The sequence below is a fragment of the Mobula birostris genome, chromosome 4 (genome assembly GCF_030028105.1).
Source record: "Mobula birostris isolate sMobBir1 chromosome 4, sMobBir1.hap1, whole genome shotgun sequence".
NCBI classification, from domain to species: domain Eukaryota; kingdom Metazoa; phylum Chordata; class Chondrichthyes; order Myliobatiformes; family Myliobatidae; genus Mobula; species Mobula birostris.
Window position 1 is genome coordinate 35,644,107 of NC_092373.1, and position 144,179 is coordinate 35,788,285.

Genomic DNA, 144,179 nt, shown 5'->3' on the forward strand with positions numbered 1-144,179 from the left:
AGAAACAAGCTGTATTCAAAACTACACAGAGAAAGCAAAGCAGCTGCAGTTAATTTCTTGGTGGTGCTATTGCAATTTCTGCTGGGGCTATAGTCTCAGCTAGCACCACCTTAGCGCTGCCCCTGTCTTGGCCTGAGTTCCATTCTTCCGCTCTGAACCACCGACTCCTCCATCTGTCTCCACCATGGAAATCTATCAAGGATTCAGAATGCCCAGCTCTGTGGGGTTAAAATTTCTGGAGATTTACAGCTTTTGAAAGTAGGAACTTCTTTTTCTATCTACGCCTTAATAAGTAAGCCCTTATTCTGAAACTATACAGCCTAGTGCTAGATTTCTCTCCGTAAAGAAACAACATCTACTCAATCAAACCTTTCCTCAGAACTCCATGTTACAAAATGAAGGAAGTCTTGTCAGTTTGGAGCCACTACACTTGAAAAAATTGCATCCAAATGCGAATTATTCTAAAAGCTGGAAACCTGAAATACACAAATAGGATAAGCACTAACCTATTATTTATAGCATCTTCTATTTTGCCCAATTTACATTGAAAATTTCTATTTTGTTTATTCTTTAGGTCTCATCTTCTCCAAAATTATGTTTCTAATGGTACTACTTGTGCACTGTTGGATTTTTACATTCCATTAATAATGGATACGCATTCGATGTTTTAGATTCCTTATATGCTGCCATTGGAAAATTTGCTATTCTCTCCAATGAATTATTTCAGATCCTCACAGTAAAATTCAAATTAATGGAAGGATGCAAAGCAAGTCACCAGTACCTAGCAACACACAAAAACTGCTGGAGGAACTCGGCAGGCCAGGCTGCTTCTATGGAAAAGAGTACAGTCGACATTTCGGGCCAAGATGCACATAATTTTTTTTTCGGCATATTTCCAACTATCCATGAAAGCCATGCAATGTTCCATAGTGGCAAGGCAGGACAGATCATCTAGATTTGAAAGAGATAATTTACCCAGGTGCTTTCAGGGGAAGTTGTTCTTTCTGTTTAATTTTACCCTCCATGGTCTGTTAGGAGGCCTGCTGTACTTGTTGTTTCTGTTTAATTTTACCCTCCATGGTCTGTTAGGAGGCCTGCTGTACTTGTTGTTGTTTCTGTTTAATTTCTAGGCCCTGGTAATTATTGGCAATTGTCAAGGAGTGAAACCAGGCTTCACATGACCTAACCTGCCAGTCTTATGTTGATCCAAAGATAAGTATTTAAAACATAACACAGTACAACACAGCTAAAGATGTTTTGCCAAACTAGTAATTAAATGCCTAACTAAACTAACCCCTTCTGCCTACGCAATGTCCATATAGTCATAGTCATAGTCATGCTTTATTGATCCCAGGGGGAAATTGGTTTTCGTTACAGTTGCACCATAAATAATAAATAGTAATAGAACCATAAATAGTTAAATAGTAATATGTAAATTATGCCAGTAAATTATGAAATAAGTCCAGGACCAGCCTATCGGCTCAGGGTGTCTGACCCTCCAAAGGAGGAGTTGTAAAGTTTGATGGCCACAGGCAGGAATGACATCCTATGATGCTCTGTGCTGCATCTCGGAGGAATGAGTCTCTGGCTGAATGTACTCCTGTGCCCACTCAGTACATTATGTAGTGGATGGGAGACATTGACCAAGATGGCATGTAACTTAGGCAGCATCCTCTTTTCAGACACCACCGTGAGAGAGTCCAGGTCCATCCCCACAACATCACTGGCCTTACGAATGAGTTTGTTGATCCTGTTGGCGTCTGCTACCCTCAGCCTGCTGCCCCAGCACACAACAGCAAACATGATAACACTGGCCACCACAGATTCATAGAACATCCTCAGCATCGTCCAGCAGATGTTAAAGGACCTCAGTCTCCTCAGGAAATAGAGACGGCTCTGACCCTTCTTGTAGACAGCCTCGGTGTTCTTTGCCCAGTCCAGTTTATTGTCAATTCATATCCCCAGGTATTTGTAATCCTCCACCATGTCCACACTGACCCCTTGGATGGAAACAGGGGTCACCGGTACCTTAGCTCTCCTCAGGTCTACTACCAGCTCCTCAGTTTTTTTCACATTAAGCTGCAGATAATTCTGCTCACACCATGTGACAAAGTTTCCTACCGTGGCCCTGTACTCAACCTCATCTCCCTTGCTGATGCATCCAACTATGGCAGAGTCATCCGAAAACTTCTGAAGATGACAAGACTCTGTGCAGTAATTGAAGTCCGAGGTGTAAATGGTGAAGAGAAAGGGAGACAAGACAGTCCCCTGTGGAGCCCTAGCGCTGCTGATCACTCTGTTGGACACACAGTGTTGCAAGCACACGTATATATGCATTCTTGCACTCTCTATCTAAATGATTTCTAAATGCCCCTATCATATCTGCCTTTGCTACCAACACTTGCAACTCATTTCAGGCATCCATCTTTCTCAGTACAAAAAAAGAAACTTGCTCCACACATCTCCATTGAATGTACTCCTTCACCTCAAATCCATGCCCTCTAATATTAGTCACCTCAGCCCTGGGAAATAAACTCTGTGCAGAGACATGGTGTTTAAATAAAACAGATAGCTGATCGGCATCTGTATAACATGGCTGTGTACCCCATATGCATGCCTCTCATATTCATATATATTTCAATCAAGTTTCCCCTGAGCCTCTGCTGCTCCAACCCAAGTTTGTTCATCACCTATTTGTAGCACGTGCCCTCTGATTAAGGAAATAACCTGTAAACCTCTTCCACACCATCTCAAAAGTCTTTACATACTTCCCATAATGGGACAACCAGAATTGAATGCAATCATATTTATTGTCATCAGAGCAGGGAAAATCCTGTCCAAATTGCTGCAATCAGTACTTTTAGATAAATGCTCTACAATGTTGCATCATATAATTACAGATGGAAATGCCATTTTGGTTCATCCAAATGGAGCAACTTTAGAGTCGTGGTATCTTCCTCCAGCTTAAGTTTTGCCCTATTACTTTTAATTTAGTCTTTTTAAATTATACAGTAAATGAGGCATTTATTGTTGTTATCATTGAATTCCAGATCATGTTAAAGAAACTCGTACAGCAAACGATTACACCAGAGATTGAGTTAATTTTGGCTACCCACCTTCTTTACTAGGAATATGATCTACATAACTAGTAACAGAAGGACAATAAATGCTATAAAAATAGTATCAAGAATTTACCAGGAGCTTCTCTGCAAACTGATTTTGTGGTTATTAGGTTTTTTTCCCCTGTAGATGCATGTGAGAATGCAACCAGGAAGCCATGTACAATTTTATTTTAAGTTAGATAATCCACTTTCAGAATAGAAGTTGCATTCATGTAGCTTATTTCACAATGTTAGGACATCCAATGTTGTATTAGAGCAAAGAAATGCACTTGAAGTATAGCTACAATTATTATCATAATGGATATAATTCTGTAATTAGTTTACATAAAACAAACCCCTGCAAACAGCAGATCTTCTATCTGTTTTTACTTATCTTGATTGAGGGGTAAGTATTACCTGTCACTGGGGAGAAATTCACTGGTCTTCTTCAAAATAGGCCCAACTAAACTAGCAATGATGAGATGACCAAATGGACATAACTTGAGGTCTCAGCACTGACTTTATCTCCTGTGCCCATTTTGACTCAATATTATTAATTCATTAAGATCAACATAAAAATACTTTCACACATTGAACTACAGTTCAAAACATCCAGAGTGCTGTTGTTTTGACCCTTTTGAAAGAACTAATGCGATTTTGGTTTTAACATTCCAAACAAATAATGATAAGGGAAAGAGCTCTATTGGCATCAAATGATTGAATAGCTAAGAAATGGAAGGATATGGTCTTAATGTGGGAAAATAGGATTAGATGGACTAACAGTCAGCATGGATGTGGTGAGATATTGGACCTGTTTCTGTGCTGCACCAATCTATAACCCTAAATGCTTCAGTTTTCCAACAGAAATGGCTCTCTGCTTTTTAATTATTGACTATTCAAAAACTGGATTGATAAGGAAATAACAACACCTATAATTATTGCTGTATAGCATTCTTCTGTCTTCCTTATATCCAGCGTCAGTTCCTTGAATCATAACAATGGCTGGCTCAACTTGTCATTGTCTCAGAGTCAATACCTTCCCCTCCACCCCAATGTGTCAGCCTCGTTGCTATTTTGCATACATGTAACCTCCTACGCTCCTGCTTTTGTTTCTACTTTAGTTGTTCCAGTGGACAGAACAAGGCATAGCCATAGGGAACAGGCATAAATTCCCTGACAGAGCTTTTACTGTTGTTCTGCAAGAAAGATGGTACTGAGAACCTCAAGGCAATGCATCCAAAACACATAAACACCTGTCAGTAGCAGAACGTGTGCACCACTTCAGAAATAACTCAATGTCCACATATTGCCCCACCTGTGGAAGAGCCTGGAGTTTCAATTCAGCTTTATTAGCTACTTGACAACCAAAAAGCTGGAGAGGAAGCAGTTCATCCTCGATCATAAGGGACTGCCCATGAAGGAGAAGGAAATTATATTCTCAACCATAACCTTCCTCCTGATTGTAAATATATATATGATCATGTTGCTTTAATATTGAAAAGGATGAATTTAGCTTGACATTATTGTCAAGTATTTATCTATCAGAGAGAATTTTAAACTCCATTGCCATCACTGTACCATATTTCACTGAGAGACAGACAGAGAAGTGGCTTTTCCCTTCGCAACTTTGGCAGATTTGCTGCTGTCATAATTCAACTGCAGGATTTGTGTCTCATTGTAGGCAGATAGAGAATTCAGAAATATCTGCAAGTTATTGTCCAATAGCTGCTTGCCAATGCTTCTAGTGATAGAAATGCCAGTAAAATTTGGTTATAAGAAGTATTATAGCTAGAGGAAGCTCTTGTAAGTTTTAATTCTTTTAATAGTTTTCTTGAGGAGTCGGAGGAGCAAATTCTCAACTTATATAAAGCACAGGTGTTGGTATCAGTTACATGAAAGCAGAAGTACTTCCCTGAACTCAAGGGAAGCGAAAACTGTGAAAAAAGCATGGAAAATGTTGAAATCTGAAATGAAACCAGAAAATGATATGGTAACAATTAGCAGGGATGTCAGCATTTGTGAAGAAGTAACAGTTAAGATATCAGCTAACATGTCAAGATCCTTCAACAGAATGAAAAAAAAAAGAAAGCAGGTTAATTTCAAGTTGTAGAGAACGTGAGGAGTAGGTTGGGCTAGATAGATAGAATATAAAGAATATCCCTAATAAGCAGTGACCAGATTTGCTGTGAGGAAAAATTGTAGAGTCCGTTGAAGTATTAATGGGGATATTAGTATCTGCCTTTCCATATCGTAGTTCAAAGTAAATTTGTTATCACAGTACGTATATGTCACCATATACCGCCCTGAGATTCAATTCCCTGTGGGCATTCACTTGAACAAAATGCACAAATTCTTTATAAATTTTCCAGATCGGGTTTGGACCAAGTCATTATGCTGAAAGAATACATTAATATAGGGATAGTAAAAGTGTTTATTGCCTTTTTAATAGCTTTACTTTTGAGTTCTGTAATAGCAGATTTTCTTAAGCCTTGAAGTAAAAAGTTAAAAGTTTTTTCCTTTATCACACAATTTTCTATTTTCTTTCCTTGTTGATAACCCAGATACTTATATTTTTCAAATTCATCTATCGGTTGTATTGTATCCTGCTGCTCTGTTTTGATTCTATGAACTCTATTGCACTTTTCTTTATGCTTAATGTTCAGCATTTATCCAGTCCAAAGTTCACATTTATATCTTTCAAAAATACTTCTAGTATTTGAATTAATTGCTTGAGCTTAACTGATGAAAGAATATACAAGCTCAAATCATCCATGTACGTCACTATTATTATTATTTTTTTTTATTTGAGCAGTTTGTTCAAGTGAATGCCCACAAGGAATTGAATCTCAGGGCAGTCTATGGCGACATATACATATTTCAATAATAAATTTACTTTGAACTACGATATGGAAAGTTAGATATCAAATTATACAGAAATGGAGAGCATAATTCTCCTATAATGATATTGCTGGCTTCTGCTAAATTGTAATAAAGTTTCTAAGCTCTGTATATGTAAAATTATTCTCACAGCCATGAAACCAGAACATATTTTGGCAGTATTAACAGTATTTGAATATTTTGATTAAGTATATAGAAACTTTCCTGGTAGAGATAGCTACTATAAGCAGAAACAATTCAGTCAGTTTTAAGCCCATTTGCAAAAAAGTTGAGTTTTTCTTACAAATTCAGAAGGTGTAAAGTGTTTTGAAAACAATATTGCTGGAAAATGTCAATATTTTATAATAATATCCTTATTTCATATTATTTCATAATATGTCCTATTCGGGTGGTGCAGCAAGTAGCACACAACTCCAACAAGCAGGTTCATTCTTGACTTCAGGGGCCTTCTGCATGGAGCTTTTATATTATGTTTGTGACCATGCGGGTATTCCCGGAGCTCTCTGGTTTCCCACATTCCTAAAGGTGTGGATGACCACTGGTTAGTGAATAAATTATGGTCTGTATGTAGATCAGTGGAAAAATCTGTGGGGAATTTATGGGAATGTGGGGGGAATTATAAATAAAATGGGGCTGATGTAAGGCTTATTGCAATTAGATGTCTCGAGTTTGTCTTGGATTTGGTGGGCCAAAGGATCCGTTTCTCTGCTGTATGACTCAATGACTCCAGTTATTAAACTAATTTCAGCAATTAGAATAAGAACAGAATGTTATCCTTCAAGTTATGTACACACCCAAAATGTTTAACAAAATTCTGTGAAAGTTAAACTTAACTTCTTGCCAACTGGTCTCACACCCTGGATTTGGCATTTTTTGATAATGGGTGAGTCAAAGATGAAGATATTAATTTTTTAAAAGTAAAGCAACAGGAGAGTCTCCTAACAGCCCTTAATGCACTTAATAAAATTAACAGCATGTGAAAAATTAAAAAGATATTATTAGCTTCATAAACACAATTTTTAACTTGTGATTGCAATTTTCTACCGTGTAACTGTGTGACTACATATAAATGTTATGAAGTTATCCTTACTGCATTTATCTTTTTAAAAGTGTTACAGAGAATGTTACACTATTTATTCATTGGCTTTTAAGATGTATATAATTTAATATAAGTGCTATGTCTCCGGTTAAAAGTTACTCCTTTCTGTTGGTGTATTGGCTGTTGCGACTTTGAATAAGGATTAAATTGTGAAAACAGTGTAAATTTATTTTGTGCCTTTAATGGAGGTTTTTTAGCCTCTTGTTTTGTCAGTCTGAGACCTCCCCCCCCCCCCCCCCACCGCTTCAAGCAGGCTTCAGTTATACTGTACTGGTGCCTAAGAAGAACATGGTTTACCTGCCTCAATGAATATCATCCAATAACACTTACATCCACTGTGATGAAATGCTTTGAGAGGTTGCTGATGAAACATATCAACTCTTATCTGAGAAACAGCTTAGATCCACTCCATTTTGCCTATGGCCCAACAGGTCCACAACAGATGCCATTTCAATGGCTCTTCGCTCAACCCTAGAACATCTGGACAGCAAAGATACATACATCAGGATGTTCGTTATCAAGTATAGTTCAGCACTCAATACCATCAACACCTCAAAGTTAATCATTGAGCTTTAAGACGTTGCCCTCAATACCTCCTGGTGCAATTGCATCCTCAATTTCCTCACTTGAAGACCCCAGTCAGTACAGATTGGCAACAATATCTCCTCCACAAACTCCAGCAGCACAGGTGCACCACAAGGCTGTATGATTAATCCCCTGCTCTAATCACTAAGCACTGCTCCAATACTACATTTCAATTTTCTGATGATGCCACTGTCGTTGGCTGAACCAAAGGTGGTGACAAAGCAGCACATAGGAGAGAGATTGAAAATCTGGCTGGATGGCTACAACAACAACCTACCACTCAATGTCAGCAAGACCAAGGAGATGACCATTGACTTCATGAGAATGATACCGGAAGTCCATAAGCAAAGCCTCATCAGGGGGTCATAGTTGGAGAGGGTCAGCAACTTTAATTTCCTCAGTGTTATTATTTCAGAGGATCTTTCCTGGCCCCAGCACGTAAGTGCAATTGCGAGGAAAACATAGCAGTGCCTCAACTTCCATAGAAGTTTGTGAAAATTCAGCATGCAGCTAAAACTTTGACAAACTTCAATAGCTATGTAGTGGAGAATATATTGACTGGTTGCATCGTGGCTGGTATGAAAACACCAATGCCCTCAAATGGAAAATCCTACAAGAAGTAGGGGGCACAGCATAGTCCATCAGAGGTAAAGCCCTCCCTTTGAGCACGTCTGCATGATGCATTGTTGCAGGAAGATTGGACCCTTCATCAAGGACCCCCACCACCCATATCATACTCTCTTCTCACTGTTGCCATCAGGAAGAAGGTACAGGAGCCTCATGACCCACATTACCAGGTTCAGGAACAGTTATTACCCCTCAATCATCAGGCTCTTGAACCAGGGCAGATAATTTCACACAACTTCACTTGCCTCATCACTGAGCTGCTCCCACAACCTATGGACTCACTTTCAGGGATTCTTCATCTCATGCTCTTGATAGTTAATTTTTATTTATTTATTCCTCTTTAGTATTTGCACAATTTGTTGTCTTTTGCACAATGTTTGTCCATCCTGTTGGGTGAGGTCTTTCATTGATTCTACTGTGTTTCTTGGATTTACTGTGCATGCCTGCAATAAAATGAATTTTAGAGTTGTATATGGTGACACATATGCACTTGGATAATAAATTTAATTTGAAGGTTGAAATCTGAATCTAGTTTCAACATAGTTGAATCAAACTGGACTATTGCTGTTAATCCTTTCTATAAGCTCGAACTCTATGTAGTTACTGCATTTCATGTAACCCTTTAAATTTTCTTATTCAACCACCTTTTAAACACCTTCTATAGTGGAGGCATACTTTTTGGTTCAGTCACATACTGGTGATATACACCACAATATTACAGCCCACTTTATCATATTGTCTGCCCTAAGATTCTTCCACTAAATCTTGCATTTATGTATTTGGAAATAGACAATAATCTAAATGTTTGAGATTTTGGATGATAATTTAAATAAGCAATGGTTAGTCAATCCCACATCTCACTTGATTTTCAGCAGTGATGTACAATGGACAAATTAGATTGGATTATGAGGACACTCAGTCCTCATTTATTGTCATTTAGAAATGCATGCATTAAGAAATGATACAATGTTCCTCCAGTATGATATCACAGAAACACGAGACAGACCAAGACTAAAACTGACAAAAACCACATAATTATAACATATAGTTACAACGATGCAAAGCAATACCATAATTTGATGAAGAGCAGACCATGGGCATGGTAAAGAAATGTCTCAAAGTCCCAATAGCCCCAACATCTCACGCAAACGGTAGGAGGGAGAAACTCTCCCTGCCATGAGCCTCCAGCACCGCAAACTTGCCGATACAGCATCCTGGAAGCACCCGACTGCAGCCAACTCTGAGTCCATCCGAAAACTTCGAGCCTCCGACCAGCCCTCCAACACTGAGCACCAAACACCGTCTCTGCCGAGCGCTTTGACTCCCAGCCGCCGAGCAACAAGCAAAGCCGAAGACTTGGGGCCTTCCCCTCCAGAGATTTCAGATTACACAGTAGCAGCAGCAGCGTAACAGGCACTTCAAAAGTTTCACCAGATGTTCGGCCGTGCTCTCACGTCTGCCTCCATCAAATCAGAATTGTGCAAATGAGTTGATCTTGCCTTTGTTATTCTTCTGGAATCCAAAGCCAAATTGACTCCCATCCATTTTTGATCTGTAGTCTCTTTGTGATTTGTGACTTTGTGATATATCAGATGAATACGTGGCTTGAAAAATGGTGCAAGGGGGAGGTATTCAAATTTCTGGGGCATTGGAAGCAGATCTGGAGGAGGTGGGACCAGTACAAACAGAATGGTCTGCACCTGGGCTGGACTGGAACCAATGTCCTAGGGGGAGCGTTTGCTACTGTTGTTCAGGAGGATTTAAACTAACGTGGCAGGGGGATGGAAACAAGTGCGGAGAGACAGAGGGGTGTAAAATGAGAGTAGAAGCAAAAAGTAGTAAGGTGGAAAGTAAAAGTGGCAGGCCGGCAAATCCAGGACAAAGATCAAAAAGGGCCACTTTTCAACATAATTGTATAAGGGCCTGAAGGCCTGAAGGCTTTGTGTGTCAATGCAAGAAGCATTCATAACAAGGTGGATGAATTGAATGTGCAGATAGTTATTAATGAATATGATATAGTTGGGATCACAGAGACATGGTGCCAGGGTGCCCAAGGATGGGAGCTCAACATTCAGGGATATTCAATATTCAGGAGGGATAGACATGAAAGAAAAGGAGGTGGGGTGGCATTGCTGGTTAGAGAGGAGATTAACGCAATAGAAAGGAAGGACATAAGCCGGGAGGATGTGGAATCGATATGGGTAGAGCTGCATAACACTAAGGGGCAGAAAGCGCTGGTGCGAGTTGTGTACAGGCCACCTAACAGTAGTAGTGAGGTCGGGGATGGCATTAAACAGCAAATTAGAAATGTGTGCATTAAAGGAACAGCAGTTATAATGGGTGACTTCAATCTACATATAGATTGGGTGAACCAAATTAGTAAGGGTGCTGAGGAAGAGGATTTCTTGGAATGTATGCGGGATGGTTTTCTGAACCAACATGTCCAGGAACCAACTAGAGAGCAGGCCATTCTAGACTGGGTATTGAGCAATGAGGAAGGGTTAGTTAGCAATCTTGTCATGCAAGGCCCCTTGGGTAAGAGTGACCATATTATGGTGGAATTCTTCATTAAGATGGAGAGTGATATAGTTAATTCAGAAACAAAGGTTCTGAACTTAAAGAAGGGTAACTTTGAAGGTATGAGACGTGTATTAGCTAAGATAGACTGGCAAATGATACTTAAAGGTTTGACGGTGGATATGCAATGGCAAGCATTTAAAGATCACATGGATGAACTACAATTGTTCATCCCAGTTTGGCAAAAGGATAAACCAGGGAAGGTAGTGAACCTATGGCTGACAAGGGAAATTAGGGACAGTATCAATTCCAAAGAAGAAACATACAAATTAGCCAGAAAAAGCGGCACACCTAAGGACAGGGAGAAATTCAGAGTCCAGCAGAGGAGGACAAAGGGCTTAATTAGGAAAGGGAAAAAAGATTATGAGAGAAAGCTGGCAGGGAACATAAAAACTGACGGTAAAAGCTTTTATAGAAATGTGAAAAGAAGAAGATTGGTTAAGACAAATGTAGGTCCCTTACAGTCAGAAACAGATGAATTGATCATGGGGAATAAGGACATGGTAGACCAATTGAAGAACTACTTTGGTTCTGTCTTCACTAAGGAGGACATAAATAATCCTCCGGAAATAGTAGGGGACCGAGGGTTCAGTGAGATGGAGGAACTGAGGGAAATACATGTTAGTAGGGAAGTGGTGTTAGGTAAATTGAAGGGATTAAAGGCAGATAAATCCCCAGGGCCAGATGGTCTGCATCCCAGAGTGCTTAAGGAAGTAGCCCAAGAAATAGTGGATGCATTAGTGATAATTTTTCAAAACTCTTTAGATTCTGGATTAGTTCCTGAGGATTGGAGGGTGCCTAATGTAACCCCGCTTTTTAAAAAAGGAGGGAGAGAGCAACTGGGGAATTATAGACCGGTAAGCCTGACATCGGTGGTGGGGAAAATGCTAGAGTCAGTTATCAAAGATGTGATAACAGCACATTTGGAAAGCAGTGAAATCGTCAGACAAAGTCAGTATGGATTTGTGAAAGGAAAATCACGTCTGACAAATCTCATAGATTTTTTGAGGATGTAACTAGTAGAGTGGATAGGGGAGAACCACTGGATGTGGTATATTTGGATTTTCAAAAGGCTTTTGACAAAGTCCCACACAGGAGATTAGTGTGCAAGCTTAAAGCACACTGTATTGGGGGTATGGTATTGATGTGGATAGAGAATTGGTTGGCAGACAGGAAGCAAAGAGTGGGAATAAACGGGACCTTTTCAGAATGGCAGGCAGTGACTAGTGGGGTACCGCAAGGCTCAGTGCTGGGACCCCAGTTGTTTACAATATTTATTAATGACTTAGACGAGGGAATTAAATGCAGCATCTCCAAGTTTGCGGATGACACGAAGCTGGGTGGCAGTGTTAGCTGTGAGGGGGTTGCTAAGAGGATGCAGGGTGACTTGGATAGGTTAGGTGAGTGGATAAATTCATGGCAGATGCAATTTAATGTGGATAAATGTGAGGTTATCCACTTTGGTGGCAAGAACAGGAAAACAGATTATTATCTGAATGGTGGCCGATTAGGAAAAGGGGAGGTGCAATGAGACCTGGGTGTCATTGTACACCAATCATTGAAAGTGGGCATGCAGGTACAGCAGGCGGTGAAAAAGGCGAATGGTATGCTGGCATTCATAGCAAGAGGATTCGAGTACAGTAGCAGGGAGGTCCTGCTGCAGTTGTACAAGGCCTTGGTGGGACCACACCTAGAGTATTGTGTGCAGTTTTGGTCCCCTAATCTGAGGAAAGACATTCTTGGCATAGAGGGAGTACAAAGAAGGTTCACCAGATTGATTCCTGGGATGGCAGGACTTTCATATGATGAAAGACTGGATTGACTAGGCTTATACTCTCTGGAATTTAGAAGATTGAGGGGGGATCTTATTGAAACGTATAAAATTCTAAAGGGATCGGACAGGCTAGATGCTAGGTTCCCCATGTTGGGTAAGTCCAGAACGAGGGGTCACAGTTTAAGGATAAAGGGGAAGCCTTTTAGCACTGAGATGAGGAAAAACTTCTTCACACAGGGAGTGGTGAATCTGTGGAATTCTCTGCCACAGGAAACAGTTGAGGCCAGTTCATTGGCTATATTTAAGAGGGAGTTAGATATGGCCCTTGTGGCTAAAGGGATTGGGGGTATGGAGATAAGGCAGGTATAGGGTTCTGAATTGGATGATCAGCCATGATCATACTGAATGGTGGTGCAGGCTCGAAGGGCCGAATGGCCTACTCCTGCACCTATTTTCTATGTTTCTATGTTTCTAAACCATCCTACAAAGTCTCTCCACTCTCATCACGTCAATCACAGATAAGGTAATATCTGATTACCTCATGATATTCCCATCCCTTCTATTCACATCTAGCTACCCACCTCTCCAACCCACCTCCTTCCATCAGACAATCACTTACAATGGGACATGCAAGTTCAAGCTATTTCATCTTTTGGATCTCCATTCATTAAATTGTTTCTGCAGCTCAGAACAATCAATTACACTATCAATTTATCTACTGTTGCTCTTCTTCCTACTAAAAGCATTAGTCTCTTCTTTATTGGGCATTGTCACTATTCACACGAAATCCTGGTACGAAAGGATAATCCAAAGCACTTCTTTTCTACCAGGAACTATCTTCTTAAATGTGACTCGCTTGGATTCCCTTCTTCAACTCTAATAATTAGGAGAGATTTGGGTTTTTTTTACTGTGAATGAGGTGAAAGAGGAAAGAGAGATGAGATTGCAATCAGGATCCGGAGGACAATTTGGTTATTCCCGCTCCTCATTTTTAAGGTTTGCATGTATTTATTTATCTATTATGCTGCCTCTGTCCCTTCCCACATTATCCTAAACATTTCAAAATCAGAATCAGGTATAATATCACCAGCATATATCGTGAAATTTGTTGTTTTGTGGCAGCAATACATTGCAATACATACATAGTAATAAAAACTATAAATTACAATAAGAAGTATGTATAAAAATAAACAAGTAGTACAAAAAGAGAGAGATAAAAATACTGAGAAAATGTTCATGGATTCATCGACCATTTAGGAACCTAATGGCAGAGAGGAAGAAGCTGTTCCTGAAATGTTTGTGTGTGGCTTCAGGCACCTGTAACTCCTCCTTGATGGTAGCAATGAGAAGAGGACATGTCCTGGGTGATGAGGGTCTTTAACTCCATATGCCACCTTTTTTGAGGCATCACCTTTTGAAGGTGTCTTCAATGCCGGTGCCCATGATGGAGCTAACTGAGTTTAAAACTTTCTGCAGACTTTTCCAATTCTGTGCAGTGGCCCCTCTGTAATATATGGATCTATTTCTTTAAGAGCAGTTACTACCCTTAGCACTATGTATGAACTGATAACTTCAAAGTGGAAGAGGTCAGAAATGGCTTACCAGAACAAATTGTGAGTGACAACAGACCACGATAGAAGAGTTGAGTATTCAAGAAGAAAAATGGCATCAAACATTTCAAGTCAGCACTTCACCACCCAGCAAAGAATGAGTTAACTGAAAGGTTTATCCAAACTTTCAGGAGATCCATTAAAGCTACGGACAAGGAGGATGTTTCACTACAGCACAAGGTGGACAATTTCTCTCTTGTGTATCAGAACTCTGTTCATGCAATGACAAATCAAACACCTCAAAGTTCAAGTTCAAAGTAAAATTTATTATCAGAGTACATACAACCACCCCATATAATCCTGAGATTCTTTTTCTGAGGGCATACTTAGCAAATCTATAGAACAGTAACTGAAAACTGTAAACATCAGGAACTGTTAACTGTACACAAACTCTGCAAATGCAGATAAAAAGAAAAAGTAATGAATAATGAGCATGAAATAACAATTTAACAGAGTCATTAAATGAGTGTAACTATCCCCTTTTGTTCAAGAACCTGATGGTTGAGGGGAAGTTACTGTTCTTGAACCTGGTGGTGTGAGTCCTGAGGCACCTGCACCTTCTACCCGATGGCAGCAGCATGTAAAGAGCCTGGCCTGGGTGGTGAGGATCTTTGATGATTGATGCTGCTTTTCTATGGCAATGTTTCATGTAGATGTACTCAATGGTTGGGAGGGTTTTACCCATGATGTACTGGGCTGAATCCACTAATATGTGGAGGATTTTCCACTCAAAGGCATTGGTGTTCCCATACTAGACTGTAGTGCAGACAGTCAGCACACTTTCCACCACACATCTATAGAAGTTTGAACCTCCGCAGTCTCCTGAGGAAGTAAAGGTGCTGTTGTGTTTTCTTCAAAATAATATTTATCAGACGGGTCCAGGACAGGTCCTCTTAGATAGTGACATCCAGGAATTTAAAGTGACTGATCCCCTTATTATGATTACTGTCTCATGGACCTCTGGTTTCCCTCTCCTGAAGCTTACAATGACAGCCTCTCACTCAGTATTGATATTGAGTGAGAGGTTGTCATCACACCATTCAGCCAAGTTTTCAATCTCCCTCCTGTATTCTCATTCATCACCCCCTCTGATACAGCCACTAGAGTGGTGTTGCCAGCAAACTTGTACATGGTGTCAGAGCTGTATTTAGCCACTTGGTCATAGGTGTAAAGCAAGTAACAGCAGGGGGCTAAGTACACATACATGCGGTGTTCCTGTGCTGATGGAGATTGTGGAGATGTTTTTGCAGTAAACTGCAGTAGGCAGTTTAAATGGTTTCAGCATGGACTAGATGGGCCCAAGGGCTTGTTTCAGTGCTGTACTTCTCTATGACTCTAAGAAGGGGAGCCCAAAACTAGAGGATATAGATTTAAGGTTAGAGTGGAAGTGTATAAAGGGACCAGAGGAGCATGTTTTTCACACAGAGGAAGGATATGTGAAATGAGCAGCCAGAGAAAGCCAGAGGCAGGTACAATTACAATGTTTAAAAGACATTTGGACATTTTCAAGGATAGGAATGGTTTGGAAGGATATAAGTCAAGTACCAACAAATAGGACTTGCAAATAGGTACGCAACTTGGTTGGCATAAACAAATTTGACCAAAGGTCCTATTTCTGTAGTGTATAACTCTATGATACTACTGTCTTTACCAAATAAGCCATCAAGTGGAACTGTTCCAACACTTGAAATGTCTAATGTTTGCTTGACTACCATCATCTTGCTTAGTAGGTATCACTTTCAGTTGAATTGGCTGTGACATTATGATAAGGGAAAATGTATGATTCTGTGGCATGGATAACATTTCATATCCAACAGACATAGAATTCTGAGAGTTTGTATCCACCTTTAATAAACAGAATAACACATCAGTTTTTTAAAGATTAATAGGGCTGAGTCATTGCGACCAAATTCCAGACCAAAGCATTATGCTTGCTCACATTCACACTCTTCTTCTATCCAGTTAGTTTTAGTAGAATCTCTCATTCGACATGGAGAGAAATTACATATGTTTTACTTGGTAGGATACTTCCTTTCTCAAACTCTTTCTTTTAATTGCCTCTCTGCATCCCCTAGAAAGGGCTTCTGTGGTATTGTAAATAATGCATGTTGGGATTTTAAACTATTCTAATTATTGTTCCTTTCTGCCTTGCTGTGCTTCTGCATTTCAAAAACCTAAGGCAAACATATGGAAATAAATTGCATTTAAAATACAGATGGATCTAAACAGTAGATCGAAGAGAAACATCATCTGTGCTACTCAATCAAGCCACATACACTTCAGTTTACCGCTCTTTCTTTTAAAGCCTGGAGAGTATAGGCACAATTTACTGAAAATCTTCTCTTCAGACTATGTGCATGTTGCCAATATCCCTAGAACTGATGGAGATAACACTCCCTTTATTACAAGTATATCCTTCCCTAGGCACAGAAACCTATATCTGTATGTAGTATTCCAGGTATGGCAGGTTCCCAACCTTCTCTATGCCATGGACCACAACAATTAAGCAAGGGGTCCATGGTCTAGCAACCCCTCCCCAACATCCTAAAATTTGATTAAGATTCTTCTACTCAAATCTTCTTACATTGAAGGCTTTACAATAAGTCTTCCTAAATGCCTAAATCTCACCAAACAAAAAGAGACCCATATTATGATTCTGGCGTTTACCGGATGACTGGAAAATTGCAAATGTTACTCCACTATTTAAGAAGGATGGGAGGCAGCAGAAAGGAAACTGTTAGCCTGACATCAATGTTTGGGAAGTTGTTGGAATCGATAGTTAGGGATGAGATTACAGCGTACCTGGAGGCACATGACAAGATAGGCCAAAGCCAGCATGGTTTCCTGAAAGGAAAATCCTGCTCGACTAACCTACTGCAATTTTTTGAGGAAATTACAAGCAGGGTAGACAAAGGAGATGCATTGGATGTGGTGTACTTGGATTTTCAGAAGGCTTTTGACAAGGTGCTACGCAGGAGGCTGCTTAGTAAGGTAAGAGCCCATGGAATCACAGGGAAGTTACTAGCATAGGTGGAGCATTGGTTGATTGGCAGAAAGCAAAGAGTGGGAATAAAGGGATCCTATTCTGCCTGGCTGCTGGTTACCAGTGGAGTTCCACAGGGGTCGGTGTTGGGACCGTTGCTTTTTATGATGTATGTCAATGTTTCAGACTATGGGATTAATGGATTTGTGGCTAAATTTGTTGATGATGCAAAGATAGGTGGAGGAGCAGGTAGTGTTGAGGAAAGAAGAGAGCCTGCAGAGAGACTTAGTTTAGGGGAATGGGCAAAGAAGTGGCAAATGAAATACAATGTTGGAAAGTGTACGGTCATGCATTTTGGTGGAAGAAATAAATGGGTGGAAGAAATAAATTATTTAGATGGAGAGAGAATTCAAAATGCAGAGATGCAAAAGGACTTGGGAGTCCTTGTGCAGGATACCCTAAAGGTTAACCTCCAGGTTGAGCCGGTGGTGAAGAAGGCAAATGCAATGTTGGCATTCATTTCTAGAGGTATAGAACATAAGAGCAGGGATGTGATATTGAGGCTCTATAAGGCACTCATGAGACCACATTTGGACTATTGTGTGCAGATTTGGGCTCCTTATTTTAGAAAGGATATACTGACATTGGAGACGGTTCAGAGAAGATTCACGATTCCAGGAATGAAAGGGTTACCGTATGAGGAACGTCTGGCAGCTCTTGGGCTGTATTCCCTGGAGTTCAGGAGAATGAGGGGGGATCTCATAGAAACATTCCAAATGTTAAAAGGCCTGAACAGATTAGATATGGCAAAGTTATTTCCCATGGTAGGGGAGTCTAGGACAAGAGGGCACGACTTCAGGATTGAAGGATGTCCATTTAGAACAAAGATGTAGAGAAATCACTTTAGTCAGAGGGTGGTAAATCTGTGGAATTTGTTGCCACTAGTTGCTGTGGAGGCCAAGTCATTGGGTGCACTTAAAGCAGAGATAGATATGTTCTTGATCAGCCAGGGCATCAAAGGGTATGGGGAGAAGGCAGAGGAGTTGGGATAACTGGAAGAATTGGATCAGCTGTGATTGAATGGCAGAGCAGACTCAATAGGCCAAATGGCCTACTTCTGTTCCTATATCTTATGGTATTATGGCCTTATAGCACCCGCTCTAGCACAAAGGTCATTCAAAAAGGTTGTTAGTGATTTTTCTTCTTTTTACCTCTTCTTTGTAAGAATTTTGATTCCTTTAATATTCAAAAATTATCAATTTCTGCCTTGAACAAACTCAGAAACTGATCTATCACTGAAAGTTAGTGTACAAACAAAACGATCAACCATTGAGACTGCCCATGGAGTATTATTTACTGGTCTGGTCGCCCTACCTCGTTAAGATATTCCTGTGACAGACAGAGAACAAAAAATTTTGGATTTATTGGAGGATTCTATTGGAAAAGTAAAAAGCATTCACAGAAGGGTGATTTTTTTTGTTTAGAGGTAGACAAATTGAAGGGTGTGGAATGAATTTTCAGGATAGGGAAGACATACAGATGTGGGTTTTGACAAGGAAAGTTCAAAGTAAAATTTATCATCAGAGTACATGCACATCATCACATACAACCCTGAGATTCTTTTCCTGTGGGCATAATTTGCAAATCCACAGATCCATATAATCTGTAAACATCAGGAACTATTAACTGTAAACAAACTGTGCAAATGCAGATATAAAGAAATAGCAACAAATAACAAGCATGAAATAACTATATAACTGAGTGCAGTTATCCCCTTTTGTTCAAGAACCTGATGGTTGAGGGGCAGTAACTGTTCTTGAGCCTGGTGGTGCCTGACTCAATGATTGGGAGGGTTTTACCTCTGATTTACTGGGCCAAATCCACTACCTTTTGGAGGATTTTCTGCTCATTGGTGTTCCCATACCAGACCGTAATGCAGCCAGTCAGCACACTTTCCACCACGCATCTATAGAGGTTTGCCAAGGTTTTCGATGACATGCCAAACCTCCACAGAGGTGCTTTCTTTGCGATTATATTTATATAATGGGTCCAGGACAGGTCCTCTGAGATAGTGACACCCAGAAATTTAAAGTTACTAACCCTCTTCACCTCTGCGAGGATTACTGGCTCATGGACCTCTGGTTTCCCTCTTCTGAAGTCTACAATCAGTTCCTTGGTCTTATTGACATTGAGTGGGAGGTTGTTCTCATTATACCACTCAGCTACGTTTTCAGTCTCCCTCCTGTATGCTGATTCATCACCCCCCTTGACACAGTCCAAACAGTCCAAAAAGGAGGAGGAGAAGATGGTGGCGTGACGCAGCGCATGCAGCCATTCCGGTGAATGATATTTGTTATGTGTCAAGTAGGGTACCGTGCACAATTCTGATTTGATGGAGACAGACGTAAGAGTACAGAGGAACATCTGGAGAAACTTCTGAAATGCCCACTTCACTGCCGCTGCTACTGTGTGGTCTGGAATCTCTGGAGGAGAAGGCCCCGAATCCTCGGCTTTGCTTGTTTTGGTGGCTGGGGCGAGGTCAAAGGTGCTTGGCAGAGGATGGCGCTCGGGAGGCTGTATCGGAGGGGCTGGTCGGAGGCTTGAAGTTTTTGGACGGACGGACTCAGTGTCGGCTGTGGTCAGGTGCTTCCAATGCATCGGCAGTTGTCAGTGCCTGGAGGTTTATGGCAGGGAGTTTCTCCCTTTTGCCGCCTGCTATCGGGGACTCGGAAGTCGATCGGGACTTTGAGACTTCGTTTTTACCATGCCCATGGTCTGCTCTTTATCAAATTATGGTATTGCTTTGCACTGCTGTAACTATATGTTATAATTATGTGGTTCGGTCAGTGTTAGTCTTGGTTTGTCCTGTTTTTCTGTGATATCACTCTGGAGGAACATTGTATCATTTCTTAATGCATGTATGCATTTCTAAATGACAATAAACGAGGACTGCGTGTTCTCATAATCTAAAAAAAACAGTGGTGTTGTCAGCAAACTTGTGTATGGTGTTGGAGTTGTACTTAGTCACAAGTGTAAAGCGAGTACAGCAGGGATATTATATTTAACAATGAAGAAGATGTGTTGAGGGTTGTATTTGGAATTGGATTTTGGAGGCATAAAAGATGTATTAAGGGATGGGAAAAGGTCCATTGATGATGGAGTTTGTATTTTCTGGAGTGTGCTGATTGTGGAGAATGAAACTGCATGATGGAAACGGAATATTGATTTATGTGGTTGGAGGTTAGGAGGTTTTGTGGAGTTAACAGAGATAATTAAGATGGGGAATTGTGATTTTGGAGAGATTGGGCATGTCTTTTGGAGGAATACGAAGCAATTGGAATAGACTTTTAGGGAATAAGTTTTATGTCTAAAGGGTCAGGGATTAGGATTTTGAAGCAAAGAGGATGTCTTGAGCTGTGTTGAGGGCATTTGAGAAGTGTTTGCTGTAAGAGAGAGTGTGTCGGGTGGGATATAACTATTTTGGTGGAGAGTTAATGAATGGGAATAGCATGTTGTAAGGTTTCGGAATTAGGAGGGTACGTTGAAGACATTAGGATATTTTTAGGAGAAGGTTGAGCAATGATGAATGGGGGGAAGGTTTAAGTCAATGAATGGGATTTCAGGCTGAGAAGATGAATTTTATCATGGTGGTTGTATTGAGATCTGGCAAGTTATTTTGGGGTAAATGCTAATTTTAGGGATGAAGATCTTGTATGGAGTGGAGGGGTGGGAAATGGTTACAAGTGGGATTTCAAAGAGACAGGACACATTGAAGTCTAGGATTTGTTGAGGGCTTGGGTGGTGTTTTGGGATTGGAGTAGGTAGTTGTTGAAGGGAAAGATTGAGCTTAAGAGAAATAAAGGGCTGGCTGGTGGCACAATGACATCGGCGCCGGACCCAGGAATGGAGGTTGGTTCCCAGTTTCGAAACCAGTCAGGTCCACTCCTGAGTACGCTCTCCATCTGTGCCGGGTTGAGTGTCGAGATCGCAACTCGAACTCGTAAAATAAAGGGAAAATACTGCAAAAATGTCTGTGTGAGGAATGGCGTGCCACACTGTCTCTGTCTCTCTCTCTCTCTCTCTCTCTCTCTCTCTCAGCGCCTTGTAAAAGCCATGAAAAAGACATCATCACAGATGGACGCACGGACACGCAGACGCACAAACGCCCACGCACAGACTCGCATGCACGCAGGCACATGCCAAAAAAAAAAAAAAGAGAAATAGAACATAGAACAGTAGGGCACAGGATCAGGAACTTCTGCTCACAATGTTGTGCTGAACCAGTTAAATGGCCAACTAAACTAATCCTGTCTGCCTACCCGATGTCTATTACATTCCATTTTCCTCACATTTATGTGTCTATCAAAACGTCTCTAATGTATCTGCCTCTACCATCACCCCAGGCAATTCATTCTAGGCACCCACAACTCTTTATATAAAAACTTGCCCCCACACCTCCTTCAAACTTGCTCCCTCTCACTTTACTTCAGTGGTTGATAAGTTGATGGAGTAGGTCCCGAGAGGCAGGGTTCATGAAAATTTGGAGAGGCATAATATGATTAGGAATACTCAGCATGGCTTTATCAAAGGCAGGTCATGCCCTACGAGCCTGATTGAATTTTTTGAGGATGTGACTAAACACATTGATGACGGTAGAGCTGTAGATGTAGTGTATATGGATTTCAGCAAGGCATTTGATAAGGTACCCCATGCAAGGCTTATTGAGAAAGTAAGGCGACATGGGATCAAAGGGGACCTTGCTTTGTGGATCCAGAAGTGGCTTGCCCACAGAAGGCAAAGAGTAGTTGTAGACTGCTCACATTCTACATGGAGGTCGGTGACCAGTGGTGTGCCTCAGAGATCCGTTCTGGGACCCTTTTTCTTCGTGATTTTTATAAATGACCTAGATGAGGAAGTGGAGGGATGGGTTAGTAAGTTTGCTGATGACACAAAGGTTGGGGGTGTTGTGGATAGTGTGGAGGGCTCTCAGAGGCTACAGCAGGACATCAATAGGATGCAAAACTGGGCTGAGAAGTGGCAGATGGAGTTCAACCCAGATAAATGTGAGGTAGTTCATTTTGGTAGGTCAAATATGATGGCAGAATATAGTATTAATGGTAAGTCTCTTGGGAGTGTGGAGGATCAGAGGGATCTTGGGGTCTGAGACCATAGGACACTCAAAGCTGCTACGCACGTTCACCAGCAACTTTGATGTGTGTTGCGCACGTTGACTGTGTGGTTCAGAAGGCATATGGTGTATGGCCTTCATCAACCACGGGAATGAGTTCAGAGCCGAGAGGTAATGTTACAGCTATATAGGACCCTGGGCAGACCCCACTTGGAGTACTGTGCTCAGTTCTGGTCGCCTCACTACAGGAAGGATGTGGAAACAATAGAAAGGGTGCAGAGGAGATTTACAAGGATGTTGCCTGGATTGGGGAGCATGCCTTATGAGAATAGGTTGAGTGAACTTGGCTTTTTCACTTTGGAGTGATGGAAGATGAGAGGTGACCTGCTAGAGGTGTATAAGATGATGAGAGGCATTGATCGTGTGGATGATCAGAGGCCTTTTCCCAGGGCTGGAATGGCTAGCATGAGAGGGCACAGTTTTAAGGTGCTTGGAAGTAGGTACAGAGGAAATGTTAGGGATAAGTTTTTTGCACAGAAAGTGGTAAGTTTTTATGCAGCGTTATAGGCCGAAAGGTCTGTATTATGCTGTAGGTTTTCTATGTTCTATATTTCTATGTAAATGTATGCCCTCCGGTATTAAATATTTCAATCATGAGGGAAAAAATATACTGTCTGTCTACTCTGTCTATGCCTCTCATAATCATATAAACCTCGATCAGATTTCACCTCAGACTCCACTGCTCTAGAGAAAACAACCCAAATATGTCCAACCTCTGATTATAGCACATGCTCTCTAATCCAAGCAGCATCCTGATAAACCTATTCTGCACCCTCTTCAAAGCCTCTACATCCTTCCTATAATGGGGTGACCTGAACTGTATGCAATACTTGAGAAGGGAGTGTAATTTCAGAAACCGTGAGAGGTTGAGGCTTTGAGATGAGGAAGGTATGGCAAGGAGTGAAGAGGGTGTATTGAGAGCTGTGGTATAGGGCCGGCTGGTGGCACAGTGACATCGGCGTCGGACCCGGGAGCGGAGGTTCCCGGGTTTGAAAGCAGTCAGGTCCACTCCCGAGTACGCTTTCCATCCATGCCGGGTTGACTGTCAAGATCGCAACTTGATCTCGTAAAGTAAAAGGAAAAATACTGCGAAAATATCTGTGTGAGGAATGGCGCGCTACACAGTCTCTCTCTCGCTCCGTGCCTTATAAAAGCCATGAAAAAGGCATCATCACCGATGCACGTACACGCAGGCACATGCCAAAAAAAGAGGGAGCTGTGGATTAAGGTTTTGAGATGGGAAGTGTATATTTAATATGGAAGGTTGTGATTTGGACAGGAGTTTGCCTAAGTGTGGATAGTATCATTCAGGTTTGACTAGAGATGGCATATTGAAGGGAGGTTTGCACTGAGGAACAGGAATTGGAGCTGAAGGTAATGATGATATGTTGAAGAGTGGGGAATGAGCTTTGTAGGAATGATGTATGGAGAAATATAGGGTGAGTTTTGAGGATTTGAGAAGTTTCATTGAGGGGTAAGGATTGAGAAAAGAGAGGGTACTGTTGGCAGGGATTTGGGGTCAAGATATATATTGAGGGTATTTTGGTAAAGATTAGTTTGGGTGGTAGAGTTGGGGTTTGCTTTTTTCATTTTTGGACATTAGGGCATCATTTGTAAGGGCAGCAATTATTGCCTTCCCTAACTATCCTTAACAAAGGTTGTAATCTCTGTGTTTGAAATATACATTTCTGCTGCATGGCTGTCCAGTTTTCAACTTTCAGATCTACCCTGACTCTGATGCAGTGGGTGTGAAAAAGTTTCGTCTTCAAGAGGATGATGTAATAAAATGTCAATAAAATTGAGAGAGTACAGAGGAGGTTTACTAAAATGTTGTCTGGGTTTCATTCCCTAAGTTACAGAGAAAGGTTGAACAAATTAGGTCTTTATTCTTTGGAGCATAGAAGGTTGAGGGGGGACTTGATAGAGGTGTTTAAAATTATGAGGGGGATTGATAGAGTTGACGTGGTTAGACTTTTTCCATTGAGACTGGGGAAGTTTTAAACAAGAGGACATGAGTTGAGAATTAGAGGACAAAAGTTTAGGGGTAACATGAGGGGGAACTTCTTTACTCAGAGAGTGGTAGCTGTGTGGAATAAGCTTCCAGCAGAAGTGTTTGAGGCAGGTTCTATGTTGATGTTTAAAGTTAAATTGGATAGATATGTGGACAGGAAAGGAATGGAGGGTTGTGTGCTGAGTGCAGGTCAGTGGGACTAGGATAGGGTTAAGAGTTTGGCACAGACTAGAAGGGCCAAGATGGCCTGTTTCTGTGCTGTAATTGTTATATGGTTATACATGTAGTGATTACTTCTACCATTGCAGTCATGAACTGAAGCATCCCACTGTGAGATCAGTCAGAGGTGAGTGTGCTATTTATTGTGAGACTTCCACTGTAGCTTTAGTATAATCCCTAAGTAATCCTTCCTGATCAAGGTTGACTTGCTGACTTTCCAGTTCTGCAGGTTCTGAGATGATTGATGAGGCCAGAGGGAACTGCGGACTCTTCCACAGACGGGGAAAGAAAGAGGTGCTGACAGAAGTGGCAGGTGGGGAGTTTTTGGAGAGTGATCTGCCACTTATACTTGTGTTCCCAACGCAAGTCCTCCAAGTTTTCAATACCATTTCGGTGGTAGAACCCCCACCTCAGCTCCAGCCACCCAGTTTGGTGTGGACCCCCGGGACGCACTATCTGTATGGAATTTGCACGTTCTCCTTATGAACAAGCCTCCCATAACTCCAAAGCGTGATGGTTGCAGGGAGGGGGTTTACCTGACAGCTGCAACCCCCCCCTCCCCCGTATGTAATAAGTGGAGCTGAATCTGCGGGAGTCAATTGAGATATGGGAATAATAACGCGGATCAGGGTAAAGTTAGATAAGGTTAATAACGCGGATCAGGGTAAAGTTAGATAAGGTCGACAAAGGCTTGGCGGCCTGAAGGGCAGATTCGTGCCGTCTCTATGACGACTCCGGAATGCTCCCCCTCCTTTGAGACGTCACATCCGGCACTTTCCTTTCCGACCGCGCGTGTCGCTGAAGGTCGTGTCTTTGGAGGAGCTGAAGAGACCTACGGACGGTAAGGAGCTGGCTTCTGACTCTCCGGCTCAGCGCAGCTCCTGGGGCAGTGGCAGGAGCCTGTGCTGCGTTGGGATTGGCCTGAGTCTGGCGGGAGAGCCGGGCTTTGGGCTAAATTGCGGACCGTCGGTTGTTGGGCCTGGGCTTGGGGCACCATGCGGTAGTCGGAGCCGCAGTGACAAGAGAGTGGGAAGTGGGGAAGTTACAGCCTCAGGCGCATCAGGACAGGAACCCCTCCCCCACCGCCCCTCTCTTTTTGATATTTAGTCGCTGGTTACCGTTAGGGGTTGAAAATCCTCAGCAAATACCTATCTGACCATTTCCTGACGGTGTGTATGGTTCCTTTTAGCTTTAACCGTTCAAGGTTAGATGAATGAGATAGTTCGCTTTTTAATTTTTAAAATATGGTCCGGCGTATCGTAATATGGTGTGATATTAACGCGTCGATGGCGCAGGTGCAAGATGCAAGATCGATCATCTGGAAGAGGGTTAGGGCTTTGCCTTCTAAAGCAAGAAATCGATTGCATCACCTACGTTGCCACCATTCCGATTTATTTGATTAATGGCCAGAGCAGGAACAACTCACCGCATTGTAAAGCACTTAAAATTACATCGATTGTATGAAAAGTGTTCTTTAAGTTATTGCTATGTATGCTTCATTTAACTGTATGATTTTAGCCAATGTTGGAAATCATTTGCAGATTCTATCAAGCTTAACGCTGATTCACTACTTTGAGCGTTGCAGTTTGACTGCGTACTAAAGAAAGAAACAACTTTTAATCCTAAATTGTATTTTTCGCTAATAGTGGGGAATCTCTAGTTTTTCAGTCTGTGTTTTAGTCGAGGGTTTTATTATTTCAGTGAACAACAACTAAACACATGCGGGTAAATCCCTTGTTTTCAGTTTCAAACTTCAATTATGGTTAAATCAAGATTTTTGAAAAAAAATCCCTGAAGCCTGTCGTGCGACAGCGACAGTTGCTTCATTACCTTTCGGTGAACAGCGCGCCAAAATTTCAGCAGTTGACTTTGATACCTGGTTGACTTGAGAGTCCAAACACGAGGAATTCTGCAGATGCTGGAAATTCAAGCAACACACATCAAAGTTGCTGGTGAACGCAGCAGGCGAAGGGTCTCGGCTTGAAACGTCAACTGTACCTCTTCCTAGAGATGCTACCTGGCCTGCTGCGTTCACCAGCAACTTTGATGTGTGTTGCTTGACTTGAGAGTCCGATGGTTAAAGACTTGGACTGTAATTATATGGAATGACATCTATAGGCACTCTAATTTAATTACTTTTTTAGATTCTGACTTCAACATAGTTTGGGTACCTCTGTATGGAAAAGTATAAGTATTTCATTTGGTCTTTCAGTAGGGATCTTTCTCCCCACCCCAGGTGTGTATAGTTCAAGTACCTTTTGTTTATAGGTGCTCTAATCGGTGAAGCAAAGTACCCCAACCCCAAATTTTTTTTTTGCTCAGGTTGTGTAATTTTTTTTGTATGCAGGTCAACAAAATGTATTTTGAAGATTAATTTGAAGATATAGAAGCAATGCAGTGAAGGTTTATCAGATTATCTGAGATTGCAACTTTGTCACAAACTAGACCGCCCCCCCCCCCGCGTTTGAAAGAATTGAAGATGATCTCATTGAAGCGTTGAAAATAATTAGCTCAACGGGATAGATATGCAGAGGATCTATCCCACAGCTAAGAGTGTGGAATAAGAAGTCAATCTCGGAAAAGGAAGCTTGCCATTTTAAACAGAAAAAATGAAAAATTTCTGCACTTGTAAAATACTTGAGATCCTCCAAACTGGGGATTATGCAGGTTAAGTTATTGATTGCATTTAAAGCAGAGAGCTATAGATTTTTTTAGGATATCATAAGGATACGGGAGAAAAGTGGTATTTGATCGGCCATAATTTTGTTGAATAATGGCAAAAGCTCAAAGAGCCAAGTGACATACTCTTTAAAGTATATAGCAACTGGTCAGTACTATACACAACTTGTCTGTGGCCATTAATTATGGTTTGTTTTGATGTACTCTAAATTTATCATAATGCCTCATCAGCTTGGAGGAACATCCCACACCAATTCCAAATGCCTAAGCCTTAATGTAACAGTGCAAAGTCAAAATGATCTATTGTCCAGCACATGGAGCTATGCACAATGCAGTAAAAAAAAGATTACTTGTAGCAGCATCACAGGTACATTGCATCATATAAGCAGAATTCACAAGAAATACACAGTTTATACTGATAAATAGTTTTAATATAAAAAGAGCCCATTTTAATGCAAGGTGATTAATGGTCATACTCTTGCTAAACTATAGCGATTAGGGTTTAGCTGTTCTCAAACCTGGAAGTGTGGGATTTCAGGCTTCTCATCCCACCGAGATGCAACACTGAGCGTCACAGGAAGTCATTCCTGCCTGTGGCCATCAAACTTTACAACTCCTCCCTTGGAGGGTCAGACACCCTGAGCCAATAGGCTGGTCCTGGACTTATTTCCTGGCATTTACATATTACTATTTAATTCTTTATGGTTTTATATTGCTTTATTTATATTCTTGGTTGGTGCAACTGTAACGAAAACCAATTTCCCTTGGGATCAATAAAGTATGGCTATGACTATCTACCTCCTGTCCAATGATAGCTGCCAATAGGTGGCATGACACGGATGTGACTGACTTGATTTGGGCCTGGACGAAAGGAGCAAAAAACAAGCAGCTCATCGGATGGGGGAAGAGGCAGAACGAGCCTCTTGTTGGATTTGGAATAGGCGAGAGGAGGGAAGCTGGAAGCCAGGAGCAGATGGGTAGTGATTTGGCCACCACTGCCAGCCCACCAGCTGGAGAGTGTCGTGGTTAAGGGTCGAAACACTCGGTGAAGGTTGGGAACCACCTGACGACATCTGCTCCTGGCTGAAGGCTATGGTTACCTTATGAGGTAACTGGAGAATGCACCCTAACAGGTGTATGTAACAAGCTGTTCTCAAACCTGGTAGTATGGGATTTCAAGCTTCTCTACCTCCTGTCCAATGATAGCTGCCAATAGGTGGCATGACACATGTGAATGACTTGATAGATGTCACCACCTTCAGTCAGCACCTCCTGTAAGTACTGCCAATGGTTATACCTATTGTGCAGTGTTGCTTTGATTTAGTTCATGATGTTATGAATTATAGAAGATTATATTCAAGTCTACAACAAAACAGAGTTTGCAGACCAGGTGTGTGCTCCCTTGCTTTAGTGTAGGTAGTGCCATTATTTATTGTATGTTAATCTAAAATCTTGTCTATGTGCTCCTATGATTTTTCCTCTAGGTTCCATTGAACTTTTCAGTATTGTTTCTTTAGCATGAAGCACCAGATTATTGGCAATTTCTGTGGTGTGTTCAATTTTGCAGCTACCGTAAGCAATTTCAGAACATTTTTTGGTCCAAAAATTCCTGTAACCATTCAATAGCACCTCTCTTTAGGTAAGACTTACTTGCCCTTGTCAGTTTGCTCCTTTGCTATTTAATGCAGGTAGTGGAAGTGTGCAGTGTCCTTTATGGGTATTTGGAATCTCAGTAGACAAATTATGTAACTTGAGTGTAAGGTCTAACTAAGGAAATGTTTTTAATTTAGAATTATGATTTTAATTTCACATGCGGAAAAGAGATTTTTTAAAAAGAAGAAATTAGGGGCTTGACTTTTGAAATTTTTTTTTAGTACTTGATTATTTTAAAAATTCTAGACTTCTTGGTAAGTGCACGGTAAATTACTTCAGTGCCATTCAATTCTTTAGAAATAGCTGCCAGGTTTAGAGATGTGGTTTATTTTATTTGGAAACTGTCACAATTTTCATTTGTTATTCCTTTGGTCTGTCAGCTAACAATTGCAGTCTGTGATGTCATTTAGTAGATCTCTGAAAATACGATGGCCTATGTAAGATATTCTTCTTCAAGAGGGTAATTAATGATTTTTGTGTTGAATTCACCATCTTTTGTACACTACATTCCTATATGTGAAATTGGACATGGTCCTTATTCCTCACTGCCCTTGATACTTTGAACTGTAGCAGTCTACAGTGCTGAAAATGGTCCAGTTGTTCTGTTTGGTTGGAAGTACCAGTATATTTTGGCACAAGTTGGGTGAAATAGGTGATTGATATATGTTGTCTGAACATATTTCCTACTGCAAACATAGACTGCTTAATTAGTGTGAGCATTTGTGAAAATTCTACAAATGTTTCAAGCCCTGAGCTTGGGATGGAGGATCACCTTTTCTGCCCGTTTCCTTAAAGTAACAGACTGTAAAAAGACCAGTGTGATTTCACACCGTGCTTTGCAGGCTAGTTATTGAAAATTGCTACTGTAAAGAAAGTACAGATTTTGCCTTTGCTATTGCAGAATGACTCTTTCATTTTTGTTAGATTAATGTAAAGGACAATTTGCAGTTCAGTAATTTGATTTTAGTTCAGAAACTAAAACATTACTGGAGTCTATATATAATCCATAATTTGTTTGAGACATATCCTTGACTATTTTCTAACATTGCATCTTTGAGATCAGAGACTGTATTTGTGCAAAACTCTGAATATTTGAGAGGAAATTATAACAAATTGTCTCTATGGTAAAGGAAGGCCATCAATTATGGGACTACCATTCAATCCATTTATAGCTTTTCAGGGAAGACAGTGAGCCAAGTACTGGATACCAGGATTGGATTTAACTGCTGCTAATGCATCAAGAACATTTTTTTTTAAAGCATATTATTTCAAAGTTGAAATTTGACTTGCATCCCCAATGCATGAGATATGTTAGAACTTGAGGCACAAGACTTCCACTGGGCTGCTTGCCATTTGATTTGGTATGAGCTGCCTTTTAAGTCTGTCCTTCAATTAGTAATCGGATCCCTCTGAAATTAGATGAGAATGATGAGCTCCTTGGCCTAAAGATTTGCTTCTATTTGATGCTGCTAAAAGTGCTACATTAGTGGTTCCCATCCTTTTACATGAATGTTCCACTTGTACTCATTTTTTTTTAAATTGCACTCAGTAAATATCTGATAAAATCAAAAGCTGTATTTGTTTAAAGAGGTAGGGCTGTTTCACAGAATTCTACATGGGGAAGGGCTTTGCCTTGTAGCATTGCACAGCATGTTTTACTCAATGGAGCTATATTTATTTGAAGTGTCAAACACACGCACACCCACTACTGTGCAGCCTGGCATTGTTAATTTCTTCAAAGGAAATCTGCTGAATCACTTGGATTTCTCCTTTCGACACCTTTGCCTGTCTTACAGATTTACAATTTTTGTTTCAAATCTTTTGGTTCTAATTTGGCTTTTGATATGATTCGTATAAGCTGGTCAGTGGAGTAGTGGCATCTGCACCGGACTTCGAGACGAGTGGTCTCGGGTTCAGATACGGCTGGCTGTTTGTACACTTTCCATCCGTGCTGGGTTGAGTATTGAGCTAGCAACATGGTCTCATAAAAAGCAGACAAATGCTAAAGAAATTGCAAGGTTGTCACCCAATACGTCACAAGGCATGGAAAGGAACAATGATTCATATAGCTATAAATACATTGGATAAAACATTAGAACATGAGATGAAGAGTGTATTAGACATAGGAGCAAATTTAGGCCATTCAGCCCATCAAGTTCTGCCATTTCATCATGGCTGATCCCGGTCCCACTAAAGCCCATACACCTGCCTTCTTGCTGTATCCTTTGATGTCCTGGCCAATCAGGAAACAACCAACTTTCACTTTAAATATATCCATGGACTTGGCCTCCACTGCAGACTGGCAGAGCATTCCACAGATTCACTACTCACTGGCTAAAAAAATTTCTCTTTACCTCTGTTCTAAAAGATTGCCTGTCAATTTTGAGGCTGTGCCCCCTAGTCCTGGATACCCCTACCATGGGAAACATCCTCTCCAAATTCACCCTATCTAGTCCTTTCAACATTCGGTGATTTCCGTTGAGATCTTCTCCCTACCCCCCCACATTCTTCTAAATTCCAGTGAGTAGAGGCCCAAAGCTGCCAAGTGCTCCTCGTGTGTTGACCCCTTCATTCCCGGAATCATCCTCGTGAACCTCCTGTGGACTCTCTCTAATGACGACACATCCTTTCTGAGATACGGAGTCCAAAACTGTTGATAATACTCCAAGTGTGGCCTGAATAGTGTCTTGTAAAGGCTCCCCTTGCCTTTATTTTCTATTCCCCTTGAAATAAATACCAACATTGCATTTGCCTTCTGTACTGCAGATTTGACCTGTAATTTAGCCTTCTGGGAGTCTTGCACCTCTGATGTTTGAAGCTTCTCTCCATTTTAGATAATAGTCCGCACTATTGTTCCTTTTACCAAACTGCAGTATCATATATTTCCCAACACTCTATTCCATCTGCCACTTTTTTGCTGATTCTTCCAATTTGTCTTAAGTCCTGCTGAAATCACATTCCTTCCCCTGCACTACCTACCACTCCACCTATCTTCGTATCATCTACAAACTTCGAGGTTCCCACAACCTATAGATTCACTTTCAAGGACTCTCATGTTCTCAATGTTTATTGCTTATTTTTTATCTTCTGTGTTTGCACAGTTTGTCTCTTGCACACCGATTGTGCACTCTGTTGTATTTGGTGTTTCATTAATTCTATTATGGTTATTGAACTTACTGAGTATGCCCGCAAGAAAACAAGTCTAAGTTCAAAGTAAAATTTATTATCAGAGTACATACATGTCACCACATACAACCCTGAGATTATTTTTCTGTGAGCATACTTAGCAAATTTACTGATCAGTAACTGTAAACATGATTAATGGACAACAAACTGCAAATTCAAATAACAATAAATAACGAATACAAAATATCAGGGGAAAGAATCCTTAAAGTGAGACAGTCAGTTGTGGGAAAACCAGAAATTGAATGAGTTTAGATATCCCCTTCAGTTCAAGAGCCTGATGGTTGATGGGTAGTAACTGTTATTGAATCTTGGGGCTGTATGTAGTGACATGTGTGTACTTTGATAATAAATTTACTTTGAACTTTTAGAAGGTATTGGATCTTGGACTACTGTCATTTATTTGGTAACTTTCATTTTCTTTCAGGTAACAGTTTCTGAAGATAATCTGAATGGATAATATTAGAACAGCCATTTCTAATTTTGTAAGTAATTGTTTTGGTGCCTAGTTTGTGGTATGGTGATGCAGTTAGTCTCGTTCTGTTGAAGGTTGGCAATTGATCACAATTTTGGCAACAATTGGGAAGGAGAATAGATATAATGTTGCTAATTGGATTATATCACAAGTTTATTAATATGGGTCATGCCATTTGATCTGATGTCCTAGGATAAATATACGGCAAAGGAATTGTGAAGTTGCAAGATCTTGTTTGAACTGTGCTCTCCTCTTCATGTTATTTTATCTTAGCTATTAAGTGTTTTTTCTTTTACTACATGTTACAATTGAACTAACCGGTTTTAATTAGTGAATTTTGCATGTGCATAAGTTTTAAAAATTTTTGAGGATGATGCTGTAAAGAAAGTACCCAAAGAGGAAAAGTTACGGTTGCCCTTGTGTGCAGATGTTTTAAAAAAAAAAATGAGATACTGAGGGCACTTTTCCATGGCTTTAGAATTGAGAACTATGCAGCAAAATCTCAGGTTAAGGGATGACCACTTAGCACTGGAACAAGCTTCCTTACTTGAAAAGTTGTCAATGTTTGGGAGTCTTGTCGCTAACTAACTGGAAATGCTTAAGATACCGAGTATATGTAAGATTGAAGATGGGGTGATCTTTGGATACAGAAGGGAATGTGAGAGAAATGGGCATTAGGTTGGGAAAGTGAAAATGTAGAGAATTGGGTCATATAGTGAATGTAAGTGTAGTCCAGGCTATTTGACCTGTTCTTTATTATTTACATGATTTAAATTTATTTTCAGTTTGTTACATTGATGACATTAACCGTTTAATTTGCATTTAGTTTGGAGGCGAGTTAAGATCATATACTCGTTTTAGTCTAACACGTCAAGCAGATGGAGATATGAGCAGAGTTGAAATGAAAGCAGCAGATGCTGAAAATGATGAGGAAATGGGAGACGGAATGCCTGATGGCATGCAGACTCGCATTCAGAAACCTCAGAACAGATATAAAGGAATCATGAAAAATGTGGTGTTTGCTCTTTTCTTTGTTACAATAGGTAAGAATGGCTTTTTCTATGTGATGCTTGTTTTCCTCTTCCCTTCCGAACCATGTATATTTTGTAGTTTTTGTTATTAATGTCTGTGATTTGTAATTTGCTGTTAGGAATTCACAATTACTGAAACAACGTGTATTTGTGTTTTAAATTTCATTGAAAGATGTGGGTTGCTAGGTTAATTGACACAAAATTGCCTTTTCAATATGTTGGTAAATGGTAGTATGGGGGCATGAGGGGAGTAGAATAGAAATAGTGCAAATGGGGTTTGATGACATTGTTGACTAGATGGACCAAAGGTACCATTTCCTTGCTGCATGACTGTGTGTATTCTATTGCAAAGTTTGTATTAATTCATCACTGCTTGCCTTTCCTTCTCTTTATCATGTTGTCAATAAGTTTTGATGCCATGTATCCTGCCTCCTTGTGTCAGTCATCAACATAAATAGTAGATAACCGTGATTCAAGAATTGATCTGTGGCATATTTCACTAATTACATTCTAACAAGTGGAAATGGACTCGTCTATTTCAATTCTGTCCTCTGTGGACCAATTTTCAAGCCCAGCTAATACACTTCATCCAATACCACAAATACTGCACTTCTACCTCAGTCTATTATGTGGCGCCTTGTCAAATGCCATTTGGAAGTCCAATAGACAATAGGTGCAGGAGTAGGCCATTCAGCCCTTCGAGCCAGCACTGCCATTCACTGTGATCATGGCTGATCATCCACAATCAGTACCCTTTTCCTGCCTTCTCCCCATATCCCTTCACTCCGCTATCTTTAAGAGCTCTATCTAACTCTTTCTTGAAAGAATCCAGAGAATTGGCCTCCACTGCCTTCTGAGGCAGAGCATTCCACAGAACCACAACCCTCTGTGTGAAAAAGTTTTTCCTCAACTCCGTTCTAAATGGTCTTCCCCTTATTCTTAAACTGTGGCCTCTGGTTCTGGACTCCCCCAACATCGGGAACATGTTTCCTGCCTCTAGCGTGTCCACATCAACAGGTTCCCTTGATCTGTTTTGCTAGTTACATCCTTAAGTGAATTCATGCATTTAAGATGGAATGGAGAAAATTTTGAAAACTGAAAAATACCCTCCATTCACCAGAATACACAATATTTAAGAAGCTTTTAGACAAGTGCTAGAATTATGAAGACAGTGAAAGCTATGGACCTAATACAGGTAAATGGAATTACTGTAGCAGTGGCATTAGTGGAGGTGGATATAGTGGGCAAATTGGACAAGGTGAGGTGAAGGATCTATTTTTATGCTGTACAACTTAGTAATTGATTCTGACTCTAGGCCCTTTAAGCACCTCAAATCTTCAGCTACAAAATTTCAGACATTCCCATTCCTTAAACCTTCCTGGTATCTGCCATTTGTGAGAATGGGGTTGTTTTTAGTGTTAACAACTTTGAACTCTGTGTGATAGGTTTGCAGAGCTGTTGATTGTGAGATCACTTGTTTAATACTTGCGTTTTGCAGTCTTGCTGCTTAAGTGATGGACAGAAATTTTTTGTGCCCTTTAACTGAAATGCTTATTGACGCAAGGGGAAACATGACAGTGAGATTCGACTTTGATCATACACCCAAAAGAAGTGTTCAGAATGAACTTGTGCTATTATTATATGGACTTGTTACATTCAAAATAATACCATGAGTACTAAGCAGTCATCAGTAAAACAGTTGGCTAAAAATGCACAATTGAATGGAAAGCACCACAGTAAATATTTTTTCTTCCGGAAAATGGAATGTTATGAGTTCTATCTACGTTTGTAATATGCAATTCCACTCGTACAGAATAAATGTTGTATTATTCTGCTTCTCAGGATTTCTGGTTGGTTATCTAGCATTTCGAGGTCAAACACCAGGAACACCAGGAACACCAGGTACACCAGGTACATCAGGTACATCAGGTGCTCAAACCGCACAATCTACAGAAGCATTTTCTAATGATGAAGAAGATACCAATGATCTTAATGAGGACTATGAAGAGGTTTCGGTACTCCATTTCTCTGATCTTAAGAAAATGCTTCAAGATTATCTTGGCAGCTCTGATTTGGAGACTAATGTTCAGTAAGCAGCTATTTTGTTATCGTAAAGTTTAATTACTTGAGCTTGGCTTGAATGCATAGACATTTCCCAGCTTTCAGAATATGCATTAAGCAATAATATGAGAGTTCGGATCTTTTCTAACTTGCAGGACTCCTCTAAAGGTCTGCAGTTGCTAAGAAGGCTGCTTTTTCCTTAGAAGACTATTGGGAATGGACAATAGTTGCTAGTCTTGACTGCAAAGCCCATATCCTTACAATTTTTTTATATTCCACACTTAAAAGTCATAGGCAATGGAGTCAGAGTCCCATAGCATAGAACCAAACCCTTTTGGCCCATTGTGGTCCTACCAACCAAGTACCTTTCTATACAAATTCTATTTACCTGTACTTCATTGTTAACCTACCATTGTATTGGTGATTCAAGTCCTCATCAAACGTTTCATAAGAGTTGTGCAAGTATTTAAGATAGGTGGTGTTGTGGAGAATGAAGTAGGCGTTCAAAGCTTGCAGAGAGATTTAGACCAGTTAGAAAAGTGGGCTGAAAGATGGCAAATGGAGTTTAATGCTGAAAAATGTGAGGTGCTACATTTTGGTAGGACTAATCAAAATAGGACATACATGGTAAATGGTAGGGTATTGAAGAATGCAGTAGAACAGAGGGATCTAGGAATAATGGTGCATAGTTCCCTGGAGGTGGAATCTCATGTGGATAGGGTGGTGAAGAAAGCTTTTGGTATGCTGGCCTTTATAAATCAGAGCATTGAGTATAGGAGTTGGGATGTAATGTTGAAATTGTATAAGGCATTGGTGACACCAAATTTGGAGTATTGTGTACAGTTCTGGTCACCGAATTATAGGAAAAATGTCAATAAAATTGAGAGAGTACAGAGGAGATTTACTAAAATGTTGCGTGGGTTTCATCTCCTAAGTTACAGAGAAAAGATTGAACAAGTAGGGTCTTTATTCTTTGGAGCATAGAAAGTTGAGGGGGGCTTGATAGAGGTATTTAAAATTATGAGGGGGATAGATGGAGTTGACGTGGATAGGCTTTTTCCATTGAGAGTAGGGGAGATTCAAACAAGAGGACATGAGTTGAAAGGTAAAGGGCAAAAGTTTAGGGGTAACATGAGGGGGAACTTCTTTACTCAGAGAGTGGTAGCTGTGTGGAACAAGCTTCCAGCAGAAATGATTGAGGCAGGTTCGATGTTGTCCTTTAAAGTTAAATTGGACAGCTATATGGACAGGAAAGGAATGGAGCGTTATGGGCTGAGTGCAGATTGGTGGGACTAGGTGAGAATAAGAGTTCAGCACGGACTAGAAGGGCCAAGATGCCCTGTTTTTGTGCTGTAATTGTTATATGGTTATCTGCCACTACCACCATCTTAAGCAGTGCATTCCTGATTGTGGTCAGTGCAAAGGTGAAAAGATGTCTTCCTCTGATCCTCTCAAGATCTTTTATTACTTCCTTAAAACTGTGCCCTCTGATTTTAATCGCCTTCATCATTATTTACCTACCAGTGCATCTCAGTTTTGTACACTTTATATCAGACCCCCCCCCATAATTTTTTTATCAACATGCTCTTGAATTTCGCTGTCATAACTGAAATCTTCAACTACAATGGTTTTCTGTTGGTGAATACAAATGAAATGAAATCATAGAAACAAAGAAAACCTACAGCACACTACAGGCCCTTCAGCCCACAAAGTTGTGCCGAACATGTCCTGACCTTGGAAATTACTAGGGTTATCCATAACCCTCTGTTTTTCGAAGCTTCATGTACCTATCCGAAAGTCTCTTAAAAGACCCTAAAAAGCAACTTACCTCTGACATCTCCTCTGGACCTACTCCCAAGCACCTTAAAACTGCCCTCTTGTGGCAGCCATTTCAGCCCTGGGAAAAAGCCTCTGACTATCCACACGATCAATGCCGCTCATTATCTTGTACACCTCTATCAGGTCACCTCTCATCCTCCATCACTCCAAGGAGAAAAGGCCGAGTCCACTCAATCTGTTTTCATAAGGCATGCTCCCCAATCCAGGCAATATCCTTGTAAATGTCCTCTGCACCCTTTCTATGGTTTCCACATCCTTCCTGTAGTGAGGTGACTGGAACTGAGCACAGTACTGCAAGTGGGGTCTCACCAGGGTCCTATATAGCTGCAACATTACCTCTCGGCTCTTAAATTCAATTCCACGATTGATGAAGGCCAACATACCGTATGCCGCCTTAACCACAGAGTCAACCTGCACAGCTGCTTTGAGTGTCCTATGGACTCGGACCCCGAGATCCCACTGATCCTCCGCACTGCCAAGAGCCTTACCATTAATAGTATATTCTGCCATCATATTTGACCTACCAAAATGAACCATTTCACACTTATCCAGGTTGAACTCCATTTGGCACTTCTCAGCCCAGTTTTACATCCATCAATATCCCACTGCGACCTCTGACAGCCCTCTACACTATCCACAAAACCCCCAACCTTTGTGTCATCAGCAGACTTACTAACCCATCCGTCCACTTCCTCATCCAGGTCATTTTTAAAAATCACAAAGAGTAACGGTCCCAGAACAGATCCCTGAGGCACACCACTGGTCACCGACCTCCATGCAGAATATGACCAGTCTACAACCACTCTTTGGCTTCTGTGGGCAAGCCAGTTCTGGATCCACAAAGCAATGTCCCATGCCTCCTTACTTTCTGAATAAGCCTTGCATGGGGTACCTTATCAAATGCCTTGCTGAAATCCATATACACTACATCTACTGCTCTACCTTCAACAATGTGTTTAGTCACATCAAGAAATTCAATCAGGCTCGTAAGGCACGAACTGCCCTTGACAAAGTCATGCTGGCTATTCCTAATCATATTAGACCTCTCCGAATGTTCATAAACCCTGCTTCTCAGGATCTTCTCCATCAACTTACCAACCATTGAAGTAAGGCTCACTGGTCTCTAATTTCCTGGGCTGTCTCTACTCCCTTTCTTGAATAAAGGAACAACATCCACAACCCTCCAATCCTCTGGAACCTCTCCCGTCCCCATTGATGATGCAAAGATCATTGCCAGAAGCTCAGCAATCTCCTCCCTCGCTTCCCACAGTAGCCTGGGGTACACCTCATCCGGACCCGGCGGCTTATCCATCTTGATGCCTTCCAAAAGCTCTAACACATCCTCTTTCTTAATATATACACGCTCAAGCTTTTCAGTCCACTGCAAGTCATCACTATAATCACCAAGATCCTTTTCCATAGTGAATACTGAAGTAAAGTATTCGTTAAGTACCTCAGCTATTTCCTCTGGTTCCGTACACACTTTCCCACTGTCGCACTTGATAGGTCCTATTCTTTCACGTCTTATCCTCTTGGTCTTCACATACTTGTAGAATGCCTTGGGGGTTTTCCTTAATCCTGCCCACCAAGGCCTTCTCATGGCCCCTTCAAGTATTGTCCACAGATTCTGGCTTCATACACATTGCCCTTCTGGTGCTAATGGGTCCCATATTTTTCCCTTTACTCTTTCACTCTTGATGTACATATATTTTTTAAAAATTGTGATTTTTCTTCTTTAATCTTTGTCAGTCATATTTCATGGCTCCCCTTTGCTTTTAATATTTTAAGCAGCTACTCTTTATATATCTGAAGGGCCTCGTCTATTTTTACTGCCCTTCACCTACCACGTGCTTCTATTTATTTCTTGATCGAACCCTTGATGTACGTGATTTTTTAGACTTGCTGTCCTTATTCACATTTATGGGATCAGATTGGCTCTGAACTCCCGCCGTTTCACCTTGAAGTTCACATGGAAGTAGTTGACTACGTTTACCAGGTCTTATAATATTGATGCCATCCTTTTAAACAGTCCCCCCTACCCCCTTTCATTTTCAAGCCTTCCAGATAATAAGCCAAATGAGGCCATTTACAATTTACACATGTACCTCATTTGTTCTGTCCATCCATTTTCTGAACTTGCATTTATTTTCCTATTGATGTAAATTCATGTAAATACAAATTGTTGACTATGGCATCTGTTGTTTACAGGCGCCTTTCTGAAAGTAGTGATCATCAAACTGGTTCCAGTGCTGATCTGACTAACACCCGTTATGTCAAAGGAGAGTTCGTGAAAATGCTTAATGAGGATAATACCTGGGTTGATACTCACTATGTAACACTACAGGTGAATAGGTAAGTGCTATGGAAAGATGACATTGAAAACTTCATTTACACAGAAAGGACATGAGACATAAGAGCAGAATTAGGCCTTACGGCCTATCAAGTCTGCTCTGCCATTCCATCATGTCTGATTTATTATCTTTTTCACTGTTGTCCCCATAACCTTTAATGCCCTGACTAATCAACCTATCAACCTCTGCTTTAAATATATCCAATGACTTGGCCTCCACAGCTGTTTGTATCAATGAATTCACCGGATTGACAGATTCACCACCCTCTGGCTAAAGAAATTCCTCCTCCTGTCTCTTCTTAATGGACGTCCCTCTATTCTGAGGCTGTGCCCCCACTATAGGAAGCATCCACTCTATCCTGACATTTCAATATTCAATAGGTTTCAATGAGATGCTCCCTCATTCTTCTAAAGCCCAGCGAGTACAGGCCCAGAGCCATCAAATGCTTCTGACATCTTAACCCTTTCATTCCTGGAATCATTCTCATGATCCTTTAATGCCAGCACATCTTTTCTTGGATTAGAGGCCCAAAACTGCTTGCAATACTCCAAACGTGGTCTGACCTTTTCACCTATGACTGCATTCCTGTACATGGTTCTAACTCCATAATCAAGTTTGCAGACGACACCACGGTGGTTGGTCTGATCAGAGGGGATGAAGAGATGGCCTCCCTAGATGAGGTCCAGCACCTGGCTGCGTGGTATGCCGACAGCAATCTGGCCCTTAATACCCAGAAGATCATTATGGACCTCAGGCATGCCAGCAGTCACACTCGCGTCCCCATCTACTCAATGTAGTGGAGCGTGTATCAAGCTTCAAATTCCTTGGTGTCCACATTTTCGAGGATCTCACCTGGTCCCTGAACTCTTCCATACTGATCAAAAAGGCGCAACAGCGCCTTTATTTCCTGCGGCGCATGAAGAAAGCTCACCCCTGTCCCAGGATACTGACGGACTTTTACCACTGTATAGTGGAGAGCATACTCAACAACTGCATCTCAGTTTGGTATGGCAATTGTCCCGTATCGGACCACAAAGCACTCCAGTGTGTGGTGAAAACTGCCCAGCCGATTATCAACACCCAATTGCCCACCATTGAGAACATCTACCATAAACGCTGCCTGGGCAGGGCGAAAAGCATTATCACGGATGCATCTCACCCTAACCATGGACTTTTTACTCTCCTCCCATCTGGTAGGTGCTACAGGAGCCTCCGCTCCTGCACCAGCAGGCACAGGAAGAGCTTCTTCCCTGAGGCTGTGACACTTCTGAACCTCACATCACACCGCTAAGCAGTATTGCATCCGTATTGTACTGTCTCAGTACTTTTATATTTGTGTGCTGTAGCACTTTTTTTATTCACAGTTATTTTGTAAATAACACTATTCTTTGCATTTCTGGTCAAATGCTAAATGCATTTCATTGGCTTTGTATCTGTGCTCGGCATGATGACAATAAAGTTGAATCTAATCTAATCTAACCAATGCCTTTTAAACACTCAGCATTACATCCTTTTATATTCAAATTCTCTTGAAATGAATGCTAACATTTCATTTGCCTTCCTTACCACTGGTTTAGCTTTGAATTTAGGCTCAATAGTTTGACTTTACAAGTTGATAATTTGAACACAGATAAAAAAACTGAATCTTGCATTTGAAAAGTTTGGCCTCTATTTGACTTCAATGGACCTAAAACTTTCAGCGAGTTAACAGTCAACACACATCAAAGTTGCTGGTGAACGCAGCAGGCCAGGCAGCATCTGTAGGAAGAGGTACAGTTGACGTTTCAGGCCGAGAACCTGCGTTCACCAGCAACTTTGGTGTGTATTGCTTGAATTTCCAGCATCTGCAGAATTCCTGTTGTTAGCGAGTTAACAGTCATTTATTTGTTAACTGGGGCATAAATAAATTCCTCAGCAGGAATCATAGAGCAGTACAGGAACAGGCAGATTGACCCAGGATATCTTGTTGAACTAATTAACCTAATTACACCTAATCCTCTTTGCACATGGCTCATATCCTTCGATTCTCTGTATATCTCTTAAATGCCTTCTAAGCATTCTGAAGAAAACAGATACTTCTGAGGCCCTGCAGATTCAAAAGGCTCCCATTGATAAATATAAAAATCTTTGACAGCCTGTTAAACAGCAACCTGGTTGAGCTGGCAGTCAAGCTATCTAAACATTGGAAAGGCACTGGTATTCACATATTAGAAATGAAATTTACAGGTATAACTAGATTGTTTATAAAAATTAAAAACTGTTCAATAGAATGGGATCATTAAATCTGTTCTTCAGTTTTAGCAGATAGATATTCCTGTGTTCTGCTTGAAATTTTGTGTCAGAGCCATTGGATAAATTGCCACAAAACATCCCAACTTTGGAGTGATTTGTTGAAATTCTTAAGATTTGAGTTCTGTTGAAACAAGTACTTGTATAAGTGCAAATGTTCCCCAGATTTAGATGGCTTCAGCTGAAGGGTCTGTTTCCGTGCTATGTAACTGTATGTATCTATGTATAATTTTGGATGGCCAGCATAGTTGACATCTTACTATGGCTACAGTTTAACCTGAGTGCTGAAATCTGATACTTGATCATGATTTTATTCTGGTCTAAATTATAGTCATTGACTATTACTCTAAACAAAAATTAATTTTGGCTAATCATTTGTAAAAAAATTTCTCTCTAGCAAATCTCCGAATAGAATATGGATTGATGGTGGTGTAAATGCAAGAGAATTAGATTTAGAAGTGAAAAATTCAGACGTATATTGTCCATACAGTGCAAATGGTACATTCACGGTAAGAGTCAAACTGTTTCAAATCTTGGTGGTTAAATTAAGTGTATTCCAATAACTTGTCCCTTATTCTAGACTTGTATTGATCTGTGGGTGGACTAACTAATTTGGAAGCAGTTCTTAATTTTTCAAAATATCATAAGATACTGTGTATTTTCTTTTGCAAACTGATGTCCCTTGCTGCTGTAAATCTATAAAATACCATTTCATGTTTCCACTTTTACTTGGGAATTAGAGCTTAGTAAAGTCTGGCAATGTGGGTTGGGGTTCTGTCATTTTTTTTGTTTCCTGGGTCTATGTATCTGGTTAATGTAATAATTAGAAAAGAATATCTGATTTGTCCAATGAAGGAGAAGTGGTAGTTTTGTCCTTTTCGCTAAAGTCTGCAGGAAAAATGTCAATGGACTTAGTTACTGGTGAATCACTTTTCTGCTTTATCAGTCAATCTTGGTTTGGATGTTAGTACTTCCATGCATTCGAACTCAGCTCCAAACGAATTGAATATCTAACCTGAACTGAAATATGAATTGTATTAAATAATGATGACCTCAAGTTGATGGTACGAAATAATGGTTGACCTCAAGGTGATGGTACGAAGAGCAAGCAATTTTCTTCTCCTTAGTTTGAGATAATTAACTGCTACAGTGGATTTCAGTTAATTGGGGCAGCTACTTATTTGGGCCAACTATTGAGAAAATAGCTGGATTCCTTTAATTTATTTGGGATACTGTGCAGCCTAATTGAGGCAGGAGACTGTTGTGAACAGTTTCTAACTAGTGTCAGTCGCGTGCACTTTTGTGGCTGTTAGATGCTATGGTGTGCTTGGAGTGAGCAGTTCTATGTGTGTGTTCAAAAATCTTTGATTTTTGTCACTGATAATTGTGATAAATAAACAGAAAGACAATTCAGAACTGTCTTGCTCACTGTGGTGTCAAGCATTCAGGCTTGGAGATGCCAGAAATGGCTGGGAGTGAAAATGAAACAATTTCACTACTACAGCAAGTTAGGAACTATGAAGAATTTGAAGGTATCGACAATCATCTTGAATAACTCAATGAAAGAGAGGATTTGGGGGATGCGGTTGTCAAAAGTATGAAGGCAATCCATTATCTGCATGAGATGTCTGCGCGGACTTTGCACACAGTCAGTCAAAAGACACAGTAGAGTACTTTGGATGATTTCTTCTTGTCGATAACTAGGAGTTAATACATAGTTTTATAGTGCATGTTGGTAGAGTTTATTCTGTATTTCAATTATATACATAATTCATTTTTCAAATTGTAGCTTGTCTTTTTTATACCTGTTACGTACCCCGTAACTGGGTTGCCAAACCAGCAGAAATGGATCACTCAGTTGGAGTCTGGATTACTAGAACTAAGAAAGTTTTATTAAAGAAACAAGCAACACAGTACTCTAATCAAAAGGATAATAAATGCAACAGTTCAGCAATGATAAACACACATGTACACAGAATTAAGATAACAGGATCAATCCAGCTCTATCGTTGTCTAGGGGTAAATGACCAGTTTCCAAGTGACGCAAAGTTCAGTTCAGTTCGCAGACAGTGGAGGGAAGGAGAGAGAGAGCAAAACGAATGAATATTCAAAACGGCTTCCACACACAGACCTTCACAGTCAGCTTTCGGGCGAGTCCTTTGTGATGTCATCTGAGGTCACCGACCGTGACCCCTCCGTTTCCAGATACGATCGTTTCTCTGTGGTGAACCCGGCACCCAGGCAAGGGTGGACACACACCAGGTTCCAGCCGATCGTGCCTTTCCACCCTGTGCGTCTATGTCCTGGTCCCGCAACCGGCCTTCCAAAACTTCCCACCGACTTGTGAGAGACGCACCGCTTCCAGGGTCTCGTTACCTCGGGTGTTGTGTGTGTCTTGCCTTAGCGAACCTGTCCCTTTTTATCCCCCTGCTGGGGTATCGCCTGTCCATCACTTCAAACAGTTCAGGGTTCAAGGGGGGAGCTGATCTTGACAGCTCTCTCCTTCTGTTACTCTCTCTCCCATCCCTTCATTACACATCTCCAAATGCTGCTCCATTGTTTTCCTTATCTCTCTCTCTCTCTCTCTCCTGAAGACAGGTGGCAGACCAACTGCTGATCCCACTGGTGCCAGCACAGGACAGCTACATCTTAATCTATGTGTATTCTTGTCACATACCTTTTTAACTATTCTCCTGAAACTTTGGCTATTTGGAGAAGCCACTTAATTGGCCCAAAATGTACTAGTCCCAATGTGTCCTGATAAACTGGAATTCACTATTTTCACTTGCTCTGTGTCACTGGTACGTATATTAATGGCCATGTTCAAAACAACAACACTTTGATTAGCAAGCTGACAGTGAAGGACTTGGGTGCATTTTTAACCCTTGTGCTGTCTTCAGTGTACAAAATTTTCATATGGAAGTTATTTTAATGTTTTCATTATTAACTGCATAAATAGTTGGACTGATTGCAGTATTGAGGGAAAAGGGGTTTTGAATAAGGTGGACAAGGAATGGTAAAGAGCCAAAATAGAAACTACTACTTTGTTAAAAGCACTAGGCTTTCTCAAATGCACAATCTGTTCATTGATTTTTAAAATACCCAACCAACTGAGGAAACTCCCTTAAAGTCTGGCATATAGCTCTCTGTTCAATATGATGTTGCTCCTCCACTGGACATTGCTGACATAAATGATAATGTGAGAATTCAATTGTAGCAATGTCTGCTCTTCTGACGTAATGATTCAGTGTGACAGGCAGGAATGAGCTGACCAGCAACAAGAAATAGCAGGCATAAATGACATAATCCCACTATTAGTTTTTATCATTGCAAATTCAGTGCATGAAACATTCTTGCTATTGTCACTATTGCGATTTGAAAGATTTGCAAAAACTTGCTGTTGGAGACAAGTGGTAGTAACTCTCTATTCTTGCATTAATAAGTTCCATGTCTTTCTAGGGCAAGCTGGTATATGCCAACTATGGAACAGAAGATGACTTTAAAGAATTGCAGAATCAAGTGGAAGTCAATGGCACTGTTGTCATCGTTCGCGCAGGGAAGATCAGTTTTGCAGAGAAGGTTCTGAAATGTCAAACATCGACTATTTCTAAAGTTTTCTTGCTATTGCTACCACAGCATGAAGGAATTCATAAATTACCAAATGAATAACTTGAAATTGGCATTTTTCTATTGTGATTTTGGTCAATTCAAAATCTATAATGTCCCTTCAATAGATTTCCAGTGGCAGAGTAAATATGCCATTTTATTCACTGTTCTCATCTAAGTAATAATCAAAACCATGTCGTTGAAATCTTATTCTCCAAGTGTCAGATTTTTTTTAATTAAATCCCAGTGATGTTGTAAGGAATGGACTCTTTGGCTCTTTGTACTGACCACGATGCCAAACTAAACTAATCCATATCCCTCTGTAAATTAGTCCTATCTGCCTACACAAGGCCCATATTCCCCTATTCACCATCTGTTCATAACTGTCTAAATGCTCCTTTAAAATTTCCCTGGCAATTCCTTCCAGGCGCTTACCACTTTTTAAAAAAAAAACAGATCTCCTCTTAAACTATCTCATGTTAACCATCAGTATCTTAAACTTACTGAATTTCTTGGATAAATATTTCTAGCAGCATTCAGATTTCTCAAGACTTACTATGTAGTGTAGGAAATCATGAATGCGCACACATGATTCACAACGGTTTATAACCCGTCGTCTTTGATGCTGATTGTTGTGCACTCCTGTTGCTTAGCTATAATCGCTTACTCTATGACTTGGTGGTATGGCTCATATCCTCCTGCCAATCTGGTTTAAACCCACGTGGATAGCAGCAGTGAACCTTCCTGCCGAGATACTAGTTTCCCTCCAGTTAAGGTGTAGCCCATTACTCTTGTACAGTTTGCTCCTGTTCTAGAAGAGGTGCCAGTGTACTAGAAACCCTGCCCACTGCACCAGCTCATCAGCCATGCATTCATAACTCCCTATATTCAATGTGCAGTACCTCATCCCACTTAACTACTAATGTCATTTGTATTTACATGCACCACATACTCTGGCTGCGCATCCTCCCCGGAGAATATTCTGTATCCACTCAGACATCTGTCATTGGCACCTGAGAGGCAGCATGACTGCGATGGTGCTTCTTCATGCACCCAAGCTGAGCTCATCAATTTTATCAACTGTCCATTTCTGACGCATCCCTCCCCTTTCTTGATCTATCTCCCTCTCCACCTCTGGAGATAAACTGTTAACCGACATATTTTATAAACCTACTGATTCCCATGATTATCTTGACCATGCCTCTTCCCACGCTATCTTTGTAAAAATGATACTCCCTTTTCTCAGTTCCTTCGCCTCCACTGCATTTGTTGCCAGGATGTGGCCTTTCTTTCCAGGACATCAGAGATGTCTTCCACTATTGATGCTGCCCTCACCGGCATCTCTTCCATTTCCCGAACATCTGCGCTCAGCCAACTTCCTGCCACCTTAACAGTGATGGAGTTCCTCATATCTTTGCCTACCACCCAATGAGCTTGCTCCTCTAATACATCATCCTGTGCAAATTCCACCATGTCCAAAGGGATCCGACCACTAAACGTATCATTACCTCTTCCCGCCCCACCCCTCCAGCCACTCTGCTTTCCGTGGGGATTGCTCCCTCTGCAATTCCCTTGTCCATTCGTACCTCCCCACTAATCTTCTACCCACCACATATCCCTGCTAACAGCCTAAGTGTTACACCAGCCCATTCATCTCCTCCCTTCCCTCCATTCAGTGCCCCAAACAGTCCTTCCAGGTGAGGCAACACTTCACCTCCCAATCTGCTGGGGTCATCGGCTGTGTCCAGTGCTCACGATGTGGTCTTCTCTAAATTGGTGAGACCTGTTGTAAATTGGGAGCCTTTTCTTTGAGTACCTCCACTCCTTCCGCCAAAAGCAGAACTTCCCAGTGGCCAAACATTTTAATACCGATTGCCATTCTGACAAGTCAGTCAATGGCCTCCTGTTGTGCCAAGATGAGGCCACCCTTGGGTGGAAGAGCAACACCTCCTATTCTGTTTGGTTAACCTCCAACCGGCATGAGTACCAATATTCCCCTCCTCTTCTTCTCTTCTGTTCCCCACTCTGACCTTGTACCTCTTCTCACCTGCCTATTACTACCCTGGGTTGTCCCGTTCGCTTTCTCATGTGGTCTGCTCTGCTTTCCTATTAGACTCCTGCTTCTTCAGCCCTTTTCCTTTCCCACCCACTTGGCTTCACCTATCACCTTCTAGCTAGCCTCCTTCCCCCTCCCCCCAATCTTTTTTATTCTGGTGTCTTTCCCCTTCTATTTCAGTGCTGAAGAAGATCTCAGCCTGACGTGTGAGCTATTCATTTCCATAGCTACTGCCTGACCTGCTGAGTTCCTCCAGCATTTTGTGTGTGTCGCACACCATTTTGATGTCTCTTATGGCCACAGAATCTCCAACCTGCCCCTAACTATTGAGTCACCTATCACTATTGTCCTGCCTGTCTTCTTCCTTACTTGCTGAGGCTCAGAGCCTTCTCAGTGCCACCAATATGACTGCTGCTACATTATATTTGTTGCGGAGGGAAATGGCCACGGGGTAACCTGCATTTAAGATACTGACTGTAAGTTTAAAATTAATGAAGGAATGATTTCAAAGAATTTTCCGTTTTTAGGTCTTTAATGCCGAGAAGATGAATGCTGGAGGTGTTCTGATCTATCCTGATCCCAAAGATTATAAAGTGGAAGGAGATGTGGCTATGTTTGGACATGTAAGTATGGTAGCATTTCAGATTAATGTGCAGTGGTATCTGTACCTCTGCTTTGACTTGCTGGGCACACCCAGTATTTTCTTAAATGTGTGTGCTTTGAATAAAAGGGCTACAGGATTATCAATGAATGTATTGCAAAATATGTAGCACAGGGTTGTGGATCAGTGAGTATTTTTAAAATGACTGTTTAGTATTCACAATGAGTTGGATATTTTCTGGCATGTCTGTTTACTTCAGCATTCTTGTTTTTATTTACCCCTGCACCTGATTGTTAAGCTTCTAGAACTGGCCACAAAATTGCTTTTTTTTTTGGTATCTTGTTGGCATCTGAACAGGAGAAAATGTAGGAATGGGAAAAGGAAATCAGTCATTAACTTTTAGCTGTAAGTGCAGTTGATGTTTGGAATTGAGGGAGTGGTAAGAGCTCATCATGAAGTCATCCCTCCAGTGTTCAGCTATTAATGGCTGCAGCATTGTGGATGACTAGAATAAAAAGTGTATCTGTTCATACTTGTGGAATTTTTGGTAGATTTGATCATGTAATGTTTGATCATCATTTCTCAGTGGATTTACTTTATAAAAAGTGGAAATACTGTAATTTTCCATGCTTTGATCATGCTGCTGGGATTACCAGACAATCCTCATAGCTAGAATGTCACCTAAGAGCTAGTTAAATGAGGTTAATGATTCTGAATCATTGAAAAAGGATGGTGTGATACTCAGCCACAGAATCTAGGCTGGCTTAACATCAATGACAACTTTTGTAATGTTTAATTTAAAAAAAAATTATGTAGCCCTCTTACTCATAATAAGTTAGCTATTGATGTGAATTCATCCTAACAGCAAGGTAACTGGACAAGGCATGGGGACTGTGATGAAAAAGGTCGTTTCCATTAAAGAAGCACATTTAGGGTAAATATGATTTGGGTATACAGGAACATAAATGTTTGAATATTCCTTCTAAGGGAAAGTAAACTTGCATTGACACACCTATGCAAGTTTACTGTTAGGAAAGAATAATTTAATTCACAGCAGTATAAACTTGGATGGAAAATGTATTTACAATAATTTTTAAACTATAGAAACACAATAATGCTATCTATATACTACTAAAACTCTCATGCTCTGTCTGTTTGTCTGTTTGTGACCTGCAGTTAGCACAAATGGTGCATTACAGAGGCACTTTTTTTGGCTAAATGGAATTAGAATGTGCTAACTTTCAGAATGCAGGCAAAGTTCAGGGTTATATATTCGTATAAAATTGCTCATTCGCCAAAGTCAACAGGCTCACTTTCACCCGAGAGCCGATCCGCCATTATGGAAATTGGGACGCAACAGCCCGACGCATGCACACAGCCAGCCTCAGCAGCGACATCTACTGGAGCAAAAGGGCAGGGCAGCTCTATTTCCAGGGGTCACCATCAGCATGTGCAGGATAAGGACAGATCAAACTGAGACCCATCAATAACAGATATTTAAATCTTATTGTAATGACATACTTCGAGACACCCATCAAACCCTTTGCTGCAGTCAAAGGACAGCGGTGACTATACCACATCTATTTAGGAAAGCGCCAACCACATCATCAAGAATAATCAGCATCCTTTGGTGTTACTGCTTCGTATCTTCTATCCAGCATTAGGGTAAAAAAAAGGTCAGCCTAATTATGCCGCATGGAGAAGGAAGGAGGACATTATGGTCAAGAGATGACGCCAAACGTCGAGAAGCAGCAAGGAGAGGGAGGGAACACGAATTGGATAAGGCCAGGACTGCACGACTCCAGGATCAAAGAGTTAGGACAAAAAAGATGAGAGAAGAAGAGACAGAGGAGGAGAGGATCAGAGACAAACAAGAAACAGCAGAAGAGATGAAGAGACGGGGGATGAAAGGACTGCATGTCTCCAGAATGACAACAAGAGGCACAAGGGTGGTGGATAAACCAGAAATGATGCCATCAAAAGTGTCCTTCGTTAAACATGGAGGAGCTATATTTGCTTTGCTATGCGTCATTCATTAATAAACTGAGGTTTTCTACTTTAGTTTCCAAAGCAAAGCGATACCAATAGCACTCAATGTTCATTCTGGTCACATCAGACTGCACTACCCTTCTCTCAGAGGGTTCCCCAACGGGTCACCCCGTTGTCTAGTATGATACTAAATAATGAAAAGGCCCATCATATGTATTTGTTTACTCACAATACTGAAACAGTTTTGCACTGAAGAACCTGTCCCAGAAAACAGATATTCATGCAACTTCCAAGGAAAAAAGCGTAGAACTTTCTTCAAGGCAGTGTGCTAGCTAGCTAACTAAAAGTTATCTGTACATTCTCTGTGAGAACATTATCTGTATGAGGAATCTTTCACCTCAGTATCTGTCCTTCCAAATGGGTTCTGTGAATGTTTCACTATGTTCTCTGATGTTGGTGGGTCTATTTCCATTCTCCTTCAATCCCGTGCTCTCTCTCAAAAATGGCTCTCTGTTGATCTTCCTGTGCTCTCTCAAAGAAAAATTGTTAGCAAAACAAATCTTATTGGCTAATTCAACAAGCCTAACTTAATCAATAAAGTTTTTATTTCAAACAAAAAATGCAAAAAATGAAATAATTGTATAATGTAATTAAAGGAATATTTTGAGAAAATCTGCCAAAACAAAATACCCAACAGCATATTGTATTAATAAAATAAAACATGGTGTTAAACCAGGTTACTACACTTAAAATTTAAATGAATGAATAAACCAAGCATTTAGTTTGATGTCTTTAATTACTTACAACATGCCTGACCTTATTGCTTTCTAGTTCTTTGTCCTATAATCTTTCCTGACATCAGTGGAAACTTGCAGCCTGCACTGGATCTTGACTTTTGCAAGACCTGAGGATTCCCCCCCAAAAGATCACCTCTGTCAGTACTCCCTCCATCTCTTTTCTCCATCCCACCCACCCTCCCCCCAACCACCACCAACGCTGGTTCTAGTTTTGTAGGATTTCAAATCATTAAGAAAAATGAGATATTCAGTATGGCATTACTTAAACAATATAGTGTGTAGTTTAGCATGGAGAAGTGCCCTGTGTCCTCTACTGATTATTACTTTGTTAATCGTGCAGAGTTAATATGTTATTTATTCTGTTTCAAAAGGTTCACATGGGCTCGGGTGATCCCTGGACTCCTGGATTTCCATCATTCAACCATACACAATTTCCTCCAACCAAGTCATCAGGACTACCTGGGATTTTGGCTCATTCAATCAGTGCCATTGTTGCCTCAAATCTTCTCCAGTTAGTATATCATCGTTCAATATACTTCTATAAATGCCTTGAATTACAGAAACATTGGAATTTAGCAGGATAATGTTGTGTTATTTACAATGATTTTTTAATTTCCTTTTCTACTTTAATTATTTAATTACAGTGCCTATAAACAGTATTCACCCTCACCCCCTGGGAAGTTCTCGTTTTATTGTTCTACAACATTGAAACCATGGTGGATTTAATTTGTGAGTGAACAGCCCTTTTCAAGTCCAGCCTCAAATTCCCAATTAAATTGAGGTCTGGACTCTGCCTTGACCACTGTAGGGCATTAACTCTGTTGCTTTTAAGCCATTCCTGTGTAGGCTTTATGACAATAGACAATAGGTGCAGGAGTAGGCCATTCGGCCCTTCGAGCCAGCACCGCCATTCACTGTGATCATGGCTGATCATCCTCAATCAGTATCCAGTTCCTGCCTTATCCCCATAACCTTTGATTCCGCTACCTTTAAGAGCTCTATCCATCTCTTTCTTGAAAGCATCCAGAGACTTGGCCTCCACAGCCTTCTGGGGCAGAGCATTCCATATATCCACCACTCTCTGGGTGAAAAAGTTTTTCCTCAACTCCTTTCTAAATGGCCTGCCCCTTATTCTTAAACTGTGGCCTCTGGTTCCGGACTCACCCATCAGCGGGAACATGCTTCCTGCCTCCAGTGTGTTCAATCCCTTAATAATCTTACATGTTTCAATAAGATCTCCTCTCAGCCTTCTAAATTCCAGAGTATTCAAGCCCAGTCGCTCCAATCTTTCAACATATGACAGTCCCACCATCCCGGGAATTAACCTTGTGAACCTACGCTGCACTTCCTCAATAGCAAGAATGTCCTTCCTCAAATTTGGAGACCAAAACTGCACACAGTACTCTAGGTGTGGTCTCACCAGGGCCCTGTACAGCTGCAGAAGGACCTCTTTGCTCTTATACTCAATTCCCCTTGTTATGAAGGCCAGCATGCCATTAGCTTTCTTCACTGCCTGCTGTACTTGCATGCTTGCTTTCAGTGACTGATGTACAAGAACACCTAGATCTCGTTGTGCTTCCCCTTTTCCTAACTTGACTCCATTTAGATAATAATCTGCCTTCCCGTTCTTACCACCAAAGTGGATAACCTCACATTTATCCACATAATGCTTGGGGTTATTGTCTTACTTGAAAACAAATCTCCCAAGTCACAGTTCTCTTCCAAACTGCATCAGGATTTCCCGGTATTTTGCTGCATTTATTTTGCTCTCTACCTTCACAAGGCTTCCAGGGCCTTTTGCAGTGAAGTATCCCCACAGCATGATGCAGCCACCACCATGCTTCACAGTAGGGATGGAATGTTTTTGATGTACGGTATTTGGCTTATATCTAACATAGCATTTAGTCTGATAGCCAAAAAGCTAAATTTGGTTTCATCAGACTATAGAACCTTCTTCCAGCTGACTTCAGTATCTCCCATATGCCTTCTGGCAAACTCTAGCTGAGATTTTATATGAGCTTTTTTCCAACAGTGGCTTTATCTTTGTCAAGAGATTAGTGTCAAAGAAACCAAATTAAATATACTGCGATTCAATGTTGTAAAACAATAAAACATGAAAACTTTCAGGGTGGGGGGGTGAATACTCTTATAGGCACTGCATGTCATTTAAGGAACTGATCTTTCGATTAATGCGTTAAGTGCATTAAATGTTTTTCTTTTTCACATCCTTTCCTCACCATAAGACCTATGGTCAGAATTGGGTCATTTGGTACAAGTTTGCTCTGCCATTCCATCATAGCCGATCATTATCCCTCTCAGCCCCATTCTCCTGCCTTCTCCCCGTAATCTTTGATGCCCTAATTAATCAAGAACCTATCAACCTCCACTTTAAATATACCTAATGATTTGGGCTGCACAGCCTCTGTGACAAAGAATTCCTCGGGCTAAAGAATTCTTTCCCCCATCTGCTTCTAAATGGATGTCCCTCTGGTCCTAGACTCGCCCTATAAAAAATCCTTTCATTCTGGGGATCATCTTCATGAACCTCCTCTGGGCTATCTCCAACGCCAGCACATCCTTTCTTAGATAAGTGGCTCAAAACTGCTCACAATACTTCAACTGCGATCTCACCACCCACTTATTTCAATTAATTCATTGTACCATTTTTGCTGGGGGTGAAATTTCCATCTTCTCACTTTACACTTTCTAATCCACCTCTAGCCAGTGGTGTACTGTATTGTTGTGTCTAGGTCTTGTTGCTATGACATTTGGATGCACTACTTGTAGGTGTAGGTCTCTCATTGCCATGTAATTCCAATTTGAAAGAACTTTTCGAAAGAATCATTATAGGCCCATTAGGCAGTAAGATCTTTGAATTGCCATGCTTGCGGAAGCCTTCCTCACAGATCTTGCTCCTGGTAGAGATTGGCATGTGCACAAATAATTGGTGAACGTGTAGTGGGAAGAACAAGAATCATGTACAACTCCCCATGTTGTTGTGGTAAACATTGTCACTTTGACAGGAAGATTTGAGTAGCAGAAAAGGAATAGCTTTTGGCTTTTGTGGATTTTTTTGGATTGACTTGAATAAAATGTGGGTGTGATTTGGGAACTTTGGGGAAAAAGTGGGGACTAATACATTATAACAAAGTCTCCTCTCCCACCAGTCTGCATGATTTCTCATTTTTCAGAATATTTTAGGCCTCTTTATCTTTGACCACTGTCATCCTTCTCGCTTAGTATATATGAACTTTGGAGCATTATAATGTGTGTGATTCTGAGAGACATTAATTGAAAGTTGGGGTTATTAGTGTCAGGTTTTAACTGCATGGACATTCAAGTCATATGGTTCAAAATTTGTTCCTTTTTGCTGTAAAATTGATGAGGTTTTTTTTGAAGTTGGTAGTGATTTCTGTTTAGGATTTTCTTGAGCTCTGAAGATATTTCTAATCCGTAATTCTTCTTAACAGATTGCTTGGTGGTGCAGATGCTCCAGCTAGTTGGAAGGGCCTTGGAACCAAACTTGGACCAGGATTTCAGAATGATGGTGGACAAATAAAGATGGAAGTAAATAATGTTGAAGAAGTGAGAGAGATGCATAATGTATTTGGTGTCATCAAGGGTAACGAAGAAAAGGGTAAGATATTAGATTTAACTTCAAATTGAAGAATGTCTAATGACAGAGTACAACCTATTCCTGTGATTAGTTTGGATAAGGCCATAAGCAGGAGAGCAAATATTTGTATATTTCTCTTGCCTTGGATTGAATAATTGCGAACTTTTTCCTAAAGGCGTTCAAAATGCTATTAAATTCAGTCAACTTTCAGATTATGGGACTAGTATTGTTAATGGGTTATAAATAAAATAACGTTGGAAAGTATTGAATGTGGAAATGAAGGTAGTGGGAGATGTAGAGTTGGATATTTATCCTGCAGAAACCTGAAATTATTGACTAAATATTTACAAAGCAGTATCTTTGTGCTCAGTGTTTGTTTCTCATTTTGAAAAAAATTGACTTCATGTTCGGAATATTCTAACAAATATCACAGTTGTTAATGTACCTATGTGAAAAATCTGGAGATAGCTACTTTTTCTTAGTGCGTGCAGGTTAGTGTAAGTACTATTCTAAAAACATTTGCTGTTTCCTTTTTAGATCATTATGTTGTGATTGGTGCTCAGCGTGACTCCTATGGATCTGGTGCAGCAGAATCTGGAGTTGGAACTGCTTTGCTGTTGGAGTTGGCAGGAGTCTTTTCCAAAATGGTTAAAGGTGAAAGCACAGATCATGCTTGTCTTGTGACGAAGGAATTAGTGGAACTGATTAGTACAATCTATACTGGTGACTGGAAGAGTCCATGCGTGTGGAGCAAAGGGTTAAAAAGAATAATGGCCAATCATATAATGAGAAAGAGTTCTTGAGAATGGGAAGTGAGAGTGAGATGCGCATACACACATGCAAAGTAAAAAGAGCAGGGATCAAAATGCTGTCAGTGTAAAGAGTGGGAGGGTTTGGTGAGAGGGAAGAGGGCTATAAAGAATGAGGATCAAGATGAAGAACAGGAGAGACAGCAATTTGAAGGTTACAAGAAAAATCTGCAGTATGACATCACACAAGACGGTAAATGATTGGCACTGAGTGTGACAACAACATATGTAAGACTGACTCTGAATAGCTAGTGACTAAATTAAAAAGCAGAACCTCAAAGGTTGGAAACTGGATTATTATCTGGTATGAAGTAACTGGCTCAGGATTGACAGAATTGAGGAGATAAATACATGGACAGTTAAGTGTGGGAGAAGTCAGTTCCAGTTTTGCGCATGGTGTCAGTGCTATGAAAAGAGAGAGCTGTTCCAGGGGGACAGACTAATGCTGAAATGTACTGTTCAACATTTGGAGCAGTGGAAGTATGGTTCTTTCTGAGACTGTACCAAAACTAGTGCGTGCAATTTTGATCTGGTCTTTTTAGAAGTTGTAATTGTTCTGGAAGGAGCATAGGAAAAAATTGCCAATCAGGTTCCTAGGATACCGGGGTTGTAGTTTGGCGAAGTTGAGTTGAGTATTCACTGGAGTTTGGATCAACTATGAGGGATCTCATTGAATAATATTCTAAGAAATCTTGATAAACTGGGTATAGAGTGAGTGTTTCCCACTGGCTGGAGAAGGGGCATCTGAATGGTGGTGTCACTGTCTCAGTATATGTGAAGGTATTTACAAGTTTAATTAACAAAACATTTCCTTATCTGAGAGTAGTAAATTCGGAATTTTCTAATACAGAAGGTGGTAGGGGTCAAATTACTGGATGTGTTTAAGGAGGAGGTAGATTGATTTCTGGAGTTAAGACTTCAAGAGGTATAGTGGAAAAATGGAGTATGCTTTTGAGACAGTGTCAGCTACATTCAGGGCAGAATCAATAGGCATATTGTACTTTTCCCATTTTCTCTGTTGATCCAAAACCAACAGTAACAATAATCTAATTACACAAAACTGGGCTAACATGCAGTGCAGGCTAGGCTCCACAGATCGAAACATGTACTGTGGACTTATTCAGTTTTTAGGGATTTAAAGAAGTGTCAAAAGTTAACGTAATTTGCTTCTGTGCCTGTTTTTTTTAGATGGATTCAGACCTAGACGAAGTATAGTCTTTGCAAGTTGGAGTGGTGGTGATTTTGGAGCAGTTGGAGCAACAGAATGGTTGGAGGTAACAGGATTTGAAGAATTTTGAAAAACTGTCTGACTTCATAAATTTATGAATTATTTACAAAATTTTGGATGGGTATTAGCTTCTGAACTCTTTAAAGCTGTATTTCATATACTTCTCAATTTTTCCACATTTTTAAGGGGCATAGATTCCAGCGTAATGCTTAGTGGAAATAGACTTGGGAGCAGAATTGGGTCATTCAGCCCATTGTGACTACTCTGCCATTCCACTATGGCTGATTTATTATTATCGCTCTCAACCCCTTTCTCCTGCCTTCTCCTCATAACTTTTGATGCCCTGACCAATCAAGAACCTTTTGACCTCCAATTTAAATATACCCAATGACTAGGCCACTACTGTAGTCTGCGGCAATGAATTTCACAGAATCACTACTCTTTAGCTAAAAAAAATTCATCCTGATCTCAGTTCTAAATGGGCGTCCATCTATTCTGAGGATGTGCACTCTGATCCTAGATTCCAGTGCTATAGGAAACATCTACTCTGTGTCCACTATATCTAGATTTTTGAATAGTCAATAGGTTTCAAATAGATTCCCCCCGCCCCGCATTTTTCTGAACTTTAGCAAGTACAGACCAAAATGCCATCAAACACTTCTCATGCATTAGCCCTTCCATTCTCAGAATCATTCTTCTGGATTTCCTCCAATGCTGGCACATTTTTTCTTAGATAAGAGACCCCAAACTGCTCTCAATATTTCAAGTGCAGTCTTATAATGCCTCAGCATCACATCCTTTATTTTTAAATTCTAGTCCTTTGGAAATAAATGCTAACATTTCCTTTGCTTTCCTTACCACTGAGTTAACCTGCAAGTTAAACTTCAGTGAATCCAGCACGAGGACTCTCAAGTCCCTTTGCACCTCTGATATTCAAATTTTTAACCAGTTTAGAAGACAGCGTATGCCTTTATTCCTTCTACTAAAGTGCATGACCAGATACTTAACTACACGATATTCCATTTGCTACTTCTTTGTCCATTCTCCCAATCTGTCTCAAGTCTTTCAGCGGTCTCTGTTTCCTTAACACTCCCTGCTTCTCCAACTCTCCTCATATCATCCACAAACTTGGTCACAAAGCTATCAGTTCCGTCATTCAGATCTTTGAAATATAATGTGAAAAGAAATGGTCCCAGCACAGACATCTGCGACTCATCACCAGTCACCAGCAGCCAACCAAAAAAGGCCCCCTTGATTTCTACTGTTTCCCTCCTGTCAGTCAGCCAATCTTCAAGTTCGGGTTTAATTATCATTCAATCATACATGCACACAGCCAAACAAAACAGCATTACTGTGGGGCCAAGGTGCAAAACACAGTATCAACAGTCATACATCGCACAAGGCACATGTAGCTTATACAAGACGGCAACTAAAGATACAGTCACACAACAAAATATCCATCCCAATTCCCTGAGTGACATCCTGCAAATTGGTGGTGCATAGGTGTTATCGGTAAGAACAGGTAGCTCCCAGCAGTTTGCAGCTTGTCATTCCACCATTGGAACGCTGGAAGGCAGGATAGGTGGGAGGGGCCAACCCCCAACCCAGCTTGGATGCTGCACTACACCACCTCTGGCGTCGCTTCTCTTGTACTGCTGCAATAGGCAAGCCAGTGGCTTAAGGCCTAGTCTTTGCTACAACTGAGTTCACGCAGCTCCCCCCACCGTCTGTCACGCCAATAAGCAAGGGAACTGGATGCACCATTTTACATTATCATTATCCAACAGGCTCTTGCAATTGCAAGAGAAACATCCAGGACAGTAATTTGTGATCAGACTGCACATCCCCTTCATGCACTGACTCCAATGCCATCTTGTAGCAGGTAGTAACACAGTCTGCACCAAGTCTAGCTCCTCCACCATTGAGCAGCTCACTGATGGCTTGCTATCCATGCTATAGGACCTTTCCAGTAATACCATTGGTTTTAGTCCTGTTAAGCAGTCTCATGTGGCATTTTGTCAACGGTTTTCTGTATAATCCAAGTAAACAACATCCACTGATTCTCCTTTCTCTATCCTGCCTGTTATTTCACGGAGATGCAACACAGAGCGTCATAGGAAGTCATTCCTACCTGTGGCCATCAAACTTTACAACTCCTCCCTTGGAGGGTCAGACACCCTGAGCCAATAGGCTGGTCCAGGACTTATTTCCTGGCATAATTTACATATTACTATTTAACTATTTATGGTGCAACTGTAACGAAAACCAATTTCCCCCGGGATCAATAGACTATGATTTCCTAAAGCATTCCAACAAATTTGTCAGGCAAGATTTCCTTAAGGAAACCATGCTGACTTTGGACAATGCCTGCCTTCAGGTATCCCAAAACCTCATCTTTAATAGTAAACTCCAACATCTTCCCAACCACTGAAGTCAGGCTAACTGGCCTATAATTTCCTTTCTTCTGCCTCCACCCTTCTTAAAGAGTGAAGGGACATTTGTAATTTTCCAGTCCTTCAGAACCATTCCAGAATTTAGTGATTTTTAAAAGATCATTAGTGATGCCTCCATAATCTCTTCAGCTATCACTTTCAGAACCCTAGGGTGTAGTCCATCTGTTCCCCGTGACTTATCTATCTTTAGATCTTTCAGCTTGCCAAGCAATTTCTTAGTAATAGCAACTGCACATGCTTCTGCTCCCTGACGCTCTTGAATTTCTGGCATACTGCTACTGTCTTCCACATAGAACATAGATATTTACAGCACATTACAGGTCCTTCGTTCCACAATGTTGTGCCGGCCATGTAACTTACCCTAGAGACTGCCTAGAATTTCCCTAGCACATAGCCCTCTATTTTCTAAGCTCCATGTACCTATCTAAGAGGCTCTTAAAAGACCCTATTATATCTGCAATACAGTGAAGACTGGTGTAAAGTAACTAAGTTCATCCGCTATGTTTTTGTCCCACATTATTACCCTTCAGTGTCATTCTCCAGCGTCTGATAGTCACTCTCGCCTCTCGTGCTCTTTCTATACCTGGAAAAAAAAACTTGCTGTGTCCTCTTTATATGATTGACTAGCTTATGTTCATATTTTATCTCTTCTCTCTTTATGGCTTTTTTAGTTGCCTCCTGTTGGTTTTTAAAAGCTTTCTCATCCTGTAACCTCCCTCTAATTTTTGCTATTATCATATGTTCTCCCTTTTCCTTTTATGCTGTCTTTGACGTTCCTTGTCAGCCACGATTGCTTCATCCTCCCTTCAGAATACTACCAATTCTATCCTTCGCCTTTCGAGTTGCTCCCAGAAACTCTAGCCTTTCCTGTTCTGTTGCCATGGCTGCTATTGTCTCCTTCCAATCAACTTTGGCCAGCTCTTCTCTGATACCTCTGTAATGCCCTTTATTCCACTGTAATATTAATATATCTGATTTTATCTTCTCCCTCTCAAACTGTAGGGTGAATTCTTTTAAAGTTCAAAGTAAAATTTATTATCAGTGTACATACAGTGGCATGCAAAAGTTTGAGCACCCCGGTCAAAATTTCTGTTACTGTGAATAGTTCATTGAGAAGATGAACTGATTTCCAAAAGTCATAAAGTTAAAGATGAAGCATTCTTTTCAACATTTTAAGCAAGATTAGTGTTTTATTTTTGTTTTTGTATAATTTTAGAGTGGAGGAAAAAAAGGAAAGGAGCACTATGCAAATGTTTGGGCACCCCAAGAGATTTGAGCTCTCAGATAACTTTTACCAAGGTCTCAGACCTTAATTAGCTTGTTAGGGCTATGGCTTGTTCACTATCATCGTTAGGAAAGGCCAGGTGATGCAAATTTCAAAGCTTTATAAATACCCTGACTCAAACCTTGTTCCAACAATCAGTAGCCATGGGCTCCTTTAAGCAACTGCCTAGTACTCTGAAAATTAAAATAAGTGATGCCCACAAAGCAAGAGAAGTCTATAAGAAGTTAGCAAAGTGTTTTTGTGTAGCCATTTCCTCAGTTCGTAATGTAATTAAGAAATGGCAGTTAACAGGAATGGTGGAGGTCAAGTTGAGGTCTGGAAGACCAAGAAAACTTTCCAAGAGAACTGCTCGTAGGATTGCTAGAAAGACAAATCAAAACCCCCGTTTGACTGCAAAAAACCTTCAGGAAGATTTAGCAGACTCTGGAGTGGTGGTGCACTGTTCTACTGTGCAGTGGCACCTGCACAAATATGACCTTCATGGAAGAGTCATCAGAAGAAAACCTCTCCTGCGTCCTTGCCACAAAATTCAGTGTCAGAAGTTTGCGAAGGAACATTTAAACAAGCCTGATGCATTTTGGAAACAAGTCCTGTGGACTGATGAAGTTAAAATAGAACTTTTTGGCCGCAATGAGCAAAGGTATGTTTGGAGAAAAAAAGGTGCAGAATTTCATGAAAAGAACACCTCTCCAACTGTTAAGCACGGGGCTGGATCGATCATGCTTTGGGCTTGTGTTGCAGCCAGTGGCAAGGGGAACATTTCACTGGTAGAGGGAATAATGAATTCAATTAAATACCAGCAAATTCTGGAAGCAAACATCACACCGTCCGTAAAAAAGCTGAAGGTGAAAAGAGGATGGCTTCTACAGTAGGATAATGATCCTAAACGCACCTCAAAATCCACAATAGACTACCTCAAGAGGCGCAAGCTGAAGGTTTTGCCATGGCCCTCACAGTTCCCCGACCTAAACATCATCGAAGATCCATGGATAGACCTCAAAAGAGCAGTACATGCAAGACGGCCCAAGAATCTCACAGAACTAGAAGCCTTTTGCAAGGAAGAATGGGCCAAAATCCCCCAAACAAGAATTGAAAGACTCTTAGCTGACTACAGAAAGCATTTACAAGCTGTGATACTTGCCAAAGGGGGTATTACTAAGTACTGACCATGCAGGGTGCCCAAACTTTTGCTTTGGGCCGTTTTCCTTTTAAATTTTTGTCTGCATATTACAGTTTAACTCATCCCACTGTCTGCATTTTGCTCTATCATCTACCTGTTCTTCCTCATGCTCTCACTATAAACTACATAGCAACTGCCCCATCCTCAGCCCTATCTCTCCAGTTCCTATCCTTCCCCCAAATTAGTCTAAACCTGCCTGCAAGAATATTGGTTCCCCCCTCGAATTTTGTCCATTCATACTTTCCTCGGCAGACATCCCAATGATCCAAAACTGAAACCCTGCCCCCTGCACCAGTTCCTCGGCCATGCATTCATCAGACAGGTCATCCCATTCCTCCCTCACTGGTACTTGGCATAGGCATCAATCCAGAGATAACTACCCTGGAGGTTCTGCTTTTCAGCTTTCTACCTAATTCCCCATATTCTGTCTTCAGGACTTCTTCCCTTTTCCTACCGATGTCATTGGTACCAATATGCCCCACAACTCCTGGATGTTCACCCTCCTGCTTTCTCAGTCAAACCTGACGCATGGGAGGCAACATACCATCTGGGTTTCTTTCATGTCCTCAGAATGTTCTTTCTGCTCCTCCAGTTATAGAGAATCCTCTATCACTACTGCACTCATCTTCTCCCCTTTCCCCTTTATAGGCATAGAGCCAGACTCAGTGCCAGAGACCTAATCCCTGCGGCTTACTGTGCCCCACACACACACCCCACTCCTCCCCCCCCCCCAAAGTGAAATGCTTACTATGAAGGGAATGGCCATAAGAGTATTCTGCATTCGGTGCCTATTCACTTTCCCATTCCTGACAGTCACTCAGGTACCTGCCTCCTGCAACCTTGGGGTGACTTATCTTCCTGTAGCTCCTATCTGTCACCACCTCATTCTCCATATGAGCCGAATATCATCCAGTTGCAGCTCCAGTTCCTTAACATGGTCTCTATGGAACTGCAGCTTCATGCACTTTGTGCACACATGGTTATCAGGGATACTGGTCTCCCAGAGTTTCCAAGTCTCACATGAAGTAGATACCACTAACTCTGGATCTATTCGCACTGCACTATCCCTGTACTAATAGAAAAAGAGAGAAGAAAAGACTTACTAGAAACTTATTCAGAGCCTCCTTCTGTTCTCACCTAAGCTTAGTCCATCTTTTTAAGGATTCTGCTTAGTCCTCAAGGCTGTTGAGGATTGTAGCCTTGCCAGAATCTTCTGCAACTGCAGAACAAATAGCAAGATTTAACCTTCATATTTGAAAGCCTTGTGTATGAAGAATACCACCAAACTGTCGATTGTAACAAATGATATGCCTTTTCATTGAGTTCCTAGCAGTAAGCTGCTTCCCCTCAACCACAAGCCTATCAGCATGCACCCTGCATATTTGAAGCTGCCAAATAGGTTCTCAGATTTCATCTGTATGAGACACAAAGTTAAATTGGGTTTAATTTGTATGTTGTCTGTGTAAAGAAACAGTAGTAACATCATTAGAATTTGTGTACCTTGAGGAGCATATCATCGCAAGAATATGGTCTTCAATTATTTGAGAAAATGCAAATTTTCTTGCTGTTTTTTGTTATTATAAAAGCCTTGCTCTGATCTTGAGATCATTATTGGTTAAGCGTTTGCGTCTGTACTACAGTCAAAAATAATATAAAGGAATTGGTTACATTGAACCTTGCTCCTGCTGATTGAATCTAGTATCTTCCATGTTTTTATTTCTTTGTATCATGAATTGATTCAGTCAAGTTAGAATAGTCTTGAAAATGTCAAAGAATGGTGTTAAACACTATATTCTGCGGATGCTGTAAATCCAGAGTAACACACAAAATGCTGATAACGAGGAATGAAATAATTTCATCTGCTAAAGATTCATGGTTTCCCACTGTGATTCTTGTGCTATCTGCTTTCCTTGGCAACAGTAAACTATGAAATCTGACAGTGACCTAAAGTAAAATTTTTATGAATGTTTTCATGTGGATAGCCAGTGGAAGGTTTGTGCTACTTTTTTAATTTAGTGCTCTAATCAACTAGTCCGTGCCACTTCCAATCTGCTGTATTTTTGCTTTAACTAGTAGACCTAACTTGAGTTTCAGATACACTTTAGGCAGAGTGATGAGAATCAATTGGTTAATCCTTTCTAAGGAAATCTTAATCATTACAATGTTGTGTTGCGTTCTCAAGTAACATATAAGGAGATTTTTTTTATATACTATCCATCTTCCTAAGGTGGGTGAAAAAGTGGTATTTGAGGGGGAGAAAAAGTAATGGGGAGCAGGACGTGGAACTAATTTTAACTGATCTTTCTCCCTAGGGATACATGTCTGTGTTGCATTTGAAGATTTGTGCTTACATTAGTCTTGACAAGGCAGTGGCTGGTAGGTCCATGATGATTTTTATCTGTACTTTTGGAAGTTAATATATGGGTGAGCTGGGCTGCGCTACAAACCGATTTAGATGAAACTTTCAATTAATGCAACGTGTTGGGTTATTCCTGAAGCAGATTATTCAGGTTTTTATTCTGACAGAGGCCACAATTTGAGAATAAGGGGTTGGCCATTTAGAACGGAGTTGAGGGAAAATCTTTTTCACCCAGAGAGCTGTGGATCTGTGGAATGCTCTGCCTCAGCAGGCAGTGGAGGCCAATTCTCTGGATGCTTTCAAGAAAGAGTTAGATAGAGCTGTTAATGATAGCGGCGTCAAGGGATATGGGGAGAAGGCAGGAACGGGGTACTGATTGTGGATGATCAACTATGATCACAGTGAATGGCGGTGCTGGCTCGAAGGGCCGAATGGCCTACTCCTGCCCCTATTGTCCATTGAAATGTAGCTCAACAACAGTGTCAACTATGGATGATGGTCTTACTGAAGATATCTCAAAAAAAGTACAGTCGTTTGGTTGAAGAGCATGGGACGCAAGAGCAAACTTTGCAGGCATCTGGGAAAGCTCAGAATGAGCAGAACTTCACATTTTAATCCAACATTTCTCCACCTTATGTTAAAAAATTTTCAGCAGCTCAGAGAGGAACTCCATATTTTGCCTGGCATGCATCATGTCTCCACTTCACTCATGTGCCACTATCACGAATGGGTGGAGCAGCAAAGATGCACATTCACAGAAGGGTTCGCAAAGTAGAGTTCAAGGTGACACAGCAAGGGTCAAGCAAGAAATTCTTCAGGCCTGTGTCTGATACTGTTCTTCTGAAAAAGTAGGACTGAACTTTGTAACCTTTCCATTAACTGCTTGTGCCATCTTTATAGATGCCAAGCGGGGAGGTTTTCAGGCTTTTATTTTGAAATATAGCCCTGCTGACTTTAATTCTGAAATGCAGTTGGATCATGTCGGGCTGAGGAGGGAGGGTTGGGCAGCCATTTTGGGGGGGGTGGTTTTGGCAGAGTCTTTTGGTTGGAGTAGAGTACATAAAAACCATCCTGTGTTGTCTTTCTTTCATTTGCACTATCAAAGTCATCATCTTTTTATTCTTACTCAACTGTATGTGCGCGTGCTGTGCAAATAAAGCACCCAGGGGTGCTCTATTTGGACAGGCGCTCAATCCTGACTCCTGTGTGGTGGAGTGGAGTTTGACATTCTTCTGAATTGCATACTTCCTACTTCACACACAAGGAGAGCAGTTCACAGATACTTTGCACTGAATTGTTCAGGAACCTCAGAAGAATCTTTACAATGACAGGCTGAGTAGACACTACACTGACAACTTCTGACCACGATGTTTTTGTTTTCTCCTCTCAACACCACACTAAGGTCATGTATACTTATGAATTATTGAAGTGGCAAAGATAATCAAGAGTAGAGTGCAGCTATTCTAACATATTGATGGCAAATCCAATAACATGTTTGTTATCTTGGCCAGATCTTGCTATTTCACATCCATTGTGGAGCCTTTATACTTCTTACCAGTGCCTCTGAACTGATTTTTGTTTTGTGGAAAGAAGAGAACCTTATTCACACAGTTCTGAGCATGAGGGAAAACAGTTCCTTGTGGACTAATTGTGGTTTATGTTCTGTCCCAGGAGGAAATGACTTTAAAATTTTTGGCAGTTCCATGTTGCACAATCTAATTGGAGACTCCATTGCTATGGTAAGAATTCAGTTTAATAAATCTGAACTGATAAGCATTTTAAATTGTTGTTGCATTCCATCTGCAGTTATTGGTGAACATTTGATTTTTTTGTGAAATTTTAAAGCATATTGAAATAAAAGTTTTATTGCCAGGGAGCACACAAGAAGAAAGGCAAGTGACTTGTGTGTTGATTATTTCTGGCTGAATGTTTGGACCATTGACTGCCTACTATATGTGTTCATAATAAAAGGCAAAGGCTGGTTTTCTTATTTCTTAAGGTGATGTATTTTTCAACAGGTGAAGAGCCCTTTGTCTTCAAGAACCATTTTGGAAAAAGCAAAAGTAACTAGTAGAAATTGGAAGGACGTTGTGTAAGTTTTTAAAGTGTTTAATTAGCTGTTCAATTTAATAAAATGTTCTAGATTCACTTGTCCAGTTAACCTATTTAGGGGTTGGATGATTTGTCATTACTCCATCTCGATTTTAAGTTATTAAGGTAGGGATATTAATAAGGTTTTAGAAACATAGAAAACCTACAGCACAATACAGGCCTTTCGGCCCACAAAGCTGTGCCGAACATGTCTTTACCTTAGAAATTACCTAGGGTTACCCATAGCCCTCTATTTTTCTGAGCTCCATGTACCTGTTCAGGAGTCTCTTAAAAGACCCTATCGTATCCGCCTCCACCACCATCGCCGGCAACCCATTCCATGCACTCACCACTCTCTGCGTTAAAAAAAAACAAACAAACGAACAACAACAACTTACCCCTGACATCTCCTCTGTACCTACTTCCAAGCACCTTAAAACTGCCCTCTTGTGCTAGCCATTTCAGCCCTGAAAAAAAGCCTCTGACTATCTGCACGATCAATGCCTCTCATCATCTTATATAACTCTATCAGGTCACCTTTCATCCTCTGTCGCTCCAAGGAGAAAAGGCCAAGTTCACTCAACCTATTCTTATAAGGCATGTTCCCCAATCCAGGCAACATCCTTGTAAATCTCCTCTGCACATCCTTCCTATAGCGAGGCGACCAGAACTGAGCACAGTACTCCGAGTGGGGTTTGACCAGGGTCCTATATAGCTGCAATGTTACCTCTCGGCTCCTAAACTCAAACCCACGATTGATGATGGCCAATGCACCATCTGCTTTCTTAACCACAGAGTCAACCTGCACAGCAGCTTTGAATGTCCTATAGACCCGGACACCAAGATCCCTCTGATCCTCCACACTGCTAAGAGTCATATTTTTTAATCTTTTTTCAGAAAAATAAATCCTGCATGTATTTAATATGTTTCCTAAGTTCTGACTTAGGAACCACTGTTTCAATTTTATTCTACTCTGCTGTAAAGAATAAAGCTTGTATTTGAGTAATACTGATTTCAGAACATTTTCAGTGTGAATGTAGTACAATTAATCAATTTGAAGGTGGGTACTAGAATTCCTTGAGCTGTAGCACTAATTTTTAGGTGGGAACTATTTTAGCTTAAAAAAAACCTTCAATGTGAGACCAGATAACTACTAAATTAACACACTGTGTGCCAATATACAGTAAGTATTGTACTACCCAAACATGCATTCTTGCATGTGGCAAGCCCTTCCCCTCTTTCCCCCACCCCCTTCACTTTCCATTCTTCTCGCACATCTGCTGCCCTCCCTCCTTGAATCAAAGGTTGTGGCTTTTATAAATAATTTTAATCATGTCATTGTTGTAAATCAGAGTGCTAAAAATACCTTATTGCACTAGGAAAGTATCTAGGATTTACTATAAAATTAGATGGATCTGATCAGAACCGGTTATATAAGGTGTAATTTTTTTTAATAATCTGCTTTTGGTTGTTCTTACATACTGTTCTCTGTTTCAGTTTGACACCAATTCCAATGGATTCCAGTGTTTATGCGTTCTTGGCTATTGGTGGAATCCCATCTATTGGACTCCGTTTTGTCAACGTAAGGTAGCTCAGTAATTCCTGAAGAGACCATGAGAGGGAGATTTGTAGTTAACCCTTCTTCCCTTCTTATCTGTAGCCTAGTCGAAAGTGCTGAAAATCTGTTGAGTTTAAATATCTAGGGTAGACTTTACTGGTACTTGTGAACTGTTATTGTGAATTGATGGAGTTCTGAGGGCCCAAAGAAACATCAGTTTCAAAAAAGCTGGCAGTATCTCAACTAGTTCTGCTATTCAAGTTGTGTGGCCAGTAATCAAATGATGTTTCAAATATATATTGCCTTTGAAAACAATTGTGACTTTGAGTCTGGGCTGACTTCACAAAATGCACCAAATTTCCATTATTTAACTTGATTGTAAAATATTGTTCCTTTCAAAATGTCATTTTGAAATAAAATGGCAATTAACAAAGATGGCGGAATAGAACCACCAATCTACTGCCTGCCCCCATTTACTCTTCTGCTGAATTCAGTTAATACCTTGTAACCTAGCTTGGTTTGGACACAGAGTCTTTATTCTCTCTACAGCATCTTCTGGTTTACTATGTCATTCAGTGATGCTGAAAGGTCAAGTCAGTGCTTATCACAAATTAGCCAGGATAGGGTGTCTCAGCATGGCTGAAGTTAATAAAGTGTCAGGGATTCTGAGTACATGGCTAGAAGCTGTAAAACAAAAGTAGAAAACACTGGAAATACTGAGCGGGTCAGGCCACACCTGTGAGAAGAGAAACGGAATGAACATTTCTGGTCCGAGACCGTTTGTCAGAACTCTCGGGACAAAAACATCTCTGACCTGAAACGTTGACCATTTGTCTTCATACAAGTAGCCCCTGACCTGCTAAATATTTTTTTTCGTCTACTGAGCTCGCTATTTGTTCTGCTCTGCTTTGGTGGAAGAACATGCCTTCAGATTGCCCTTTGTACTCTATCTTGCCAAACCACAGCTACATGGAAATTGAGAACCCTTTGCAGTGTGCAGTCTAGCAGGGATTACAAGACGCCTTCTGCCACATTCTTAAATCCAAAGCAGGTTGAGGAGCGAGCGGTGTGATGCTTCTCAAAATCTCACTGTTCATATGACAGAAATGTGCATGTACATCAAAACTGAATTCCACACAATGAGAAGGGAAAAAACTGGCAATTGCACAGTATGTTGCTTTTATAATACAGAATCACAGTTAAATAGTTCGGTTAGCTTCTGACAACAATCATCTGCACTATGTAAAATGTAAACAGGTAACCCTACAGTTTACAGTTCTTATTTTCATACGCTTCCTACACTGGTTGTACATCACAAGTGGAAGGTTGTAGTACTATAGAAGCAGACAAGTAAATGATGTCCTTGCATTCGCCTTTGTACATGAAGGGCTCCGTCTTTTAAAATATTCTCTATTTGGTTCTATGGTCATGGCCAGATAGAAATTTTGGTGTATCATGAATTAAATGCATTCAACTAATAATAGGTTTTTAATAAAGTAAAAATCTGTTAACACTAAGCAGGTCAGGCAGCATTTGTGGAAAGAGAAAAGTTTGATGTTTCAGTTTCAAACCCTTTATATAGACTATGTAGATTTTTCAGCCACTCACACTCCATTTGGCCACTGAGGAAATGTGTGAGACCAGGAGCTGGGGGTTGATAAACTGCAGCTTTATTCCAGTTACTAGGCAGCCCAGTGTTATTGGTAGGTGCAGCTAAAGCTGCCTTTTTCTCAACTTGGGCTGACACAAGTAATACAGGGTCTATGATCAAAAATGAACAAGACCTTGAGGGTTGGGGGTCTGGTTAGCTCAGAATAGGTTTTAATTTTATACTAAGCAGATCACTAGTAGTCAGAATCGATTTCTTTTGAGCTTTTTATCTTGCCACACAGCTGAACAAAGGCCAGGTTAGGGTGCCAGGCTGCTAGTGTTGTCTAGGGCAGCCTGGAATTATAAGTGGATCAGGACTACAGGGAAGCAGGTGAAGTAGCTGAGATCAAGTTCAAATCAAGCACAACCAAACAATGCAGATCAAGCTTGAGGGCCTATTTGACTGAGTACTCCTATTGTGTTTTCTTCACTTGCATTTTTTTTTTGCTGATTTGTGGTTGGGTTTATTATTTATTATTGGGTTTATTGGCTTCAAGTGGACAGGGCCTGGGAAATGAATATTCAAGGTAGACGTCCTATGGAAAGGACAGACTGATGTGCAGAGGGGGTGGGGTGGCTCTGTTGGTGAGGAATGATATTCAGTCCCTTGCGAGGGGGGACATAGAATCAGGAGACGTAGAGTCAGTATGGATAGAACTGAGAAATTCTAAGGGTAGAAAGACCCTAATGGGAGTTATCTACAGGCCCCCAAACGGTAGTCTGGATGTAGGGTGTAAGTTGAATCAAGAGTTAAAATTGGGATGTCACAAAGGTAATGCTACAGTTGTTATGGGGGATTTCTGCATGCAGGTAGACTGGAGGAATCAGGTTGGTACTGGACCCCAAGAAAGGGAGTTTGTGGAGTCTCTCCGAGATGGATTCTTAGAATAGCTTGTACTGGAGCCTACCAAAGAGAAGGCAATTCTAGATTTAGTGTTGTGCAATGAACCGGATTTGATCAGGGACCTCGAGGTAAAGGAGCCATTAGGAGGTAGTGACCATAATATGATGTTTTAACCTACAAATTGAGAGGGAGAAGGGAAAATCGGAAGTGTCAGTATTACAGTTGGACAAAGGGAACTATGGTGCTATGAGAGAAGAGCTGGCCAAAGTTCATGGAACAATACTCTAGCAGAGATGACAGTGGAACAACAATGGCAGGTATTTCTAGGAATAATGCAGAAGGTGCAGGATCAGTTCATTCCAAAGAGGAAGAAAGATCCTAAGGGGAGGCCGTGGCTGACAAGGGAAGTAAAGGATAGTATAAAAATAAAAGAGAAGAAGTACAACACAGCAAAGATGAGTGGGAAGCCGGAGGATTGGGAAACTTTTAAAGAGCAACAGAAGATGACTAAAAAGGCAATACGCGGAGAAAAAATGAGGTACGAAGGTAAACTAGCCAAGAATATAAAGGAGGATAGTAAAAGCTTCTTTAGGTATGTGAAAAGGAAAAAGGGACCAAAATTGGGCCCTTGAAGACAGAAACGGGTGAATTTATTATGGGGAACAAGGAAATGGCAGACGAGTTGAACAGGTGCTTTGGATCTGTCTTCACTAGGGAAGACACAAACAATCTCCCAGATATAATAGTGGCCAAAGGACCTAGGGTGATGGATGAACTGAAGGAAATTTATATTAGGCAGGAAATGGTGTTGGATAGACTGTTGGGTCTGAAGGCTGATAAGTCCCCAGGACCTGATGGTCTGTATCCCAGGGTACTTAAGGATGTGGCTTTAGAAATCGTGGACGCTTTGGTAATCATTCTCCAATGTTCTGTAGATTCAGGATCAGTTCCTGTGGATTGGAGGCACTTTTCAAGAAAGGAGGGAGAGAGAAAATAGGGAATTATAGACTGGTTAGCCTGATGTCAGTGGTGGGAAAGATGCTGGAGTCAATTATCAAAGATGAAATTACGGCATATTTGGATAGCAGTAACAGGATAGGTCCGAGTCAGCATGGATTTACGAAGGGGAAATCGTGCTTGACTAATCTTCTGGAATTTTTTGAAGATGTAACTATGAAAATGGACAAGGGAGAGCCAGTGGATGTAGAGAGAAAGCCTTTGATAAAGTTCCACATAGGAGATTAGTGGGCAAAACTAGGGCACATTGTATTGGGGGCAGAGTACTGGCATGGATTGAAAATCGGCTGGCTGATAGGAAACAGAGTAGCGATTAACGGGTCCCTTTCGGAATGGCAGGCGGTGACCAGTGGGGGTACCGCAGGGTTCATTGCTGGGACCGCAGCTGTTTACAATATACATGAATGATTTAGATGAAGGGATTAAAAGTAATGTTCGTAAATTTGCAGATGACACAAAGCTGGGTGGCAGTGTGAAATGTGAGGAGGATGTTTTGAGAATGCAGGTTGACTTGGACAGGCTGGGTGAATGGGCGGATGCATGGCAGATGCAGTTTAATGTGGATAAATGTGAAGTTATCCACTTTGGTGGTAAGAACAGGAAGGCAGATTATTTAAATGGAGTCAAGTTAGGAAAAGGGGAAGTACAACGAGATCTAGGTGTTCTTGTACATCAGTCACTGAAGGCAAGCATGCAAGTACAGCAGGCAGTGAAGAAATGGCATGTTGGCCTTCATAACGAGGGGAATTGAGTATAGGAGCAAAGAGGTCCTTCTGCAGCTGTACAGGGCCCTGGTGAGACCACACCTGGAATATTGTGTGCACCTTTGGTGTCCAGATTTGAGGAAGGACATTCTTACTATTGAGGGAGTACAGCGTAGGTTCACAAGGTTAATTCCCGAGATGGCGGCAGTAGGAAGATTGGAGCGACTGGGCTTGTATACACTGGAATTTAGAAGGATGAGAGGGGATCTGATTGAAACATCTTAGATTATTAAGGGTTTGGACACGTTGGAGGCAGGAAGCATATTCCCACTGATAGGTGAGTCCAGAACCAGAAGCCACAGTTTAAGAATAAGGAGTAGGCCATTTAGAATGGAGTTGAGGAAAAACTTTTTCACCCAGAGAGTGGTGGATATGTGGAATGCTTTGCCCCAGAAGGCTGTGGAGGCCAAGTCTCTGGTTGCTTTCAAGAAAGAGATGGATAGAGCTCTTAAAGGTAGCGGAATCAAAGGTTATGGGGATAAGGCAGGAACTGGATGCTGATTGTGGATGATCAGCCATGATCACAGTAAATGGTGCTGGCTTGAAGGGCCGAATGGCCTAATCCTGCACCTGTCTATTGCCTATTATATATCCAACAACATGCTGCAAGGTGTGGAGAAAAATTCCAGTTGTTCAGTTTACTTTCTCCTCACTACCCCAAATGGTCTTCTGTGAAAACACTATCTTATTTCCCCCTGGAATTTTGAGAATATAGTTTATTTTTCTCTACCCATGGATTTTAGTTATAGCAATTATTGGCCTTTTCCCCCTTTGGTGTGTAAAGCAAGCAGAAGACATGCCCAAGGGGGAAAAGAATTGAGGCGAGGAAGACTCTTTTTGGAGTTCACTGTTCCACATGTACAAGTTTTTAGGTATTGTAAGCTGGCATGTCTTTAAGGTTTGCATTCAGACTTTGATGTTGGGGAGTTGTAAGTAGAAAGAAAAATATCATTTAATTTGTAGATTGCTGGAGATTTGAGTTAAAAACCAGAAAATGAATTTGTTTTTGATCAGAGTCCTTTTCCAGGTCTCTGAGAATATTGCCTAACCTGCTTTAGTAAATGCAGCTTCTTTTTAATTTCATTTAATCTCTCAATTAAGCAATTAACTCAGTTGACAGTTATTTTTTGATTTACTGTGGCAATATTATCATATATTCAACACTTTTCATTGATCTTGTCATTTTCAGAACGAAAATTATCCATACAATACAGCTGAGGATACCGTGGATACCCTCATGAAGTTTACTGTTCATAGTCTCAAGGATGTTGGTCGTGCCATGGCTGAAGTAGTTGGAATATCAGTTATTAAGTTAGTCATACACCACACCCTTCCACTTGATTACCATAAATATGCTGATGAACTGACTACCCAGATCCTTAAAATTCAAAAATACTCATCATTACTTGAGGTAAACAAAATGTAGAATCTTTAGTGTCTGAATGGGAAGGAACAAATTGAACAGATATGACATTGATAATGGAAGAACAAGGTTATGAACTGATAATGTCATTACTGTGAATTTATTGGAATTGCTTATGAATTGTAGATGCTGATAACCAAGAGAGGGCCATTGCACACCTTCTGAAATCTCTAGGTGATCTATACACCTGGAAGTATAAAGCAGGTGTATGGGTACAGATACTGTACATATTCCTTCATTACTGCTTGGTCTAAAGTCTGCAACTTGCCACCCATCAGCATTTTGGGGGTATATCTACCAGAAGGACTACAACATTTCAAAGAAGGTGGCTCACCACCACCTTCAAGGATGATTCAGGATGAGCAATAAGTTCTGACCTTTCAGTGGTGTCCACACATGGAGCATTCTGTGTGTCCTTCTGTTCAATGACAAGTTTCCCACAGGAGCTGAAGGTTCCAGTTAATATTGTAGCGCACCACTTATACTGGTGTGATTATCCAGTAGCTAATAATGTAGTGCTTTATCGAAAATGTCCTTCAGAGAATTTGTAGCCAGTCCCTCCTCTCTAATTTGAGTAGGAAATGCTCCATGTGATAGCTGGAAGCATAGCAAAGATACCAGACACCTTCAGACAGCGGATAACATGGCCTCTTACTCCGACCTCGGCTGCGCTCACTTCCAGTCAGAGATCTTTCCCACTGCTGCTGGGCCTCCAATGTTCATCCTGCCTCTGGCCCTCATCCTCTTTCGGGCACCCCTCTGGTTCTCTGCCAGCTCTGGATCATTTCATCTCTATTTGCGGATGAGACATTAACCGGCGCTGAATGCACTGACCTCCACTCTCTGCTCACCAATCCCAATCTCACCATCAAACCCGCAGACAAAGGGGATACTGCTGTAGTGTGGAGGGTTGACATTTACCTTGCTGAGGCCAGGCAGCAACTGTCAAGCACCTCCTCTGTCTTACCCCTTGAAAAAGACCCTGCTCAGAACCATCAGGGCATTGTCTGTAACATCATCACCAACGTCGTCAACTCTGGAGATCTCCCATCCACAGCCCCAGCCTCATAGTTCCCTTATACTGCACTGCTCATTTCTATCTCCTACCCAAGATCAACAAACCTAACTGGGTAGGTCCATTATTTCTCCCCGCTCCAGTCCCACTGAACTCATGTCTACATACCTTGACTCCATTTTATCCCGCTTGGTTCAGTCTCGTCCCACCTATGTCTGTGACACTTCTCATGCTCACAATCTCCTCAACAGCTTCCAATTCCCTGGCTCCGATGGCTTCATTTTCACCTTGAAAAGGCCTTAAGTTTCTCCACTTTTTCTTGACTACAGAGCCAACAGTTTGCCTCCTCCACCGTCCTCCTCCATCTGGCAGAACTGGTCCTTGCCCTCAGCAATTTCCCTTTGGCTCCTCCCACTTTCTCCAAACTCAAGGAGTAGCCGTGTACCCCAGCTATGCCTAGCTTTTCTTTAGCTACATTGGAAAGTCCATGTTCCAGGCTTTCTCTGGTAATGGTCTCCAACTCTTTCTGTGCTACATTGAAAAGTCCATGTTCCAGGCCTTCCCTGTTAATGCTCCCCAACTCTTTCTGTGCTGCATTGATCACTCTATTGGTGCTGCTTCATGCTGAGCTCATCAATTTCATCAACTTTGCCTCCAACTCCCACTCTGCCCTTACATTCAATTGATCCATTTCTGACCTCTCACAACTTTCTCAGTCTCTGTTTCCATCATCACTGTGGGCAAACAGCCTATTGATACCTTTTCTAAACCTACCGATTCTCACGGCTATCTTAACTATACCTCTTCCCACCCTTGTTTCATGTAAAAATGCCATTCCCTTTCCTTTATCTCCGTCACATCTGTTCCCAGGACGAGGCTTTCTATTCCAGGACATAGAGATGTCCTCCTCCTTCAAAGAACTGAGTTTTCCTGCCTCCACCGTTGATGCTGCCCTCACCTGCATCTCCTCTATTTCGCCAACAGCCACCTTCACCCCATCTTCCCACTGCCTTGAGGGATAAAGCTTCTCTTATCCTCACCTACCACCACATGAGCCTTTGGGTCCAACACATCATCTTCCCCACCCCACCCCCAGCTCTCTGCATTCTGTGGAGATCTTGTATCCATTTTGTGATTCCCTTGTTCATTGGTACCTCCCTACTAATCTCCCTCCTGACACTTGTCTCTGCAAGCAACAAAAGTGCCACACCTCATTCACCTCCTTCCTCACTTCCATTCAGGGTTCCAAACAGTCCTTCCAGGTGAGGCAACATTTCCCACGCGAATCTGATGGAGTTATCTAGAGTATATGATATACACCCTATGTAGCATCCTCTACATTGGTGAAAACCAACATAGATTGAGGAAACGCTTTGTTGAGCACCTCAGTTCTGTCCACAAGTGGTGGTATTTCCAGGTGGCCAATCATTTTAATTCCTATCCTCATTCCTATACTGACATGTCAGTCAATGGACTCCTCTTCTGCTGCGATGTGGCCACTCTCAGGTTGGAACAGCAACAGCACTTACTCCGTCTAGCCTCCCAACGTGATGGCATGAATGTCGATTTCTCCAACTTTTTGTCAATTTTTCCCCCTTCTCCTTCCCTCTTCTTCATTTTCCCACTCTGACCCTTTACCTCTTCTCCTCACTTGCCTATCACCTTTCTCTTATTGCCCTTCCTCCTGCCTTTTCTCACATGATCCACTCTTCTGAAATCAGATTTCTTCTCCAGCCCTATGCTCTTTCCACCTATCACCTCCCAGCTTCTGACTGTAGCCCCCTTCCCCCACCCACCTGGCTTTCCCTTCTCTCCAGTCCTGATGTAGGGTTTCAGATTGAAATATCAACTGTTCATTCATTTCTATTGATGCTGCCTGATCTGCTGAGTTGCTCCAACGTGTGTGTGTGTGTTCTGCTCTGTATTTCCAGCATCTGCAGAATCTCTTGTCTTTATTTCTGTTTTTGGTTTGCATTAGTGGATAGTGTAGCATGGCAGACATTTTAAATTTGTATTTTTTATTTTCTTGGGATGACTGAGGTACAATTTGTGTGGAAGATGGTTTCCATTTGATTTGCAATCAACAAACTGACTCCTCTCAAGACAAATTTTGGTAGATTTGAAATTATCTTAACTTGCTTTATTTCTTGTAGCAAGTGGAGCCAGAAAGGGTTTTAGAAAATCTGTTTTATGCTCATATTTTGTGATCTAATTTAGAACCTGTTATTGGAGAATAGATACCCAAATATAATTATTATATGCAGTTGCAATCCATATCAAGCTTTAACAGAAAATTTGCTTATGCGCTGATGTGAAAGAGATATGATTCATCCTTTTACAGGAACGTGGATTGACTATGCAGTGGCTGTTTTCAGCACGTGGCGCCTACTACCGTGCTGCCAGAACCCTGACTGATGATATCGATACTTCTGATTTGAATGACGTTTTGCTGTACAGAGCCTACAACAACCGGATAATGAGGGTAAATTTGTGAGCTCTTCCAATGCTTTAGTTTCGATGTACAAAGTCATAAATGACTTTGTGTTGTAATGTAGGGGTGAATTTTGGGCTGTACTTTTGGTCAGCTAGTTGTAAATCAGACGTATTATACTGCCAGACTTGGCTTTTGGGATCTTAAACTTTACAGCGGATATATTGTTGATTTGCACACACAGCATTGCTCAGATACTTTACTGATATTCTGCTGGTCATCGTGGTTTCTCTTGAGGATACATTTCCTTTTCATTAGAAACAAAAAACACGGTTGGCATGATCACGCTTTAATTTCTGCTAGCAATGTGCACTGATGGGGAAAAAAAGTAACAGGCATGCTGCCAGAATATTACTGAAGTGCTTTTTAGTCTTGATCAAGCTATCAAAATGGCCGTGATAGCATTAGTTTGTAGTGTTGCACATGGGCAAGAGGGGAAAACGTTGTTTCTTCTGCACCATGTAAATGTAATGATGCTCCTTATTTCAGGCCAGAGTTTCTGAAAATGTCTACTCTATGTAAAAGGAGTGGAATTGTTTTGCAATTTTATCTTGGTCTGCTTCATTGGTGCAGGATTCTAGAAACATCGGATGAGCTGAAAATATTTACAAACGGGGTTATTTCCTTGACCAGTTGTCATTAAATAAATATTCTGCTTGTTCCAACAGGTGGAGAATCACTTTCTTTCTCCTTATGTGTCTATAACTAGTTGCCCATTTAGACACCTGCTTTATGGCAGAGGGCACCACACTTTTAAAGATATTATGGAGCAGCTGATGCTTCTGGAGAAATCGCCGGACCTTGTTGATTTCAATGTGATTCGTAACAACATTGCATATGCTACCTGGACAGTCCAGGGAGCAGCTAATGCACTTGCTGGAGAAGTGTGGACAAGCAGCCATGTCTACTGATTGTCTTCAAAAGCATTTATGATGGTCTGCCTGAAAGAAAAACATTCACTCAGATGCTGAGAGATTATTGCCTTTGATACTTGTAGAGCTTTTTGCTATACTGATTAGAAACAAAATAAAGGATACTATCAGGTAACAAGTAAGGAAAATGAACTGTCAACATTTCAGATTAAGGATGCTCATTAAACTCATTTAATTTTCATTGATTAGAAAAAAGTTAAGCAAAATTTAAGCTGCATAAGTAAATTTTTTGATCAGAAGCAAGAATATAAATCTTAAGAAGAAACTTTTCTGCATTACAAGTGAAGAGGCAATAAGAACTCAGCTTTTTCACTTGTTACCTCCCACATTTGCTTTACACCTGCTGCAAGCCATCTTTACATTAGCCTGTAGAGGAATGCCTTCATTGTGAACAGACCTTGTACTTGCTTCACTTTCTCAGCATCTACACATTATAGGTGCAATGGACAGCTTGGAACATTGTCTCTTAGCAGATCTTTCTAGCAGCTAGTGTTGGCAAATTTATAGATTACATTGGTATGTTGCAAAGACCTGCATCTTGGGAACCCAGTGGAGCAAGTACAAGGGCTAATGAAAAAGAAGCTTTATAGTATTTCCCTCAAGGGGACTTATTTAGTTCTGATCTTCCATTGTGCAGTGATGAGCAAAGGAATACTTTAAAACTGAAGCAAATTATTGGCAACACTTGATAGGGTGGTTTAAGGGGAATTGAATGAATGGTTAAAGTCGGGAGTTGGACATCCATCACAAAAACAATGACAAATTAAATCAATTGAGGCTTGTAAGCTGCATGGGGGGTGGCGGGGAGGCTGAATTGCACATAGAGCGGAAATGGAGAAAAACAATTTGAGACAAATGCTAAACTGGAGTACTGCACCAAAGTGAGATAAAACTGCTTATCAAGACTAATTCCAAATTAAATCATTCGGTGCAGGTATCATTGACGCTAATGGAGAAGCTACATGTAGGAATCTGAAACTCAAGCAGAAGTGCTGGAAGAGTCCAGCCACAGTAGTTGCAGGAATTGATAGCATTTTTCAAATGAATTCACTATGGTACTGAAAACAAATCAGCTGTGCATCAGGCAATTTCAATGTTTTCTAGGGGGAGGAAATTTTTAAAATGACGTTTGTTTGCAACAGTATATGACTAGAAAGAAAATTAAGCAAAAGGTGCTTATTTGTTGATTGGAATAAGATTTGGTGGTATTGGAGGGTGAAAGATTAATGACAAAAGAACTATTAATAACAAAATGCTTCTGTTGTTAGAAATCAGGAATATTAGAGTAGTGTGGCTTTAAAAAAATTCAATCTATTTGGGCACTACTTAAAATCTTCCTGGAGAGGATTTCCTACAACATGTAGAACACTGCTTCATTGACAAAATTACTAAATTAGGTTATTCACACAGTGCAGATGTTTGTGCAGTGAAAGTAACTGGGGAACTTGTTAAAGAGATCAACAGTACTACTGAGTGGTTGGGAAGACTGAAATGAGTGAAGAAAAAATGCATCATCAGATCCTGATCATGCAAGTTAAAATTGTAGTATTGGGTTATCATAGTCAAGCACAGTAAAATTAAATAACTATTTATATAATATTGCACCATGCAATTTCAATGGGAGTGTTCAGTAACTGAAAGATACTACTCTTATTAGGGAGTTAGGGAGGTGGTGAGGTTTATTTTGTTTCTGGAACTAAATAACAGCCATTGTTGCTAAAGTTAAAATTTTTCACAATTTTGACAAACCCTTAATAAGAATGCATGGTGATCTCCCCAACTGCATGCCTGGTAGTTGTGCATATATACTTCAAGATTTTATAATGATTTTAAACTGTTAACAAATTGTTTAAAATTGGTGACATTACACCAGCAGTCCTTATTTAGTTAAACTTTCCAAATGATGGGTAAACCTTTGTTCATCACTCTTTCCCAGTTGTTGTTAAAATATGCTGTAAAAGGTATGTTATAAAATGGAGAAAGACTTGTGCCCCATGCTAAGTACATTATATTCTCCAATTTTACAGGGTAATCTGGGTTATTAATTGTTGCAAGATACTGAATATAAAGGATAACTTGTCAAATTACATTTGTTGAAAAATTTAAATGCATTTTAATAGATACAGCTTACCTCTTTATGGTCTGGATTTTGTATGGGGCTTGCTGATATTTTCAGAACCTAGAACTTTGGTGTAAAAAGAAATGTCAAACTTGGCTTGGTTACCTTAATCCATCTAGCACCTATTTGGGTATTTTGCATTTTCCTATTTATCAAAGTACTGACCAAAGTGATGGGGCACAGTTTGCAGTTTATAACTTTGTCCAAAAGAAAAACATTTAATCTGTCTCCCAGTTTAGGAGAAGAATATGTTAAAGATGGTAAAATTGACACTAAGGTAACCATCAGCCATGTCTTTATACCAGTTCTAGATGTCTGGCACTTGAAGTAACCGCTGAACCCAATTATAATGTCATTTTATTTCCACCAATCAGCACTGAGATGTTTATTTTATTTATCAGTGACAGAGTTCACTATAAATAGTGTGTTTTATCTTTTTTAAAATAAGATAATTATCGGAAGCAGTGACTTCCATAATTATGACGGTTATACTGTCGTCAACAAGAAAGCAGCATCTGCTACTAAGAAATGAAAGCCTATGACATTTCTACAAGTTTTAAAAGCCTCATTATCGGGAGCAGTGTCTTCCATAATGTCATAAAATAAGGTAGTTTTTGCCTACCAAGGTGTATATCGGAAGCAGTGCCTTCCATATGTTTCACTAAGGTGTATAAGAATTGTCGGGAAATGGGATTCCCATAATTTAACTTTATTTGAATAGTGCTAGGGGCCACTGTGTGCTTCTAATCTACTGCAATATGTTTTATTTGCTTATGTGTATTGTACCTTGTGGTTTGTGTATTTGTATCAGTATCCTCAGTGCCTTGAGAATATCTCAAAACATAGCTCCCTTTTCAATTTTTACTCGAATAGATGGAGTCAAGAAAAGAAATGTGACTAATTAGTGGGCAAAGAAAACATCCAATTTTTAATAAGTGACTGCTACTTAATTTGATTCACTGTTTGTTTTGAAAACTTTTTGAACTAGAAGAGCCATTGAGCCATTCTTGAAGTTCCACACTGAGTATCCGGCGAGTTATTTGTCAGGGCACAGATAAGAGTGGTGGTCAACCATCCATCATTAGGGATTCAAACCCTAACATGACATGTGTCCAATGACTATGAAGGCACGCATAAAATGGTTCCTAAAATGGTTTGATTTGTATCCACTATTGAAGGTTTTGAATGAAATGAACCTTGTAGGCAGCCCTGTAACTCAAAACTTGAGGCATGTCTGCAATAATTGAAAATAAAATTGGGAAATATGAACAGGTTAGGCAATATCTCAAAGAAATGGAATTGTAATCATGGGTTGATGACCTTGCATTGGGATCTGTGGTAATTTAGTTGACTGACCAATGTGGCCCGAATATTGAAACATTCCTTTCTGACTTGCTCTGTGATCTGCGAACTATTAATTCCTGCATGATAAAGCAGTAGAACACATACCTTTTTGATCCACACTGATAATCTCTTTTCTACTTGACTAAAAGCTCATGGCATCACTGCACACACTTGTTGTTCCACAAGTTTTAATTCTGATAATTGGAACCTAAATACTTGTGCTTTGACAGTCTTGGTGCATTTGGTATAGACGTAGGCTGACTAGCCACCTATGACGTAAGGAAATCTCATTGTAGTGGCATTGACTTTCTAGTGTGTGCGTACACCCTTTGGAGATGCTATTACACTTTACCAACCTAATGGACAATAAAGTCGAAACCAGTTTCTCCCACTCTCCTGGGATAATAGCAGTCTGTTCAAGGCCAAAAGAAAGTAAACATTTGTGTCATTAAAACTTCAATCATCATTTAGAGCTGTGTTTTGAAATCCATTTACTGTGGGAGTAGTTGTGTCGTAAGTTATCTTTCAAATTTCTTCAAATAAATCAAATTCAGAAATAAGCTTAGAGGTTCTCTGATTATTGTTAGGTTAATCTGTGAGAATATTTAACTCAGTCCGGCAAATAATGTTTCTTGAAAAGAAATTGAAATGTATTTTCCCTCTAATTTGAGTCAGTACCTAGCTCAGGAAAGCAAATGTTTTGATTTATCAAGCAGGTTTAAAACATGGGATGAGAGATTCCTGGGGATTTACATTTTTAAAGAAAATAAAGAGAAAATCTCCATTCATAGCATTTTGATGTTTCTTTAGCTTCAATAATGTTTATATTCATAAATCTCCATAATCACTGATAAATGATTTTCCAGTGATCTTAATGTTGCTTTTCATTTAATGTGAGCTAATTTGTTTGTATTGCCTTTTTCCACCATGCTCCAATGCACTGTAATTTGAAAACTCTCAATTGCTCTTTTTATGCATGGCACTTGATGTATTTTGTGATGTTATTATTGTCTTTTCCCAAAGATTGCCTAGATATAATTTTTTTATTCTGCTTCATGTTTATGTTTCAAATAAATCTTAAAAATATTATTTTGGATTCTATTGTATTAATTATTATATAGAAGAGTCAATTAATCCACCTGATCTTACTCTCAGCCTCCAGCGTTTGTTTGCATTCTTTAAAATGTAGCCAATATGTTTCTAAGCTAGCTAGACAGTTTTTTTAAGGTTGTCAAGTAATCTGTTCAGTTTTAAGGATACAACCCCTGTTTTAGGTTCAAATCTACTCATTTGTAGTTCCATGTTAACTGTTAAGGTGTTGTCATTTTAAAGGAGGTGCCTAAGACTTTCTTGTGGAGTGATAGATCTCTAGAAATCTTCACCTCATGGTTTGTGGAGGTTAGGTCGCTGAAGGTTTGTAAAGAAGAGGCTTCTTTTTGAAGGGTCATGGAATTGAGAACATTATGGAACCGGCAAAGAAAATTCTATGTCTGGGTTATTGATCATATTTGAATTGGGTAGGTTTGAGGGACCAGGTGGCTTGACTTACTCATTTTCTTTTGAATAAGCTGGAGAAATAATAGATCTCAGCAAAAATAGTTAGCACGAAGATGCCAAGTGCGTCCCCGCTGTGCTCTTGGCTATGTTTAGCAACCTTATATTGCAAGCCTTCCCTGGTAATGCTCCACAGCTTTGCCTCCCAACTTCCACCCTGCCCCCCAAGTTCACAAGGTCTACTTCTGATACCATACCCCCTTCTCTATCTCACTGTGTCTCCAAAACTGGAGACAAACTGCCTAGTGATATCTTTTATAAATCCACTGATTCCCACATCTATCTAGAATATACCTCTTCCTGTCTTATTGTCTCCAGTAAAAATGCTATCCCTTTTCTCAGTTACTTCATTTCTGCTGCATCTGTTCCCAAAATGAGACTTTGCTTTCCAGCAGAGATGTCCTCCAAAGAACAGGGTTTTGCTTCTTCCACCATTGATGCTGTCCTTACCCACATCGCCATTTCCCGGACATCCGCACTCACCCTATCCTACTGCCTTAACAGGGATAGGTTTCCTCTTAACCTCACCTACCACCTCATGAGCCTTTGCATTCAACACATCACTCTCCGCAACTTATGTCATATTCAACGGGACCCAACTACCAAACACATCTTTACCCCCACCTTCCTCACCACTCTCTATAGAGATTGCTCCCCCTGTGATTTCCTTGGCCATTTGTTCAACCCCACTAATTTCCCATCTGGTACTTAACCTTGCAAGCAGCAGAAATGCAACTCCTGCCTCACTTCCACTCAGGGCTCCAAACAGTTCTTCCATCTGAGGCAACAATTCACCTGCAAATCTGTTGGGGTCAACTACTGTACCCAGTGCGGCCTTCTCTACATTAGTAAGGCCCAACATAGATTGGAGGACTGCTTTGTCGTGCTCCTCAGCTCCATTAGCAAAAAAATGGAATTTCCTGGTGGCCAACCGCTTCAATTCCTGTCCCCATTCACGATCAGACATGTTGGTCCATAGCTCCTCTTCTGTCACTCAGACTGGAGGAGCCACTCCTCATATTCTGTCTAGGTAGACTCCAATCTAATGGCATGAACATTGGACTTTGTCCAACTTCCACTAACTTTTTCCTTTTCCCATTCCCTCTTCCAATTTCCCACTCTGGCCTCTGGCCTCTTGCCTCTTCTCCACACTTGCCTATCACCTCCCCCAGTGCTCCTCTTCCTTCCCTTTCTCCCATGAGCCATGTCCTCTCCTATCAGATTCCTCCTTCTCCAGCCTTTTACCTTTTCCATTTATCACCTCCCAGCTTCTTTCTTCATCCTCCCTCCCCCACCAATCTGGCATCACCCATCTCCTTTGAGCTATTCCCATCCCCTCCCCCCACCACCTTATTCCACCTTCTGCCCCCTTCCTTCCCAGTCTCAAAATGTTGACTGTTTATTGATTTTCATAGAGGAGGCATTTTTTTGTCCGGATTTCCAGCATCTGCAGGATCTCTTGTACTTAAGTAATTACACAACACAATATTGTTATACTTTAATATTTCTAATGCAATTCTTGAGTGACATTTTGTAGCATGTTATAGAGTATGTAGAATACGATATGTAATACAGCTTTTATATTAAATGTGGATAAAGAGGCAACATGATTCCTAACCAAAGTTCAAAAATGGGTGGACACAATCCCTATCAGTCATGCCCAATGATCTCACTATGATTTTTATGCATATAGATAGGTTTTACTTTAATGCTCTCTGGGAGCTGATGATATCCTTTTATTGGGATAAGTTGCTGTAGTTTCCATTGTAAAAGGATCACCCTTGCCACCTCTTATAGATCCTGAAATCTATACAGTTGGGATAAAATTAATTACCATTCTGAACAATACAACTCAAATGTTCTATACTTAAAAAGTACAGTATGAACTAATGTGCTGTTCCTTACATATACATATATCCCTAATATGCTGTGATCACTTAAGAAGCACAGTTCCTAAGCAATTTGTCATAGTTTATCCTGAACGTTCCTGTGGTAATTTAATAGATGCAATCCAGACTTAAACTGTACTTTTTTTTCCCCCTTAATCTTTATCTGCAAGTCTGACTTGGTTCCTGGTCTTACAAGTCATCATTAGAGTCCTCCAGCATAGAAACTACTGCAGAGTCTTGTCATCTTCAGAAGTTTTCGGGTGACTCTGCCATAGTTGGATGCATCAGCAAGGGAGATTAGGCTGAATACAGGGCTACGGTAGGAAACTTTGTCACATGTTGTGAGCAGAATTATCTGCAGCTTAATGTGAAAAAGACTAAGGAGCTGGTGGTAGACCTGAGGGGAGCTAAGGTACTGGTGACCCCTGTTTCCATCCAGGGGATCAGTGTGGACATGGTGGAGGATTACAAATACCTGGGGATACAAATTGACAATAAACTGGACTGGTTAAAGAACACTGAGGTTGTCTACAAGAAGGGTCAGAGCCGTCTCTATTTCCTGAGGAGACTGAGGTCCTTTAACATCTGCTGGACGATGCTGAGGATGTTCTATGAGTCTGTGGTGGCCAGTGCTATCATGTTTGCTGTTGTGTGCTGGGGCAGCAGGCTGAGGGTAGCAGACACCAGCAGAATCAACAAACTCATCTGTAAGGCCAATGATGTTGTGGGGATGGAACTGACGGTGGTGTCTGAAAAGAGGATGCTGTCCAGGTCGCATGCCATCTTGGACAATGTCTCCCATCCACTACATAATGTACTGGTTGGGCACAGGAGTACATTCAGCCAGAGACTCATTCCACCGAGATGCAACACAAGAGCGTCGTAGGAAGTCATTCCTGCCTGTGGCCATCAAACTTTACAACTCCTCCCTTGGAGGGTCAGACACCCTGAGCCAATAGGCTGGTCTGGGACTTATCTCCTGGCATAATTTACATATTACTATTTAACTATTTATGGTTTTATTACTATTTATTATTTATGGTGCAACTGTAACGAAAACCAATTTCCCCTGGGATCAATAAAGTATGACTATGACTAAACAGGATCTTTGGCTTAAGTCCTGGCTGCCCATCAGCCATACATTTGCACAGTGCCAAATTTTATTTTTCCCACCTTATCAACTCACCACAGATTCTACCACTCACCTAAGTGGGAGAATGTTCCTTGGCCAGTTAGCTTACTGACAGCACATGTGCAGGATGTGGGAGAAGAGCACCCAGTCTTGGAGAATGTGCGGATTCCACAAGGGCTGAGCCTGAGCCCAGAACCGAACAGCATTGCTGGAGTTGAGGCTGTAGTGCATTAGTTGTGCCTTTGCTGCTGTCATAGTGCCAACGTGTTTTAATGGGAAAAGTTCTCAATTTATCAGCATTTTGAAAGGCTGGTGAACAGATTTGACTTCAACATTACCATTTCAAAAGACACTTAATAATGACTCCACACTGCATTGTGTGGCCTGATTACAGTTATTTAAGGAAATGGAGCAAAATCCATTTTCTTTGTGTCTTGGTATGAATGACTTATTTAGTACTACTTCCATTATTAAAAGTTTTTTTTCAAAAATTCTGTTGGTTCCTGGTGGCATGCTGGGATTTGATACACGTGCTTTTGTTGCAAAATTGTCTACAGTACAGCAACCTTCCTGATTTTATAGCAGAGTTTCTTACATGTAAATACATTCTTGCTGCCGACTTGGCCACGCCTTCCTTCACAAGTTCAGTCTCTTGTGTTCTTTAAGTTAACTTGGTTTGCTGTATTGAAAGTTTGCTGAAGACTGGCTTTCATTTTATTGGCTGACACTTATTGGGACACCAACAAAACGATCATTGTCAAGTTCAAAATCATTTCACCATGTTTCAGCCAAGTGGACACAGCTTGGTATGAAGGATAACTACTTTCACCATTTCTGGCTTTAAGATAGATAACTGTAGCACTCCAAGTGATATCTATTTTGGATTTGCTGCATTGCTTAAGTTAAATGCACAATTGTCACAATCTTATCCTAACTACATTTGCCTCATCTGTTGAGGATGGTTAAGTTCAAAGTAAATTTATTAGCAAAGTGTATGTACTGTATGCAATTGAGATTCATTTTCATACAGGCATTTACAGGAAAATAAAAATACAATAGAATTTATGAAAAGCTATAAATAACAAAGACTGATGAATAACCAATATGCAAAAGAAGACAAATCATGCATATAATAATAATCAAATAAATAATACTGAGAATTTGAGTTACAGAGTCCTTGAAAGTGGATCTATAGGTTGTGGAGTCATTTCAGCGTTGAGGTGAGTGAAGTCATCCACACTGGTAGTAAGGCAGTTCATTGACTTGGTGTTAATTGACCTGGACCTGGACCTGTACCTCTACCTCCTGGCTGATGGTAGCAGTGAGAAGAGACTCCAACATTTTCTCAACCCCTGAGGACAGGATAACTGGTCTATAATTTCCTTTCTGCTGCCCTCCGTTTTTAAAGAGTGGAGTGACATTTGCAGTTTTCCAGTCCTCCAGAACCAAGGTAAGACCGGTTTTGGTGAAAGCTGAAAGGGGATAGTTACTTCTATGTAAGTCAACAGGTAATTGGAATCATTAAAAAGAACTAAGTAAGTTTGGAGGCGATGCATTTCCATGAGAGTCAAAAAGGGGAGGAAAAGATTAAGAAAATCTTAAAATATTTGTAAATATATTAAAGACAAGTGCTGTTGTGACTAACCAGGAAAACTAGCAGTTTTCAAAAGCAAGTGTTGAGACTGGAATACAAGAGGAAGGAAGTTACTGAGCCCAGCTATATGAAACACTGGTTAGGCCACAGTTAAGATTGTGTGCAGTTCTGGTTGTCCCAAGAGAACAGTGTGCAGGGGTTACCTGTGATACGTTTCAGCAATGAGGAAAGACTTATTTGAATGAGATATGCACAATAACGATGGGTGTAATGGGAAATTTCCCACTCAGCAGAGATGCTTCAAGCATAGGTTTCTGTTAGGGGGTTAGAGAGCCAGAGAGGGTCTGAGCATGATTCTTCTTTTCACCAGAGATGCAAATTGCTGAAATCTGGAACATACTGTCTGAAGGGTTGGAGAGGCAGGTACTCTGGCAACATTTAGGAAGCCCTTGAGTCACCAAGGCATAGTAGGCTATGGGGCAAGTGCTGAAAAGAGGATCAGTATGGTTAGGCAGAGGCACAGTGGGTCGCAGGCCTGCGTCCATGTTGAGTGACTTTAAAACTGTATCAACAAGTGAAATATTAATTGGGATAACCTTCCATGACACCATTCCATACATGTAAATTCGAGTGAGGCTAATTATCAAACTAATGCACATTTTTTCAACACTGCTGTTGGGTGCCGTGCAGATTTCAAACACCTGCCTGAAATCAACTTGAACCTTACCTTTTTTGATTTCAAATTCAGGTTCAATCTTATAGTGATCTGACTGCGTGTATCAATGTATGTATGTATATATAAACACACAATCGAATGAACAATGTTCCTCCAGAACACAGCGCACTCACAAAACATATTGTAGTGGATAGTAAAAGCTTTTTCAAGTATGTAACAAATAAGAGAGAGATGAGAGTGGATATAGGACCACTAGAAAATGAGGCCGGAGAAATAATGACGGGAGACAAGGAGATGGCAGATGAACTAAATGAGTATTTTGCATCGGTCTTCACTGTGGAGGACACTAGCAGTGTGTCAGATGATGAAGGGTGCAAGGGAAGAGAAGTAAGTGTAGTTACTATTACAAGGGAGAAGGTGCTCAAAAAGCTGAAAGAGCTAAGAGTACACAAGTCACCCAGACCAGATGAACTGCACCCTTGGGTTCTGAAAGAGGTAGAGGTAGAGATTGTGGAGCTATTAGAAATGTTCTTTCAAAAATCTTCAAACTCTGGAAAACTGCAAATGCCCCTCCACACTTTAAGAAAGGAGGAAGGCAGCAGAAAGGAAATCACAGACCAGTTAGCCTGATCTCAGTGGCTGGGAAGATGCTAGAGTCAATTGTTAAGGATGAGGTTATGGAGTACTTGGTGACACAGGCAAGATAGGATAGAGTCAGTATGGTCTCCTTAAGGGAAAATCTTGCCTGACGAACTTGTTGCAATTCTTTGAGGAGATTACAAGTAGGATGGATAAAGGGGGTGTAGTGGATGTTGTATATTTGGACTTTTGGAAAGCCTTTGACAAAATGCCATGCATGAGGTTGCTTACCAAGTTAAGAGCCCATGGTATTACAAGAAAGTTACTGGCATGATTAGAGCAATGGCTGATTGATAGGAGGCAGCAAATGGGAATAAAAGGATCCTTTTCTGGTTAGCTCCAGTGACAAATGGTGTTCCACAGGGTTGGTGTTGGAACCCCGCTTCTTATTATGCTGTATATAAATGATTTAGATGATGGAATAGATGGCTTTATTGCCACATTTGCAGATGATATGAAGATTGATGTTGGGGCAAGTAGTGTTGAGGAAACAGGTAGGATGCGGAAGGATTTAGATTAGGAGAATGGGCAAGAAAGTGGCAAATGAAACACAATGTTGGAAAATACATCATCATGAACTTTGGTAGGAAAAATAAATGTGTAGATTATTTTCTAAATGGGGAGAAAATCCAAAAATCTGGCTTTGGAGTCTTTGTCCAGAACACCCTAAAAGTTAACTTGCAGGTAGAGTCAGTGATGAAAAAAGTAAATGCAATGTTAGCATTCATTTCAAGAGATCTAGAATATATGAACAGGAATGTAATGCTGAGGCTTCATAAGTCACTGGTGAAACCCCACCTTGGGTATTTTGAACAGTTCTGTGCTCCTCATCTAAAAAAAGATGTGCTGGCATTAGAAAGGGTTCAGAGGTTCACAAGGATGATTCTGGGAGTGAAGGGGTAATCATACATGGATCATTTGATAGCTCTGGGTCTGTATTCAATGAAATTTAGAAGGATCTCATTAAAATCTTTCGAGTGTTGAAAGGCCAAAACAAGGTAGATGTGAAAAGGCTGTTTCCCTTGGTGGAGGAGTCTAGGACAAGAGGGCAAAACCTCAGAGTAGAGGGACGTCCATTTAAAACAGATACAGAGAAATTCCTTTAACCAGAGACTGGTGAATTTGTGAAATTTATTACCACAGGCAGTTGTGGAGGCTAGGTCATTGGGTGTATTTAAGGCTGAGCTTGATAGGTTCTTGGTTGGACATGGCATCAAAGGTTATGGGGAGAAGGCAGGGAAGTGGGGCTGAGGAGGAGAAAAAAGGATCAGCCATGATTGAATGGTGGAGCAGACTCGATGAGCCAAATGGCCTAATTCTGCTCCTCTGTCTTATGGTCTTATATATCACAGACAGCACATAAAACAAAATATAACCACAGGTAAGTTAATAAAATGTAATTCAAAATGCCTGTAGTGCATAGCACAGGTAACAGTTCAATAAACAATAAACAGCTCGCTATCCTAGTGATAAGACTTCCATTGAATGTGAGAAAGGTGCACTGGGTTGGCCTCAGTTAATATCCACAGTTCATCTTTATACTTTATACTTTATTGTCGCCAAACGATTGATACTAGAACGTACAATCATCACAGCGATATTTGAGTCTGTGCTTCCCGCTCCCTGGATTACAAATCGATAGTAAATATTAAAAATTTAAATTATACATCATAAATAGAAAATAGAAAAATGGAAAGTAAGGTAGTGCAAAAAAACCGAGAGGCAGGACTGGATATTTGGAGGGTACGGCCCAGATTCGGTCTGAATTTGTTTTTGCTCATATTGCTGTTCCATCCCATATTATCTGTGAAATTTGGCACCATTTGGTGCATTCACTTTTTGCTTTCCCTGTTCTGATTATCTCACTTCCCCCGAACAGATCACATTTACAGGCATCATCAAATTATTTCTTTCCTGTCTGATCCACCCGAAGTGTCTTCAGTTATTGTGTGGGCATCATTTTCATATCCTGAGGCTACTTCACAACTAGGAAGTACATTTACATTGACAGTACCATTTTGCGTGCAGGTTGAATGGCTGGTTGCTATGTTTGTGGTGAAGGAGGAATGCTCAGAAAACTAGCCAGCTTCTCAGGAATCAGCATTGACTCTTTTATATTGATCCACTCATGTCTCAACTAAATTACAAAACGTTCAAAAATGCAGCAGCCCTTCAATATTGTAACAAAGTGCAGTCTCACATTAATATATGCTCCTGGGATAAAGACTGACTTACATGGTCTGGATTTGCTCAGTTTGTCCTGCTACCTACTTCTTCAGTCCCTTCAGCTACTTATACTTGCTACTTCTATTTCTTTGTGGCCCTATATTTGCCTCATTCAGATCCTTTTTTAATTTATTTATTGGGCCTTTGAGCCACACCACCCAGCAATCCCCCAACCTAATACCAGCTTGATCACGGGAAAATTTACAATGACCAATTAACCTCTAACCCGGTATGTGTTTGGACTGTGGGAGGAAACCGGAGCACCCGAAATAAACCCATGCATTCACGGGGACTGAACCCAGGTTGCCTGTACTGTAAAGCGTCGTGCTAACCACTATACTACCATACCGCCAATGGTGGCTAAGGTAGCATTGACGTAATCAGTGAGGCCCTGTGCTATAACAGCGTCCCAGCTTATTGGTTCACCAGGTTGGACCAGAACAAATCGGGTGACCTTTTCATGAAAGAGCCACATCCCTACGACATCTCTGGAGACAAACAACACCACAGCGGCTGTAATCTGGAGCAACAAAAATGAAAGATCTTAGCTGGTCAAGCAGCATCTGTGGACCCGAAAGGTGTATCTGTTGTCTTCCTTCACAATCCTGATAAGCGTTCTGTCTGGGAATGTCAATTTACATCCTTTGTTTCCATAGGCCTGAGCCACTGGGTTCATCTTGAATTCCGCTTTCCCCCCGACTTCTGGCATCTGTTGATATTGTCGGGGTTATGCCTCTCAACATCCATCAGCTTCAGGAACACTCAAAACCTTTTCAAATTAAATGAGCAAAGCTTTCTATATAAATAACTTATTTACGAAAAAATCTGTGCAGAACGTTAATTTAAGCTCAAACAGTAGAAATAGTAACTTTTTAAATCACTTCTTTGACAGTTATAAAATTTCAACTGAGATCAATCTCTGCATGAACGTGTTCAGCTTCCACACGTGCTGACAGATTTGGGATTTCCTTATTCGCCTGCTCATTTGCTTGAATTTCCTTGCATTTATGGGGTAAGTGATGACAGTTTGCCGCAAACTATGATATTTGTTTGTAACATTCAGCCCCCAACACATTATTCAAGCAAATTTTCCATCAATGGGACTAAATTGTGCATGCTACTTCCCACCCTCCCAGTTTGTAATCTGTTTTACTGAAAGATGCTGATGCTGTGCAGATACATCCTAGTCTCTTCTTGGTGAGGAGGCTGAGGGGAACTGGACTTTGCTCATCCATACTCACATCATTCTACAGATGCGCAGTAGAGGGCATCCTAACCAGATGCATCTCTTCATGGTATAGAAACTGCACTGCAGCAGACAGGAGGGCTCTACAACGGGTAGTCAAAACTGTCCAACACATCACTGGCACCAGCCTACCAGCTATCAAGGACATGTGTGCAGAAGGGTGCCAGAAAGGGACCAGTAACATGATGAAGAATCCTACCCACCCTGCTCATGGACTGTTTGTCCCACTGCCACCAGGGAATAGGCAATGTAGCGTCCACACCAGAACCACCAGACTCAAAATCAGTTACTTTCCCCAAGCAATAAGGCTGATCGACACCCCCACTCAGTAACCCATCCTTCCACACCACCAACCACCACTACTTATCATTTCCTGTCAGTCACCTTATGTACAGACACTCCTGTATTTAGTGATACTTCATGGACATACAATCAATCTGTGTGTGTATAAGCTATCTTATGTATTTATATTTATTGAATTTATTATTATTATTGTGTTCTTTATTTATAATGTATTTTCTGTAATGCATCAGATTGATGATTTCATTCTCCTTTACACTTGAATCAGAATCAGAATCAGAATCAGGTTTATTATCACCGGCATGTGACGTGAAATTTGTTAACTTAGCAGCAGCAGTTCAATGCGATACATAATATAGAAGAGAAAAAAAATAATTATAAATAAGTAAATCAATTACAGTATACGTATATTGAATTGATTTAAAAACGAGCAAAAAACAGAAATACTGTATACTAACAAAGTGAGGTAGTGTCTAAGGGTCCAATGTCCATTTAGGAATCAGATGGCAGAGGGGAAGAAGCTGTTCCTGAATCGCTGAGTCTGTGCCTTCAGGCTTCTATATCTCCTACCTGATGGTAACAGTGAGAAAAGGGCATGTCCTGGGTGCTGGAGGTCCTTAATAATGGATGCTGTCTTTCTGAGACACCACTCCCTGAAGGTGTCCTGGGTACTTTGTAGGCTACCCAAGATGGAGCTGACTAGATTTCCAACCTTCTGCAGCTTCTTTCAGTCCTGTGCAGTCGCAATGCTCTCCATGGTACATTATAGAAGTTTTTGAGTGTATTTCTTGAAATGCCAAATCTCTTCAAACTCCTAATGAAGTATAGCCGCTGTCTTGCCTTCTTTATAACTACATCAATATGTTGGGACCAGGTTAGATCCTCAGAGATCTTGACACCCAGGAACTTGAAACTGCTCACTCTCTCCACCTCTGATCCCTCTATGAGGATTGGTATCTGTTCCTTCATCTTACCCTTCTGGAAATCCACAATCAGCTCTTTCGTCTTACTGATGCTGAGTGCCAGGTTGTTGCTGTGGCACCATTCCACTAGTTAGCATATCTCATTCCTACACGCCTTCTCGTCACCACCTGAGATTCAATGGTTGTATCATCAGCAAATTTATAGATGGTATTTGAATTATGCCTAGGCACCCAGTCATGTGTACATAGAGAGTAGAGCAGTGGGCTAAGCACACCCCTGAGGTGCACCAGTGTTGATCGTCAGCGAGGAGGATGTGTTATCACCAATCCACACGGATTGTGGTCTTCCGGTTAGGAAGTCTAGGATTCAGTTGCAGAGGGAGGTACAGTGGCCCAGGTTCTGCAACTTCTCAATCAGGATTGTGGGAATGATGGTATTAATTGCTGAGCTATAGTTGATGATCAGCATCCTGACGTAGGTGTTTGTGTTGTCCAGGTGATCTAAAGCCATGTGGAGAGCATTGAGGTTGCATCTGCGGTTGACCTATTGTGGTGATAGGCAAATTGCAGTGGGTCCAGGTACTTGCTGAGGCAGGAGTTCAGTCTAATCATGACCAACCTCTCAAAGCATTTCATCACTAGATGTGAGTGCTACTGGGCAATAGTCGTTAAGGCAGCCCACATTATTCTTCTTAGGCTTTGGTATAATTGTTGCCTTTTTGAAGCAAGTGGGAACTTCTGCCCGTAGCAGTGAGAGGTTGAAAATGTTCTTGAATACGCCCGCTAGTTGTTTGGCACAGGTTTTCAGAGCCTTACCAGGTACTCCATCGGGACCTTCTGCCTTGCCAGGGTTCACTTGTGTACTGGAAATGACATTAAACAATCTTGAATCTTGAATCATCAATTAATCCCATAGTCAAAACAAGATGATACCAGTCAAAGTTGCAGTGTGATAGAAAATGTGCACTGCTGTGCATGACTTCGGCCACGAGATGGCAGAAGAAGGCTGTGTAACAAAATAAGTTATGAATTTTGTGTGTTACTCTGGATTTCCAGCATCAGCAGGATCTTCTGTGTTTGTAAGTTATGAATTTCCCACTGTATTATTTAACTCACATTTCTTTAAATTGAGTTTTGCTACCACAAAAGCAGCATAATGAACTGGAAGATAACATAAAATTGATTACAAACAGGAATTTCAGGAGGTTCTAGTATTCCTTTATTGCAAATTTAATCTCAATTATCAAAGATATTTAACAAAGTAACTTTAAAAAAAATCAAACTGATGGTTCTATAAGTTACAAGTTACTATTGTATTGTGGATACACTTCATGTAAACATCATTATAAAGGAATTATGTCCTATTAAACTTATCAACCAGGAACTTTGACTCTGTTTTTCTTTCCACCAGTGTGGGCTGATCTGCTGAGTATTTCAGAATCAGAACTGATATTTCCAGCAGTTTCTGATTTTGTTTTAGATTTCCAGTGTCTGCAGTTGTTTTATTATTATCTATTGACTCTTAATGGAAAAGGTTGATATAACTTGTCCCTTAACTTGTCTGCTAAAATTAATTCTTCACCTAAAGGTTAATGATAAAATAGAATATTTGTTTGTCTCGCGTGCAGTTCAGTAGCAAAATAACCTGGAGATCTAAAATTGTGCATGTGACTTAGGTTTAACATACCGAGGTGCACGATACTCTGGTTTGTTTTTAATGCCCTCCATAGCCCAAAAAGGGCCAAGGTTTTTAATGGTCCCCATTGAAAGTTGATGGGATTGTTTTCAGATCTATTTTTGAGGCACTAGATATTTGAGTGAATCTGACCCGAGTACTTCTGGTTTACCTGAACAACAAAGAGAAACCCAAATTTTTTGCACTGAGTTTCTATGGGAAACTAGCTACAATATAAACTAGTTAGACTAAAATATCTGAGAGAAAGAACCACACTTAGAGAAATACTAAAGAAATGTCTTGTATATGATCACAGAGGCTGTCTACAATGACCGAGAAATATTTTTTCGGATTCTTTCCTGACTGATCTATTTTTGGCTTACATTCAAAGACAAAATATAATTGCTCTGGTCATAGCATCATCAGGCATTGCTTCCACAGTTCTGTTAGGAGAAACTGTATATTTAGCTTTTAAACTCCCTTTATATTTAACAGCTGTGGATATTCCAACATATTCCAGGAAATTATAGACCAGTGAGTCTTACCTCAGTGGTTGGTAAGTTGATGAAGAAGATCCTGAGAGGGAGAATTAGAATGAACATTTGGAAAAATATGATTAGGAATAGTCAGCATGGCTTTGTCAAGGGCAGGTCGTACCTTACGAGCCTGATTGAATTTTTTGAGGGTGTGACTAAACACATTGATAAAGGTAGAGTAGTAGATGTAGTGTATATAGATTTCAGCAAGGCATTTGATAAGGTACCCCATGCAAGGCTTATTGAGAAAGTAAGGAGGCATGGGATCCAAGGTGACATTGTTTTGTGGATCCAGAACTGGCTTGCCCACAGAAAGCAAAGAGTGGTTGTAGATGGGTCATATTCTGCATGGAGGTTGGTGACCAGTGGTGTACCTCAGGGATCTGTTCTGGGACCCCGACTCTTTGGGATTTTTATAAATGACCTGGATGAGGAAGTGGAGGGATGGGTTAGTAAGTTTGCTGATGATACAAAGGTTGGAGGTGTTGTGGATAGTGTGGAGGGCTGTCAGAGGTTACAGTGGGACATTGATAGGATGCAAAACTGGGCTGAGAAGTGGCAGATGGAATTCAACCCAGCTAAGTGTGAAGTGGTTCATTTTGGTAGGTCAAATATGACAGCAGAATATAGTATCAATGGTAATATTCTTGGCAGTGTGGAGGATCAGAGGGATCTTGAGGTCCGAGTCCATAGGACGCTCAAAGCAGCTGTGCAGGTTGACTAGTGGTTAAGAAGGCATATAGCGTATTGGCCTTCATCAATCATGGAATTGAATTTAGGAGCCGAGAGGTAATATTGCAGCTATATAGGACCCTGGTCAGACCCCACTTGGAGTACTGTGCTTAGTTCTGGTTGCCTCACTACAGGAAGGATGTTGAAACCATAGAAAGGGTACAGAGGAGATTTACAAGGAAGTTGCCTGGATTGGGGAGCATGCCTTATGAAGACAGGTTTAGTTAACTCGGCTTTTTTCCTTGGAGCGACAGAGGATGAGAGGTGACCTGATAGAGGTGTATAAGATGATGAGATGCATTGATCATGTGGATAGTCAGAGGCTTTTTCCCAGGGCTGAAATGGCTGCCACAAGAGGGAACAGTTTTAAGAAGCTTGGGAGTTGGTACTGAGGAGATGCGTGGGGTAAGTTTTTTATGCAGGGAGTGGTGAGTGTGTGGAATGGGCTGCCGGCAACGGTTGTGGAGGCGGATACAATAGGGTCTTTTAAGAGACTTTTGGATAGGTACGTGGAGCTTAGAAAAATAGAGGGCTTTGGGTAAGCCTAGTAATTTCTAAGGTAGGGACATGTTCAGCACAAATTTGTGGGTCAAAGGGCCTGTATTGTGCTGTAGGTTTTCTATGTTTTTTCTATGTTTTCTATATAACATTGGCTGGTGAAATACAGTGGCAAAATATCAAAGTATTACCAACTTATTGTCTGGGATAATTGAACAATGCATCAGCAACAGCCACTGAAGCATTAGATTAAATGCTGCAATATATTAGACACAATAGTATATTAATGGGAGGAGTCACGTCAGTGCCAGCTGGTGATTTTTATCAAATACTCCCTGCAATTTCACAAGGAGAAGATAAATTGAAATCCTGTATGAAACACTCACACATTTGAGAAAATGTTAAATATTTACTCTAGAAGACCAATATGGGAGCACATTCGACAAGTGTGACAGTTTGCTTCGAGTACACTCTAGATAGAAATAGGGGAAATTAATTCCACATACAGAACTGAAATGTTGATTCAGTGTTTTCTCTCCACCTAATCTGCTGACCATTAACTCACATATTCTGTTTTTGTTTCAGATTTCAAGGATCTGGGGTTGAGAGGGTGAGCAACTTTAGGTTCCTCGGCATAAATATCACCAAGGATCTTACGTGGTCTGTACATACCGCTGTGTGGTGAAAAAAATACAACAGCATCTTTCACCTCAGACAGCTGAAGAAGTTTGGTGTGGGTCCCCAAATCCTAACATCTTTCTACAGGGGCACAATTGAGAGCATTCTGACTGGCTGCATCACTGCCTGGTATGGGAACTGTACTTCCCTCAATCGCAGGACTCTGCAGAGAGTGGTGCGGACAGCCCAGTGCATCTGTAGATGTGAACTTCCCATGATTTAGGACATTTACAAAGACAGGTGTGTAAAAAGGGCTGGAGGATCATTGGGGACCCGAGATACCTCAACCACAAACTGTTCCAGCTGCTACCATCTGGGAAACAGTACCACAGCATAAAAGCCAGGACCATCTGGCTCTGGGACAGCTTCTTCCACCAGGCCATCAGACCTGATGACATAACTGTATTTCTATGTTATATTGTTGTACATACTATTTATTATGAATTACTATCAATTGTACATTGTACATTTAGACGGAGATGTAACGTAAAGATTTTTATTCCTCGTGTATATGAAGGATGTAAGAAATAAAGTCAATTCAATTCTTTAGTTTTATACATAACTAAGAGTTATTGACAATCAATTCCTGCGGTTAAGCTGCTTTAACATTAGGTTCTTAAATCCTTTATTTTGCTGAAATGAGTATAATTTGACTGTCAACAGTGATGGGTTTGTTGTTGTCAACTGAATGTTTATGGTGTCAGCTGTACCCTGGAGCTCACAGGCTTGAGACAAATATGCAAACAGAACTGCTGCTTCTCTAAGGTGCTCTCTTTCATGTGGGACATTATATTAAAGTCCTCTCTTCTTTTTCAGCTGTGGCAGATTCTAAAAGGAGAGCAGGAGTGTTCACAGTAATATCCCAACCAACAATTGTCTTCAGTGAACATCAGTGCCATCTTTTCATTGACACACTGATAATTCTTTCAGATGTGAAGGTTCTGTAAGAGTAGTTAGCCTTCTGTACTATCTATTTCCAAAGGTTTTTAATTGGCTGTAATGTGCCTTGGAATGCCTTTCCTCAACTTTTTCCCTTGGCTACACAGTTTAGCAAGAAACATTTGGAGATGACACATGGTTGTGCTTCCATGTTTGCCCCCAAACAGACTACGTCCTGAGTATTCATGCAAGCTCCCACAGGACACTAAGGCCTCTTTTGATTGTAGCCAGTGAGTGTCAGAGTAGCAGAGGCTCAAATGAGTTGTGGCAACTGCTCAGTCCGAGGCTGGTAGTCACCGTTCCTGCTGCTGGTTCTGCATTCACTCATTTGCTTGGATCCTTCAGCTGGCTGGGCTGCATGCAGACCTGGTAATCCTAAACACAGCCACCTTAACCACGTTGAAATTGATGCCAGGTTTGTACTTACAAAGGCTTGCAGCTATTAACAAGCATTGAAGAGTCTCATTGCTTAATGCTTCAGATGTCATGCCGAACTTCTCAAACTTCTAAGAAAGCAGAGGTGTAGCAGTGCTTTCTTCGTAATTGCATGTATGTGCTGTGCCCAGGAGGGGTCCTTTGAAACGACGACACCGAGGAATTTCAAGTTTCTGACCCTCTCCACCTCCGATCCCTGATCATAGACCTCTGGTTTCCTCCTTCTGAACTCAGTAATCAGCCCACTGGTCTTGCTGTCATGGAGTAAGAGGCTGTTGTTGTGGCACCACTCAGCCAGATTTCAAACAGGAAACAGAGGTTTGGATATTTTCTGATAGGTCATTCAATGCGTTGTATTTAATTCTCTTTGCAGCATTTTCTATCTTGTGGTTTACTGAGATCAACTGTATCTCTCCAAAGTTTCTTAGGGCAAAGTCAGTCTTTGATAAAGGATATGGGCTTTGTTTTAAGACTTATACCTTTAAATGCCCACCTTCTCACCAGTTTCCAGGGAAGAACTGGAGTAACCTGTGTAAGTTGATTATACTTTGTGTTCCCGATTTCAGTGTCAAAGTGAAGTTGACAATTGTGAGTCCTTTTCCTCCTTTTTCTGATCTGGGTGTTAAATTTCCTGGTCATTGTTACTCTACTTCCACTCTATGTAGACATAGTGTTCCTCTGTTAATGTGTTCTCAAACATTCCTTCATCTTCCGTAGTATGGGTACAGGTGTCCCCCGCTTTTCGAACGTTCACTTTACGAAACCTCACTGTTAACAAAAAACCTACATTAGTACCCTGTCTTCGCTTTCAGAAGGTGTTTTCACTGTTACGAAAAATATTCAGTGCGCGAAAAAAATTAGTATGCGATAAAAAGTAGCACGCGCCCTGAGCAGCCGCTCTCCCTGGATTCGGAACAGCATTGCTTTAACACGAGCCTGTGAGCAGTCGTTTGCAAGATAAGTTCTATGGTGTCAGAAAAGCCTGAAAGAGCTCGTAAGGGTGTTACACAGTGTAAAACTAGACATAATTAAGCATTTCAATCGTGGTGAACGAAGCAAGGACAAAGTGAGTTTGGCTTGTGGAAGCTGATGAAGATGATGTTGAAGAGGTTTTGGCATCCCATGACCAAGAACTGATAGATGAAGAGCTGATGTAATTGGAAGAGGAAAGGATAACAATTGAAACCGAATGAGTAATGATAAAGTACGACTTTAATTTTGAAAGGGTAGGTAGGTTTGGGGGATATTTGCAAGATTCTTTGAGTCCTTACAAAGAACTGTATGATAGAAAAATGCGCGAGGCTCAGCAGTCAAGCAAGCCTTCCACATCAGCCACAGCAGACGACGAACCTCGACTTTCGGCATCGAGGCGGGCAGCCATAGGAGAAGATGAGCTGCCTGCTCTAATGGAAACAGACGACGAGATGACACCCCAGTGTCCCACCACCTCAACACCCAGGCTGCGGACAGATACTGTACCGATTCGCGGAGAATGCAGCAGTAGCCGGGAGGCACACAGCACATCTTTAAGAAAAAAGCTGAAATAAACATGCTAATTAATTAGGTGCTGCCCCACACGTAATTGTCGGCCCAGATCAGAGGCGATGCAATCGGCACTGATCTGGGCTGACATTTACGTGTGGGGCAGCACCTAATTAATTAGCATGTTTATTTCGGCCTTTTTCTTAAAGATGTGCTGTGTGTCTCCCGGCTACCGCTGTACCCCTGCGTGCTTCGCGGCAATGCATCGGTTGGTGGCCCGGAGGGTGGGGGCCACTGCACCATCCCAACCTGCGACGACTCAGCCTAACACACCATCATCAGTGTGCTCGGCGCTGTCTTCCCAATTCCGGTAAGTGATACTACACTGTACATACATTATTTCTACTTTATATCAGCTGTGTATTTTTACGTGTTATTTGGTATGATTTGGCAGCTTCATAGTTTAAAGATTACTGGAGAGCGCCTGCGCTGTGTTTTTGCCAACAGCACTTGCGTGAGATTTTCTGCCGAAAGCGCTTGCGTGAGATTTTCACTAGGGAGAACAGTGCAGTAATGATTGTGGAAAAGTATTTCTACTTTATATAGGCTGTGTATTTATCATATCATTCCTGCTTTTACTATATGTTACTGTTATTTTAGGTTTTATGTGTTATTTGGCATGATTTGGTAGGTTATTTTTGAGTCTGTGAACGCTCACAAAATTTTCCCATATAAATAAATGGTAATTGCTTCTTCGCTTTACGACATTTCGGCTTATGAACCGTTTCATAGGAACGCTCTACCTTCAGATGGCGGGGGAAACCTGTATTCTGATTTCCATTTGTTGTTTTTCTTTTCTTTATCATTTCTTCTATATGTTTTCACTTTAAATTTGCACACCTTCTCTCAGTTGTTGAGTTTGCTCTGGAATATGCAGTTTGATTGCTAGGGCCTTGTTTTTTAGTGAGCTTGTGGTTGTCCATTGTACTCCAAAGCTTTCCTTCAGGCTGATTTTCATCTGTTGGTGTCTGTGGTCTAACTGCACTCATCTTGCTTTCTTCCCCAGGTACTGGAGGTTGGAGACACAAGAGACTGCAAATGCCAGAACCTGGAGCAACAAAATTCAAAGTTCAATCTGCTGGATGAACTTAGTGGGTCAATCAGTTCTTGACTGTAGGATTTTGACCCAAAACACTACCAGTTCCTTTCCCCTGTTAGACGCTGCTCAACCCTCTGTGTTCCTCCAGCAGATTGACTTGGAGGTTGACTGAGTCATCGACAGCATCTTTACAAGATTACTTGTTTTTATTTTCTGTGCTCTGGCTGCTTCTAAAACCAGCTTCTTAGTGAACATGGCTCCTCGATTTCAATGCTGACCTTGATGACAGTTTAAATGGCGCATGGTCTACATCCCCCTGTTCCCTGCCAGTTCATGTGCCTCTCGAACATCGGTATCATATCTGCTTCCATGATCTCTCCCGACAACACATCCCACACTCCGTGTATAAAAAAAATAACTTCACCTCTCTCAAATTAAATGACTTGATTTTGGATTGAGGAGTGTGCTGAGTTTTTCAAAGATGTCATGACAGGACTCACTCAGAAAGTGGTTTTCTTTGATTCGCTTATTTCACAGCTGTCGAAAAGATCCATTGCCCTCTCCCATCTGCAAACTAACATGGTGATCTTTTCTTTGTCATTCACACCTTTCAAAAAAACTGCTGCATGTCAGTCAAATACACTTCATTTTCTGCATGACTTTCAAAACTGTCAGCCTTGCTGTTCACTATGGACTAGATCTGTACAGTTCCTCCAACTAACTTTTACACATTCCATGTATGCAATGATCATAGATTAGTGTCGATTGTTTCAGAAGAAACTGATGGTATGGCAAGTTAGTCGGTAGATTACTGCCACCATGTTATGCTTTATTCCAAGATGTCTGTTTCTATATTACTGATTCTAACTCAAATTTGTGCCTCAGATTGTGTTTGTTCTCGAAAGTTGCATTGTGTGATGTTTACACAGAGTGTTCTCCACTTGCTGGCAGTGTGGTATGATAAATACAGGTCGGAAAGGTACACCTGAAACAAGATAGATCCCTGTGGTCTGTACTCTTGCTAGAATATAATAGATACCATGCCCCAATTGTTGTGGAACTGGACCAGTAATAAAAGAGTGTGTCCAAGTTCCACCATGCTGCTATCTGAATTGTATTGATTTGCTTTTGTGTTTCCACGCTATGAGGTAATGTATGATGTCAGGCCTGACCTAGTAAGCCACCTTGTCATAAAAAGAGGAGTGTCATTAAATTGGAGTGGTATGCATTTGCTCTGAAGTAGTCCTGACCTCATGAAAACCTGCAACAAGGTCAATAAGGTGTAGAAAGTGCTCTGTTGATGATCAGCACTTAAATCAATCAATGTTTGGTAACACTCGAAGAACGTGCAGATGGAAATAATCTATACGGGTAGCTCCAATGTCATTTTCCCAAAAGTAGCTTACCAGAACCATCAGTGGCCATTTGCTGAAGGACATAATCGGCAAATAAGGTCAATCTTGAGAGAACTAATACAAGGAAGTAATTTATTTGAACTGATCCTCACAATCCTACCAGTAAGCGAACCATCTGTTCAAGAGCAGTTAGTCATAAACAAGTTTTTTAAGATGTAAAGAAAGGGAGGAGGACTGAAGAGGCAAGAACAAAAAGAAACAACTATAAAGTGGAAGGCAGGAGAAATTAAATGACAAAGGGTGTTAGTCTAGTGCAGCTGTAAATGCAGAATAATTATCTGAAGTCAAGTCAACAATCTGACAGATATTTAGTGGGACCACCTATTTATGGTATATATAGAGCTATTATCAGCCTATAACACAGGTGTAACAGTGTAGGTATGACAGGAATGATTATGTGGTTAAAGTAAAGTGCACTAAAGCATTGAAACCTTCAGTGAAATGCCTCACAACACACACAAAATGCTGGAAGAACTCAGCAGGCCAGGCAGCGTCTATGGAAAAGAGTAAACAGTTGATGTTTTGGGCCAAGACCCTTCACCAGTCTTGACTGTGTACTCTTTTCCATAGACGCTGCCTGGTCTGCTGAGTTCCTCCAGCATTTTGTGTGTGTTGCTTGGATTCCAGCACCTGCAGATTTTCTCTTGTTTGTGAAATACCTCATTTTGCATCAACTGTTAACACAGTCCAAGGATGTGCTGGGGGCCAGCTGGCTCGGTTGCCGAGCTTCTGGCATCAATATAGCTTGCCCACAATTTAGTAACCCTGACCGGTACATCTATGGTGTGTGGGAGGAAATCAGAGCACCCTGAGGAAACAGGAATTATGTACAGACTCCTTACAGCTGACGGCAGGAATTCAACTCTGATTGCGGATCTGTGGCCTGTAAAGCCTGTAAGAGGTCCAAGATCGATTCCTTGCAAGCACTGAAAATATCACATTAATGATAAAAGACGAACTATTTTAACTGGCTAATATCCAGGCTATGTTTTCTTCTTGCTGCGACCATCAGGAAGAAGGCACTGACATCACAAGGTTCAGGATCAGTTGTTACCCCTCAACCATCAGGCTCTTGAACCAAAGGGGATAACTTCACTCAACTTCACTGAACTGTTCCCACAACTTATGGACTCACTTTCAAGGACTCTTCATTTCATGTTCTTGATATTCATTGCTTATTTATTATTATTATTATTCCGTTGTATTTGCACAGTGTGTTGTCTCTTGCACATTGGTTGTTTGTCCAAACTGTTGGGGATAGTCTTTGTATTACAGTGTAGTTTGAACAGTTAAAATACTGATCTCAAAAATAGTGTCATAGAGTAATACATCACAGAGACAGGCCCTTCAGTCCATCTTGTTGATGCTGACCATAGTGCCCACCAAGATGACCCCATTTCTCCATGTTTAGCCCGTGTCCCTCTAAAGCCCTCCTAACAGGAACTTACTCAAGTGTCTTTTAGTTGTTATTATTGATTGTCTCAACACTTCCTCTGGCATGTACCCACCACCCCCTGTGTGAAGAAGTTCCCCTCAGGTCCCTTTTAAATCTTTCTCCTCTCATTTTTTGTAGTTCTCCTTCTCTGGTAAAAAGACCACCTTATCTATAGCCTCATGAATTTATACATCCTTCGAAGGTTACCCCTCGATCTCCTATGCTCCAAGCAAAGTGCTAGTTTGCTGAATCACTCCCTATAACTTAGGCCCTTGAGTGCTGGCAGCATGCTTGTAAATCTCGGTCCTCTTTTGTATAATATCTTTCTTATAGCAGACCAACCAGAACTGATCACAATATTCCAAATGCAGTCTCACCAACGTCTTTTGCAACTGCAACATAACGTCCTAAATCCTATACTCAGTGCCCTTGCTGATGAAAAACAACATGCCAAATGCTTCTTCATTCTATTTGTGATGTCACATTCAGTCAGCTATGTACTTGTACTCCCAGTTCCCTACCATTCACTCTATAGGTCATACGCTCTTCCTCTTTCCAAAGTGCAAATTCATACATCAGAACTGAAAGCTATTTGCCCAACTTGCCTGGCTGATCAAAATCCCCCTGTAATTTTCTTCAATTGTCTACCGTACACACTATTTTAGTATCATTTGCAAATTAACTATGTCTTGCTCATCCACAACTAAATAATTTATATAAATAATGAACAACAAAGGTCCCAGTGCTGATTCCTCTGGCACACCACTGGTCACAGGCCTCCAGTTTGAGAGACAACCTTTGACCTTTACTCTCTGTTTCCTACCATTAAACCAATTACAAATCCAATTAGCCATCTCTCGCTGCATCCCGTGAAATCTAACCGGCCAGATTAGCATGTCATGTGGGACCTTATCAAAAGCCTTGCTAAAGTCAATACAGACAGCATCCCCTGCAACACGTACAAAATGAGGAAATCAGCAGATCAGGCAGCATCTATGGAAATGAATAAACAGTTGACATTTTGGGCCAAGGGCCTTCTTCAGAACTGGAAAGGAAGGGGGAAGATGCCAGAATAAAAAGGTGGGGGTGAGAGAAAGAAGGATAGGCCAATGTCCTCTGCTCTACCCTCACCTACCCTCTTGGTCCTTCAGAACCTCCACTAACTTCCCACCACTGATATCTGGCTCACAGCCCAATGGTTCCTTGGCCTGTCTTTGCTGTTCTTCTAGTGGGAGAGTCATAAATTTTCTATCTCCACTTTGGTTGTAATTAAGATGGAGATAAATAATTATTTCAAATATTGAGGAATTTAGGGAAGTGGTATAGAACTGGCCTGATCCTTCCTTCATAAATCCACTGATGATTGCATAATATTCAAGTCTATTTGCAATTCAGAAAATAAAGACAGTAAGAATAAATGGGTTTGTTTCAAGTAGCAGGTGGTATTTAGTGGCGTATCACAGGGTTCAATGATTGAACCTCTGCTTCTCATGATATCATCTCTCATATTTCGCTTCTGGAATTCAGCTGATTGGTTCATTGTTGGAGCCCAAAATAGGTTTTGGTAAGCAAATTATTGGAGAGGAAGTGCCTCTTGATAACACTATTGATGATTTTTTTCCCCTATCATTTGAATCGTAGAGTGTTACAGCACAGGAACACTTACTTAGCAGCAACCTCTCACCTAATGGCCGCAAGACCAAAGAGCTGATTATTGACTACAGGAGGAGGAAACTGAAGGTCAGTGAGCTAGACCTTATCTGGGTATCAGAGGTGAAGAGGGTCAGCAACTTAAATTTCTCAGCATTATCATTTCAAAGGGTCTGTTCTGGGCCCAGCATATAAGTGCCATTATGGAGAAAGCATGGCAGTGCCTCTACTTTCTTAGAAGTTTTCACAGATTCGCATGTCATCTAAAACATAGACAAATTTCTACAGATGAGCAGTGGAGAGTATACAGACTGGTTGGAAACACCAATGCCCTTAATAGAAAAACCTACAAAAAGTGGTGGATAAAGCCCCATCCATTACAAAAACACCCTCCCCATCATTGAGCACATTTACAGGGAGTGTTGTCGCAGAAAAGCAGCATCCATCATTAGGACCCTTGCCATCCAGGCCACCCTCTCTTCTCATTGCTGCCATCAGAAAGGAGAGATAGGAGCTTCAGGTCCCACGTCACCAGGTTCAGGTACAGTTTTTACCCCTCATCTACAAGGCTTTTGAACTCAAGGGGATAACTTCATCAACCCTAACAGCGAACTGATTCCACAGTCTCTGGACTTACTCCTAAGGACTCCACAACTTGTCTTCCCAGTATTTATTTAGTATTTACACAGCTTGCTATCTTTTGCATTTTGGTTGTTTGTCTTTTGTCATGTGCTTTTTTCCTTGATTCTATTCTGTTTCTTTGAATCTTCTGTGAATGTCTGCAAGAAAATGAATCTCAGGTTAGTGTATGGTGACATATGTGTACTTTGATCATAAATTTACTTTGAATTATCCACTCTGTTTGCCCCCTCATAATTTATTGTTCCTTCATCAGGTCTTCCCATTCCCACTCCTTACCCTCAGTCTCACAGAGTCATACAGCCCAGAAACAGGCCCTTTGATTGTAATTGCCTATCCACACTGACACCAAATACCCACATTAGGACCATATCTTTTCACTCCTTGCTATTCAATTGTCTGTCTAAATGCCTCTGCGACATACTGATTGCATGTGCCTCCATTATCTCCTCTGGCGGTTCTTTCCAGATTATCAACCACACTTTATGTGATGTCCCCGCTCAGGTCTCCTTTAAAACTCCTCCCTCTCACCTTAACCCTATGCCCTCCTGTTTTTCAACCTCATGTTGCTGGCCCAGATTCAGACACAGAGCTGACTGATCAAAACACACACGTTTCCTGCCCTAGTGATCATGAGTGAGTCAGATACATATATACAATGGCAGTATGAACAGCAAAAAATACAGCGGTATTTTTGTGGTCATCATTCCTAAGGCTTGTCATTTTTAAAACAAAATTCTACATTAGCAACAAATTTTAAATTCTATGGCTTGTGTCTCTGGATTTCCAGCCCAGGCCTCTGAATTATGAGTCTGGTAATTTAAACATTGTATCCAATGTGCCTTTGTCTGTATTAAATTCCATTTGTTACTATGCAGCTCAACTGACTAGACTATGTCTAGTTTCCTACCAAGGTTTCCTCTTCCCAGTCAGCCACATGGCCAATTTTAGTATCATCTACAAACATGCAACCTGCATTTATTTCAAAATCATTTGTATTACAGAAATCGAGGTTTGCACGCAGTCTGGAACTCAAATGGTAAGAGATTTCCTGCTTACAAAAGGGCCATTAACCCTTTGCTTCCTGCACTGCCAGCAATGCAATCAATGTGTCCCTCTTAGTTCATGAAGCTTCACTTTTTTTGACCAGCTCATTATGTGAGAACTCAGAAAAGCCTTGCTAAAGTTACTGTTACCACCTCAAAAAAAAGAATAGTCAGTTATACTCTGTTCCAATAATACTTATGCTTATAAAGCAATATTGAATCCTTCAAATTAATCTGTATCTTCATAAATCATCAATACAATACTTTAGAAGAGATTACAATAACTTGTCCACCACTGAAATTAAACTTAGCCTCCTTTTTCATGCAATGTGAGCAGTATTCCAATCCTGTGGCACCATTGCTACCTGGGAAAACTGAAAGACAAGTGGTGTTGGAAATACTCAGTTGGTCAGGCAGTACTTGCGGAGGGAGATGCTGAGTATTTCCAGAATTTTCTGTTTTTATTTCAGATTTTTCAACAGTTTTTTCTTATCCAATATTAAAAAAATGACAATCAGTATCTTTAAAATTGCGGTGTTCGTTTTTTTTAAACACATTGGGGGTGTATTTCATTCAGGCTGATCTAGCCACTTAACCGCTGAGTAGATCTTCCTGTACTTCATTTTAATTTTCAGTATTTCATGCTCATCTAATCAGAATTTAGAATCATTCGGGATCTTACCCACATCCATGCTTACAAATCAATTTTTTTAAGAATAAGGGAGTCAATAAATTAAAGTATTTAAAACAAAATATTGTCCAACAGGGGAAAAAAGCTGCTATTATTCTCTCTATTGTATCATTCTTATTCTGTGACCTAAAAATGAAATGAGATGATATTTTCTGGACAATACGCCGAGGGAGTATTTACACGTGCACAGGGAGGATTAATGTCTGCGGGTGGACCCCTCACAGTTCTGGTGCCAGGTGAAGCCCAGCCGGCTTTCCTGCAGGTGCTACCGCTCTTGGCGGCGGCCCAGCGGCAGGCGGCAGTGCGCAGGCGCGCTGTCAGTGCGGGACACCGGCTGCGAGTCAAGCGGCCGAGCTTTGGGGCCTGAGGAGAGGATGATCCTGAGGGGCAGGTGAGCTCCGAGGCGCCGGCACTCTGCACGGTGCCGAGGCTTGTTGAGTTTAGGGTCCAGGTGAGGGGCGGGTGGCCGGCCGGAGACCAGACACCCCCGGGGCCCCGGTGAGGGGGGACTGACTGTGACTAGGAATCCCCGGTGGGGTGGGGGGGGGGAGATCGGGGAGGGATATGCGGTCAGGATCGTAAAGCCTCGCCTATCGGTTGATGGGCTGCCGGATTGGCCTCGCTGCCAGGGACTGATTGTCGCCCCACGTTGAAAGCCATGCAAAGTTGCAACTGAAGCTACAGGCCCCTCTTTGATGCTGAGGGCATGAGGTGGATGGACAAGAGGAAGCCGTGTTGGGAACATGGATGAGATGTCACTGTTGCTGAAGTGGTTGAGAAGTCAGTGAGTGATCCAGTGGTGAATGTGATGGTCCCGGTGGGGGTGAAAGTTTGGGTACCTGTGGGTCAGCACTATTGAGTGGTGGGGGTTGCTGTTGGTGATTCATTGGCAGAGTGATGGGTGCCAGTTGATCAGTGTTGGTTGGATTGCCAGCAATAACCTGGTGTGAATGGGTCACCCACTCTCCTCGAGGAAGATTTTGGAGTTGCAGCTGAATTTCTTTCAATGACAGGGATTTATTTTTGTGGAATTTAAGGAAGGAGTTGGCTTTTTAAAATATATTTCCATTGATAAATGTTTGATGCTCAATGGTTTTCCAGTACAGTAAAAGTGTTTTATTAATCAAGGTGTAATTTGTAAATTCAGATGGACAAGTAAAAGTTTAACTAATTTTTGCCATCACATCGCATATTGGTACTATTTTAGTGTTTTCCCCTCCTTTCTAGATGATTTATGAATAATATTTCAGTGATAATATCAGCCAGTCTTCTTTGGAATATTACATAATGAAGGAATAGAGATGTTTTCATAGACCAGTTGTCTTTATCAATTGGTTATCTTGGTTAAATGTTGATCACTCTTGCTCAAATGACTTTTTGCATATCTCTTGATACAGTATCAGGTTAAGTAAAGAGTGACATGAATAATGTTCCAATCGACAGCACAGGGACAGGTCCTTCAGTCCACCATAATCATGCTTGCCAGTCTGTTGCTGCCATTACAATTGTCTGTGTGGTGGTGTGCTGGGATAATGGCATCAACATGGGTGATGCCAAATGGCTCAATAAACTAATTAGAAAGGCTGGCTCTGTTATAGGAGTCAAACTGGACACACTGGAGGCTGTGGTAGAACAAAGGACCTTCCGGAAAATCCTGACAATACTGGACAACGTTTCTCACCATCTGCATGTCGCCTTGGCTGAACAGAGGAGCACTTTTAGACTAGACAACTGCGCTGCTCCGAAGAGTGCTATATGAGGTCATTCTTGCCATTAGGCTCTATAATGAGTCAACCTATAGGCGGGCAATTGAAGACCCCTCCTGTTAGACTGTTTGCAGTAACTTATTTTTTTATTCTTTCTGCTTTTCTAATATTTATATTTGTGTGTTTGTAATGCCACAGTGACACTGTAATTTCCTTTGGGATCGATAAAGTATCCATCTATCTGTCTATCAAGTAACTCCTAGGAGTTCCCAACCTTTCTTATGCCATGGAGCCTTACCATTACCCAAATGGATCCATGGACCCCAGGTTGAGAACACCTAACACTTGCAGCTTTTTATACCATGATGTTTCCAGTGGTCATTTAGGTTTTTTCGAAATGTTTGTCTGTCTGTTTGGCAGCAAGCTTCAGACAAAAAATCTTCCTCAAATCCCTTCAAAATCTCCTATTCCTTACACTTGAAACTTCAAGTCATAGACACTTATGCTAAAAGTAAACATGAAGGATCTGGGTCCAAAACAGACTGTTTATTCGTCTCCATAGCTCTGGATTCCCAGCATCTGCAGAATCTCTTGTGCGTGTATATTTTTCACTATACACTCCATTCATGTATTTGTTAATTTTGTATACCCCCTCAATTTTCTATGCTCCAAGGAAAATAACCTGGGCCACAAACTCCATGGATGTGCAACCCTAGATTGGGCCCTTTTGCCCAAGTTGTCTTGTCCATGCTGATTGTGATGCCAAGCTATGCCAGTTCTATTTCCTTGTATTAGGCACATGTGTCCCTCTACTCATTTCCTACCCAGTACCTTTCTGACTGCCATTTTAAATGTTGTCACTTTATTTGCCTTTTCTGACACATCATTACATATGTTAATTTAGAACCAAGATGAGGAATTTCTTTAGCCAGAGGGTGATGAATCTGTACAATTCATTGCCCTGGATGACTGAGGTGGCCAAGGCATTGGATATATTTAAAGTGGAGCTTGACAGGTTCTTGATTAGTAAGGATATCAAAGATTATGGGGTGAAGGCAGGAGAATGGGGTTGAAAGGGATCATAAATAGGCCATGATAGAATTGTAGAACAAACTCAATGGGCCAAATGGCCTAATTCTGCTCCTTTATCTTATGGACTTAATGGGACTAGGCAGGGATCAGGTTGACCCGGGTCAGATAGGCTGAAGGGCCTGTTTCTGTGCTGTGGTCCACTATATTGACCATCTGTAAAAAGCTTGCTCCTTAGATCTCCTTTAAATTTCTTCACTCCTGCCCCCACCCCTACTGTAAACATCCTATGATAAGTGAGGGGAAAGATCAGTTTATTCAATCTCACCTTGTAACTAAAGCCCTGCATTTGAGGCAACCTCCTGGTGAATGCATTCTGTAGCTTTTCTTATGCTACCACATCCTTCCTGTAGTGTGAACAGAACTGTATACAATATGCCAAGTGATTTTCCTAGCTGCAACATTACACCCCAATTCTGTGTTCTGTGCTTTGGACTAAGAAGGCAACTATGCCAAATGCCTTCTTCACTACCCAATCCATCCATCCATGTCATCACTTTCAGGGAACTATGAACTTGCACCCCAGGATATTTGTGTGCATGAATATATCGAAAGTCCCTGTCATTTATTGCATATACTTGTCAGTTTTTGACATACGAGAATGCATTACTTCACACTTTTCGAAATTAAAAATAATGCTAATTCTCTGCCCAGCTTTCCAGCTGTTCTATGAATTATTTTATTTGTGATCAACCTTATTGGCTATCTACAGCTACCCCAATCTCTTATTGTCACTAAATTTACCAACCAAAACACCTAAGGTCTCATATGACAGGCAACAAGGTCCCACTGGTTTAGTCAGATAAACAGTACCCTATGTCTCCAATTACCAAGCCAATTTTGGATCAGTTTACTGATTTGCCTTGGGCAGTCAACCATTCAGGACCTTCTCAAAAGCTTTGTTAAAGTCTATGCCTTGTCTGCTGCCCTCCCTTCATCAGTTGCCTTAGTTATCTTCTCAAAGAATTCAACTGGTTTTGTGAGACGTGAATTCTAATACATAAAACCACGCTGAATTCCTCTTAATCAGTGTCTGCCTTTCCTTTTCAGGACTTCAAATTCCCTTTGAACACCACCATGTTAAATAATCAGCTTTTTTGTTATTTTCTTGAATAACCTCACCATGTACCATATTGTTTCCAACTCATTTTCCTTGTTTAAATCACCTGTTGATCCCCCATCAGTACTATATTTTACTACCTTTATGTCATCAGCAACCTTGAAAATGGTCCATTTGGGTCCTTCAGCCAAAATTTTGATATGGGTTATGAATAGATGTCTCCAATTCTGTGCTACTCAATTGCTGTGGACTGCCAACCTAACAATGTTTATTCCTACTTTGTTGCCTATTTGTTAATCGTCTCTCAGGTAGGCTACCCCAAATTCCAAGTGTGCTTGCTTGTTTAGTAACCTCCTGCATTTGGCCTTATCGAAAGTCTGCTGAGTATTCTGATGAGATGGTGGAGAGTTCGATTGCAGCGGTTTCTATCTATCAACCAAAAGTGTTATTGCCCTTTTTTAAATGTATTTTTTTATGATTGCAAGACCCAACTGAACATTAAGAACGTAAAGTACTGCAGATCTACCCCATCAACAAGTTGCTCATTGCTGGAGAAACTGAAGGAGTTTGAGTTGGACTTGGAGCAGATTGTGCTGCAGCCTGCACAGAAAGCTGTCAGGAGTCAGTGCGTGAAGGAGCTGTGCAGTCTAACAGCAAGTCGCTTTTCTTGTGATCGTAAGGTCCTGTTGGACGTTGTTAATATGGAATGCTGCAAGTCTGATTCACTGATTTATTGGTGGACAGCAGGGGCAGACAGCGGGGGAGCTGCGTGGCCTCAGTCATAGCGAGGTCTAGGCCTCAAGCAACAGTGTTCCTTGTTTACAGCCGCCCAGCAGAGAGGAGTTGGAGTCAGTGCACTCCGCCGGAGGCGTTGTGGCATGGTGTCCAAACTAGAGTCGGTGCTATCCCCAGTGTTTGCTCAGCAGATGACAGGCTGCAACATTCATGGACTCTATCTTTGACGATGGTTTTTTTTGTTTGTGTCTGTAGTTTACTGATACCTTTCAGTATATGTGCCTGCTTTCTTATATGTGTTAAATGTCCTTTGTGCCGTGTGTGACTTTTCTTACTGTATTTTGCACCTTGGTCCCTGAATAATACAGTTTCATTTGGCTGTATTCATGCATTGCTGATAACAATTGAACTTGAACTTAAATTATAACACATTCACCCTCTTATGTAGATGTCTCTAAACTTCCTTTCATTAATCTGTTGACTGTTTCCAATTATATTATTTTTAATGCCTTGTAATCACATTCTTTGTTATAAATCCCAACATTTTTTAAACTATTTGTCAGGCTCGTGCTTCCTCCTATCTAGAGCAGTCCTGGTTACATTTGCTGCCCTCTAATATTCTAGAATCTACAGGACAACCGGAGCATCCACTCTTTCCACAGTTTAATTGTCATGTCATCATTTACTTATTACTATTTGAAGGAGTATGTTTGTTTTAATTGGTTGTCATGCTTCCTAGAATAATGCAGTTGCTTAAATGATTGTATTGTGCTCTGGAGCACCTTGAGGTTTTGGGAGGCATCGTATAAATGCAAGCATTTAAAAACTATCTTTGATCGCTTTTACCAGTAAAAATAGTTTTATAAACTTTTCTCAGCCTCCTACAATTTACTTCATGACAATGAAACATCTGTCTTTTGTAAATTCCACTCCACTGTTTTAAGGGGGGGGGGGTTAAAGGACAGGATTTTATAGATGGTTAGCATAAATTCATAAATTTAGAGTCCATTATCAAAGAAGTACTTGGAAGCACATAGCAAAATAGTTGGAAGTCAGCATGTTTTCCTTAAGGGGAGATCATATCTGACAAATCTGCTGGAATTCTTTGAGGTAGTAGCAGGTAGGATAGATACAAGAGAGTCAGTAGATGTTGTTTACTTGGATTTTCAGAAGGCTTGGATATGAGGCTGCTAAATAAGATACGAGCCTATGCTATTAAAGGAAAGGTATTAGCATGAATAGAAAATCAGCTGACTTGCAGAAGGCAAAGAGTGGGAGTAAAGGGGCTATTTTCTGGTTGACTGCTGGTGACTGGAAGCGTTGTGCAGGGGTCAGTTTTGGATCTGCTACTTTTCACATTGTACATTAATGATTTGTATGATGGAAGTGATGGCTTTGTGGCCAAGTTTGAGGATGATGCAAAGATAGTGGAAGGTCAGGCAGTGTTGAGGAAGCAAGGGGTCTGCAGAAGGACTTGGACAGGTTGGGAGAATGGGTAAAGTAGTGGCAGATGGAATATAGTGATTTTGATTGTGAATTGTAAAATAGAGAAATTTTTTCTCTATAAAATTTAGTTACAGTTTTATACTGATTTTATGTTGAGACAACTGAAGTGTAGTGCTGATAGCATTTGACTAGATTATCTGTAAATAAAACACTGAAGACTGTTGAGGCATGCACTCAAGAAATGTTTTGTTTTCATTTCCTGTTTTAATTGAGGTTGAGTTTATAATTGGCTTTGGCTCACCTCAATTAGGGAGGGGCAAAATTTACTGTGTTTCTTACTCTTGACTAGCCTTCAGTATTCATGTTGGCCAACTGATTTAGCAGTTGGGTTTCAGTTGTTTACACTTATCTTTGGTCTTATGCGTATGAAATCTGAGGGTTTCTTTCAAAACATTTCCCTTCTCTGTCATTGCTGCAATGCTTGCATCATTAGACTTGGTTTTATATTTTTAAAATGTATTTTATTGTTTAAAAAACCAGAACTACATAAATATAGAAAGTTCATGTCATCAGTTTCATAAATAGTTATCTATTTCATTACTGATGATGTGTTCATGTTAAATAATCATCCATTTGCAGGAGAGACCGAATTGGTCTCCATAGAACGACTATAATTTTTAAAAGAATCAGTGATATACTTTGGTTGTTTACAATGCTCCCAGCAATTTTAGATTAAAATGTGATTATGGTGTCTAGGATGTGCTCTATCTAGATAATTTGAGGCGAAGGAATATATTTCATTTTATATGTACTGATTATTTGTGCTGATTATTTTCAGAAGGGGTAGTATGAAACTTGGACACTGAGCTTGAGTTGTATACACTGCTGTTGGACTTTGCAAGTGTTATCATCCACAAATATTTTTTTAAAAAAAAACATTTTATAAGGTTCCTACACTGTAGCTGCAGTTACATCGAGCAGAATTTTCTCTGCAAGTGCTTGGTTTATTAAGATGGTGTCAATGTTTACAACAGTTATGGCTTAACCTGAACAGGAAGAAAGAAAGTTAAAAAGGGGGAATATGAAATTTGCATTGTAACAGCTATTAACAAGATATAAAGCATATTCATTATTACTTGTTATTATTTTCTGACTCACTTTTAGTAGTTATTCCTAAAACAACAACTGAGCTGGTCATGTCACTGCATAGAAACAATGCAGAGCTTTCATCACATGTAATTATACAGCCATTAGTTTTCTGATTCAGCTTTTACTTTTGTGTGTGGGAGATAATATCTCTTATCTAGTATGTGCATACACACGCAAAAGAAAACAAATTGAAAAGTCTGACTCTGAAAAATAAGTTAATGCTGCATTCTAAATTATTCTCACTCACTGATTTGGCCAACCAGTTTGCTGATTTAAATTTAAAACTTTTGAAAAATACAGATGAAAAATCTTAAAAAACACAATATTGTGTTTGTGCTGGATGCAAATGAAACTTTTTTTTCCACAGATTGGTATTGAATTGGTTTATTATTGTCATGTACTGAGATACAGTGAAAAGCTTTTCTTGCATACTGTTTTTACAGATCATATCATTACATTGAGGTAGAAGAAAGTAAAATAATACTGCAGAATAAAGTGTAGCAGTTACAGGGAAAGTGCAGAGCAGGGAAACAATAAGGTGCAGATCATAACGAGGTAGACGGTGAGGTCAACTTATCATACGAGGGAATTAGTTAATACTTTTATAACAGCGGGTAGAAGCTGCCTTTGAACCTGGTGGTATGTGCTTTCAGACTTCTGTATCTCCTGCCCAATTGAAGGGTGGAGTAGAGGGAATGTCTGGGGTGGATGGGATGTTCGATTATGCTGGCTGCTTTGCCAGGGTTTGCAAGACATCACTTCCTACAAAGTGAAACCCAATAGCACGAGTGGCAGCGATGCTTCACTACCAGATGAACTCAACGCCTTCTATGCCCGCTTTGAAAGAGAGAACACAACTACAGCTGTGAAGATCCCTGCTGCACCTGATGACCCTGTGATCTCTGTCTTAAAGGTCGATGTTAGGCTGTCTTTAAAGAGAGTGAACCCTTGCAAGGGGTATCTGGTAAGGCTTCCAAAACCTGTGCCAACCAACTAGCGGGAGTATTCAAGGACATTTTCAACATCTCACTGCTACAGGCGGAAGTTTCAGTTGATTCAAAAAGGCAACAATTATACCAGTGCCTAAGAAGAATAATGTGAGCTGCTTTAATGACTATCACCTGGTAGCATTCACATCGACAGTGATGAAGTGCTTTGAGAGGTTGGTTATGACTGGACTGAACTCCTGCCTCAGCAAGGATCTGGACTCATTGCAATTTGCCTATGGCCACAATTAGGTCAATGGCTCTCCACACGGCTTTAGACCACCTGGACAACACAAACGTCTATGTCAGATTGCTGTTCATCGACTATAGCTCAGCATTTAATACAATCATTCCCACAGCCCTGATCGAGAAGTTACAGAACCTGGGCCTCTGTACCTCCCTCTGCAATTGGATGCTCGACTTCCTAACCGGAAGACCACAACCTGTGCGGATTGTTGATAACATATCCTCCTCGCTGACAGCCAACACTGGCGCACCTCAAGGGTGTGTGCTTAGCCCACTGTTCTAATCTCTATATACACACAACTGTGTGGTTAGGCGTAGCTCAAATACCATCTATAAATTTACTGACAATACGACCATTGTTGGTAGAATCTCAGGTGGTGACGAGAGGGTGTATGGATGTGAGATATGCTAACTAGTGGAATGGTGCTGCAGCAACAACTTGGCACTCAACGTCAGTAAGGCAAAAGAGCTGATTGTGGACTTCAGGAAGGGTAAGACCAAGGATCAGATACCAATCCTCATAGAGGGATCAGAAGTGGAGAGAGTGAACAGTTTCAAGTTCCTGGGTGTCAAGATCTCTGAGGATCTAACCTGGTCTCAACATATTGATGTAGTTATAAGGAAGGCAAGACAGCGGCTGTACTTTATTAGGAGTTTGAAGAGATGTGGCACGTCAACAAATACACTCAAAACCTTCTACAGTTGTACCATGGAGAGCATTCTGACAGGCTGCATCACTGTCTGGTATGGAGGTGCTACTGCACAGGACCAAAAGAAGCTGCAGAGGGTTGTAAATCTAGTCAGCTCCATCTTGGGTACTAGCCTACAAAGTACCCAGGACATATTCAGGGAGCGGTGTCGCAGAAAGGCAGCGTCCATTAATAAAGACCTCCAGCACCCAGGACATGCCTTTTTCTCACTGTTACCATCAGGTAAGAGGTACAGAAGCCTGAAGGCACAGACTCAGCGATTCAGGAACAGCTTTTTCCCCTCTGCCATATGATTCCTAAGTGGATATAGAACCCTTGGACACTACCTCACTTTTTTTTAATATACGGTTTTTCTGATTTTTGCATGTTTTTTATCTATTCAATATGTGTATACTGTAATTGATTTATTTATTTTTCCCTACATATGTATTGCATTGAACTGCTGCCGCTAAATTAACAAATTTCACGTCACATGCTGATGATAAACCTGATTCTGATTTCCTGGTGCAGAGAAAAATATAAACAGAGTTTGTGGAGGGGAAGCGGGCTTCTATGATGTGTCCACATCTCTGTAGTTTCTTGCAAATACGTGCAGAGCAGTTCTCATATTAAGCTATTATTCATCCAGAAAGGATGTTATCTATAGTGTATCTAAATTGGGAAGGGTGGATGAGGGTATGCGATATATACAGTGGCATGCAAAAGTTTGGGTACCCCTGGTCAAAATTTCTGTCATTGTGAATACTTAAGTGAGTAGAAGATGAACTGATCTCCAAAAGTCATAAAGTTAAAGATGAAACATTCTTTTCCACATTTTAAGCAAGGTTAGTGTATTATTTTTGTTTTGTACAATTTTAGAGTGTGGGGGGGGGGAAAGGAAAGGAGCACCATGCAAAAATTTGGGCACCCCAAGAGATTTGAGCTCTCAGATAACTTTTACCAAGGTCTCAGACCTTAATTAGCTTGTTAGGGCTATGGCTTCTTCAGTCATTGTTAGGAAAGGCCAGGTGATGAAAATTTCAAAGCTTTATAAATACTCTGACTCCAAACCTTGTCCCAACAATCAGCAGCCATGGGGTCCTCTAAGCAGCTGTCTAGCACTCTGAAAATTAAACTAAATGATGCCCACAAAGCAGGAGAAGGCTATAAGAAGATAGCAAAGCGTTTTCAGGTAGCCGTTTCCTCAGTTGGTAATGTAATTAAGAAATGGCAGGTAACAGGAAAGGTGGAGGTCAAGTTGAGGTCTGGAAGACCAAGAAAACTTTCTGAGAGAACTGCTCATAGGATTGCTAGGAAGGCAAATCAAAACCCCCGTTTGACTGCAAGAGACTTTCAGGAAGATTTAGCAGACTCTGGAGTGGTGGTGCACTGTTCTACTGTGCAGTGACACCTGCACAAATATGACCTTCATGGAAGATTCATCAGAAGAAAACCTTTCCTGCGTCCTTACCACAAAATTCAGCATCAGAAGTTTGCGAAGGAACATCTAAACAAGCTTGATGCATTTTGGAAACAAGTCCTGTGGACTGATGAAGTTAAAATAGAACTTTTTGGCCGCAATGAGCAAAGGTATGTTTGAGAAAAAAGGGTGCAGAATTTCATGAAAAGAATACTTCTGCAACTGTTAAGCACGGGGGTGGATCAATTATGCTTTGGGCTTGTGTTGCAGCCAGTGGCATGGGGAACATTTCACTGGTAGAGGGAAGAATGAATTCAATTAAATATCAGCAAATTCTGGAGGCAAACATCAGACCATCAGTTTAAAAAAACAGCCGAAGGTGGAAAGAGGGTGGCTTCTGCAAAAGGATAATGATCCTAAACACACCTCAAAATCCACAATGGACTACCTCAAGAGATGCAAGCTGAAGGTTTTGCCGTGGCCCTCACAGTCCCCGACCTAAACATCATCAAAAATCTGTGGACAGACCTCAAGAGCAGTGCATGCAAGACGGCCCAAGAATCTCACAGAACTAGAAGCCTTTTGCAAGGAAGAATGGGTGAAAATCCCCGCAAACAAGAATTGAAAGACTTAGCTGGCTTCGGAAAGCATTTACAAGCTGTGATACTTGCCAAAGGGGGTGTTACTAAGTACTGACCATGCAGGGTGCCCAAACTTTTGCTTCAGACCCTTTTTCCTTTTTTTGTTATTTTGAAACTGTAAAAGATGGAAATAAAGTAATCTTGCTTAAAATATTAAAGAAATATGTCATCTTTAACGTTAGGCCTTTTGGAAATCAGGTCATCTTTTACTCGCTTAGCTGTTCACAGTAACAGAAATTTTGACCGGGATGCCCAAACTTTTGCATGTCACTGTATTTAACCTCCTCGGGAAGTAGAGTATTGGTGAAATTTCTTGGCTGTGACTTCTATGCGGCTGGACAAGGGCACAAACTATTGGTGATGTTCACTCCTGGGAACCTGAAGCTGTCAACCTCAGTACCATTGATGTTGACAGGGATATGTGTACCGCCCCTTCCTCCCTTGCTCTTTCATTTTCATTTCTTCGTCTCTTTTCTGTATTCATCGTTATTTGAGATACAGCCCAGTATGGTGATATCATCTGCAAACAGGTGCTGCTTGTACTGTATTTCCGGCATTTTTTTTTGCTGTAATTCTGCTTTGAGAATAGTTTGATTGAAAATAAGAATAAATTATGTATTTTTACTTTTCAATTTACATTAGATTCTCAAAATCATTGAACACAGAAATGACACAATCTGTAACCAATGCCAAAATTATTGTGATTTTATGCTTTTTACAAATTTACAAAGCGGTATATTGAAACTTGAGTAAAGGTGATAGTTGACAGCAGCTCACATTTGTACAATGCTTTTACTGTGTTTGGGGGGGGGGGGAATTGCTTTGCCAGCAGATGCCATTCAGGTGACACCTATCTCATGCAAAGACTCCTTTAATTAATTTAGTGGGTCGGCTTTTCGAGCACAAGGGGCTTCAGTTTGTCTCACATAATCACTGTCATTGGTTTCTCTATATGCTGACCAGGTTGACCTTAGTTGTGCTTTACGACTTGTGCCTGGATTTACCTACTCTTGTTTCCAAAGAGTGTTTGAATTTGATTTACTGTACATTTACATACAACATCAAACAGAACACAGGAATAGAACCTTTGGCCCATGATGTCTGCACTGAACACAATGTCAAATTAAATTAAATCTCTTCTGGCTGTGTTTACATGTTCATACCCTGCACTTGCTGCCCATTCAGGTATCTTAACAGCCTCTTAAATACTACTGTTGTATCTGCTTCTCCACTACCCCTGGCAGCCCATTCCAGGTACCCACTGTGTTCGTTTTCAAAAAAAAAGAGAAAATACTTGCCCTATAATCCCCTTTTAACTTTCCCCTCTCATCTAAAATACATGCCCTCTAGTACTTGACACTTCTACCCTGGGGGGAGAAAGATAATGTTTACCCAATCTCCTCTTCTCATAGTTTTACAAACATCTATCAGGTCTCCCCTCAATCTACAAAGCTTCAGAGAAAGCAAACCAGGTCATCCCATTGAATCCAGAACATCCTGATAAACCTTTTCTGCGCCCTTTCTAAAGTCTCCACATCTTTGCAGTAGTGGGGAGAGCAGAATTTCACACACTACTCCAAGTGTGGCCTGAATAAAGTTTTATATAGCTGCAATATGACTTCCTTACTCCTAAACTCAGTTCCCTGGCTAGTGAAGACAAGCATGCTCAATGCCCAGTTGGGGCATTGAGGAAATTTATGAGACTCTTGGATAAGCATGTAGATGAAAGAAAAATAGAGAGCTATGCAGGAGGAAAGTGCAAGTTAAATGTAGATTAATAGTCAGTACAACTCCATTCGGCCGAGGGTCCTGTACTGTTCTATGTACAGGATGCTCATAAGGCCACACCTGGAAGACCCCACACAGTTTTTTGTCTCCTTACCTAAGTAAAGGACAATGTAGTGAGTCCTGATAATAAAGGATCAATGCATAATGTGACTATTCCTCCTTCCCCTGCTCTTTCCTCCACTTGAGTTCCATCTGAGTTCCTTCAATAGACTGTTGAACAAGATATGGAAAATGGTTCAGTAAATCTAATGTGTTTAGAGGAATTTGTTGGAGAAAATGGAATCTAGAAAATACAACTCCTTAACTACAGGAAAGAACCATGGACCAATAACAATAACACTTGAGTGTTTTTTTTAAAGTAAGCTTAATCTTAATAGTAATTAATCAAAAATATCTTTCATTGCACCTGTGCATACGTGCTGTGAAATCCAAGTTTGTCATAATGTACAACTACATACACTCATTTGCCACTTTGAGTTACAGGAGTGGAATGTGTGATTTTCTGCTGCTGTATCCCATCCGCTTCAAGGTTTAACACGTTTGTGTTCAGAGATGTTCTTCTGTATATTACCATGTAATGTGTGGTTATTTGAGTTACTGTGGCCTTCCTGTCAGTTTCAACCAGTTTGGCCATTCTCCTCTGACCTCTTTCATTAACAAGGCATTTTTGCCCACAGAACTGCCACTCACTGGATGTTTTGCTCTTTGCACCATTCTCTGTAAACTTTCGAGACTGTTGTGTGTGAAAATAGCAGGAAATCATCAGTTTCTGAGATAATCAAACCACCCTGGCTAGCACCAACAATCATTCCATGGTAAAAGTCACTCAGATCACATTTCTTCCCCAATCTGATATTTAGTCCGAACAGCAACAGAATCTCTTGATCATGTCTGCATGCTTTTATACATTGAGTCGCTGCCACATGATTGGTTAATTAGATATTTGCATTAACAAACAGGTATACGGATGTACCTAATAAAGTGGTTACTGTGTATGTGGACAGGTGCAGTAAAATCTTGCTTGCAGCAGCACATAGCATCATATAAGCAACACAGACAAGAAAAATCTTAAACATATACAGTACACAGATTTTACCAGAAAGAACATGATTAGAACAAAAACCACAACTTTTTTTTGGTACAAAGTGATCAAAGTAGTCATAGTGTTGCCAAACTGTAGTGGTAAGTTTTGGCAGTTGGTACAGGAACTGAATGGTTGAAGGGAAATAGATGTTCTTGAACCTGATGGTGTGGGACTTGTGGCTTCTGAACCTCCTTCCCAGTGTAGCTGTGAAAAAATGGTATGGCCAGATGGTGAAGATCTTTGGTGATAGATCTGTATTTGTGCATATGGCAATAAACTCAGCTTTGGCTTTGATTTTGGGTAAGTGGTAAGAGAAATACAGAGGACCTTCTTCACCCAGAGAATGGTGTGCAGCTGGAATGCACTGTCAGTAAGAGTAGTCGAAGACGAGTCATTAACAACGTTTAAGTGGAGTCCAGAGGAGCACTTGAATCACACATACATTGAAGGATATTGGCCAAATGCTGAAAGCTGGGATGAATATGAATAGGTGGATGTGATGGGCTAACTGGCCTGTTTCCATGGTGTGTGACATGTGTGGCTTATCGTTTAAATCTGCTCTTGCTCTACCAAGCTTGTTTTTCCTAACTGTGGCTCAATCCTGTCCATCAAACCAGTCTCTTCCCTCTCAAATCAGTGACATTTCTGATGTCTTCCACCATGTTGACAATTTTGAATTCTGTGGCCCCAGCTGGCCCAGCTTCATCATGGTTGTTCATTCCCCTTATGAAAGTCATTCTGAGCAAGAGTCATTGACCCAAGACCTTAAATGGGGTCTCTTGACACAGATGTTGCCACACAATTTTGTTTCAGATTCCAGCATATACAATTTTATTTGCTTTCAATTTAATCCAATTTGCCACTTTCTCTTGGATGCTGTGAGCTTTCACTTTTCTGATCAATTGTCAAAACACCTTGAAACATTGTCAATTGCATTTCTACATCCTTCCTCTGACAAATCTATGCTATTGTCCTTTATGAATCTGAGATTATCTAAGTGTTGATTTTTCTGTCCCAATAATTTGCCCTTCATCAATATCAGTCTGTTGGTCCGTGGTTATTCCATTTCTTGCTCTTTTAAACAATTATATGAACATTAGTGGTCTTTCATTCCTCCAGCACACCCTGCCTGAGACAGAGCATGGGAAAGTAATATTTGAGTCTGCATTATTTTGAAGACTATGCCTTATCGGAATTGCCCTACAATAACTGGAAGGAAACCTAATTACTAGCATCCTGCCTATATGTTGTTTTTCTCTTAACTGTGACACAAACATAGGAAAACAAATTATAGCCAGTAAACTGGCTTTTTGTTTTTCTGAGATTTGGAACATTATTGAGACTACTTGCAGCAGGATGCCAGTGTTGTATACTTCATTTCACTTTTAGTGAGCAGTTGTCTTGTTTTTCTAAATGGACTGAATCATTGTAGGGAAGAATCTTGGAGTTTTCATTTTTTAAATCCAAGTACATGCTGAGACAAAATCCAGACTTCTCGTGAGTGGTACTAATTTATTATTTCTATCTTGCATCAATTAGTTACATCTGGGATAAAATGGCAGGTGATCAGTTGCAACTTTGGAGTAGGCTGAGCTGGAGACAGAGTCTGTCTGAAACGTCATTCTGCATCGTAGACCCTGTAATTGATATTTACCCTGTATTATTTCACCTGTTGGCTCCTGCGTTCAAATCAATTAGAATGGACAAGCCACTTCTTGCAAACTGTATTATGAAGGCATCAGGCCACATGTTGTCAACAACAATGACTAGCTGTATTTACAAATTGCTGTTAACAAGTAAAAATATTCCTCCAGCGTCTCAGAAGCAAGAAGGGGAAAATGGATGTTGAACTAAAGAACCTATGGTGGAAGAATAGCTAAAAGTTTGTTTGAACATCTTTTAAGAAGGTGCTTTGGTGGATTGGAAAACTGGGTAGAAAAGTTCAGTGATTATTCCAGGGCCTCGGTGCCAGTTAGGGAGTTTACACTCCTGCTGTCAACCTCTTGTTTCCTTCTTGACTGACAGATTTTGTTCTACTTTGTCAACATTTCCTCATTTTTCAAAACCTGTTTGGCCTCCTCTTTATTTTTGTCTATTCACACTTCTTTTCTTTCATAAATAACTTTATTTTTTAAAAAATTACAACTCTCTGAACCATTCAAATGTTTTGTGTCAAAATAATTATTTAATGGATCATCCAGCATCTGCACTCATGCTGTCTGTTTTCTTTATTCGTCTTCTTACTCCATTTTTTAAAAAAATAAAATTCCATTCAGTGCATTCGTTTCCTAGTTCTGTTGTTAACTGTGGCTAGTACTTTTGATCTGAGTTTGTGGATTGTTGGTCCACACCAGGCATTTGAAGGGGCAAAAAATCCTAAATTTGACCCTCCAATGTACTGTCAGGAATTTTCAGCTGTGAATTCAAAACAAAATTTTGTCTGGCTACTTGGGAACCTCTGGAACCATTTCATAGAAAAATAGCAGAATTCTCTCTTACCATTTTTTTATTTACCAACTTTTATGCACATATATAAAATATGGATAAAATGTGGCAGATGAAAGGATGTTGGTAGAAGGAATGAATTTGTGGGTTATTTTCTAAATTGTGAGCAAATTCAGAAATTGAAAGTGCAGAGGGGCTTGGGAGTCTGAGTGCAGGGTTCCCTCAGAGTTAACTTGCAGGTTGAGTTGGTAGTAGCAAAGACAGATGCAATGTTAGTATTAATTTCAAGAAGATTAGAATATAAAAGCAAGAATGTAATGCTGAGTCTTTATAAGGGATTGGCCGGATCACATTTGGGGTATGGTGAGCAGTTCTAGGCTTCGTATCCAAAGGAAAGTTGTGCTAGCATTGGAAAGGGTCCAGAGGAGGTTTATGAGAATAATCCCGAAAATGAAAAGGTTAATGTATGAGAAGTGCCTGATAGCTCTGAGCCTGTACTTGCTGGAGTTTAGAAGAATGAAGATGAAATCTCGTTGAAACCTAGATATTGCAAGGCCTAGACAGTGGATGGCCAGAGGTTTTTCCGAGTAGTGGGAGAGTGTAGAACCAGTGGACACAGCATCACAATACAAGACTGTACCTTTAGAAAAAGAATTTCTTTAGAGTGTGGTGAATCTGTGGCATTTATTGCCTCATATGGTTGTGGAAGCCAAGTCATTGGCTATATTTAAAGTGGGGTTGATAGGTTCTTGATTAACAGGGGTGTCAAAAGATATGGGGAGAAGGCAGGAGAATGGGGTGGACGGGGGAGAATAAATCAGCCATGATTGACTCAGTGGTCGAATAACCTAATTCTGCTCCTATGTGTTAAGATTTTATGGTTTTAAAGCGGAGATTATTTGTTGTCATGACATTACTGCTTGTGGAGCCTAGTTATATGTAATTGATTGCTGTATTTCTTATAATGCAGCAGTATCTAAACCTAAAATACTTAATGGACCATAAAGCACTTGGAATGAGAGCTAATTTCAGGAAATATAAATCTGTCTTAATTAAAATGATAACCTTGTGTTTTCTTAACCTCAGGATCCTAGAATTTTACTTTTTTATAGGCTTGATTTTGATATGTTTTGCACTCTTTACCAAAGTAAACAATTCAGTGGAATGTTTTAATCATTTCCCTTAACCTCTCCCTTTTTTTTGATCAGCTTCCTTGCAACATGAAAAACAGGAGTTCATTTTGTATTCTAAAGAAAAATTCTATGGATACTGGAAAATGAACAAAAATTTAAAATAAACTGCTGGAAGAACCCAGTAGGTTAAGCTGCATCTGTGGGGGGATATGTGGGGCAGTGAAGAATTGTCAACATTTCGGGTTGAGATTTTGTGTCAGGAAATGGCTAGCTTGAGAGGGTATGGTTTTAATGGCTTGGAAGTAGGTACAGAGGAAATGTCAGGGGTAAGTTTTTTATGCAGAGAGCGGTGAATGCATGGAATGGGCTGCCGGCGACGGTGGTGGAGACAGATACAATAGGGTCTTTTAAGAGACTCCTGGACAGGTACATGGAGCTCAGAAAAACAGAGGGCTATGGGTAACCCTAGGTAATTTCTAAGGTAAGGACATGTTCGGTACAGCTTTGTGGGCGGAAGGGCCTGCATTGTGCTGTAGGTTTTCTATGTTTCTATGACTGAGAGTAGAAAGAGAAAATAGCCAGAACAAAGTGAAGTGGGGTCGGGTGCCAAGGGACGGGGCAGCAGGTGAAAGGTGGAGCAAAGAGGGGTGAGCTGTGATGGACAGGAAGGAGAAGGGGTGAAGTGGGAGGTGGGCAGGTGGATAATAAGAGAAAGCAGAGTAAGGTGGGGAGAGGGGAGGCAGACGGAGCCAGGTGGTGAGGGTGAAAGTCTGACAACTTCTGATTTCCTAGCGCCCACTGCTTCACCTTCAGAATGGATCTCTAGTCTTTATACATCTCCATCTGGAAAGGCCTTAGACCACAACATTTCTTTCTACAACAAAGATCCACCATTCCTCACCTCTAACTGTTTCAGCCTCCTCGCAGAGCTTGTTTTTGTCTTCAACAGCTCTTGATTCCTCTCACTTCCTGCAAATCAACCGTGCAGCTATGGGGTCCAGATACATCTTTTTGTTTTGTTGTTGTTCTAAATCTGCCTGTAACTATTCTCCAACTTTTTGTACCACCTTTGCTCCTAACTTCCTTTGTACTCTCAAATTAACTTAAATTATTTCCAACATTTTTCTCACTTTTCTGGATCTCGGTCTCCATCTCAGAAGACACATCATCCATTAACTTTTTACATTAAACATTGTCTCCCACAGCTATCTAGGCGATTTCTTACCACCCTGCCTCTTGAAAGGATGCTGCCCCTTTCTCTCAGTTGCTCTATCTCTGCTACATCTGTGCTTAAGATTAGGCCTTGCATTCCAGTATATCTGAAAGGTCCTGCTTTTTAAAGCAAACTATTTTACCACTCTGTTGCATTTCCTCTATTTTCTCAACTTGTATTCTTGCACCCCTGTCCTCCTTTGAAGTCACAGAGGGAGTGATCCTTGCTGAGAGTGGTGGGGGAGGTAAAGATGTGTTTGGTGGTAAATCCTGTTGAAGATGGTGGAAGGTGCAGTGAATGATGTGCTGGTTGCAGAGGCTCATGGGGTAGAGCATCCACTCTAGACCTGTTGTCATTTTGGTCAGCTACAATGGGATTCCATCGTGTCAGATTATGTCTTTTTCACCCTATGCTGGAACTTTTTTTTATGATTCTATGATATGTTTACCCCTTCCCAATCACCCCTCCCTGGCACAGCAGAACACATAATTTCACCCTCCACTCCTCTCCCGCATTACCATCCAGTACCTAAACAGCTCATTCATGTGAGGCAAAGATTCACGTGAACCTCCTTCAACTTCACCCTCCTGCATTTGGTTCTTTTGATGTCACCTTCTCTACATCAACAACACCAAGTACGGACTGTGTGACTGATTTACAGAGCACCTATGCTCTGTCCTCAATGGCCATTCCAAACTCCTGGTTCTTTTCCCTTTCCTATATTGACCCGTCTGACATCTGCCTTCTCCGCTGCCAGGGTGAGGCCCAGCACAAACTCGAATAATACCTTGTTTTCTGCCTCTGTAGACCCAACACAAAATGTATGAACACTGAATTTCCCAATTTCAGGTTACTCTTACCTACCGCTCACATAGTGCACCCAGCAGATCTCTCACCCCCGCTGCCCCTACTCTGGTTCCATCTGCTTTTTCACTTCCCATAATGGTTTCCATTATCACTTTTCTTATTTATCACATTACGACATTTGTAGTTTTTCTATCACTGCTTATCTGTCTCCACATTAATCCATCTCCATTTGGTTCCATCTGCATTTATAGACCGTGTCTCCTTCTATCAGTCAACCCTTGATCCACCTACACTACTGTTTAAGCCCCCCCCCCCGACACTCCGCTTTATACTTTCCATCTCCACTGTTAGTTCTGATGCAGAGTCTTGCAATTCTTGCTTCCCCGCAGATGATGGCTGACCTGCTAAGTTCCTGTAGCAGTTTGATATTTTGCTCCAGCATCTACTGTCTCTCCTCTTTCCTAAAAACATAAACTGCTGGACTAGCTACTTCTGAAATGTCGACTGTACTCTTTTCTTAGATGCTGCTTGGCCTGATGAGTTCCTCCAGCATTTTGTGTGTGTTGCTTGGATTTCTAGCATCTCCAGATTTTCTCTTGTTTGTGATGCTGGATTAGTTTATTGCTTTCAGCAATTTCTGTTTTCATTTTGAATTAATTTCTATGTTTGATTGCTTCCTACTGTAACCATGCTGTTTTTCAGAAGTGACATGTTTATTTGTGTAAATTTGAAATATTAAACTATATAACATAGGAGTTTCATTTTGACGAAGAAGCTGATTGAATGTTAGTCTTGTATTATGAGATATAGTGACTTCAGTTTCACAAGAAGCTTCAGTAAGATTTGAGCTCCTGAGTATTGGTTCTGATTAACTAGTCAAATTCTACAAGCATGATACCACCTTTGAATAAAACAGAAGTGCTGCAGATGCTGGAAGTTTGGAAGAACAGTGTATGCTATTTGAAATGTATAATGCTTTTTTTTCTTTTCATGGTTGCTATCTGATTTACTGAATGTTTTGCATTATTTTTGTTTCTCACAACTGTTCCCTTGTTGGAATAAATACAGTTAACTACCAGTTGAAATCAAATGGTGCTCAGTAGTATCGTCAAACTATCCCACTCAGTGGCTTGATTTGACTGCTCCACTGAACAGTATAACATGTAGAAGACGCCCACAGTTGCATAGTTTTCATGGCATGTGTGTGGGATTTTTATCGGGGGGAGCGGGTGGTAGGGTGGAGTTTGGCATAACACTGAATTACATGTGAGGACAGGTGGTGTAGGGAAGGGATTGGACCCCATTTCCAGTTGCACTGGGAACATCCTGGATTATAATCATTATAAACAACTCTGACACTCATTCAGTTATGTAATCTACGTGGGTGTAGTCTGGAAACTACTTAATTTCAGTTCTTTGATGATTCACATTATTAACAACGAGGCATCTGTTCCAGTTAGGGAGGTGGAGCTTGGAATCCTGATAAGCTGCTTCTTTTTAATCACGCACCTCCAGTCCTCCAGATTGAGGGTAATTAAGAGGTAAATTACTGTACTGCCATTAGTTGATTCATGAATTAATATAAACCTTTTTTATTTGCTGTACAAGAGTTTTAGAAATGGTGGTAAAATAAAAGTTTTACTCATTTTCTATTGAAATATTATTTAAACCTAAATATGCAAGTAATTGTTACTAGGAATTTAGTTGTAACCAAGAGCCAGGTTAGGTTAGTATCCTTCTGCCCCTCTTTTTTTCTCTCTCTATCTAACATGACCTTTCCACTTCCTGTCTGCATCTGTGCCCCATTCTCCTCTATGCATCCCCTCCTATTTAACTCCTTGACCTTGCTAACTTTTGAATTTTTCGCCTTTAAGCCAAAAGTATAATCGTTTTTCAGTCCTGATTAATGCACTGAGAGTATAATAATTCCCTGTTTAAATACTTTGAAGATTGACTTCTGACAGTATATAAGAATTTATTTTGATAGAAATTATAAAGGGAGCTAGGAAACAGGCCTTTATTCAACATGCTATAAATGTTATAAGTGCTTGAGTACTCTGAGTAAGTTTACCAGAAGTGTTCAATTAAAATGATTCATCAAAGAGGAATTAAAGCAGTGGGTGTTGATTGAATTGTTCAAAAGTCAGATGATTGTTTGTCAGTGAAATCCATTGTTTCAGTGAGGCAGCTGCTCCGGTCTCATGGAGGATTAACTGTGCTTTTGTTATCTCCCCTCTACCCACTCAGCTCTTTTAAAATATATTTTTTGAAGATTTCAGATGTATAGCAGTATTTTGTAACTGGTCAGTTGTTTGAATACACACATCAAGTTTCCAATTTAAGATGCATCAAAGGCAAGGGATTAAGTGAGAACTTTGTTATGGTTATAAAGTTAAGGCAAAAGTGAACTTAAGTGAAACTTCTACACTTCATTATGTTTGGACGTCAGTGCAGAATTGCACATTACAGTATTTTTTTTGAGCTGTGAAAACATTGTCCTGTCATGACTTGGTGACATTATCATGATAAAACTAACTCCTCTGCTCTTCCAGTGCATTTAAAGTGCCTGCCAAAATCATGTGTCAGCCTGTTTTTGTTTCTCTCTCCTCAAACCTCCATAGCAAACTCTGTTGCTAGTCCTAATACAGTTAGAACCTGAAACATTACTTGCTTGACCTGAGTATTTCAAACATTTATTATTTCATATTTCCAACATGCCCAATATTTTTTTATTTTTGTTAACTTGTGTTGCTATTGTGAAAACTTCAAAGGTCACAAGTTTAAGGGTAATAATTCTGTGCAAACTGTTTCTCTGTTTCCAGTTGTTTGTAGTGATTTAGCCATTTGTTTTCACTTACAATAGATGAAAGTACAAGGGAGACAATTTGAGTACAGAATAATAGTTTTCTTTACAACTGGAGTAACTGAAATACAAAAGAAATAATATGGGAAATATACAATGGATCCATCATCTAAAAGGGGATAATATGGACTGATATTTCTGTAGAGACTATGCTAAATGCTGTTATTTTCTCGTGAGCAGCATCTTTTATTGTGGACCAAACAAATTTGTGTTTTTGCTCACCAGTAATGTGAACTTGACACTTTGGCTTGTTATACCAGGAATCACAAAGCTTCATGAGTTTTGGTTTACTCCAAATACTGAAACTTGACCCTCATTTCTGATTTTTTTTTGACAATTGTCAACAACCAACAATTTGCTACTAAGAAAACAACAGGAATTCTGCAGATGCTGGAAATTCAAGCAACACCCTGAAGTTAGTCCTGACGAAGGGTCTCGGCCTGAAACGTCGACTGCACCTCTTCCTACAGATGCTGCCTGGCCTGCTGCGTTCACCAGCAACTTTGATGTGTGTTATTTGCTACTAAGAATACTTCTTTTGAAAAAGGTTTGAAGTGACAAATTCAAGCCAGCTAAAGTTTTTGGGCTGGCTGGTGACTTAGTGATCAAAGAGGTTATGGGGAACCTAATAGATAAGGGATGATTACAGAGCTTTAAGAACCTAATTCCAGAACATGGGGTCTGGAGTATTGAAGACACTGCCATTAATGGTGGAGTGATTAAAATTGGATGTGCAAGAAACCAAAATTAGAGGGCAAAATCAGTTCTGAAGAATTAAGGGCTGAGAAAGCTGACATTAGGGAAGGTTTTGAAGATGAAGGCAAGAATTTAATATTTGTTCACATGACGATGAGTACACACTTCTCGGATGCTTGCTGCATTAAGCCGTGAAGTTGTTGATCAGATACAAAAATGCGCGCATTTTTGAGATCATAAATATAGAACTGAAATTTCATTAACAAAATTGCAGTGAATCTTCAGAGTTTGTTGGTTTAGAAATGGTGTGACAAGGTATTGCAATCTAGACTAGTGCTATGGGAACAAAACACATTGAAGGAATGGCACAGGATGTTTCATTCTCCTCCCAAAGGCATTGTGCTAGAGGTTACTGATTCATCAGATTATTGTTGAGCCAACAAGTATTTTCACTGCACAGGACGGCACACATGTTGATGCAGGTGCTTGGATCCTTTAAGTGTGGCAGTATCTTAATAACAAAAAGCACTTTGCAAAGGAGCTCTTTACTGAAGTCAAACTCTATAATTCACTCAATGCACAATAACATTGTACAAAACTTTAAATACTTTACCAATGACCCCTTCTAAAATTTCATTAGTTTTGTTAGTTCCACATTGGTTTTTCTTGGACAAAGAAACTGAAGTTTGGTTATGGAAAGAGGCCGAGACCACTTGGTAATCGTTTAAGGTATGCTCATTTTGCAATTAACCAGTGCAACAGCTTTTCCACTTTAATCATTCTTCTGCACAGGTCTCTTGTCATTGTTGGATATGACAGACTACCAACATTTTGAGGGAAGAGAGTGTATATGTTACATTATTGAATAAATTGGTGAAGTAAACAGTATATGTGGGTGGAAATATTTGTAAATGTGTAAGGGCAAAGGATTGGAGAATGGAGACAGACATTGGGAAGGAATAATTAAAGATAAGGGAAGTATACTTATTAAGTAAAAAAGCTATTTCCTGCAGAACCACAGCAATTATTTCCTGACTACAGAACTGTTAATCACAACAGTTCCATTTAATATCAGAGAATGTACAGTATACAATTTGAGATTCTTACTCTTCGCAGACATCCACGAAACAGAAGAAAACCCCAAAGACTGAATGACAGAAAAAAAGTTAGAACCCCAAAGCCACCCTCCCCCTCCATGCAGCAGCAAAGCATCAGCCCTGCCCCTCCACCCATTTGTTCTAGCAGGAAGCATCCGTGCCCACCACCCACCAAGTGAGTAATAGCAAAGCCCCCAAAGAGAGCATGATCTGCAGTCCAACAAAAACCATTGTTCACCCAACAATTTAACATCCCACAAGCTCTCTGTTACTAACAAGGGACTGAAAGGTCCCCTTCCATAGCAAGAGGGGAGACCAGCAAACAACTCGCTGTTTCAATGTTACAGTCTGCAGCATCGCTTTTTTATTCCGAGTTTCTGCAACTCAAGAATTAGCAGCAAACTCCCCACCATTGAGAGCGAGTGAGCGCGGTTGCCCAAGTGCAGGGGTCTCCAACATCTGCACTTGCTGTCTTGACGTTTCGATCTCTTGAGACACCTCAGTTGCTGACACTGGCGTGGAATCAAGTCTACAGGCCCTGGTGGTCTGGGTCCTAAAACTCCTGTATCTTCCTGATGGCAGCAGCAAGAAGATTGGATGGCCGTAGTGGTGGGGGTCCTTGATGATGGACCAGTTTTCTGTGTGGATGTGCTCAGTGGTGGTGATGCAGTGCACCATCTCCATGACCTTTTGTCAGATGTTCCATTCAAGGGCATTGGTGTTTCCATAACAGGTTGTGATGCAACCAGTCAATAGACTCTGCACCACTTATCTACAGAGGTTTGCCAAAGTTTTAGATATCATTCCAAATCTATGCAAACTTCTAAGGAAGTAGAGCTGCTGCTGTGCTATCTTCATAATTGCGCTAATGTGCTGAGCCAAGGACAGATCATCTGAAATGATAATACAGAGGAATTTAAAGTTGCTGACTCTCTTCCCCCTCTGATCCTCCAAGGAGGTCTGGCTTATGGATCTCTGGTTTCCTCCTCCTGAAGTCAGTAAGCAGCTCCATGGTCTTGTTGACATTGACTGAGGAGTTGTTATGGCACCACTTAGCCAGATTTTCAGTCTCCCTCCTACATGGTGATTTGTCACCACCTTTGATTTGGCTAATTACATTTGTCAAATTACAGAGATTTAGCTGTCACAAGGACAGGAATGGCTGCTAGATGTTCTGGGGTTTAGATATTTCAAAAGGGACAGGGAGGGAGACGAGAGAGTTGGTGTGTGCAGTTGCTAATCAGCAATAGTATGTGGCTACAGATAGGGAGGATATCGTGGAGGGATCATCCACTGAGTCAGAAACTGGAAGGGAGCAATCACCCTATTATTCTATAGACATACAGAGGAGAGAATCAGGAGGCAGATCTTGGAAAGGTGCAAAAATATCAGGATTATCGTCATAGTGATTTCAATTTACCAAATATTGATTGTCACCTCTTTAATACAAAAGATTCATTGGGTAGAATTTGTTAAGTATGTCCAGGAAGGATTCCTGATGTAATATGTGGACAGGAGGACTCAAGGAGAGGCCATTCTTGATCTAGTACTGGGCAGGGAACCTCGCCATGTAACATACCTCTTGGTGGGAAAGCATTTTGGAGCCAGTGACCACAGCTCCAACCATTGCCATAGCCTTGTACATAGGATACGTGGTACGGAAAAGTATTTAATTGGGGGATGGCGTAATATGATGGTGTTAGGCAGGAACTTAGCAGCATAAATTAGGAACAGATTTACCTGAGGAAATGCACAACAGAAGTGTAGAGATTGTTTAGGGAACACTTGCATGGCGTTCTGGATAGGTTTATCCCAGTGATGCGGGCAAAGGATGGTAAGGTAAAGGACCTATGGTTGATGAGGGCATGGGATTCAGGGAAACTTGGGAGAATCCAGAGAGAATTGGCTTACCCATAGAAGGTAGAGAGTGATAGGAGACATAATAGAGGTATACAAGATAATAAGAGGAATAGATGGAGTGGATAGCCAGTGCCTCTTCCCCAGGGCACCACTGCTCAATATAAGAGGACATGGCTTTAAGGTAAGGGGTGGGAAGTTCAAGGGGGATATGAGAGGAAGATTTTTTACTCAGAGAGTGGTTGGTGCGTGGAACGCATTGCCTGAGTCAGTGGTGGAGGCAGATACACTAGTGAAATTTAAGAGACTACTGGACAGGTATATGGAGGAATTTAAGGTGGGGGGTTATATGGGAGTCGGGGTTTAAGGGTCGGTACAACATTGTGGGCCGAAGGGCCTGTCCTGTGCTGTACTATTCTGTGTTCTATAGAATATATTCTGCCGAGAGGTTGGTGACTATTCATGTTCCATGGGAATCTGTGTTGGGACCCCTGCTCTTTTTGAATTTTATAAATAACTTGGATACGAAAGTGGAAGGTTGGGTTAGTAAGTCTGCAGATGACACAAAGGTTAGTAGCGTTGTGGATAGTGTAGAGGGTTGTCATAGGTCACAATGGGACATTTGATAGGATGCAGAATGGGACTGAGAAGCAGCAGATGGAGTTCAAGCTTAAAGGTAGAGTAAAGTGTTAATAGTAGAATTCATCGCAGTGTGGAGGAAAGGACGGCCCTTGTGGTTCACATCCATAGGTTGCTCCAAGTTGCCACGCAAGTTGATAGGGTGGTTAAGAATGTGTTTGGTGTGTTGACCTTCATTAGTCAGGTCTTGAGGTAATGTTGCAGCTTTACTAACCTCTAGTTACTCCACAGTTGGAGTATTATATTCAGTTCTGGTCATCTCATTATAGGAAGGATATGAAAACTTTAGAGGGGTTGCTGAGAAGATTTACTAGGAATTAGAGAGCATGTTTTTTGAGGATAGGTTAAACAAGCTAGGGCTTTTGTCTTTGAGCAAAGGAGAATGAAAGGTGACTGGATTGGGCTGTGTGGGGTGTATAAGATGATAAGAGGCATAGATAGCATGGACTGCCAGTACCTTAATCCCAGGGCAGAAATGGGTAATAGTCATAGTCATACTTTATTGATCCCGGGGGAAATTGGTTTTCGATACAGTTGCACCATAAATAATAAATAGTAATAGAACCATAAATAATTAAATAGTAATATGTAAATTATGCCAGGAAATAAGTCCAGGACCAGCCTATCGGCTCAGGGTGTCTGACCCTCCAAGGGAGGAGTTGTAAAGTTTGATGGTCACAGGCAGGAATGACATCCTATGATGCTCAGTGCTGCACCTCGAGGAATGAGTCTCTGGCTGAATGTACTCCTGTGCCCACCCAGTACATTATGTAGTGGATGGGAGACATTGACCAAGATGGCATGCAACTTAGACAGCATCCTCTTTTCAGACACCATCGTGAGAGAGTCCAGTTCCATCCCCACAACGTCACTGGCCTTATGAATGAGTTTGTTGATTCTGTTGGTGTCTGCTACCCTCAGCCTGCTGCCCCAGCACACAACAGCAAACATGATAGCACTGGCCACCACAGACTCATGGAACATCCTCAGCATCGTCCGGCAGATGTTAAGGGACCTCAGTCTCCTCAGGAAATAGAGACGGCTCTGACCCTTCTTGTAGACAGCCTCAGTGTTCTTTGACCAGTCCAGTTTATTGTCCAATTCGTATCCCCAGGTATCTGTAATCCTCCACCATGTCCACACTGACCCCCTGGATGGAAACAGGGGTCACCGGTACCTTAGTTCTCCTCAGGTGTACCACCAGCTCCTTAGTCTTTTTCACATTAAGCTGCAGATAATTCTGCTCACACCATGTGACAAAGTTTCCTACTGTAGCCCTGTATTCAGCCTCATCTCCCTTGCTGGTGCAACCAACTATGGCAGAGTCATCCGAAAACTTCTGAAGATATCAGAAGGCATGAATTTAAGGTAATTGGAGAAAAGTATAGTTGGGGGGGGGGGATATCAGAAGTAGATATTTTACACAGCGAGTGGTGGGTGAGTGGATGAAACACACTGCCAGAGGTGGTCGTGTAGGCAATACATTAGGGACATTTAAAACCTTCTTGTATAGCTACATGGATGAAAGAAGAATGGTGGGCTGTGCGGGAGGGAAGCAAGAGATTGATCTTGGAGTAGGTTAAATGGACGGCATCACATTTTGGATTTGGGCGGAAGGGCCTGTACTGTTTGATTTTTTTTTCCGCTATGTTCTATTATTTGCATTCCTCCTGACTGATAGTTCTTGGGAGCTTGTGCAGTACTATTATGGCTGAATGTGTTTATTTTAAAGAGGAGTTTTATCTGTTGGCTCGATATCAGCAAAATATTGTAGTGGGTCTATTGTAGTATAACATTTCTGCTAGTGACTTGATCAAGAATTAATTAAAAATGCTTCAAAACTCTGGGAAAACCATTCAAGCAAAGCTGTTTGGGATTTGAATATACAGTGACCATCTGGTCTGACTAGCCTTTTTGTCTGGTTTGTACTCCCCCGACTGCTTTTGGAGTCTAGAACAATGGCATTGTGGCAGAAAGGAAATTCTCCAAGTAAGCATTTTGCAGCCTATCTTAATGGACATCCAGTGACATCATCAGGTGACTGCACTTAATCTAATCTGTAGAACCAATTGTGAGTCAGGTTTCTGTCATCTAGATCTACTAATAAGGACAGGGTGCACAATCTAAAGTTTAGTGAAAGAACTCAAGTTAAGGAATATTTTGATCAGGATGATTTAAATATGGATTAATTTTGAATGTCTCGGGCTGAAACGTCGACTGTACCTCTTCTCATAGATGCTGCCTGGCCTGCTGCGTTCCACCAGCATTTTGTGTGTGTTGCTTAATTCTGAAACTTAATCTGTTTGTTTATACAGATTGTTCTGGCAAAACACATTGACTCACAAACTGATTTTTTTGAAATAATACAAACATACAAATCGGGAATCTATCGTACATTTTATCCTGGCTCTATTTATGCATTTGCTTTCAGAGAATGTCAGAAGGGAAGACGTCATTTAGATAGCAACTTTCATGATTTTGCAAAAGACCATAAGACAAAGAAGCAGAATTAGGCCATTCGGCCCATTGAGTCTGCTCCACCATTCCATTATGGCTGATCCTGGATTCCAGTGAACCCTATATATCTGCCTTCTCGCATTTTGAGATCCATTTTGCATAATTTAGAAACATAGCAGTCTCTTCGCCCAAGAAGGTCCAAAGAATACTGTTGAGATAAATATCATGATAATTGTTTCAAATCAATTTTGTTTTAATTCAGCATGTGGAATGACTCTTGGAAGTGAAGTATTTTAGTGATTCCAATGAATTAAACTCTGAATGAATATTTAGAAGACTACGTAAAAAGCAGGTGCTGTAGAAAACCAACCTGTATTTCAGTGGTTTATGACAAAGTTGGTTTGTATTACTGTACAAAGCAACTCATACAAAATGTGGAGGAACTCAGCAGACCAGGCAGCATCTATGGAAAAGAGTAGATATTCAGTCCTGACGAAGGGTCTCGGCCTGAAACGTCGACTGTACCTCTTCCTAGAGATGCTGCCTGGCCTGCTGCGTCCACCAGCAACTTTGATGTGTGTTGATAGATATTCAACGTTTTGGGCTGAATCCCTTCATCAGGACTGGTTACTCTACAAGCCCTTCTTCCCCTTTCTCTACCATTTACAGCGTACATGTTTTCTAAATTTTTGCAGTTATGGTTGAAGATCATTGGCTTGAATCATTAACTCTGTTTCTTTCTTCACAGGTGCTGACTGACTTGAAACTTGCAGCACTTTCTGTTTTTATATAAGATTTGTAGCATCTGTAGTTTGTGTTTTTAGCATCACTTGCTAGATTAACAATTATGATAGGGGTCACAATGATATCAACCACTAAATATTCAAAATCCTTAAAATGTGATAAATGAAAAAAGACACAGAGGCAATGCCATATTTGAGGACACCAAGTCTATTGATTGTGGCATGCTCAATTTTATCAAAATATCAATTATCATCAAAGAAGGCTGAAGCACAACGCTGTAGCCCACCAGTTGCTGATCACTGAGTCAGATTAGCTATACCTGCTATCTCTGCAAAAAAAAATGTGGCTGCCCATCCCAGATGCAGCAATATGATACTCTTTTTTTTTCTTTTTAAATCTTTTTATTGAATAAGTATACAAAAAGGTAAGCTATAAAGGCACTAATACACTGTTAGAATATAATAAAATTACAGGAAATATTAATACAAAAAAAAGATACAAACAATGTAATTTAAACATAACATACTAAGGTAACATAATAGTATACTAATTTTTATATATATATACCAATAGAGAAAAGGAAAAAAAAAACCCCAAAAAAAACCCACCGTGCAACTAAACTAAAAAGCAAAGCAAAGCAATGGGCTAACTTGGAACCAAGCAGAGTTAAAAAAACTTAAAATCACGTCCTCAATCCCGACCTCCATTAAAAACAGTAAAAAAAAACAAGAAGGGTATATAAATATGGAGCAAAAAAAGAGGAGAAAAAAAATTACATTAAATGAAAATATTGAATAAAAGATCTCCAGGTCTGTTCAACTTTAAGTGAGGAATCATAAAGATTGCTTCTAATTTTCTCCAAATTCAAGCATAATATCGTCTGAGAAGACCAAAAAAAGGTAGTTGGAGCATTAAGCTCTTTCCAATATTGTAAGATACATCTTTTCGCCATTAAAGTAAGAAATGCAATCATTCTATGGGCTGAAGGAGAAAGATTACTGGAAATTTTAGGTAGTCCAAAGATAGCAGTAATAGGGTGAGGAGAGATATCTATATTGGAGATAATATTAAAAATGTCTCTCCAAAAAGTTTCCAGAGTAGGACAAGACCAGAACATATGAGTTAGAGAGGCTATCTGTCCCGGACATCTATCACAAAAAGGATTAATATGAGAAGAAAAGCGAGTTAATTTGATACTCTTGACAATAGATTCATGCTGCATTGCCAGCAAGAAGGAACTTGGAATTTGGTATTAACACTCTCCAGCCTGTATTTCAGAATCAAATTTAATATCATCAGTTTATGTCATGAAATTTTTTGACTTTGTGAGAACAGTAGAATGCAATACATAATGGAGAAAAAAACTGAATTATAGTAAGTATATATTAAATAGTTAAATTAAGTAGTGCAAAGTAGTAGTAGTGTAGAATTCTTTCAACAGTTGTGACAAAAAAGCCCCATTATTGCAAAGGGTATGCTGATAAACATAGTTGTTGAGTTATAAGACTAGTAAGTTGTACAACGTTCAAGGCAGCAGCCTGCAATCTATAAGGTGTAATTCTGTGAATACCACCACAGCTCTGGCGCCTCAGTCACAATTAACTTGTCTCACCAGCAGGAAGGATGCATCATAGGGCCCAGGAAGATTTTGTCCTATGAATTTTCAGTATTTGGCTCCAGATCCCATAAAATGTTATGACATCAGCTTATACTTTGGCAGGAAAACCACTTCTAAATGATCATCCTCCCTAATGGATGAATTGATTCTCTTCTGTGTTGTACAGTAGTGGGGAAAATGCACAAAATAAAATGGATCACAAACAAGAGAAAATTTGCTGATGCTGGAAATCCAAGCAACATACACAAAATGTTGGAGGAACTCTGCAGGCCAAGCAGCATCTATGGAAAAAAGTATGGTTGACGTTTCAAGCCGAGACCCTTCGGCGGGACTGGAGGAAAAAAAGCTGAGGTATAGATTTAAAAGGTGGGGGAGGGGAGAGAGAAACACAAGGTGATAGGTGATACCGGGAGGGGGAGGGATGAAGTAAAGAGCTGGGAAATTGATTGATGAAAGAGATACAGGGCTGGAGAAGGGGGAGTCTGATGGGAGGGGACAGAAGGCCATGGAACAAAGGAAAGTGGGGAGGAGCACCAGAGGGAAGCAATAGGCAGGCAAGGAGATAAGATGAGAAAGGGAAGTGGGAGTGAGGAATGACGGGGGGGGGTGCGGTTGTGGGGCAGTACCAAAGGTTCAAGAAATCGATGTTCATGCCATCAGGTTGGAGGCTACCCAGATGGAATATAAGGTATTGTTCCTCCAACCTGAGCGTGGCCTCATTCAGAGAGTAGAGGAGGCCATGGATTGACATATTGGAATGGGAAGTGGAATTAAAATGGAGATCCCACTTCTGGTGGACGGAGTGTAGGTGCTCGACGAAGCGATCTCTTAATCTATGTCGGGTCTCACTGATATACAGGAGGCTATACCGGGGGCACCGGACACAGTGTGAACTTTGTCCATCACGAAGAAACTTGGAGGAAAAATTTATGGAATGTGAGGCTTTCTGCATTAATATGCTTCTGAACCAGCCAAGGAGCAGGCTTGTTTAGATCCCAGTGTTACCCAATGAAAAAGTGTTGATATTCTATTGGTTAAGAGGTTGTTGGGAAAAGTGATCCTAATATTATTAGAATTTTATATGAAGTTTAAAAGTGCTCATCAGAATACATGGTCTTAAATCTAAGTAAAGCAAACAGTGAATATATGAAGCGTGAGCTGGATCTGATACTTTGTGAAACTACATTGAAGGCAATGACTTTCATTTAAAAAAAATTTACAAAAAATATAACACCTTTCAAGGCATCAAACCCAACAGAGAAAGTGGTTGTGCAGAGGCTGTCAGAAAAACAATTAGATCAAAGGAAGATGCAAGCTTGAGAACTGATATAATTTTAGAATTTAGAAAAGGTGAACAAGATTTTAAGGTAAATTGAGCACCAGTAATTTATCAAGAAAGTAAAACATTTTGTAAAAGCTTAAATAGCTCAAAAACAGATGTGTAGCAATACTTAATATTGATCCCATGCAGAATGAGAAAGATAATAACTATATTGGAGATTTTCTAAGTAAGTTGTTGCTACTTCCTTCATAATACTTTCTGCAATTTTCATGCTTTTGAATGTGATTGTAATACAGTCGCATTAATAGCTATACTACCATACCAACTTACTGGTGCAGCCTTTTGGCCCATTGATTCTGCTCTGACAGGCAAACATTTACACTAGTCCGACTGCAATCCTATGTTATTCTGCCTACATTCTCATCATTTTCCCCAGGTTCTGCTACATGCCTGGAACTATGAATAATTAACCAACACTTCTGATCTTTACATAAAATTCTGGCATTTGGGAGAGCCAGTCAGAGAATGGAGCAGTTGGTGTAAAGGTAGATGCAGCATATAGAGAGACTGGGGGGTAAAATAGGCAGTGGGTGGGGTACATTTGCTGTCAGTTGGATGGGTTGAAGTGTGTCTAATTTAACACAAGATATGTCAGGACTTGGAGCATGAATCAGTATGTGGAACTATGAGACGACTGTCACAAGTGCAAGAATTGCTGTTGGATATCCTGGGGACAGAAAGAGAGGGAAGTAAAAGAGGTGGGGGTGCTGTATTGCTAATCAGGGATAGTTTAACAGAAAGGGAGGATGCTTTGGAAGGATTATTGTATACTGATTTAGTGTGGGTGGAAATCTGAAATGGGAAGAGAGGAATCGCTCTGCTGGGAGTATTCTATAGATTTACCCTACCTTCCTCCCCTCTCCCGCCCAATACCAGCAGAGACACCAAAAAACAGATCGGAAGGCAGATTTTTGGAAAGGTGCAAAGATAACAGGGTTGTCATGGATTATTTCAGATTCCCTAATATTGATGGGCACTTCCTTAATGGAAAAGGTTTAGATGGGGTTAGATCTGTTAGGTGTGTACAGTAAAGATTTCTGACAAAATATGTGGTCAGGCAGAGCAGAGGAGAGGCCATACTGGATCTGGTGTTATGCAGTGAACTTGGCCAGATGGCAGATCTCTTGAGTGGGTGAGCATTTTAGAGATGGTGACCACAACTTCCTGACCTTTACCATAGCCTTGGACAGGAATAGGAATAGATGGTACGGGAAAGTACTTAATTGTGGGAGGCAGAAATATGATGCTGTTACGCAGGAAGTTGGGAGTGTAAATGGGAAAAGATGTACTCGGGAAAATAGGCAACAGAATGGTGCAGATTCTTTAGTGTGCATTTGGAGAAGCATAGTCATATTAAGAATAGTCAGCATGGCTTTGTGTGGGGCAGGTCGTGCCTCATGCGCCTGGTTGAGTTCTTGACGATTTGACAAAACAAATTAATGAAGGTAGAGTAGTAGATGTGTGTATATGGATTTTGGTAACACAAGAAATTCTGCAGATGCTGGAAATCCAAAACAACACACACAAGCTGGAGGAACTCAGCAGGCTAGCAGTATCTATGGCAATGAACAAACAGTCGACATTTTGGGTTGAGACCCTTCTTCAGGAGTCCTGAATTTACATTTTAGTAAGGCGTTTGGTAAGGTTCCCAGTGGTAGGCTCATTCAGCAAGTGAGGAGGCTTGGGATTCAGGGAAACTTGGCACCATAGATTCAGAATTGGCTTTCCCACATTGGGCAAGAGGGTGATAGTACATGGAGCGTATTCTGCCTAGAGGTCAGTGACCAGTGCCATTTGGCCTGGATCTGTTCTGGGCTCCCTGCCCTTTGATCTTTTTTTTAATATAAATGGCATGGATGAGGAAGTAGAAAGGTGGGTTAATAAGACTGCAGATGGCATGAAGGTTGGTGATGTTGTGGGTGGTGTGGAAGGTTGTCGTAGGTTATAACAGAACATTGACAGGGTGCAGAGCTGGGTTGAGAATGGCAAGTGGAATTCAATTAAAAAGTGTGAAGTGATACACTTTGCAAGGTCGAACTTGAAGCCTGAGTACAGGATTAATATCAAGATGGGGTCCATGTTCGTAGATTGCTCAAAGTTCCCATGGAAATTGATGGGGTGATTAAGTAGGTGAAAGGTGTGTTGGCCATCATTAGTTGTGGGATTAAGTTCAAGAACTGAGGTAATGTTGCAGCTCTGTAAAACTCTGGTTAGACCACACTTGAAGTATTGTGTTCAATTCTGATCATCTCATTATAGGGAAGGGTGCAGAGGGGAATTACCTGGATGTTGCTTGGATTAGAGAGCACATTTTATGAGGATAGGTTGAGTGAGCTAGGGGTTTTCTCTTTGGAGCGAAGGAGGGTGCGAGGTGATTTGATAGAGGTGTATAAAATGATAAGAAGCATTGATGGAGTGGATGTCCAGAATTTTTTTTCTCAGAGTGGAAATGGCTTGCAGAAGAGATTAAAATCGTAATTTTAATACGATTGGAGGAAAGATGGGATTTCAGAGGTAGGTTTTTTTACACAGAGTTATAGGTGTGTGGAACACACTGCTGTAAAGATGCTCCTAGGCAAATGTGGGATAATGGCTACGTGGGAGGGAAGGGGTAGATTGATCTCTGAGTAGGTTTAAAAA

General features: G+C 40.8%; 2 protein-coding genes across 5 annotated transcripts in view; both read left to right on the plus strand.

Annotated features, from left to right (window-relative positions):
* The first annotated feature begins 25,436 nt into the window (after window positions 1–25,436).
* Window positions 25,437–82,549, plus strand: LOC140196258 (transferrin receptor protein 1-like). The gene is made up of 19 exons (XM_072255147.1): window positions 25,437–25,513; window positions 32,615–32,672; window positions 33,489–33,705; window positions 35,536–35,782; window positions 39,802–39,945; window positions 42,631–42,742; window positions 45,693–45,812; window positions 48,423–48,518; window positions 51,654–51,793; window positions 54,753–54,919; window positions 55,436–55,552; window positions 56,896–56,981; window positions 64,166–64,229; window positions 65,884–65,951; window positions 66,231–66,304; window positions 67,801–67,885; window positions 73,326–73,547; window positions 76,916–77,056; window positions 77,734–82,549. Exons 2-19 carry the CDS (start codon window positions 32,640–32,642, stop codon window positions 77,974–77,976), a joined length of 2,376 nt encoding a protein of 791 aa, XP_072111248.1. The 5' UTR covers window positions 25,437–25,513; window positions 32,615–32,639; the 3' UTR covers window positions 77,977–82,549.
* Window positions 82,550–108,912: 26,363 nt separating this feature from the next.
* Window positions 108,913–144,179, plus strand: part of tnk2b (tyrosine kinase, non-receptor, 2b) — a 244,249-nt gene continuing 208,982 nt past the window's right edge. The window contains exon 1 of one of the 4 annotated variants that reach the window (XM_072255152.1): window positions 108,913–108,980. The gene's annotated coding sequence lies outside the window, so the exon portion shown is untranslated. Of the gene's footprint in view, window positions 108,981–110,194; window positions 110,350–124,103; window positions 124,126–129,695; window positions 129,768–144,179 lie in introns of those variants that run through there. The other 3 variants (XM_072255156.1, XM_072255157.1, XM_072255154.1) reach the window with 3 other exon arrangements.

Coding starts and splice junctions, on each gene's coding strand:
- LOC140196258 (XM_072255147.1), top strand. CDS start 32,640: ATGGATAATATTAGAACAGCCATTTCTAATTTT. Junction 39,946..42,630: donor GTAACACTACAGGTGAATAG/GTAAGTGCTATG, acceptor ATTTCTCTCTAG/CAAATCTCCGAATAGAATAT. Junction 65,952..66,230: donor TTGGAGACTCCATTGCTATG/GTAAGAATTCAG, acceptor ATTTTTCAACAG/GTGAAGAGCCCTTTGTCTTC.